Here is a 121,896-nt window from a genome sequence, read left to right as displayed (position 1 = left end):
AACTGATTGCGGGAGAAAAGATGGTTAAACAGCTCTGCTGAGCTTTCATTTGCTGGAATGACCTAAATGAAAGGACCTGGAGTGGAACATTAATCACAAGTAAGTGTTCCCATTGAGCTCAGACACCTCCCCCCCCAACCAACATATCTACCCCACATACTGCAGTTGCCTTGGGGGGGTGGGGAATCCCACACTGTTAAAATTAAATAATTGCTTTCCAAATTGCCTGTGTCTGTTTCCAACTCCAGTCATTACATTGAGCTGACAGGTTTATAAGGACTTTTAAAAGTTAAGAATTTATTTTCCAGGGGACTGTAATAAGTGATCCCTGCAAATAGCTGAGGTGATGAGATCACATATTGCAGAGTTGAACAATTTTCTGCTGGTGATTGCTTAGTATGTGTGTATGTGTGTTGTGTGTAGATAAAACGCAGAGGAGGCAGCTCTGTAAGGACTTATGGGTTTCAAGGTGTTCTCTCCATGCTGCAAACTAAATTATGCCTGTTGCTGCAATATTTAAACTCAAGACACCTTTACTTGAAATGTATATATATATATATATATTTGTGTGTGTACTGCATCTAAATTTCATTTTAATAAAACTGGAGAATATCCCTGCTTAAACAGTATGGGGAAACCTCAACTGATGTATCTTTGAGTGCATGAACATACAAAGTCATCCCTAACATTTCAACCATTGTCAATATCATAAACCATAAAATTACGGGGGGGGGGGGTTCTGCTTTACAATCAGGCTCATTAGCTTAGAACTTGGGCCACAGGGCATCTCCCCATTGGCTTTGGCCACACATACAGATGGCTGGTGATGATCATCATTTACTTGCTCTGCAAAGACTGAGAGCCTTGTTTCAAGCTGAAAGTGTGTTAATGTGTATTAAACCTGTCTTTTGCTTCATGGGTATCTTGTACCATTGAAGTCTGATGGTGCAGTTGTGCGCTTTGCGGTGAATTCAAACTCAGTCCAGAGCCAGCAGTGGCTGGGTGTTCTCGTTCTCATGCTGATCCTCGTGTTTCAACGTTCCAGATTCCACCACGGACTGAGACCTGAAAACAAAGAACAGCTGTTGGCATTGCTTAGGCATCAAGGCTTCAGCTGCCATTTGTCTTAATATTTTATTGACTTTCTCAATATAATCTCAAGGCAATTAACATTTCCAAAAAACATCTGGCTTGGTATAAAAAAGTAGTGGGCTTTGTACAAGTGTTGGTGATTGTGAAATTATTTTGCAAATTCCAACATTTGCAACATGTGCTGATTTCTATCAGCACATCGGTGGGGGTCAGATTGGAGGAGGTCATAGGCAAAATTGGTAGGTTCCTGGTAGTTTACCTGATGTCAGGTAGTCATGTTCCAAGTAACACTAAGCCTCTGAGTTTATATGCTATTTTAAGGTGAAATGGACTCTACTTCAGGGTTATGACAGGTGGGTGTTCCTGCCCACCTGTTAAAATTGACCTGTAGGGACTGGAAACAAGGATCCAACCCACTTGTCAGATCCAGTTTCCAATCCCGGCTTTAAACATACAGGCTGGTGCCCACATGTGCACCACTGGATTTATTTGTTTATTTTAGACAGTTGTTGGCTGCCTATTAGCAACATATTCTGGTCAGTTCAAACAAAATTTAAAACAATAATATCGATTTTGATATATCAAAAAATGTGCAAACACTAAAATCAGTACAATTCCACCACCACCACCACCACCAGCAGCAGCAGCATGAAATAATTCTATAACAGGATTTAAAGCTCAGCTAAAAATAAATTTCTCCCAGGTACTAAAATACACTATAACATGGTTCTAAATGGCAAATGGCACTAAAAAGGACTTTGAGTGAAAGTCCTTAACTCAAGCACCAGGCAAGCCCCTCTGGGGAGGACATTTCGTAATTGGAGCAACAACTTTGAAAAGGCCCCTCCCTAGTCCCTCACCCATCAAACCTCACAAGATGAAAAAACCTGAGAATATCTTCCAGCAAAGATCTTTAGGTCTGGGCAGGTACATACAGGAAGATGCTATCCTTTAAGTAACCTAGCCCCAAGTTATTTAGGGCTTTAAAGATTTAATGCAGTACTGATTTCCCCCCCCCTCATCCTCCAGAATCTCCAAACTGTGTTTAAATTTCTCTCAAATCCAGGAGGAGTTCAGAGACATGGTTTGTGAATTTTGAGAAAGGAAACATTGGGGCACAAATGCACCACCTGCTACCCTCATCCCATGCAAAGTCTAACTAAAGCATGTGAAGCAGCCTGAGTCACCAAAGAACAAAAGAATTGATGGATGAATGTTACTGAAGACTAATATTTTAAATGTAGCCCTTTAGATTTCAGGTATCGTCTGTCGCAGGAGCTGAGCACCATGTTCCCAGCTCCACTGTGGGATTTGGAACATGCCTTTGAGTTAATATTAGTTAATGATTCATTCACACTGGATGCCATCTAAGCATTAGCTGGATTTAGAAAGTACAAATTATGTTCCTCATAAAAATCACCAGCAGTTCCTCCAACAACACTGCAGTATAAAAATAGAACAGCTAACCAGAACACTAATGGGAACAGTGTTCTCTCTTCCTGAAACCCCTAATCTAAAAGAGATTAGTATTCGGAATTGAGTTCTAGCTGGCGGTTTCTTTCCAAGGGCAAGTATATGCTTCAGTGAGAAAAAACAAAAAGCTCCCCCCCCCTTCTTTTTTTCATCCTGGAAGGTTCTGTCTCTCAATGTAAGCTTGTACTGAGGGTCCCTTTAAATGGTTTATAAAAGTGTCAGGCTTAAACGTGAGTCAGCGGCATTCCAGTAAATACATGATAGTTGGACAGAACTGGGCTTGCATCCAACGCAGAGCTAACTAGCTTTCTCGACATACAAGGATTTACACTTGCGTAACAGGATTTTATCCCATTCTGCATCCCCATATCAATTCTAGGTCCCTGCATCCTTCTGGAGCAGATTTGGGGCAGGCTTGGGACATGCAGGGGAGGAGAGTAAGGGAAGTCCCATTGCACCAGCATAAATCCTTACAGGACAGTTACTTGGAACTGCATTGGATAGAAGCCCTGAGCAATGGAGCTCCACCCCTATTTGAATCACTTTTCAACTTGCGGAAGGGGGCTGTTTAAAAAAAGGGAGTCTCTTGCATCCCACAAGTGATATGTTTGGATCCCTGAAGTTCCAAAGAAATACCTGAAGAGGGCTTGGACCGCGTGTGATTTGTTGGTCCACTATAAATCAAAGGAAACAGTTTCTCTGTAATGGTGAAACTAATTTCGTCAGCAGCAAGACACCTCCCTCTCTTGTACAGCCAGTTCACAGATGCCCAGGGCAAATCCAAAACATTTTCCTGCCTGTGGCAATGAGGCAAATAATGCATCTCCCCACCTATTTCAAAGTGCATTTCACCCAGGGTCAGTTGAGTGCTTTTGGCACCTGAGAATGAAAATCCCATGAGTGTCATGTCGTCTCCTTGGCAGCAGGCAAGCAGTAATAATTAAATGACTGACAGTTTGCTGCCCTTTCAACATCAGCTGCCTCAGGTGGCTTCCTCACACTATCTAATGGTAGGGCCCGACCTGGGGTTGCCATTTTGTAATCCTGGCCAATCATTTGTATGTCTTAACAAAACATCTAAAACTGCTTCTGATTCTTTAGAATCTCTTCCTCTATATTTAGATCAAATATATCCTTTAAGCTCTCTCTTTCTTCACTATTTTTAGCAATGTAAACCACAATTATGGGGTGTATGTGATACAGAAGCAGCAGGCAAAGTGTTAGCTCTCTGTTCCATTTGATCCTCAGAATGGAACACAGGAATGGTATTTTGTAGGCTGAGGAAATGCAGCTGCAGGCAAAAGTACATATAGGTCAGCATGCCAGGGGTGGGTGAGGCCAGAGGTAAAAGGGGCAGAACAGTATATGCAAATTTTACCTTTGTACTGTAGGTTAGTTTCTAAAAACACTCACATACCCCCAGTGGCGTAGCGTGGGTTGCTGGTGCCTGGAGCAGGGCAAGTATTACACTCCCTGGAGGACAGGGCAGCTGGGGTGGAGGCGCACACCGGGGGGGTGGGGGTGGGCACACAGAGCCTGTGAGACACATGGCTACCAATGTTGCCACTGATGGCAGTGGTGGCCATGAGCCTTCTCGGCTTGGTGGCTGTGCCTCCTGGCTTGGCCAGCCCTGAGGCTGGACGTGTGGGTGTTCTTTGCCGGCCATGAGGAGAAGGAGCTCCAAAGGCCCAGCCAGGGCACAGCTTGCCTCCCCACAGATCCAGAAGGCAGCAGGAGCTCAGCCAGAATTTTGTGCCTGGGGCTGCTGCTCCTCTGCCCTCTGCACGCTATGCTACTACATACCCCTCTCAACCTTTCACACAAATAAGCAAGCAGAATTATTGGAGTTCAAGGACACAATCCAGACAGTCAAAAACACTTCACAGACAGAGGTGTGAAGCAAGGGCCAGTGAGGGGCGTTTCCTGGGGAGATTTCTGAGAGGCAAATGGAGAGGCCTGGATGAGGCATTTGGCTCCCAGGCCTGTCCTCCATATCTGGTAAGACCATAATGATGGCATCTGCTCTGCAGATGTGTTTCGGGGGGCAGGGAGCATTTCACACCAAATATTCTGCAACACACACACCATCTATCTTTATCTCCATCTTTCTATATATACATCTGTACAGACTCAGCCATCACACACACATTTTCCCTCCAGTGCACTCCTAAAGGAAGCATGAAGGTGCCTTAAGGCTCTGATTTAACCTGTCAGCTGTAGTCTTGAACTGTGAGCTACATTTTCTTACCTGTGAAAGCTTAAAAAAAGATCTATTCAAATATGAAACAATCCCAACTCCACTTTAAGATTAGGCTGATGGGGGGGGCACAACAAAATGAAAGCAACCCACATGCTCTCATTCCCAGTCTTTTACTTCTCGTCTTTTATTCTTCCTTTGCGTTATTAACAACCTTATTTGCTGAAATCCATGTGTGGGTGGGGGAAACCCAGGACTATCCTGCTGGGCTTTCCCCCTTGAGCTGAGCTTTGTGCCTTTCAAATTGGTGCACTGTAACCAATCAATCTGGCCACACTGCAAAAGATCTATTCACTGGGGCCTCACCTCCCATCTGCGCATTTCCCTCTAATTCTTTGCCCATTACACTGGCTCCTCTCTAGGCTATTATCTTCCAATGATTCATTCCTGCTGCAGAAAATAATAAGGGAAAATGTTTCCTTCCAACAAGCCGCTATTGATTTACTTATTGATAACACCCGAAGGCTTTTCTGTTTCCAGTAGCGTTCTGGGTTTGAGAGGATGGGCTGTAGCTCAGAGGCAAAGCATCTGCTTTGGATGCACAAGGTCCCGTCTTCAACCCCCAGCTGCTGCCAGTCAGTGTAAGACAAAATGGAACAATGGTCTGAGTTGATAAAAGGCAGAAACCTGTGTGCCTGTCCATGTGGGAGCAAAGAGCTGGATCATCACTTCAGTCCCCAACATCTCTAGGTAGGGCTGGGAAAGACTGCCTGCCGGAAACCCTGGAGAGCCACTGCCAATTCAGAGTTGACAGCACAAAGCTTTCGTTGATTGAGAGAGAGCTGTATTAGACTTGGTTCTGCTCTTTTATACATAGAATCATATAATTGTAGAGTTGGATGGGACGCTGAGGATCATCTAGTCCAGGCATAGGCAAACTCGGCCCTCCAGATGTTTTGAGACTACATTTCCCATCATCCCTGACCACTGGTCCTGTTAGCTAGGGATGATGGGAGTTGTAGTCCCAAAACATCTGGAGGGTCGAGTTTGCCTATGCCTGATCTAGTCCCGTGGTTCCCACAGGAGGGCAATTTGATTTTCAAGGGGGGCAATTCGAACTAATTTAGACCAAGTTAACGGCCTTTTAGGCTTCCTCCACGTGAACAGTAGTTCACTTTTTGAATAATAAGAATCATATGTCACTGGGGGTGGGGGTCAGGATTTTAAAGATGCTAAGGTGGGGCATGGTCAAAAAAAGGTTGGGTACCACTGACCTAGTCCCACCCACCTGCAATGAAGGAAAATGCAGCTGTCCCCTAGGGAGACTGAATCTGCAACCATGGCATTATCGGCACCATGCTCTAGCCAACTGAGCTACCCAGGCTCATACAGGAGCCTTTTAAGTTGTTTTTACTCATGCCTCTATACTTGTTTTTGATGTTTGTTTTTGTAGGTTGCTTTGAGCTCACCTTTCTGTGGGGAAAGTGACTAATAATAATAATAATGTTCATCTTGCTGTTTTCAGCTTTATAGTGTGACTAGCTTCCCTTGCGTTTTCCATATGTGTGGCATATACAGAGGAAAATGGTGTCGCCATAGTAACTTGCATCCAGCTGCAAAGCATATCTCCTTGAGATGGAGTAGAAATGCAGAGTGCATTTTCCCATTGCTGTAGGATGTATTTTGTCCTCTCGTAACAAACTTATCTTATCGGGCCAAACTCCCAGTGTCCTAGATCTCTAATTCTGTGATTGGAATCCCACTCCATTTACATTTTCCATCAGAGACAAACCACAGTACATGATTTGGTATGTGCTTAAAACTGCATACCAAACTGCAGTCGTGTCTTTTCTGTATCACCAACTATATAGCTATAATACCAGGCCTGTGTTTATTATGAAGGGGTGCGGGGAGGAGAGCAACCACACTATACAGGCAACATAAAATATGTGTAAACAATGTGTATTGGGTTATTACTCAACTACAGATTTTTCAATAATATTCATATGTATTTATGGTTACAGGTTAAAAAAAAACCCCATAGAGTGCAATATTTACTCAAAAGTAATTCTCACTGAGTTCAGGCTAGCTTCCTTCCATGTAAATGTGCATAGGATTGCAACCTAAATCTACTCAAGATTGTATTTGTGAGTCTGCATGGACCAGTATATAGATTTAGTCAACTATTACCTTTCATAAGCTCATTAGTTTGTGTGAACTGTATTCCAGACCTGTGAAAACAGATGACAAAGTGGGGATGGCAGCCATTGGATCAGCTGGCCTCAGTTCTTGCAAAATAGCCAAATTTGACATGACATTTCCCCCACAATGGGTCCTTGGCATAGAGTATGGCCTCATTTGTTTGTAAGGGTAAACCAAACTATGATTTACCATGATGTATGAACCAGGCTCTGGCTTGTCTTCCCAAACAAACCATTACTGATAAACCAAGAAAAAACCTTGGTTGCAGTTCATGTGTTGGATGAGACAAACTGCATACCTGGGCCCACCTGTAATGGTTAGTATAAGGTAGCAAGGCAGCAGTAGGGTGGGGGGGGGAGTAAAGGAGCCACAATTTTCTCTCCAGGCATCAGCACACTTGCTTGTTCATGGCAAACCATAACTTGGTAATGTTACATGCAAACTTGCCCCATATATTACTCTTTCCTTTGCACAGGTTATTCTTTTTCCATTTTGCTGAACAAGTGTGACAGGATGTGCCAAAATCAACGATCATTAATGAGGCCCAGAACAGCCATAATCCTGTTACTGCCTCATGAAAGAGAATTTTACTATGAAACATTTTCATTTAATACACTGGTGAGACATCTTTCATTTCAACTTGCTTTGCTCATCTTCACCAGGCCAGTAACTGCTATTATTATTTACAGGGATCCTGTGGCCTCCAGATATTGTTGGCCACCAGTTTGCATCACCCCTGGTCATTGGGCATGCTGGCTGGGGCTGATGGGAGTTGGAGTCTAACCACAAGTTGGACAGCCACAAATTCCTCACCCCTGGTATATAGATGCTATCCTTCCATTGTCATTATCCTAAGGTTACCAGATTTTTTTCAATGAATCCGGGGACACTTTTCAACTTCAATGGATTTTGTAAATCCGGGGGCTGTCCCCGGGAAACGGGGACGTCTGTTAACCTTACATTATCCTCTCTTGAATGCAAAGCAATCCTTGCATTTCCAGTTTAGCATTATTTCCTTTTCCCGTTTTAAAGCAGATAATTTTTCATTTCTTCTAAACATGTGCTCCGAGGCTGGTCCTTACCTTTTCATGAGTTTGGGTGAGCATTCTCTCTCCAAGTTGGATGACGAGTGCTTCACGTGCATGGTGTTGTATGAAGTGTGCGTGTATTCGTTTTCGTCATTGTAGTCTGGACCAAGTAAAGTCCGAGCCCAAGTGCCCATGTCATACGGAGGAAGTGTCCCTCCAAACTCTGAAGGCAAGCAGTCAGGGTGTATAAGCTGGTGAAGGCTATTCAGATTGTTACCATGAAGAAAGATCTTTGAAAAAAGAAAAAACAGACAAGAACACAGTTCACTGGCTCTCAGTTTTTCATGGCTGTTAAAATATTAAGAATACTTAATTGAATAGACCAGGTATTGTCAACTTTTTCAACGTTTGCAGAAGTACAAAAAATATTAGGGGGAGGGAATCTTTGAGGTGGGAGTGGAAATTCCAAAACAGCATGTGAGCTTGGAGCATGCTACAATGTTCATGGAATGCTGAGTGATTGACAGAGTAGTGGAAATGGAAAACCAGGCTGTGTTGAAGAAGGAATGGCAGGGCTCCAGTCAGTCAGCTACAAACAGGAGTGATCCATACTCCAACATTTTACTGCAGGTCTGTTGTAGACACTAACACAGCAAAAACAAGGTGACGAGCAGCAACTGTGTTGGCTTTTGTGGTAAGTTGCTAGGTTATTCCAAGCTACTGGTTTTGATATCTGAAGGTTTTCACTGCCTATGAACTTCATTTATCAGAGAGTAGGGCTTCCCATAGGATAAATCCCTTCATGTCTTAAGATGGGAAAGAGAATCTCTGATGAAAATTCTGTTTCGAAGGCTATGAAAACTGCTGCCTGTTGATGTGTGGTCTTCACACAGCCATTGCCCCCAACACTGTGGCATGGGCTTTCTGGCTGCTGAGATCATAAAGCACGCCTTGCTAGTTCTTTTGATTAAAAAAGGTAAGCCTTTTCTGTTTCAACATGCTGATGGGGCATTCGTTTATTTTATTATTTATCATGGATACTTATTAAGGGTGTGCATCTGCTGTGCATGAACATAGCAAGGGGAATTGGGGGGATTTGAGGGTCTCTCCCCTGAGTTGAAGCATAATGTCAATTATTCCAGCTCCCCGCTGAGTCAGATTGGGATTCTCACAAAAGCTTCATGTCTGTCACTCTGTTTCTATCCTTTTCAATGATCAATGTTTTCCCCATATATCTCTGTGTTTCTCTAGCTCCAAGGCTTTGCAAGAAGTGGGGCTGCCCAAAATTGAAAGAGCTCTTGGTTGTTGTTGTTGTTTTGTTAAAGCCCACACTGGAGGGACTCCTGTGCCTATAAATTTCATTTACTTTGGCCAAAAGGCTAAAAGTCATTTTTAGGTTCCCCGTTGTACTGAGTGGAGAAGCACAGGATTTTGTTTTATACAGATCTGTTGAGAACTCGAAAATAGATCCAATTGGAAAGTGCACAGAGCAACTCAGAAACACGTTGCATTTGAAAACACACAGACACACAAATGCAGATCTGAGGTGACACTTGGGGCTTGTGCATACCACTAATATTTGTATCCTTCAACAGAATTCCAGGGGGAGGGGGGCACTAATAACATTGGGAAAGCACCATTTAAAATGCGTAGGAGGATGGATGGAATAGAAATTTTAATTGAGGATGATAGCAATAATGCCTGGAGGAGAGGCATTTAAACACATCCAAGGGAGACTAGTACAGTCAAAAGCTGTAACTTGCTTGGGGCCCCTTATCAATATTATTTAGCAGTCTATTATTGTTCATCTTTATAATCCATGTAAATGATTCCCCTACTACTGTCTGGGCTTTTTGTGTCAGTGTCCTTTCCTGTTCTTTCACTTTTATTCTTTTCCCTACATCTATAGTTTTTTGCAACATCAACCCTGCTATGTGGGAATCCCATGCTGATGACTACAGTGTAGATGACGAAAGTCAGCTCATGTATCCACAGCATTGACCGGAAGAGGAATGACCGCTAGGAAGAGTGCAGAGAAGAGAAATGCCTGCTTCAGCACCATTACGTATAAGCCAAACAAGCTAAAGCTTAGGCCCCCACTTTCTTGGGCCTCCCAAAAAAAATTTAAGGAAAAAAAAACCACTGGATGTACATTTCCAAAATATAAGATAAAAAACAAATAAAATTAAACCTACATACAACAACAGTGTTTTGTGTTGTGTTGGCTCCTGTGATATAAGTAATGGGCCCCGCCTGCTAGCCTACTCCCTAAAATATCACTGGTTTGCTCATTTCTATATATAGGGTGCCTACATTCTGCATGGACTGGTTGCATGGCAACATGTGCAAATGGCTTTTGATACCTATTAGGTCCATAAATTACCATATACCATATATTCAACAAAAAAAACAGAGACAATTTGTTGTTGACAAAGGACAGCTGGACATATAAAAGGCCCCATTACCTTCAGTAGCTTAGGGCTTCATCAAACCTAAATCTGGCCCTGATCAGCACAACAGGATGCCTTCATTTTCCCCAGCTGCAATAAAACATATCTCTCCCTTATTGGTCTCTACAGGCATAGCAGGTGCTGTAACTCCAACAGCTTGACTTTACCCCTGATGGTGCACTCTTCCATTTTCCCTTGAGACAGACAGGTGGCAAGGGTGATGGTTGTTTGGGTGTATTCTATCAATTACATTTCCCCACTTATCTCACTGTAACAAAACAGGTTTTTTTTGGGGGGGGGGGCTTGGAGTGTCAATTTGGAAGCTTCTCTTTGCATTCCTGTTTGGTACCAAAAGTGTTGCTCTTTGCAGGTTTTTCTCCTGGATTGGGAGAATGAAGCTCTGTCTGTAGAGACTTTCTTTGACTCCATCCACACTCCTTTCCTACGTCAGTCAAGCATGCCTCTTCAGCTAGTTTTCTGGCCATTAGAGGAATTGCATAGAAAAGTACCTTCTTCAATCATAGTTTTATGAATACTGCAGTAAAAATGGTATATAGTAGGAATCAATATTCCCAAGTCCTTTGCCATTATAAAGTCCTGCTTCTTCTCCAGCAGTGCTTGGAATTTGAATTATTTGGGTGACATCAATTATTCCCCCACCCACCCACCCTTTTACAAGAAAAGCAATCTGCTGAGGAAGCAAAATGGGAGACTTATCTCAAGATGTCTGTAATGCAGGGATGGGATGCCTTGTGGGGAAACATCTGGGAGCAGAGGCAGCACATGTCAGGGAGGGGCAGAAGGAGAGACAAAAATGGTTGCAACTTGCAGCAATGTGTGTGACTCTTACAATTGTATGGGAGGCTCTGTGCCAGCCATGTAAAAACCAGAGGTTTTATACACACCTTCCCATCCTCTGTCCAGGAAAGCAAGAGGCATTATCACAGTTCAAAGACACATTCCAGCCAGACAAATTCACTTGAGGAAGAGACAGAGCACAGCTAGTTAAGGATGTGGTCTGAGGAGCTGGGGAGGAGAAATGTCCACATTCACACCATACAGTACAGCACTTTAAACAGCCATGTCTCCCCCCCAAGGAATTATGGGAGCTGTAGTTTGTTATGGGTGCTGAGAGTTGTGAGGAGACCCCTGTTCCCCCTCACAGAGCGACAATTCCCAGGGTAGTTTAAGGGAACTCTGGGAACTGTAGCTTGGGGGGGAATAGGGGGTCTCCTAACAACTCCTAGCACCCTTAGTAAACTACAGCTCACATAATCCTTCGTAAGAAGCCATGACTATGGCACATTAAATGTATTGTGTCTATGTGGCCAGAGAGGCCCCATGGCATGAGGTTGCCCTGCCCATCTGTAATGGGTAAGGCTCTTCAAACAGTTTCTGTGGGTTCCCCTCCCCCCAAGTACTCTAGTGTAGCTATGTGTGTTTATACTATAAAATGGTGTCTTTCATTTGTACAGGATGAAAGGTGTGTTTTTTTCCTGGTGCCTGGCTTAGATTCTGAAAATAACTGTCTCCTGCTGAAATATTGATTGCATACGGGCTGTTGGCAAACTCCAACCGAGGCGTCTGCTCGCGCTGCCGTCCTGAGGCCATGCAAAGCAAAACCACACAAAGACAAAAGGAGGAGGCGCAGAAAGCAGGACCCCCTTGTGCCACAGGGGGGGTGGGCTTGTGGCTTGCTTCATTTTCTAATTACCCTTTTCCTTGTCTTGTCTTTGAGGAAGGGCTTGATGAGCGTGTACAGGGCATGGATGTACCAAGGCTGGTTCACAAAATGGACTCCTCCAAAGCGAGCAGGAAAGCTGTCCTGTGGAGAAGAAAGAAACGGAAGCCAATTAACAGAGGCAGCCAGTTAGATAGGCAAGGAGCGGGTCTACAGGCTGGGCTGTTAATTGATGCATTAGGATTGACTACTTTGCAGCACAAACACACACACAGAGCTTCTGCTTTAACATTCTCTTAGCACTTGCACAGTGGGGTAGCTGCAGGGATGTGGGTGTGCGGTTTAAAATCTCAGTCTCATCCCTAGTTCTCGTTCTCTCTCTCTCTCTCTCTCTCTCTGTGTGTGTGTGTGTGTGTGTGTGCATGTGCATGTATCTTTCTTTGCAAGCAGTGCAGCATTAACGGAGGAGGGAGTGTGTTTTCTAATTCCCCATTGTGTCACAGAGCCAAGTTCCCACACACCTCTGTGAACACGGCTCACCTCTTCACCCCAGATGCCTTCCCTTCCCCCCTCTGCCCTCCCCCCAAGCCATCATTACAATAGCTGAACTTTCTGGGTGAATGGACTGCACATTATGAAGAAGAAGACGGGTGGAAAATGTTGATAAGTGAAGCTGTTGAGAGGGAGCGGCGTGACAGCACCATGGAAACTGACGCAGACAAGTGCTTGCTTTTGGAGGTTTTGTACAGATACCCAGCAAATTAGCATGCAGGTAGAGTCCTTTCTCCCAGAGTTGTCTGCAGTGGTGGATCCTATTTCAGGTATGCAGAATAACATGGATGAAAGACAGGGCAGACTTTTTCCGGGGTCATTTTCTATCATGAATTCTATTTAATCTCAGAATTAGATTCATACAGAATAGACAGGGAATGGTTTGGCTTCCTCTGTCATTTTGAAACACTGATGCCTGAGTATATGTTGTAATTACACCCACAAAGAAAAACAAGTTGCCTGCTGCTGGAGAGCATTAGAGGAGCCTTTTTAGTGTTGTTGTTGTTGTCGTCATTGCTTTTATAAAAAAAAAGCCTTTTGAAATGATGAGTGGACTGGCAAGGAGCTGCCCCTAAAGCATGTTGTCAACTAAAATGCAACAGTGTTGTGACAATGGAGGAGCTGTGCATCAGGGCAAAGTGTGATGAGGGTGAGTTTAAAAGGTTTTTAAATTGCAGCATTCTTTGTGAATATTCTCATCATTACCCCTGAGGGAAGAGGAGAGTATTTCTACGTCAATTACTGTGGCATCTCTCATTGGCAGGAACAGGGCTTTGCTAGAGTCCCCAGTGGGCGTAAATCAGCACAGTTTGCAAAGCGTCAGTGGTAAGGTACATTTTGCTTGGAAGACTGCAGCTCTCTATCACCTAATTGCTGAGAGCCGGGGACAGAGAGACTGCCATGCACATTCATTCATGTATCCCAGGCATAGGCAAACTCCGGTCCTCCAGATGTTTGGGTCTACAATTCCCATCATCCCTAGCTAACAGGACCAGTGGTCAGGGATGATGGGAATTGTAGTCCCAAACATCTGGAGGACCGGAGTTTGCCTATGCCTGGTGTATCCCTTTGGACACATGGAAAGCTGCCTTGCCCAAGTGTTGGCTGTGCTGACTGGCAGCAGTTCTCCAGGATTTCAGACAGGAGTCTTTCTTAGTCATACCTGGAGGTGCCAGAGATTCAGAGGTGCCAACTTGCAAGGGAGATTTTTTTGGGGGGGAGGGGACGTCACATGTGTGACGTGTGCATGATGCGCGAAGTTCCATCACAACCTCAGGAGGAGCCGGGGTGGAACTAAATGTGTCAGCAGCATGGCTTCAATTGCTGGGGTGCCTCCTCTCTGGTTCTCAGCTGCCTCCTGCTCCTCCTACCAGTGCTGGCAGCCAGGGGCTGCTTCCCTGCTCCTTCCCCTTCACAGCAGCAGGAGGAGGAGCTGGTCACTGATGCTGCACTGTGCTTGGCTCTAGGCTTGGTCTCCACTGCCTCCTTATTTTTTTGAACATTGGGGAGGGGCAGCCCCCCCAAAAAATATATTGGGGGGAGCTGGGCTCCTAGGAGTTGGCACCCATACAGGGATCGAATCTGGGACCCTATGCATGCAAACCATGTGACCTACCTGGAGGGGCATCTCCACCCCCATCATTCAGCCCAGACACTGAGGTCCAGCTCTAAGGGCCTTCTGGCAGTTTCCTCCCTGCGAGAGGTGAGGTCACAGGGAAACAGGCTTCTCAGTAGCCATGCCCACCCTTTGAAACGCCCTCTTGCCAGATGTCAAGGAAATAAATAACTACCTGACTTTTCTAAAAAGTCATCTGAAGGCATCCCTGTATAGGGAAGTGTTTAATGTTTGATATCTTACTGTGCTTTTATATTTGATGGAAGCTGCCTGCAATGTCTAGGGCACCCCAGTCAGATGGGTAGGGTAGAAATAATAAAATTATTATTATTACCATGTGAGTAACAAGCCCCTTCTGCAGTTGGATGCCCAACGGGCAGCTTACAGGCAATTTCACATGGATTCCAAGAGTTTCATAACAATAAAGCTAACAGGGTGCTCTGGACAGCTTACAACAATTTTAAAACACTCCCAAACTCCAGACATACTTCCGCTGTCTCTCTCCTTACATAGGCTATCAGACAAAGAAACCAAGGCAGTCTCAGTGCCTAAAATGTGCCTGAACCACAATTGGATCCAGAGAAGCAGGCTTATTAAAGAGTGCCTGGAGTTGGTCAGTCACCAGTCTCTCTAGAGCCTTGCACAGGAAAGGGACATGTGCAACCAGCCTACAGTTGTTAAGATCTTCTGGGTCCAAAGAAGGTTTCTTAAGGAATGGTCCCACTACTGCCTCAGAGGGACATTTATTATCTCATTGGCACAGCTGGTGGTGCCATCCCTACAAAACGTTATCAGCCACAAGGGGAAAAGATCAGGAACACAAACAGTTCCCTGCACCTTTCAAAGTACCTTATCCACATTCTTGAGTCTTATCAATTGAAATTCATCTACCAACACTTGACCAGGCAGCATTCTGCACACTGCTGGAAACTGGCCTTCTAGGTTCTTATAGATATAAGCAATTTCATTCTGAAAATGCCTTGCAAATAAGCCGCAGTGAGCTGCTGAGGTTTCTACCAATCCACCTCCAATATGTGAAAAGTCCTGTAGCAGAATGGAGACATTCTTTGCTGCTATCATCACCAAAGAATAGATTTTCCTTTTAATAAAAGCTGCAGACATGTTACACCACTGTTAGACTAAAACACAAGTGCTGCCCGGTTATTAATTGCATTGAACTGGAAAGGGGGGAAAGTACCAACAGTAAGGGAATGGCAGAATAAGTTATTAGACTATGCAGAATTGGCTCAATTGACAGATATATTAAGGGGAAATACAAAACAACCATTCACGCAAAAATGGGATATGTTCAAGAAATACCTGCAACAATATAACAACGACATAACATCTATGGCAGTGTTTGAATGACCCTTATGTAAATTAAATACTACTAAGCAAGGAAAAACGGTATGATATGTTATAAGAAAGTACTAGAAACTATATTAAGAGTAAGAAGTATAAGTACATCCAGTGTCATAAATGTAACTTACATCGGGAAATGACGGGAAGTCTGTTTTCATATAATTTAGTTTATTGGATTTTTTTACTTTGGCTTATTTTTCTTTAGTTAGACATTACAAGAAAAGAGCATGTACAAATACAAGTTTAAATCAATATTTAATGGTATAATTATTTAAGGCTGTACATGTACCTAAGGTTGTGTATAGATGTAAATTAATAATAATAGTAATAATATAACAAATAAAACACAGCAAACCATTTCCCAAATAACACAGTACAAATCTTTACAGAAATGCCACCCCAGTAAAGTCTGTAGAAACATTTCTAACGATAAGCCTTAGCTTAGAACCTACATCTCCCCTTCCTAGTTTCTCACTATAATGGCATAATGTGATTCAGCCAACAAACCATTAACAGGTGTAATTAATTTTCTTGCCTTATTGTTTTGAAAAAACTTTGAACTCGTGTCTTGTTCTATCATGGAGGTTCAGGGCAAGAAACAACAGGTTCAATTAATTAAGTAAGTAAAATGTATTCATTGAAAAGAGTTACTCCACCTTTATTGAAAAAGTAGGTAGCAACATCAGCATTAAAAACATCAAAGCATTAGCTAAACAACAACAAAAAACTCCTAAAGAGTTAAAAAATGGCAGGATCAAACTTAACCTAGAAAAGTATAATTATAAAGGCAACAGCTGAAAACCAAACATTAACTTCTGGTGGATATTTAAGTAGATATTTAACCAGGTGGATCTTTAGAGGAGGAGGAGAAATATAACGTGGTCACCAACTAGGTTTTACCCAAAGTAAACCTATTGAAATAACCGGTAATGGACCAAAACTTGGTAAGTCACCAATCACAGAGTGGCTAAATTGTACTCAAGAGTTAAACCGATTGACTTCAATGCTTCTGTGCTGAGAATGACTTGGTCAGATACTAGCTAATTAAAATAAGCATTTGTTTGAAGTAGACCTAGATATAATTTTTGGATGGCATTATGGGGTTCTGATTCTGCAGTGGTATATATGATACGTTGAAAAATTAGCTGAAGGCAAAAAACGCTTTTGTTTCATATGTGTGAACTACGTAGACCTTTCTTTGTGATTTGCGCCTGTCCCACTCTCTCCCTCTTCTCAGAGAGAATGTGAGATGGGCACACTACTGTATCCCAGTAGGGGGGGGGGGGAAGAATTAAGGCACAGCGAGGTGGATGGTGGGGAGGAAGGACCCTGCAAAAGCAGTAATTTGTTATTTCACTGTCTAGGAGCCGTGGAGGTTTGCTGCTCACATTACCCATTTGTTTTCTGATTTCCCCAAGGTTCTTTTTGTTAACTCTGGAAGTAAAGCCATTACATGTCAGTATTTCTCTATTCTCCCCACTGCCTCCAGCAGCACATTCTCCTTTCTTGTAGAAGCATGCCACAGAAGCCTAATGCATCTTTGTTGCCAAATGCTGAAGATAATAACATGCGAAGCAAGAAAGTTATTTCTTAAAAGCTGCATTAGAGCCAATATACTTATTGCATCTTAAGATGGTCCCTGAACAAAATCTACAATAGTATAGCTGAACCAAAACTATTTAGGGCCAAGCAACAGATTGGGTTAAATGTGCTGCTTGGTGCTCGCTGTTTGGTGATGTTGTTCAATTTTTAATTAGCAGCTGAAGGTGGGCCTGACCCCAAGCAGATGGCAGTGCACATGGAGGGGGCATTTAACCTTTTCTTCCTGTGCTGTAGTCTTTGCAAAGCAAAATTGCTAACTGAAGCGTTAATGATTGAAGCATATTCCCGTAGTGCAAAACCACTGGTATTGGTATAACAGTGATAAAATTACTGCCCTCAAAGATCCAATGCAATCGAAACAATAACTTTTAAAGATTAAAGTTATTCTATATTTAGGAAGGCATTAAAATCTCAAATTAAAATATTTAAATCCCGAAAGATCATCTTGCTCAACACACAAAACATGAAAGGCAAAGCTTCTTGCCTTTAAACACAACAGGCAATCCTTTCATTTTAAGGATTTATTGTTTGCTAGTAAGTATTATATCAGGCATAGGCAAACTCGGCCCTCCAGAGGTTTTGGGACTACAACTCCCATCATCCCTAGCTAATAGGACCAGTGGTCAGGGATGATGGGAGTTGTAGTCCCAAAACATCTGGAGAACCGAGTTTGCCTGTGCCTGTATTATATCCATACAGTTTCTCAAAAAGTTGCTCTTGGTTAGTGGATTCACTTGCAGCCATCGGATTCCAGTGCATGCTGACTGCCTTGGTCCCAGCTGATTTATTTCCAGGACATGTGGTGATAAACATTTCTAGATTGTTCCTCCTTGGCCCAGTAAATCCCTGTGCCATTCTTTATGTGCATGAAGTCCATTTGTGTAAAGAACAACACAATAATCACTGGCAGTAATTTGAGCAATTGCCCCAGACCCAAACTTTTTCTCTCAGCAGATTTATTTTCAGGCTCCAGTTTGCTGCCAAACAATGCAGGCTAGAGCTTTGCTCCACAGGGGCAGAACCTGGTAATGCAGTTGAGCTGGTACCTTGCCATTTAAAAGGGCAAAGCCAGGATACAAATGAATTTGTTTATAGGCGTCACCAGATTGCCATCCTGAACAGGATACTTGGGTGAACGTTCATGTTTTTGTTTTAAATATATCTGCACTTTGGGGTGTTTTTTCTAAGTTGTTTTTATTGCACCCCACCTTGAGATGTGTGTGTAGGAGGTGATTAATAATAAAAACAGTAATAAACGATAATATGACTAGTTTTAGCCTAAAATTGCTACAGAAAGCTGGATTGCCTCCCCTGTAAAAACTTAAGAACATTGCACAGCATGTCACTCCTCTTGTCCTTTAAGAAACATAGCGTGACTCCAGTGTAAACCTACATACCTTGGCTTCCACCCAAAGTGAGGCAGCAAGTAGGAAACGTTCAGACCAAGAGTGAAATCTAGCTGTCAAATACATCCCTCTGTATCCCTCTATGAACCAGTGCTGCAGATGTGGTAGTAACAGTTTTTAATTACACTGAGAAAAGAATCATAGCTGTTAACTTTTCCCCTTTTAAAAGGGAAATTCCCTTATTCCGAATAGGATTCCTCGCAACAAAAGGGAAAAGTTGACAGCTATGAAAAGAATCCTACACCATTTTGAGCCCAGGTTCATTTTTGACACCCTAGGTTAGTTGGTTAGGTGATTGTAGCTGGCATAGTTCAGTGCTGACAATCCGGAAGAATCTGTCCATTAAAAAAAAGTAGTAGTGAAAGATACTCGGAGTCCAGTGTGATTTTCATGCTCTTTATTCAGCTCATAGTAGTGAGGAATGTAGTTCCCCCAAAACGTTTGCTTTATATACACTATTTACACAATGGGCCCCATGTGATTGGCTAATTCCGGGATACTCCTGTATGCCAATCAGAGTGCGGATTCACTTCCACCTGGAGCTGGATTGGGTGGCTCCTGCAGACCAATCAGACTCCTGCAATCTCAATCCTATTGTTCTGGGACCAGTCAGACTGCTGCAATCTCAATCCTATTGTTCTGAGACCAGTCAGACTCCTGCAATCTCAATCCTATTGTTCTAGGACCAATCAGCCTGCTGCAGTTTGGATCCTATTCAGCTCAGTACATAACAAGTAGTCAGAACTAAAATCAGTACTCAGAACTGAATTTTCACTTTGCTAGTCTTCAAGCATAACCACTACCTTCAATCTCCCTCCTCGCTTAGAAAACAGATTAAATAATAGAGAGCTATAGCAGAATCTGTGTTATATAAGTTATTTTTATACTTCATAAGCTCAGCTGGAATAAGTTGGCCTGCACCAGGGAATTATCATATTTAATCCTTTAGCAGAAACACCCTATAGATTTTTCCACTATGTTTGTTTTCTTGTTGTGTTCAGTACATAATAAACTGAGCAATTAACAATTGTTTCCCATAATCATTCTTGCAATATAATGAGACGTCCATGCCTTCTGTTTATTTTGCTGTTGACAGATGAGTTAAATAAAGTGAGTTGCAGAGCCAAAGTACATGCTCAGGAAGTTTTGATCTGCCTTTGCGAAATAACAGTATCCTATATTATGATCCATCAAAATAAATCACAGCCTTGAGATTTCTATAGCTCTCTCTAGAAATAATATATACTGTATACATATATAATGCAAAGTGTGCCACTCTACATCATGGGTGGGGAAAATGTAGGCCTTGACCTAATTTCACAGTGGGGGGGGGAGCCTAGAGGGAGAGAAGAAGAAGAAGAAGAGTTTGGATTTGATATCCCGCTTTTCACTACCCGAAGGAGTCTCAAAGCGGCTAACATTCTCCTTTCCCTTCCTCCCCCACAACAAACACTCTGTGAGGTGAGAGGGGCTGAGAGACTTCAGAGAAGTGTGACTAGCCCATGGTCACCCAGCAGCTGCATGTGGAGGAGTGTACACACGAACCCGGTTCCCCAGATTACGAGTCTACCGCTCTTAACCACTACACCACACTGGGGAATGTCAGGGAGATAATGGGAGGAGGAATGGGAGGAGGAAAAGGGAGAAGTGTTTGCCAATAAAGCCCTAAATGACTTAAGTTAGGATATCTGGAAGACTGGCTCCTCTATACAAACCTGCCCAGAGGTGGGGGGGGGGGTCATTTACAGAGATCCTGTTAAATCCCCTACCAGCAAAATAAATTTTGTTGGTGGGAATGTGAGATGTGGCTTTTTCCGGGTCAGCCCCCTGCTGGTGGATCTTCCAGATGAAGGAGATGAGCCTAGCCCTGCCCCAATGCCTGATGCCATTTTGGCGGGCAGTGAAAACATTCTTATTCTGCGTGACTATTTAATGGCTTTTAATATATATGAGAAGGTTTAACTATGCCACTTTTGGTTTTTCAAGGTTTTGGTTTTAATTTTTGTAACTAGGTGGTGTTTGGTTCGGTTCTTTCATTCTTGTGGGCCTTTTTAGGCCTAAAAGTGGTATTAAAATCTTAAAAAATAAAATACTGTATATCATCAGAAAGGCGTCTGCAAGCGATCAGTTCAGATCTCTAGCGAAAGGGATATTTCCTGGCAGCCCACTGAGTGGAGAAGAAAGGGGCGGGAGAGAGAGAGAACACAAGAAGAGCTTGCTAGATGGGGTAGTAGCTCATCTAGTCCAGCAACCAGTTTTCACAGTGGCCAACCAGATGCCTGTGGGAAACTGGCAAGCGGGACCTGAGCACAAGAGCACTCCCCCCTCCTGAGCTTTCCAGAAACTGGTAGGCTTTGTTTCAGCATTGCATTTTTTTTAACCTCCACAGTCAGAGGCAGTATTCTTCTGAGCACCAGATCTAGCGGTTACAATCACACAGATCCTCCAGTGAAGCAGTACATATCCTTGTATTCAAGGACACATAGACCAAGGCCAATATACAAAACAATGTCAAAGGCTAGAAAGTAAGGCTCAGGCTTGTGAGAGACGCACAACCTGAAATGGTGTTACAGGGGGGAAAAAATCCATCCTGAATATTCTCCACTGTCATTTACCCTCGCTATATTCAATGTGCTGCCATCTGCCTTATTGCAGGGCAGATTCGAGGGTAAACCATACGTGGAACGAGTCTGGTGGAGGTAGAAACTGTCTCTCATGCCTTGTTACACTGCCGTTTCTATGGGGATATACGCTCGGTATTTATTACCCCTGCTATGCAAAAATATCCAAATGAATCCCAACTTCAGTGTCTAAAATCCCTGGTAGAGGACCAGGATCCTGAGATCACGTTAAGGGTATCCAAATTCTGTGCGATTGCCATAAAACTTAGGGAACACACTGTGCTATCATAATGATTAAGGCCTTAAAAGATAATTTTAGGTTATATGTTAGTGACTAAGTTTTAATTTATATATATTTTTAACTGTTGCTATATCTGTATTATCCCTGTTATACCTAATTGCAAATTCAAACGCATCCCTATCGTGTTTTATGACTTCCTTGATATTGTATGTGGGCTGGAACTGGTCTGTGACCAAAATTATAAATTCATTCATCAATATTCTCCACTGTTGTCTTCACTAATGGCCACCAACCTGAATGGTTTTTAAAGGGTTACTCTGTCTGCTGCCAACAGCAATGGAGGAGATATTCCTCTCAATATCAGCTGCTGGGGAACACAAGTCCTGATGCACTTAGGTCCTGCTTCTGGTGGGCCACTATAAGAACAGGAAGCTGAACCAGATAGGTTGATGCAGCAGGTCTGTTCTTCTTAGGTTTTCTAACAGAATTATAGAACTGGAAAACACATCATCTTGGAATGATGGCTATCCACATTGTCCTCATCCAGACAAGGCTGTGAAATGAATGCTACTGTTGATTCAGGATCTCGAGTCTTCTTTTAATTTTAACCTCACAATGTCTGCAAGCTAGTAAGCTTCAGGGTCATTGTAACCTATTAGCTTTCCATTGCTCATTTAAAGTCATCAGACCAGCAGCAGATAATTATCTCAGAGAAGTGACGTTTCTAAGTCAAATCAGACTATCCAGGGAATACCAACAACCCTGGAGCGGATTTTGCTTTTCTAATTTACTCCTTGTTTGCTCTGTCATTTTGTATTGTGCAGCATCAAGGACAAGTAGAAAAGTATTAGTGTGGAAAGGGAAGAGACAGTTCCACAGCTACCATGTATCTTGTTCTCTGTTAAATTAATAGGAAGAGTGCAATCAATAGACCGAATCTCCTGGGGCTGATATGATGCCCAAATTAAGTTTTGGTTGTTGCTGTTGGTCTAAAAAAACAAAAATAAATTCCTTTTAGTTGCAATCCACTGTTCATGCATTCACATTTCAATCCTACTTTTATACTCATTTATGTTGCCACATAACCAGCAATGGCTGGCACCAAATACCCCCTCCAATCACAAATAAAAGCAGTGTTACTGCTGTTCCCTGGAATGATCCAAGGGTAGGCACAGGTGGCTCTGAGGTCAGGGCTGCACAAGCACACCGACAGAGCCAATCCAATTATTACCTGATGGTAATAACATTTTGGTACATTGGTGATTAAAAACCCCAAGATACAAAGTAGCTGACATGGAGTACTCCAGATGTTCTTGGTCTCCAACTGCCTCCACCCCAGACCACCGTCCACTTTGCCTGGGGCTGATGGGAGCCGTGGTCTAATAACATCTGGGGTGCACCAGCCTTGAGACCCTGGTGCAAAGGGTAGCAACCAGGTTAAGACACAGAGAGAATAAATGTGTGCAACCAACTAGGGGTCACATTTTGCATGCAACTGGAAGGATAAAAGCAAAAGCTGTGTTTAAAATGCCTTTCTTGGTCATTTGCGAGTTTCTTTCAAAATGCACTGTGCCCTTGAGGCATGTTACGAAGGGGATCCATGCCATTTCTATGCCACTTCTATTGTGCATTTTCATGACCCTGAGCCTGGCAGTATCTGTACATCTAAGCATGGGAAAGTGAGCAGTCAGGGACTTCTCCCAAAATGTCACAGAGAGGATAAATGCCCCCAGCTTTGGTTAACATGGATAAGTACAACAAAACAGAACATAATTATGGAAGGCCTAGTGGCACTTGCCTTTCATTTCACAAAAGCCGACTGACTTAAAAGCAACAGTCTCTCTCCTCCTCTTCTTGGTTCGTGCACACGCATTATACAGTATTGACTGATGGAATGGGGCTTGTGTAGTAATCCATTACATTCAGAATTAATTGAACTACATACTCATGGGCAAATTGATTCAAGTTAAATAGAAATTCATCTGAACCATTCTGTGCCAACTAAACCTAGGGGGGGGGGGAGAGAGAGACAGCAAAAAAAATCAGCAGATCTAAATGATTGCTGCAAGAAACTGGGTGGTAAATAGGAAATATGCAGCTACCCTACATACATGCACACACACAATTTTTGAACACCCAGTTACATGTGTATGGGGAAGCTAGCTAGATCGGGTGTCCAGATGTGCAAATGCTAGTATTTACATGTATTTACATTTCTATGCACACAGGGAAGTGTTTGCCCTACTAAGCAGTGGTGGCTTCAATCTTTAAACCACTGCCTGAACATTTTTAATATGCAAGACCCTTCCAAACCTCTTCCTCCCCAGAGAGCTGAAAGTATTCATCTTGAAGATACGAGAGTAAGGACAGGAAGCATTGTTTCTTAGGGAATGGCTCTAATTCCATGGCAGAGCACACGCTTCTATTCTGTTTGAAGCTCTGATGAGCTGCCAGTCTTGAAGATACTGGGCTGAATGGTCCAATGATCAGACTTACTGTATACCAAGCTTCCCATGTACTAAATTCTGTCCTCACTCCAACTTGGCTTCAATATGGATGGCATCAGAGCTTGGTGTCAGCAAATCCTAGGAGTGCTTAGTTTACTATACTCCTTTGATGTGCATACTATTGAACTTTCTATGCCAATTCATCACCAGTGGTCACTAGCTGGAAGTGGGTCACAGCCTGGCAGATTATAGATTGTCTATTGATTGGACTGGATTCTGTCTTTGTGTGCTGCAGAATTCTATGACACCTACAGCGATCTATTTCTAATGCATGACCATTTGGCTCATTATTTAAAAATTATTGTTCTTTCTTTCTACTCAGGGTTGCTCTGCTCACCCATATAGGAAACAACTTCGTTCATATGATGAATTGGAGTCTGATACATAATAGCTTAACCCTGTCAGGGCCAGCTCTACCATTAGGCAGAGAAGGACAACTAATTTTGAATGTCATGAAAGAGCAGCCAATTGTGATCTATTTGTAGTAGTATTAGTGGTGGTGGTGATAGTTGCATTTACAAGAAGGAAGAGAGGCTAGCCTGGGGTACTATGCACATTGACATGGACATAGTCAAATGCTTTTCTGATGGTGATGATAATAATAATAATAATAATAATAATAATAATAATAATAATAATAATAATTTATTTGTATCCCGCACTTCCCGGCCGAATCCGGGCTCAGGGCAGCTAACATCAAATATATAACATTGGTATAAAATCAAACAATAATTAAATTACCTCCTAAAAACAAGTCAGGATCAAATTAAAATCTAATTAGATGGCTTTCCACAGGATTAGGGATGGGAACAGTAAATGCTGAAGCAGCAAAATGTCTTAGGCTGAGCCTGTTATCTCACAATAACTTTGTTAGGTGTTAAGATGCCCCAGGATTCCTTGCTGTCTTGCTGAAACTGACAGAGGGAGCCTCCTGATTTTGTGGGGAAATTCAAGTGCATACATGGAAATTGAGGCTCACACCACAAAAGTAGGTTAAAGTGTTTTGTTGCCCTGGTGCTTCAGAAAAGAAAGAGCCTTTTGGAAGATAGAAAAGTCATGGAGAAATGCCCTGAAAATGAACGAATGATTAACAGGAAGACACTTAAACACCCCAAAGCAAATCAGGATGAATGCTGGTTGTCATATAACCTCCCCACAAACGAATCAGAATAAAAACCAAACATAATCCAATCTTTGTATAAGCTTGGTACGAGTGAATCAAGATGAATGCTCAATAAATAGGTCATCTAGAGGAACTCTAACACCATCAACCCTCTGTAATTTACAACAGAAAGAGGTACACTGAACAGGTGAGGCCTGAAATTCTGTCTTTCTGAAATATAGCAAGCTATGCTTTTAGCAAAAGAAATCCCTGTGGTAATAAGCAATATCCTGGGTTCTTTCATATTGCAGAGAGAGGAACATTCTTCTGAGCCCTTTGACTCCTCTGAGAGGCAGCGGACAGCAAGCTGTGTTCCATCATTATAACAAACTTCACCTTCATAAGCCAAGGGCATGACTTGTGTTTGGATACTAGAAGAACAACCTGTCCCTTTGCACTGAAGATTTCAGGCAGAGATTTAGAACCTGCTTGAAATGTCTGCAAGGAGAAGCTCACTGTGACTAGTGTGCTATGATATGATTCCATTTCTACCTTTTGCTATGATGTTTAATAGGGATGTATAGACTTGACAGCTCCTTACTGAGTAGAAAAGTGCTTGTAGTTGCAGTTACAATACTGGCCAGTGAATTCATTCAACTGATAAAACTTCCATTGGTGATGGCATAGCAATAGACAGAGGGAAGGTGCCTTCCTATACCTTCCTTTCAGTACTGGGAGGTTGTAGTTGAAGTGGAGGGCATCACAACATATTCTTCAGGGAAGACTTCCCCTGCTGGTGACCTTCAGATGTTTTGGACTGCAAGTCCCTTCATCCTTGGCCATTGGCTGTACTGGCTGAGACTGGTGGGAGATGTAATCCAAAATCTGAAAGTAACCAGGTTGGGGAAGGGACTCAGTGAATTCCACCTCACACATCTTGGTTCACACTGTTCTAAGATGTGAAGGTTCTACATGGGGGTACGTTAGTCGGCTGGTGTTAGTCTATCTTCAAGAAATTCCCCCCAATGAATGTTCATCATAGAAAGTTTAGAAGAGAAAACTGCAGCAAGTCTGCCAATATACACACCGTTCTTACTGCTTTTGTGACATCAGTATCCCTTCCCTTCCATCTTCTCACACCTCTTTGCATGATTGCAGATGGGTCACTGGCAAGCTGCTGATATGCACTCCATGCTGGTAAATCATACACTGTTTGACCATTCCCTCTGATTGCCATATACATGTACCACAACCTTTGAACATTTGTTTAGAACTCAGAGTACGACATGCTCCTTTTCACTGACATTTGCAGAGCAATATGAAATCAGCATCTACTATATATTTTGACTGTTCACTATGCATTTGGACACTTTTAAAGATATGGTAACCAAATCAAGGAGCAGGTTTTTGTCTGTGTTTGGATACAACTGGACACCATTTTGAATCAAGATGGTGAACTGAGCTTTTCAAAACTGCAATGGTTTTTTCATTTCTTAGAATTCCTGAGCATCAGCAGGTACAATTTTGTGGCTGCTGGTCAAAAAATAAATGGTTATGCGTGATTATTAATCAATATTCCAAAAGGTCATGGAAGCGGAAACAGGAGAGCAAGCACTGATGCTTTGATTGGGCCTCAGCAAAAGACAGCGACTGCCAGGCAACACAAACAGATGGATAAAAAAATAATAATACAGTATGTGGGCACACTTACTATTGATTAACCACTAGGAAGTGGACAGGAAATAAACTGGGGGGAATGGAGAGCATTAAATATATTTATAACTTTTTGCCTTTTTAGTTTAATCTGAACATTACCTCTGTTGTCATTGTTCACTTTTGATTCCCTGGTTCTTGTCTACCCCAATGTTACTGGACGTGTGTCATTTTTGTGGTCAACTTTGTTTTGAACAAATAAACATGACATATTAACAAATGAAGGGAATCTGGTATCTGGACTTTTGACACACACCCTTTTGCCCATTCAAAATGCCAGTGAGTAACTATGCCGCTTTTGCAATCACATCTCCAATGTCTCATTAAACAAAAAAGTGTGCCTAATTTTCATATTATTGGGACGCGGGTAGCACTGTGGTCTAAACCACAGAGCCTAGGGCTTGCTGATCAGGTCAGCGGTTCGAATCCCTGCAATGGGGAGAGCTCCCGTTGCTCGGTCCCTGCTCCTGCCAACCTAGCAGTTCGAAAGCACGTCAAAGTGCAAGTAGAAAAATAGGTACTACTCTGGCGGGAAGGTAAATGGCATTTCCGTGTGCTGCTCTGGTTTGCCAGAAACGGCTTAGTTATGGTGGCCACATGACCTGGAAGCTGTACGCTGGCTCACTCAGCCTATAGAGCGAGTTGTGCGCACAACCCCAGAGTCGTCTGCGACTGGACCTAATGGTCAGGGGTCCCTTTACCTTTACCTTTAATAATCATATTAGCATTAAGGTTGATGAACAAAACTACTGGTCAAAGAACCCAGCTCTTTCTCTTAGGCAAAAATACAAAGGATCAAATGCATCAGATAAGTATGCAGTGGATACTTTCTGGTTTTTTGGTCTTAGAATCACTTTGGAGCTGTTGGCAACCATATGCAGTGACCTTAATCTTTCACCAAAGTAACTGTGCATACTCAAAGAACCATGTACTGTAGCTGATGCAATTGAACAGTATGACTCATTCCCTTTTCTGACTCAGAAATGACTTTGCAATGAATTAGATAAACTTTTTTAAAGGACACTTAATAAAACAAGAACATACTGTAACAGGGGTTATTAATGTGGTGTCTGCAGGCACACACATGTGCCCCACAGAGGTTTTCTCTAGTATCCTGAGTGTCCAGGTCTATCGCCCAAAATTCAGCTTGACAGATGCATCAAAATGTAGCCAATATAATAGGTTGCAGGGTATGCTTGGTTGCCAAGTGTGTGTGGTAGCCACAAAAGTTAGGATCATAGAATTGTAGAGTTACAAGGGACTTCAAGGCTCATTGAGTTCAATCCCCTGCAATGCAGGAATCACAGTTGAAGAATCCTTGACAGATGGCCATCCAATCTCTGTTTTAAAACCTTCAATGTAGAAGAGTCACCACCTGAGGGAGTCCGTTCCACCATCCAATGATTTCTTTCTCCATCTTGCAGTTGTGTTGTGGATTTGCATCTCTTTCTGTTCTCAATTTCTCCCTTGTAATTCCTGCTGGGTTCTGGCATTCTAATAGCCTCTGATCCTTTAACCCTCATCTGCTTGATTCGTTGCCTCACCTCCAGTCCATCCATGACTATCTCTATTGCCCTTCTGATCCTTGGATCCCAACAGCAGTCTGAAAGCTAGGCCAAGGTTGCACAACTACTCCGACAAGGTCTCATTTCAGACATGAAGTCTCCATAACCTTTCCTAGGAAGGTCCAATAGCCAGCCAAAGGAACTAGTCCATAGTCTGAAATGGTCCACTGACAAGAAGATGTTCCAAGCTGAAATTCAGATAGTCCACTACACAGAGGAACCTCACACAGACCTGATATTTCCTGCTCCCTGCAATCCTCATGTTTGCTTGGTGAAAGAAAATTTGTGAATTCTGATCTGATCTGATCTGATCTGCACCTCCCAGACTAATGTGCAGATCAGAACTTAGTTTCCACCAGCTTTTCCAGAAGTTCTGATGCAGTTTTGGTTCAAAAACAGAAACCCGGTACATTAAGAAATTTGTATTTTGGGAGAAAATAGGTTGAGATATAGGTATTGAAATATGTATTTATGAACTCATGTGATAGTGGCATGGACCTGATCTGTCTATCCCTGACAATCATCTCCACCACCAGTAGAAGCCTGTGCAAGAGGAATCTGGTAAGTCAGCAATTACATGCTTGCTTGGTACTGAGACAAACCCTGCACCCATCACTGCCTCCTAATAGGAAGAGATCATGGTGGTAATTCTCCTTTCCTTTCAGCTGGCCACCACTTCCCACTAGCAAATTACGGCATTTCACTGGCTGTGGCTTAAATACACATTTATTTTGTAGCTATGGAATTTTCTTCCCAAAGAGCAAGTGGGGGGGAGCTGAGGCCTTTTGGGTGTTGGGCTAGAAGTCCCATCACCATGCTGGCTGGGGCTGATTGGAGTCAAACAACATCTTGAAGGCCGCAGATTAACTATCCTTGCCACAGAAATAAAACTGGTTGCTACAAACACTGCAATCTTTTCAGTGACAGATTAAAAACAGACATTTAATTTTTTTTTATTTGTTGGGCAATACGACTGGCATCAGCTTGGCTGCAGGAGTTGCCAGAAGGAGGCTTACAAGATGCCATCCAACTGCTTTAGGGACTCCACTCCGAATTTGTGTGGGCTTTACTCCTTAGCCTTTTCTTCTCCTGAAGATATCCTGCAATGCAATGAAGTTCACTGGGAGAATTTTCCTTCTCCTAGATGGGCTATCTTTCCAGGTTCCCACCTGCCCCTCACTTTTCTCTTCAGGACATTCAGAAACCACCTTCTTGACCTTTGGACCCACTGCTGGTCTCGTCCGCTCAATCCACTTCGCATGCAGGGAAAGCCCCTTATCTTCCAGGTTATTAATGTTAAATATAACGAACCAAACCATCCTGTTGTTTGTGTGACACAATTTTCTTTCTATTTTCTGCTTCTGCAGTAGAGTTTGTATTGTTGTGGAGCTATTGCTTTATCTTTAAATTGAACCAATTTTATCTGAAAGTTATTTGAGAAGGAAGAAACAAGGATGGTTACGCTACCATTTTGGCAGTTCCTTTTCAAGGTGCCATTGCAGCAGAACAATTGCAGGCTGCTCTTTGCCGCCCACACACTGCAACCCCTTCTCAAGTACATCTTTGTAAAGAGAAGGCCTTGTTATTTTGTATGGGGAAATGCTGTATTATTAGAGCATTCTAATGTACTGCCTGTGCAGTATCTTGATGAAAAGAGAGTAGCAAATGCTCTTGAAGAACTTTACCCCTTTTTTGGTTTCCGTTGTTTTTTTTTAATTGTCTTTATCTATTTATTTATTTTTATTATAAACATCCATCAATATACAGTCATTTAAATAATTTACATATTTTCCATATTGTACCTTCTCTTTCCGTATACTAATAAAGTATTTAAGAACAGAGGTTTTTTGTCGTTTTTCATCATTCATGCATCACATTTTCTTTTTATCACTTCACAAATAAACTGTACAACACTGTTCCAATTTGCTTCAGATATATATTCACAAAATAATAATAATAATAATAATAATAATAATAATAATAGTAATAATGAAGAAGAAGAAATTTACTCATGCTTTTTTGATCTCTGTCTCTAGAGAAACAAATGTAGCATCCAGAAAGTATATTATAAATGCCACCTACACTCTGTTTCAGCCTTGGGAAGAATGAAATAATCATCCATTGAAATGGAAATGACACTGAAGACTGATCTTGTATTGCCTGAAGTCCACAAGAGAGGATTGTGCAGGCAGGGAGACCACCAGAGTCAGATCCAACAGTGATACTACAGTGAACCGTACAACAGCTGAAGCCAGCAAGCTCTTTCTAGTCTGGGTGAACTCAATTAAACTAGGAACCTAAGAACTAAGAATATGCCCTGTTTTTACATTGCTTTATGTTGTAGTTGTTGTTGTTGTTGCAAATATACTGCTTTTCCCTGTGGTACCTTGGTTTATGAACTTGATCTGTTCTGGAAGTCCGTTCTTATACCAAAGCGTTCTTAAACTAAGGCGTGCTTTCCCATAGCAGCGGGGGGGGGGGATCAATTTACAAATGGAACACACTCAACAGGAAGTGGAACATATTCTGCTTCTAAGGCAAAGTTCACAAACCAAAACACCCACTTCCGGGTTTGCAATGTTCTTAATCCAAGTTGTTCATAAACTAAGCTGTTCTTAAACCAAGGTACCACTGTATACAGAAATGCGCAAATTTACCCAATGACATAGTCTAGGGTCCTAGAAACAAATATCCACTGAAGACATTAGCGATTTCCCACAGAACTAATATTCCATGCATGACTTGGGCTATCTAATATACAATTTTCTGTTCTATCTACTTTATTACTGCAGTGAGCACTGTAGCTTCATTTTCCCCAATGGTGATCAGAGTGCCTCAGAAGATCCAGTGGTACTTAGAAGAAGAAAGGTTTTCCTCACTACCTCTTTTTAAGCATTAAAAGCACACAATTTCCCTTAGGAACTAAATTACTTAAGGCTATTTACTTTGTATGTCCATTCTACAGCACACCCACTCAGCCATGAAGTTCACTGGGATATCTTGGACCAGTCACTGCTGGCACTGTTGTGAGGATAAAAATGAGGAGGAGAACCATGTATGTCACACTGAGCTACTTAGAGGAAAGGTGGGTTATAAATGCAATAATTAGTTTATTATAAATATTTTGGAGATCCACTTTTACATCATTCTGATTTAGGAACATTTCCCCTTATTGGCCTTTCTTTCTTTATGCCCATCAGATACAGAAGTTTCATATTCCTATCATGTATGAAGCATACTAACCTTCAAAGCAAAGGGAAAGGACACTGTAAACAACAAATGTCCTGTGGCAAACAGATCTATCCTCACTGGATCAATGGTAAAAAGAAGCTATTATCCATTTAGAATAAATGCCAGAGCTAAGCAATTCTGTGGTCACCCATTCATAAATTGTAAGGAAAATTCAATCCCAGAGGGCATGGTCATGAATATGCCTGGTTACCCCAGGCAAAAGAGGGTGAACATTTTCCCGCCGCACTCGTCTTTATCCCATCTTCCAATTTTATTAGGAATTCTACTTCAGGACTTTGATCCATGTGGCCTCAATTTAATCATAGCATCTGTGGATCATGAGCATGTAAGTAGCAGCAGTTGCGCACACACGGGAAGACTAGAAGTGCACATAAAGAGACAATTTGTGAGGGAGAAGGCACTGGACTTCTCTCTTGTTGCACCCTTTCTTCACCACACATCAAAGCCTCAACAAGGTGGGAAACAAGTCAAGGCCTCAGCAAGGTTAGGGCTAGGCATCTGACGAAACTGAATAGGATGCACTCTGGTCGCAGTGATGTCCTGCTGGTTCAGATCAAAAGCTTATGCAGTCACATCAACCTATACCCTGTAGCAGCCAACCCAGATGCCTCCAAGACAGAAGGGAAATTATGCTCTCCTGCTATTGTTCCCCAGGCCAGCCATTGGCATTCAGTGGCTACTATACCTCCATGATCAGTAGTAGTCACTGACAGCCTTAACCTGAAGGCTATTTTTGCCTCTCACCACACCCACATCTGGAAGGCTGCCCACAGGGGAATGTGGTCCTCAGGCTGATAAAAGGCTCCCCTCCCCTTGCTCTCCAGTAATATAAGCCAGTTGTTGGGCAACGAATGGGGAAATGTTTAAAATATGCCAGGCATGAAATGAAATCCAGGCTGCAAGGGAGTGGAGGAGTGAATGAAACAAATGCCGTATGGCCTGAAGAAGTTTCAGTGTAATCCTTAGCATTAGCAAAACATAAAACACAAAGCTGTTCTTATTCAACGACAATAACGTTGACTAATCTGGAAACTGATTGCAGTGACATTTGGAAAATGTTATGTGAATGTCTGCTACCAAAATCCCATTAGCATTTCATCTCATCTCAGGAGCAAAATTCTGGAATTCTTACTCAAGCGAAGATTTCATTAGACGTATAGGAGGCATTCATAGAATCACAGAACTGGAGAGTTGGAAGAGACCACAAGGGCCATCTATACCAACCCCCTGCAATGCAGGAATCTTTTGCCCATTGTGCGGCTCGAACCCACGACCTGGAGATTAAAAGTCTCATGCTCTACTGACTGAGCTATCAGTAGTTAGGATCAATAAAACATGGCCCATGAGGATATACTTTCCTCTGACCTGGGCTGAGGTTGACAGGGATGATCTCTCTAGCAGGCTGCTTGCTGTATGGCTTCCACAAGCATTGTAGAATATTTGATTATTAACAGCCATTGATGAGGGAGTGTAAGGTGAGCTATAATTATTTTAAAATCATCTTAATTTGTGTGCACCTTTATTTTCCCTTTGTCATTTAAAAATTATAACTTTTCAACATTCAAATGTCCTCTCTTTCTCAACAGTTTATATGTAAAGAGAAGCCCTTGGAAGGTGTCAACCTTTTAGAAAGGAACACTTAAGAGTAGTCCTTAAGCACTGAAATATTATGTTGAGAAAGTGACAGGTACAGCAATAAAACACACAAAACAGTATGTTTTCCTGGGCCTTTGGCAAAGCAAACTGCCATAAATTTCCTTCAAGTGCTGTCTCCTGACAGGAAGCTTATTAATATTTAATACCTCAATAGGAGGAAATCTGCATAATTTGATGGTTTAAAGAAACAGTGGTGGCACGAACCATTCTGCTTCATGACGCTTTCGCCTTTAAAGGGTGTGTTTGCAAGACTGCTCATTTTGTGTCATGTGAGAAATGCAAGACTTTTATGCCTGCTTCAAAACAGTGATTCCAAAACTTCTTATACCTCAAGCACAGGGTTCCCCACCACCCCACTTCCAAAATTTAAATTGGAGGCATGGTTCACTCTTACACCTGAAAACGTTTATCTGGCAGCACAACGCTGAGCCCACATATGTATCAGAACAAGGTGAAGCAGAACAAGGTGAAGTGGTAAAATGGATATGCCACTTTTGAATGCTTCCTTGGGTAACAAGAGTTCCCGGCAAGTAGAAAGCCAGCATAGCGGTCACATGACTCCCAATGTATTCATTTCATATTTGCACATTCAAAAACACAGGACTGTATGCAACAAAGTTTTACTCAAAAGACACCCACTGAAATCATTGGGCCTATGATAATCATGTTCATTCAATTCAACAGGTCTAGTCTGAATATGACAAACATTGGATGTGCTCAGCAGAGCAAAAGATTCTGATGCTGCTACTATGGAATAAGCTGGTGTGTTTTGGGTTGCTGAGGCTCACATTGTATATACGTGTAAATAAAACCATATATCTTAAAGACACTACAGTCTCTGTTGTGCCTGGTTTTCTGAAGAAAACACAAACCCTGAGTCAGCACCAGGAACCCCTGAAGGCTCATGTACTGCTCTGTGGAGATTGTGGTGGTGTGTAACAATATATCTGCTTGATGGTTGTTGCATGCGGGGATTCTTTGGCTGGAGCCTCCCGCGCACAGGACAAAGTCAACTGCACGCGGGATACCAGTTGCTGGGGGATCTGGTGGCCAGCGCCTCACGTGCGCCCTTGCACGGAGCACCGGCCAAGCCTGCGGACGGGACGGCCGGTAATTCCGGAGCCCAGCTCACACCGTGCCATGAAGTAGATTGTCCGCCGGCCTGAATCTGAAGGATGAGTGAGTTGAATGAATGAATGCCTCGTAGATGGATTTGCAGGCGTCTGTGACCTCTTAAGTTGTTCCGGAAAGTAAAGCACCAAAATAAAGATGGCCAAAACGGCGGCCAAATAAAAGATGGTAGAAGGCAAAATTTAAACTAAAATGAAATAAAGACTATGACCATGGTCTCTTTTAAGACGGCTTTGGCTGACCCGCGTGGGCTGTTTCACTCTCTCTGTACCTTGCCACGCAACATTCTCTCTGGGCTTGTCCGTTCCACCGTCTTCCACGCTAGCTAGTTCTCCTCTAATTCTCTCTTCTCTTTACTTTTTCTCTTTCTCTCCCTCCCTCTTTCTCTCTCTCCCAGCACGGGGAGCCACAGCCTTTTATTGACAAGAACAAACAATGTCATGATCAATACTTTTACCGATCAGAACACTGTTGCTGCCCCCGAAAAGGGCGGGAAGCAGAATAACTGACCATCAACCAATTTGAACTTGGAGCCAATAAGTCCTGGCGGAGGGATCTCAGCAGCAAGTCGCCTGCTGAATCCTCCTTTCACTTTTACTTACTTGCGGAGGGATACATTAAATAGTGCATAATTAATAACAAACAAACAAACATAAACGACCGTAGGTGCAGGTGCACCCACGAAGTGTATTCCCACAGTTGCGGAAGGAGGAAGGAAGATTCCTCTCCTTTTGGGTGCCTGGAACACCAAGGGTGCCACATACTTTTGGGAGTTGTAGCTTTCCCCCAGGGCTTCTGTGGAACCCAGTACAGATGCCAAATCTGCATCCTGGTTAAAATAAATATCTGTGCTACAAATACACAAGTTGCTCAAAGGGGATCATGAGCTCAGGTCTGGATATTTTCAGGGCTTTTTTTTCAGCCGGAACTCGCTGGAACTCAGTTCCGGCACCTCTCAGGGGGGCGCCGTTACCATTATAAGAGAACAAGCGAGGTGTTCACAGTGAGTTCCAGCACCTCCTTACCTAGAAAAATAAGCAACACACTTTCATGTGTAAGCATTTTTATTTTTATTTTTGACATGAAAGCTGCCCCCAAAGATGCACTCCAGCCATTTTCCAGAGTCAACTCCCAGTAAACATGCCTGTTACAAATTAATGCTGAGATTCACCTCTACATGGTAGAGTTGCAAGCTTGAAAATGACCTCTGATTTTTGCAGGTTTATTGATATTGTTAACAAATGCCCTTGCAAAAGTAACCAAATCATACTTTTCTGATTCTTGAAAACTGCAAAAAAATATGTTGTTCTTTCTGTTCAAAGACCTCAGGACTCTCATTAATATTCATAAAGCATTTCTAATAGGCTGGAAGCTTTAGATTTATGTAATAATCTAATCAGGTTAGACCACAGGTATTAATCTGAATTGGGCTTCATTAAACCATTTATTCTTTTATATTAACAGTTATCTTGTATAACTCTATACAATTGTGCCAATGGGCATTTTCAAATGCAGCTTTGGAAGAAAGTGATAAAGTAGGAAAGAGGGAAATGAAAGTTTGACCATATAGACATCAGGAAAAAAACATTTTCACAGGAAAAACTGTTTGAATGCACTTCCGCAGAAGCATAGGAGCTTCTGAGGCCCCTCTGCTGCCCCCAATAAAATATTTTGGGGGGGTTGCCTCCCCAATGGGCATTGCCATACAAATGGTGTGCATATGCTTTCTCAAGTAAAAGAGCCAGCATCAGAGTTAGGTGTCCACTAACTCGCCAAGCAATAGTAAGCACCTAAACTGGGGAAAGAGGATGGGGTAGAATTTTGTTAAAATTCAGCAATTAAATTTGTGATCCTGAATTATGTTCCACACATCTTCAGCCTAGGATCAGGGCTGTGTGTTTGAGAGTGTGTGCAAATTTTCTAAGTAGTTTGCCCCAATCTCCAAGTAACAAAAGCAAATCTATTGTCTGAAATCTTTTCTCTTTTTTTCTTCGTTTCATCTCGGTTCCATGTAATGGCAGATGGATAACCAACATGGACCTTCCCTTGGCAAAAACAAAGTCTGTTCCTACTCCTTTATTCTCTACATAAAGAGTAGATCCTTAGTTTCCTTTCAAAGGTCACTTTGACTGACAGCTCAGAGAGAGCTCCACTCTACCTTACAAGACAACAGCTGCTGGAAACAGACGGCTCAAGTGTCTGGGGAATATGTCAAGCTGACCTTGTTTCAGCTGGTACCACAACACTCTCCACAATAACTTTTAACTAGTTTCTAGCCTACGTTTAGCTCTTCAATACAACTGGCTTCAGAAATGCTTTGAAACAATGCTGACATAGCAAACAAATATTTCAGAATACTTAGGATATCTTCTTGAAACTTATGTGTGCAAAAGATATATATCTGTATAGAATGGACTCTGTAGGCAGAGAAATGGATTGCAATGAGCATCACTGTGACTGATTAGATATATTTGTCTGATTGTAGTTTCAAATAGTTTGCTTTCAAACCAGCTAACCAAGTTGCTCTGATAATGAACCTAGTAATGTGAGGTTCATATGGAACATCTGAAATGTATAGAATTCTCTGAACACAGCCAGCTTTTTTTTAAGAAAAAGGCATAGGCATGTTATATTCCAGAAACAAGAGCAGGGAGGACCAAATGGCCACATTCCAATACCTAAAAGGTTCTCTCACTCCTTATATACAGCATAGCTGTGGGCTTCCTTCAGATACTATCAGGAGGTCCATTTTACATAATGTAGGAATCAAGCCTTTAGTGTGGTGGCACCAACCCTTTGGAATTGCCTCCCCTTGAACATTACATTGAATTGCATTTCCCATTTTACCAACCATTAACTCAGGGGTCCTTTTGGAGCTCTTCACACAATCTCTATTGCTTTCAACGACCCTAAACAATTTAGTATCATCAGCCAACTTGGCCACCTCACTGCTCACTCCAAACTGTAGATCATTTGTGAAAAAGTTTCTCAATACCAATCCTTGACGGATTCCACTTTCTACATCTCTCCATTCAGAGAATGACCTGATCCTATCTAGTGTCTATGTCATTCCTAGTAGCTATGTTGAACACTGAATGGAACGATCCAGTGATTTGGTGTGTGGTATTAGTAGTATGTGGATGCCACCAAACTCAATTTCTCTTTTTCATCAAAGCCATTTGAGGAAGTGGAAATGCTAGTCTTTTACTAGCTGCAGTAATAGACTCAATGAGGGCCCAAAACCTGAAGCTGAGTCCAAACAATAATGAGGTAGTGTTAATGGGATGTTTATCTGCCTAGATGAATGGTGTTCAACCAGGCCTTTGGCTATTTAATATTCTATGGCCTTTTAAATGTGTTTGTGGGAGGGGGAGTTACTGTTTCATTTTGTGTTTGTTCTATTTATTTATTTATCCTGTATTTTTATCTTGCAAACTGCCCTGAGATGTTCAGATGAAGGGCAGTATATAAAGTTAATAAATAAAACAAATAAATCCTGTTCTGGAGGAGTTGCACTCCACCTAAAGGATTAGGTTCGTAATTTTGAGGGTACTCAATGATCCATCTCTGCCACTAGAGACACAAGTGACCTCTGTGGCTTGAACTGCATTCTACCAGCCTAGTTTTGAGGCCAGCTACTACCTAACTTGTCAGTTAGTGAACTATGGCTCTCACAACCCATTGCATATGCAGTTGCATTTGAAAATAGTCCAGAAATTTCAGTTGGGGCAGAAAATGGTTGCAAACTGCCATAAACATATTATGCCAGTACTTTGCCATCTTCACTGACTACCAGTTCATTTACAAGCCCAATTAAAAGTGCTGTTCAGTCTTTTCCCCTTGAAAGCCCTTCCTTGTTGGGGCTTCAGTACCTGAAGAATCACCACTTCCCATCTGTAGCTTGACATCATCACCTGTGGCCCATGGTGGCTAGGGGTAAAAGGGCCTTTTCAGTAGTGGTTCCCATTTGTGGAATGCCCTCTCCAGAGAGCCTTGTCTGGCATCTACTCCAATGCCTTTCTGGCACCAGGAAAACCCTTTTTGTTCTCCATTTTAATTTAAACTGTGGCTCTTATTATTGTTTATGGCCTGTGGATTTTAGTCACTGACTCTCTGCTTTGAATTTATCTGCTTTGATCCTAATCGGTGTGTTATTATTCCCTACATTTTCTTGTTTTATTTTGTAAAAAATCAGAGGATTTCCTGTTATGGGACTGCCTATAAATAGTTGAAAATGTAATAAATAAATAAGCATTTTGTTGACTTCTATAACCAGCTAGGAAAAGTTGTTCTGGAGACATGGAAGTATAAAATCTGACTTACAACATCAAAAGAAAGTGAATTTCTTAGTGTAAAGGTCTTGAATAGTAGCACTTCCAGCCTATTATGATGTGAGAGCACTTAACCAATAAAGCAGAGTCTTAGTTACCGGTAATCCATGGTCTGAAGCCAAGAGAGGTTGTAATAATAAATTTAAACCCATCGCTTGATATTACATCTTGAGTTATCTTCAAAGCTCAATTCAAGCATTGCAAACAGTTAGGGGTGGACAAATATGTTAGCTTTGTTTTCTAATTAGCTAATTTTTCTAATGTCAACTTCAGTTTGCAACACTTCTGGATCAGTTTTCATTTTTAGAAATACAACATATTTCTGCAACGTTTTAATGCTTATTTCTCTCAGTATACCGATTTTTCCCCAAGCAATATTCCATAATATAATGCATTTGTATATGTCATTTTCTACTAGTATATCCATTTTTAAGCACATTTCCCCCTAATATATGCATTTACGTGCATATTTTTGGCTTGAAGAACACTGTGGAATGCCCTGCCATCAGATGTCAAGGAAATAAACAACTACCTGACTTTTAGAAGACATCTGAAGGCAACACCGTTTAGGGAAGTTTTTAATGTTGTTTTATCATGTTTTAATATTCTGTTGGGAGCTGCCTAGAGTAGCTGGGGAAACCCAGCCAGATTGGGCAAGGTATAAATAATTAAACAACAACAACAACAACAATAATAATAATCCCCATCCCCATGGGTAAGTAGAGCTCATTGGGTCGTACTTGGCTCTGAAAAACTTTCAGAACATTTCTATTCATGCCTACTCAGAAGCAAAGGTACACATTCAAACTTAAATTCCACATTGAGAGAAATTGCCTACAAAAAACAAATAAATACGGTAGTGGAACCCATTTTAGAGATCAAACTGAGGTGAGGTATAAACCACAAGATCTATTCCCAGTATTTTCAGTTTACCCATAAATCTCCTGCTGCAGACATAAGCAACATACCCTATTCTGCTCTGATTTTAATAGTCTGTATTAACTAACTAACACACACACACACACACACACACACACACACACAGGATTGGGCTTTTGGCTATGCAGGCATAAGTGTCTGGTGCTCAGCTGTGTCTCTGGGGGCTTATTAATCCACATTCAGCACATATGCATAGGCCCCACATGTGTTTGGCATGTGTTTCATCAGGCAGATGTTGCAAGTTTTTAATCTCCAGGAAGTATCATGTGGATTAAATCACAAATCTCTAAACATTATTCTTAATTGCTGCAGTAAGTAGGACAGGCCTGTGGTAAGAATAGCTCACCATTTAAATGAAAGCAATAAACAAACATTTGAAATTCTGACTGGCTTAAAGCTCCGTTACTCAAATGATTATTCTTTTCTTACTGATTTTTCCTTCTTCTCTCCATTATATTATATATATATATAAACACAGTACACCTCCCGCAATCAGCGTACCCACATGTCACTGACTGGCAAGGGAACCCCCAGGGGAAGAAGGCTCAGAGCCTGGGAAGTGGTGGTTGGATGATGCTGAGTGTTCAGAGAGAGAGGAGGGAGCAGACTGGGAGGAGGAAGTTTTGGAAGCTGAAGACATAACAGGGTTTAGTGAACAGGAAGTGGCTGTGGCAGACAGCAGTCCAGAATCAGAGGCAGAAGTGGAGGGTGGAGAGGAGGGGTGGGGCCAAGAGGCAGAGATCAGGCAGGCTGTTGAAGAAGCCAAGGGGGTCTCCTCTTCTGCTGCAAACAGATCCCCCACCCCTTGGTCTCCCAGGACCAGAAGAGGTATGAAGAGGATGGAGACAGACACACTGACAGAATCTCAAAATGCTTGGAAAGGACCCAGGGGAGGAGGAGGCGTAGGCAACTGTGGGAAGGTGGGGACCTTCAGTCCTCCCAACTGCCTCATTGGGGCAAAATCTACTGGGAACAGTTGCCTTGCTCACTTGGCCTGTCCTCCTGAGCTATTTGTTTCTTTGAATAAGGAGTCAACTTCACTGAGACTATGTGTGTTATTACTGACCAGCTCCAGGGAACCCACCCTGATGCTACATTATTCACAGGGCACCATGTACACAATATCCCCATTCCACATACCTGTAACCCTTCAATGGCCAGTTTGAGGATAGAAGGTGTTAATTTGGAAGCTTGCTTGAAGGAGAAATTACTCCAGTCTATAATTAGAACGAAGCCATTTATCTGAAGCTCTTGGTCTTCAATGAGAACTTCTAAGGACAGCAGAATAGCCCGTAAAATGTCTATGAAAGAATTCCTAGGGATGGAATAAAAGAGAGGAGAAAATAATTGTAGTTATCAACAAATCCCAAGAAATGCAATGAATGAATGAATAAATAAAATTATTAATATTCTTCTGGTGAAAGAAGCAACATTTCATGATTTGGATTAATGTTTTCTGAAATGGCAGGTATTTCAAAATACTCCAATAAACATTTCTCAAAGAAAATGGTGCTGGTTCCCGGGGCGGCGTGTCCTGCTTCACCACCTGAGATGAGAAAGGAGAGTGCTCCCACCAACTTGCTGCCCCCACCACCTCACTCTTACTGAAGCACCCACAAAGCAATGGTGTTAGTGACGGGTTCCAGTGTGAACTTGTGAGATCTTGCAGAGCTAGGTGAGAGCTTGGTGGAAGCCAGTGCTGCTTCTCTACCAGCAGAGGAGGTAGAGAGGTGAGCAGGGCACCCACAGTGTCACTGCCTCCTGGGTTTCTGCCATCTGAAGCACTACCTTAGCCCACCTTATGGGCAGGCCAGCCCTGTTGGTTCCTCCTCTGGTTATGAAACATAATCCATCTTGTGTTTCCAGATTCTGGCTTCTTTCCACAAAACAAGAGTCCTCTATGGGACAGCTGGAGCTGGTCAACTTAGAAATTCAGTAAAGGATTGACAAATTTAAGATATTTTAAAATCAAAACATTATTCCCAAGTCATTCCTGGAGAACAAAAGTCTGCACCTATCCTTGAAAATATTCAGTGGCAGTTTATCTCACTGAAGAAATTCTTCTGCTATGCAGAATTGCTTTCCTAATGATGAAGATAAATCTATGTTCTGCAATGTAATCCTATTGTTGCATTTATTATCCACAAAGGGGATAGTGACCAATTGTTCTCTGCTTTCTTTTCACAAGCTCTTTTCATTTCAGCTGAACACCCACCCTGTTCTCACCCCCATATTATATTGCTTCTGTATGATTTCCAATTTGTTCATCTTTTCACTTCCCTCTATCTGGAACAAATTAGTTTATTTGAGCTTCTTTGGATCTTTCTGTTTCTTTTTGGCTTTTGGCTTTTCCAGATCAGATGTTGAAAAAATGAAGTATTAAAAGTGGTAATAATATATCAGTGTGCATAATTGCTCTCGTGTTATCTTTTTTACACTTTGAATTGTTCTTTCTTAATTCAACCTTGTATCTTATTAACTTCTCTGACCACCACTGTACATTGAGTACAATTCTTAATTGTCTGGCTGACAATGCCTAGACCTTTTCTTTCCGTGTGAGGTTACAAGTAATACAAAACTGACTGATGCTTATAAGTATGTGGAAACTGTAGTTCTGTATCGCTAATATGATTAGATAAAAAAACCTAGTGTTTTTCATTGCTGATAATTATAATACTCTGTTTTAGGACTCCCTGCATTTCATCCTGAAGACCTTGGCCTTTCTTCTTAATAGTCTACTGTATCAATCTTTAGTTAAGGCATATTTTACCAATTTTCAAAACACAGAAATTAGTCGTTCTAGGGTAGTCCAATATGAACCTCTACTGAAGTTTTTAATGGTTGATGTTTTATCACTTTTTATCATTATTATTAATATTCTGCTGGGAGCTGCCCAGATGGGTGGGGTAATATATATATATATATATATATATATATATATATATATATATATATATTGTCCAGTAGCACCTTAGAGACCAACTAAGTTTGTTCTTGGTATGAGCTTTTGTGTGCATGCACACTTCTTCAGATTCTTCAGATTTTTGCATGTACACGAAAGCTCATACCAAGAACAAACTTAGTTGGTCTCTAAGGTGCTACTGGACAATTATATATATATATACTGCGTCAGACCAACACGGCTACCTACCTGAAATAATAATTATTATTATACCTGATTATGTGCAGCTAGATTTACAGCTATGACTTTGCTATCTCTGTTTATAGAATTGTGGAGCTCGAAAGTTACTGCATATGGATGCAACACTAAACCACAGTTGGAGTCTTAACAAGACTTAGGATCACACATCCCCACCCCGATCCCTGCTTAAACTGTATCACAGCTGCAAGAAGATCAAGAACTTTCACATCTGTTTTCAACTAACACCAGTTACTCATTATGTCCAAACCTTGGTTGGTGTTCAAACAATGGTTAGTGATCCTGGTTTGTTACTCTAATCCAGGGATGGATAACTTTTTTCAATGCAAGGGCCACATTCCCTCATACACCTCATACACACCCTTCCTGGGGCCACATGTCAGTGGTCAGTGAATGTGGCAAATATGGATGATGGGGCAAAGGATAAGACTCTTACCATAGGTGATAGTCCAGCCACACAAATGTCAGTGGTTCCTAACTACCACCATCCCACAAAATCTTTCACCCTCCATCAAGGTAAAGTATTATCAGAGTTCAAGGCACATTCAAGACTGGCAGATGCATTCAAGGAGAGCACAGAGCAAAGCTAATGAAGAATGTGAGCTGGAACAGTTCTGAGATCCAAAGATGCTCTCCCTGCCTGCCATGAAACATAGTTGACACTAACCACAGTTTACAGTTCAAGCAAACAAATACTGTGGTTAGTTGAAAACTTTTGCTTCTAACTTTGTCCTAAAGGCCACAATAAAGAATGGTAAGGGAAAGAGAAGCACATGAACCTGAAGCTTGTGTATGCAATACTAAACTACCAGACCAGACCACTGTTTAGCCCAGCACCTGTCCTGATACCCTCCATACATAACAAGATTGAAAGTTTATGTTAATGCCACAAGCAGATGGCACGAGTAGCCAAGGCATACTGTGATAGGATTATCTTTAGCATAAGGAATAATGTCCAAGCTGATGATTTATGCAAGGAAGGGGAAAGAGGGAAAACACTGGGATTCATGTGCTAGTATGGGAGAATTTAAGCCTCATCCCAATTAACCAATTATATCCGCAAAAGAGTCCCCCCCCCCCATTTTGTGCTTTAACAGAATTCCAATATTTCAGTCTTTTATTGCACTAAAGACTGTTATCATAGATCTTTCTGTCTTTGTTACAGTAAATACTGCAATCTAAAATATTCTTATTCATAGCTAAGGGTCTGGTGACTTCTGTTTCAGTGTATCTGAAGAAGTGTGCATGCACACGAAAGCTCATACCAAGAACAAACTTAGTTGGTCTCTAAGGTGCTACTGGAAGGAATTATTATTATTATTATTATTATTATTTTGTTTTGACTATGGCAGACCAACACGGCTACCTACCTGTACCTTGATCTTTGTGGAACTTAATTTATTATTATTATTAATTGAATTTATAGACCGCCCCATACCTGCAGGTCTCAGGGCAGTTCATAGAATAAAATCAGAATATAAAAACACAAAATACATAATCAAAATAAAAACAACAACCCATTAACCCCCCAACCCCCACATTTTAAAAGGGCATAGGATGTCAATCAAATCAACGAAAGGCCTGGTAAAAAAGGAATGTTTTTGCCTGGCACCTAAAGGTGTATAATGAAGGTGCCAGGTGAACTTCCCTTGGGAGAGCATTCCACAGATGGGGAGCCACTGCAGAAAAGGCCCGTTCTTGTGTTGCCACCCTCCGGACCTCTCAAGGAGGAGGCACACAAAGAAGTGCCTCAGAAGGTGATCTCAGGGTCTGGGTAGGTTCGTATGGAAAGAGGCAGTCCTTGAGGTATTGCTGTCCTGAGCTGTTTAAGGCTTTATAGGTCAAAACCAACACTTTGAATTGGGCCTGGAAACTAATTGGTAGCCAGTGCAGTCTGACCAGGATCAGTGTAATATGCTCAAACCGTCTTGCTCAGGTGAGCAACCTGGCTACTGAATTCTGCACTAGCTGATTTCAGATAGGGGCGTAGCTGGACCACCAGCTGAAGCTGATGGAAGGCACTTCATGCCACTGAGGCCACCTGAGCCTCAAGCAACAGCAGGGGATCCAGGAGTACCCCCAAGCTACAAACCTGCTCCTTCAGAGGATGTGTAACCCCATCAAGAGCAGGTGACCTCCCACCCATCTGGTCTAGAGAACCACCCACTAACAGTGCCTCAGTTTTATCTGGATTGAGTTTGTTTGTTGGCTCTCATCCAGTCCATTACCGAGGCAAGACACTGGTCCAGCACTTCCACTGCCTCACCTGCAGATGTAAAGGAGAAATAGAGCTGAGTGTCATCAGTATATTGCAGACAACGTACTCCAAACCTCTGGATAACCCCACCCAGTGGTTTCATGTAGATGTTAAACACATTGAAGGTTCCACGGGGCTGAAACGCTTTCCCCAAGCAGCACCCTCTGGGAACGACCATCCGAGTAGGACTGGAACCACTGCAAAGCAATGCCATCCACCCCTAGTTCAGACAGTTGCTCCAGAAGGATACCATGGTCGATGGTATTGAAAGCCGCAGAGAGGTCGAGGAGAATTGACAGGGACATGTTTCCCTTGCATCTCTCTCTCAACAGAAGTCATCATACAGAGTGACCAAAGCAGTTTCTGTGCCAAAATTGGGCATAAACCCCAACTGAATTTGCACATTTACGACCCAGCAGCAGCAGCAATATAAGCAACCACACCTAATGTTGATATAATCTAACATACATGTTATACATTAAGGATGCATAACTGGAAATGCCTTAGAGAAAGGGAGAAAACATTTCCCTTTTATGGATCAGAGTGTCTTGATGACAGAAAACAAAATAGGAAATTCTTTCCAGTAGCACCTTAGAGACCAACTGAGTTTGTTCTTGGTATGAGCTTTCGTGTGCATGCACACTTCTTCAGATGGTCTCTAAGGTGCTACTGGAAAGAATTTCCTATTTTGTTTCGACTATGGCAGACCAACACGGCTACCCACCTGTAATTGATGACAGAAAATGATTGTTGTTTGTTGCTTTGATCAGAGGGACTTGGTGCCACTTTTTATGTAATCTGTCTTGTCAAGGCTGTATTGCTTTGGAAGCTATATTTTGTACAATCGGGGCAAAGTACTGGCAAAAAGCACAGAACAAGCACAGGACCCTTCAGTTACAACGAAATGAACCAGATCTTCACAAGACTTAATTTACAAAGACTGTAATTTGACTTCAAGATGCTCTTGATCAAATTGGAGGATGGTAATGGCACTATTTTTTCCTGTTCCCGACCTGTCAATACCATTCTGTTGAAATTCTAAAATGACACTTAGGGATTTGATTGCTATTGAGTTTAGTACCTGCTAACTTCACATCAAAGCTGAGGTTAAAAATTTCAGAGCAACCATGATATCAACTAGTTTTTACCACTTCAAGAAATTGCAACTTCTCTGAGGTACTGTTAAGGTGGAGGGGCAAATTTCAAGCCTAGGGTATCATTAGGAAATGAATTGAAGACAAAATTGACAATATGATAATACAAACCTATGGGCTACATTGGGAATACTACATACAGCTCTGGTTGCCACATCTCAAAAGGGATACTGTAGAACTTGGAAAAGGTGCAGGAATTATCATAATTATCAACTGGCTGTGGCAATTCCTGATGAGGAAAAGTTGCAGTATTGTGTCACCTGGCTTCCCAATGTGAAGGGAGGCAGATAAGGGTGATTATGTCAGAGCAGTGGTTGCAGTGGTATAGCCAATCCACTACCCACCCTGAAATCCCCACTGCTTCACCTCTCTCCATCTTGGTTCCTGGAAGTGAGCACTGCATTAAGAAACCAGGTAAGCAATGCCACCCTGCCCCACCCCTCCCCACTGGCTGCTACTGGGCTGCGTACTATCTCCAGTATTGGAGATGCCCTGCCTTTAAACACCAGTTGCTGGGGAACAACGTTGGGAGATCACTACTGCATTGTGGGTTTCCCATAGACTGACCACTGTAGGAAACAGGACACTGGACTAGATAGGACTTTGGTCTACTGCAGCAGGGCTCTATTTATGTTTTCATGCCATGGTTCTCAACTTTGTTTAACCATGGATGATTTGAACATTGCTGGTGGTTATTGTAGACCCTGCTGTAGGAATTGCAATATGTGTACTATATGCTGTAGGCTTTCCAACTGTATCCCCCCCTTCCTTTCTTTTTCATTATTACAGTTAACCTTGCTTATAATTCAAACAGTACTACAATATAAGAAACAAAGGAAGCAATAAAAACGTGATCATTTCCCAAACCAGCAGCAGAAATGCAATGCTTACACATTTCTGTTTACTGTGCGTCCATTGCATTTCTGCTGCTGGTTTAGGAAGCAGCATATACAAGATGTTAGTAAAATCCACATCTATCCTGCCATTTCTTATGAATTACTGAGTTTTGATGCATTTCCCCCAAAGCAATTTTGATCCGAATTGAGGGAAAAAACAATCTAGCTTTGTTTAAAGGTGGCAATCTATACACAGCCATGGGGAGCTGAACTCCTAGGGGCTGAGAACTTTTGGGCCCCCCAATATTTTGGGAGGAAGGGGCCACCCCCTGCAATGTTCAAAGCAGGCAGAGGAGGCCAAGTGCAGAGCCAAGTACAGTGTGGCTTCTTGCCATGGAGAGGAAGGAGCAGGGAAAGCAGCCCCCAGCTGGTGGCGGAGACAGGAGAAGTAGCAGTCACTGCCCATTGAAGCAGTGCTGCCACCACATCTGGCTCCACTCCCTGGCTCCTCCTGACGTCCTGACATCATACGCATGACTTCGGGATGTCACACGGATGTTGGCCACCCCTTTCTACCTTAGAAGTTGGCACCTCTGACACAGCTGCTATCTTTCATCCTAACCAACCCCACAGAGGCGTTGTGAGGATCCTTGGAAGGGCTTCTCGTAGCTGCCCAGAGCAACTTGGATGAAGAGTGGGATATAAATGGAATTGTTGGGAGCTGCTGGGGCTCCAACCAGGGCAGTTTCCTCATGTGGTGAGCCACTGAACTGCAAGATGGAAGTCGCAACATCTGCCTAAGCAGTGAAGTACTCTTGGGTCCTTGGATTGACTTCACCCACCCATGCCAGTCACTGGATCCTTCTGGACAGGAAGGAATACTGTACATAAGAGGATGCCCTGCTCCATTTGAGACTTGTTTTAGCGGACTTCCGGTTAGGTGCCGGGTAATGGCGGACGGGAGTTGAGAAGCTCCGGTTCCCCGGTGGGCTATAGGGGTTCCCGTGCCTGCGCCACGGACCCCTTAAAACCACGGGAAGAGCGTCCCGTGGACTCCGGACTCGTGGGTCCCAGACGTGTCATCTCCGCTCCCGATCGACCCTCGTAAGGGGGGAGAACGGGTGAACGGAGCGCTGACACGGGACTGAAGAGTCGGCTGCCCCTGAGGAACGAAGCAGCGATTTCGCCTTTCCTGAGCATCTGGCACTTCCTAACTTGGACTACAGTAGAGACTCTGTAAGTAAACTTGCTTTTCTTGTTGGAATTAAGACTTTTGAAAACTTTTGAAAACTTACAGAGAAACTTCAAAAGGAAGCCCGCTCCCTTTGAACTGCTGATAGAGCGAGGTAGCGGCAAGAGCGCTAAGCCGCGGCTAACGGGAAAAAGTTTTGCTAACTCTGCTGAACTTCGTAAAAGTGATTTTAAAGTTGTTTAAATTGTTCACAAAGACTTAAAACTGAGAATGGTAACTGAAGAAGACACTGCTTCACCCTCTGGATAGGATTCCGGGTCAGTAAGCAGGCAGCGTAATTTGTTGCCATTTCCTACCCTTGGATTGTTATTTTTTGCAACTGTTTCCAGAGAGAGACTGAATAAACTTTTTTGTGGCTGTCTGCAGCCCAGGAAACATTGTGGACTTGGTGGATACACTATATAAAATTTTATTGTTGCCTTGGACTGTTGGATATTAATTTCTTCTTGACTTTTGAGAGACTTTAGAACTTTAAACTTTAAGGACCCTTGCCTATTTTTTTGGAGTGCTAGAACTGGTTGAAACTGCCTGGGTTGCCTGGGACTTTTGGCTCAGCTCTGTTGCCTCTTTGTTATCTGAATAGAAGTGCTGGCCACCTGGTGTTGACTTTTGGGACTGTTGGCTTTCTACTGTGAATGTCTGGGACAATTACTAAAACTGGTGTGACCTTGAGATTGCAGCTGCAAAGTGAACAAGATATGCAAGAAAGCACAAGAGCTAAAACACAACAAAGAAAGAGTTCCTGTTCTTTAACTACACAAGAACAAATGGCCCAGGCTATTGAGAAACTAACTTCAAGTATTGCAGAAATTACAGAAGGACTGAAAAAAGTTTCTGAGGATGTGAAACAGACACAATCCTAAGTAAACTCTGTTAATTCAACAGTAAACTCTGCAACGGAGAAACTACAAGCAGAAATAAAAGAATCCTCTCAAAGACTTGAAGCATCTATTGGTCAAATTGAACAAAACGTGAGGAAAAATAGAGAAGAAATTAATAAAGTTGCTCAGGAAGTAACTGTCTTAAAAAAGGAGACAGAGGAAATTAAAGTAGTAAAAGAGAAAATTCGGACAGTGGAGCAGAAGTTAGACAATATTGACCTGGAGAATATAGAAAAAATTGGATCCAGGCAGAGAAGTGTGGAAGAGTCTCTCGCGTTTCTGCAACTACAACAGAGGGAAGGAAACATCCGTCTCAGGGCCTTACCAGAATTGGAGGAAGGAAGCCTAAAGGACTATATTGTAACTCAATTCTCAACATTTTGGCATCTGAAAGAAGAAGACGTCTCAGCACTCATAGTGAAGGCCTTCAGATTTGGCACAAAAGGAAAGAAAAGCTCCAAGACGGTGAGCGACTGTCTTATTGTGTTGAACAACAGATACCAAAGAGATTACATCTTGGACCTGCACTACAAGAACAATCTAGTGGTACAGCAGAACAGAGTTGTGCTTTTTAAAGACATCCCCAAATTTTTCCTGGATAAAAGAGCATCCTATAACGACCTAACAACCGAGCTAAGAAGAAGGAATATCTCCTTTAGCTGGGAATTTCCAGAAGGACTGACTTTTATGTTCAAAGAAAAAAGAATCAGGATAAGATCTCCGGCTGATAAGCAAAAGTTTCTAGACAAACATTTGGAAGACTTTAAGGGTTCTGCTTTGGACCCAGCGTATATGTACCGACTACCTGGGGTGTTTCCACCTCCAGGGTTACCAGGAGAGCTTCCACCACCAGGAACAGGAGACCCAAGAGATTCAGAAAAAGACAAGAAAGACCTAGCTACAGGAGGATCAGATTAAAGACTCAAAATGGCTCTAAAATTGATGACATGGAATGTTCGGGGACTAAACCAGAGACCAAAGAGACACAGAGTGTTTTATAGTTTGGAAAAAAAGAATCTAGACATAATATGTCTACAGGAGACCCATGTGGTTCGACGACATAGAAGAATTCTACAAAACAAAAAACTAGGTCAAGAATTTATATCATCGGATAAAGTCAAGAAGAGAGGAGTGGTAATATATGCAAAAGAGAAATACAGCCCAAGACAGCTATTTAAAGATGAAGAAGGGAGGTACATTGCAATTGAAATTAAAGTACAAGGCGAAAAATTCCTGATTCTGGGACTTTATGCACCCAATGATAGTAAGTCAATTTTTTATAAAAAGATCCATGATCTGCTGTTGGAATATTTGGATTACAAATTAATATGCCTTGGAGATTTTAATGGGGCAGTTTCCACATTAATGGATAGATCCCAGAGGACTAAATTAACAAATGAGGGGAAACTGCCAAAGACTTTTTTCGAAATGGTTGATAATTTAAATTTGGTGGATGCTTGGAGGCTAAGAAACCCTATGGAAACAGAGGCAACTTTTTTTAGTGAACCTCAGAAGTCATGGTCGAGAATAGATTACATTTGGATATCGAATGAATTGACACCGAAACTATGTAAAGCAGAAATTGGCCCTAAAACATATTCAGACCATAATCCTGTACAAGCAAATCTAAAACTAATTTCCAAGGACTCTTTTAGATGGAGAATGGATGACACCTTGATGAGAGATACCAAGCTAGTAGAAAGGGCAGAAAAAAAGATGAAGGAGTATTTCCAATTTAATTTAAATTCAGAGGTGGAAAAGAGGACTGTTTGGGATGCAAGCAAGGCAGTAATGAGAGGGTTCCTGATAAGTGAAAAGGCAAAAAAGAAGAGACAACAAAACGCAGAAATGGAAAGACTTTTGAAATTAATCCAAGGGAAAGAGAAAGAACTAAGAGGATACCCTAAGAACCAAAAAATACAAAAAGAAATAAAATACTTGCAATCCCAATACGCTAAAATCATAAATCAAGATATCGAATGGAAGATCAAAATGATGAAACAGAGATCCTTCGAGTCAGCAAATAAATGTGGAAAACTACTAGCTTGGCAATTAAAGAAAAGACAAAAAGCAAATATCATCAACAATTTGGTAGTAAATGGAAAGATGGTGGAGAATCCAGAGGAAATTAGATGGCATTTTCAAAGGTTTTATAAACAACTGTACAAGGAGGAGAAGATAGATGAAATAGAGATTGACCAATTTCTGGAGAAAAATGGATTGCAAAAAGTCCCAGAAGATAAATCAAGAATACTCAACCACCCTATTTCGACACAAGAGATTGAAGAAGCAATTAATAATATGCAGATAGGAAAGGCCCCAGGACCAGATGGTCTGACTGCAAAATATTACAAATGTTTGAAAGACTGGCTATCACAGCCTTTAAAAGAAGTTTGCAATAAAATACTAGAAGGAGATAGGGCACCAGAGACATGGAAAGAGGCCTATATCACACTGATCCCGAAACTAGATACAGATAAGACTAATATGAAAAATTATCGTCCAATTTCTTTGTTAAATGTGGACTATAAGATTTTTGCGAATGTCATGGCTACAAGATTAAAAAGAGTGCTCAAGGAATATATACATAAAGATCAAGCAGGTTTTTTACCAGGTAGACAACTAAATAACAATACTAGAATCGTCGTGGACATCTTAGAGAAACTGGAAAAAAACATAAATATAGACGCAGCACTGATGTTTATAGATGCAGAAAAAGCCTTTGACAATATTTCTTGGACATTTATGAAGAAAAATCTGGAAAGAATGGCAGTTGGACAACGATTTTTGAATGGCATCAATGCCATTTACACAGAACAAAAAGCAAAAATTATAATCAACAGTGTGATATCGGAGGAGATTAGAGTGGAAAAAGGAACAAGACAAGGGTGCCCTATCTCCCCTTTATTATTCATTACGGTCCTGGAGGTTCTTCTAAATATGTTACGAAAAGAGAACCAGATTAAAGGAATAAGGGTGGGAGAGAAGGAATACAAGGTACGTGCCTTTGCAGATGATTTAATGTTATCCCTACAAGACCCTGAAAGCAGTGTCCCCAAAGCATTGGAATTAATTGAGAAGTATGGGCAGGTAGCCGGCTTCAAACTCAACAAACAGAAGACCAAAGTGTTGACTAAAAATATGAAAACAGAACAAATACAAGAGCTACAAGAATCTACTGGCCTCAATTTTGCTAAGAAAGTAAAATATCTAGGGATCAATCTCACTGCAAAAAACCTGAACCTGTATAAGGACAATTATGAGAAGCTGTGGACCGAGATAAAAAAGGACTTAGAGATATGGACAAGATTGAAACTCTCACTGATGGGCAGAATAGCTGCGGTGAAGATGAATGTCTTACCAAGGATGCTGTTTTTATTTCAAGCCATTCCAATTTTAGATAAGCTGGACTGTTTTAAAACATGGCAAAAGGACCTATCAAAATTTATATGGCAGGGAAAAAAGCCTAGAATCAAATTTAAGATTTTAACGGACTCTAAAGAGAGAGGAGGCTTTGCTCTGCCGGACTTAAGGATCTATTTCGAAGCGGCGGCCTTTTGCTGGTTGAAAGATTGGTTTAAACTGGAAAATACTGACGTTCTAGATTTGGAAGGCTTTGATAACATGTTTGGCTGGCACGCATATCTTTGGTATGACAAGGCTAAGGTCCACAAGACTTTTAAAAATCACATTGTCAGAAAAGCCTTGTACCAGGTTTGGGTGAGATATAAAGACTTGTTAGAGAGAAAGACTCCTAGATGGATTTCACCGGTGGAGGCCAAGGCTTACAAGAGACCTAATATGTCTGCAAGATGGTTAAGATATGCAGATATATTGCAGCAAGAAGGTGAATCGTTTAAATTGAAAGGTTATGACCAGGTAAAAAGCGAGGTCACCGACTGGCTGCAATATCATCAAATTCATGAGATTTTTAAAGCAGACAAGAAGATTGGTTTTCAAGTCGAAAAATCAAAACTGGAAACAGAGCTAATAGAATCGAACTCAAAAAATCTTTCCAAAATGTATAATTTGTTGCTAGAGTGGCATACGAAGGATGAAATGGTTAAATCAACAATGATAGATTGGGCAAAGGATGTGGGTCATAATATCATGTTAGAGGACTGGGAAAGACTGTGGAAGGAAGGTATCAAATTTACAGCTTGTAATAACTTAAGAGAAAACATTATGAAAATGTTATATAGATGGTACTTAACACCAGTCAAGATTGCTAAGATGAACCCGTCAATGACCAACTTGTGTTGGAAGTGTAAATCAGTGGAAGGTACCTTTTATCATATGTGGTGGACATGCCCAAGGGTCAAAGCCTTCTGGGATAAGATTTACAATGAACTCAAAAAGGTAATGAAAATTACCTTTAGTAAGAAACCAGAGGCTTTCCTTTTGAGCATGTCCAACGAACAGATACCCAGTCAAGACAGAGTATTTTTTATGTATGCCACAACAGCAGCTAGAATTTTACTGGCAAGAAATTGGAAGGGTGAAGAGATTCCAACGGTGGAAGAATGGCAGATGAAGTTAATGGACTTTATGGAGCTTGCTGAACTGACCGCGAGAATCCGAGACCAGAGGGAGGAGAAGGTGTCGAAGGATTGGAAGAAATTTAAGGACTACTTAGTTAATGGTGTAAAATTGAATATTTGAGCAGAATTAGCTGTTGAACAGGCTTTAGCTAGATAAATTTAAGTTAAAGTTTTGGTAAGAATTTTATAGTATAAGATATAAATAAGAATGTCTGAAGATTTTAAGAATAGATTAAGAATCATGTTTTTAGTAAAGGAATCTAAGGACAAATAAGATGGTTAATAGTTATGAAAGTAGATATATAGCTACCTAAAGTATATTGGATTAACAATGCAGTGGAGGGTGTGGGGGAAGTCCCCCTATGCTTAGAAGATAAAATAAGAATGAGATAAAGATTAGTGTTTAGACAGGTTTGTATGTGTTTTTCTTATGTTTATTGTGTTATTGTTTGATTTGTTTATTGTTTATTGTATTTTGTATTTTTAGTGTATTGGTGTATGTTTTGTTTTCTTTATATATGCATATGGAAAAATAATAAAATCTTTAAAAAAAAAAAAAGAGAGACTTGTTTTAGCAACATGATCTGCTTGAATTTTTGTGTGCTCTAAAATTGGGCTGAAATATTCAGAGAACAAGGAGCGAGTAAGGAAGCACTGTGAGCTGATGATTCCAAGAAATGGATGGAGCATACAATTGTTCTCTATATCTGATTGACCTGCTGCTTAGTAAAAGTGCACATGCAATTTGCCTCTACTAATACTTGCATACTGGTAAATGAACCAAATATTACGAATGTGCTATATGTCCCCTGTGTTCCCTCTCCTTAAGAAAGCCAAAACTCAGGTAGTGCTTCCCCTAAAACTTCTCACAGCTCTGGAAGGTGGGAGCATTTGAAAAGGCAATAGCTTTAAATATGAATCAGACATATTAAGCTAGTGTTTTCTCATTAAAGTTATCCTATCATGTGTGATGTCTTCTATTATTGCTCTCCTAGGATGTAAACAGAAGCCATCAAAACCAACTTCTCATAGCCACAATGTCTTTAATAATTTATTATTTGCGGTTAAACCCTCCATGAGTTAACACTTTGCGTTATTTATAGCTTAAACCAAGCAGTGGTTTTGTACCGCAAAAGAAACAAAGGAGACTGCTGATTGATCTGAATGGTAATGAACCAAGTTCGTTTAGTTACACTGCCAGAGTTCTCCAGATTGCAGCTTTGGCTTGAAGTTTGAAGGAGGCAGAGAAGTGCAGAGGGCAGAATGCAAGACAGGCTGTGAAACTGAACAAACCGGAAAAAACTGTTGTGGAAAGTGGTTTTTTCCTCATCTCGGGAATTGTTCTCTTAATCAGGCATTCTTTATGCAAATATCACTGTTCATGTTCATGCAAAAGGGCAATCATTTATTTATTTTTAACCTTTGGGGCAATATTGAATTTTTCAGGGCTTTCAGGCAGAGTAGAACCTTGATTCTCCAAAACTGTCCCAGTTTTTAATTTATTTTTTAACATTTGATCTTTCACACTAGTCTTGGTTTGTCCATTTCTAGGAACAGTTTGGATTCAAATAATGCTGCAAACTGACTTCAGAGAGGATCTCTGTTTAAAAAAAAACAAAAAACCCTTTGAACCAAGTTGACTCACTTGGTTGAGGAGGTAGATCAGTTTCTAGTCCAAACTCAGTTCCCCATATATACTGATACACATCTATCATGACTGGTAGTAACTGATAGCCTTGTCCTCCAAGAATTTGCCTAATCTTCTTTTAAAGTCACCACAGTTGGTTGCTATCACTGCCTCTTGTGGGAGCAAGTTCCATATTTCCATAGGTCACAGTCTTCTTCACTATACTGAGATGATGCAACCTTTATGTCTCCTTCTCTTTCACCAATGTGTAAGTGGCTTCCATAGAAGTGTGAAAGCAGGGTTGGTACGATACACTTTGTGTTTGAAAATGAATAATAGAAATATGCTGGCCTACATAGAAAACACCATTTGCCATCTCATTTCAACAATCTAGGGCAATCTCAAACCACTTCTTCTTTCCCTTATACAATTTGTAAAGAATTAGTTATGTCATCATGATAAAATTGATTTGAGATTGCAGCAGAGAGCTAGAAATGCTTAGCATCAAAATGCGGACTCAAAATCCAGAGGTTTATTCAAAGCTTTTCTATTAAATTATAAGTTGTTGCCTCTGTTACATTGAGTTGCATTTTATTGACCACATCCTAAATATTTCTGATTTGCTTTTGTAACTTAAAAAAAATAATCAACAGTGAAGCCATCCGTCAATAGGAGCAGCAAAATATCAGTTGTCTAAAAGCCTGACAAAATAGATTTGGCTTGCAGAGGTTCCTAAATATAAGCCAAGATAGGCTAAACCAGATTTCTTTAGGTGAATGGGGCCACAACCAAACAGTCCCTGCCTCGAATCTTAGCAATAGCAGGAAGTCAAGGAACAATCAAAGACAGCTGTTCAGAACGGGAAGAAAGACTGTCCCAAGCCAAGAGCTGTGGCCTTGGTAACAGTAAGACTACCATTTGTTTCAACACAGATGGCATATGGGAAGGATATATTTGGTCAAAGTATTATCCATAAATCCAGCTTTTTCTGTCATTCATTAGGCCATTTCTCAGGACCACTAATATGAGCCCATTTTATGTTTCCACTGAAGTCACTACACTACATCAGCTGAAAGGTGTAGAATTGCCATGTTCACAGGCAGCACACCACTGACCAAATGCTTGCTTGGGTGTTTGTGTAATCATTCAGTTAATTAATTAAATGCATTTATAACCTGCCTTTCTCCCAAGTTGGCACTCAACTGTTGCAATACTATATTCAATCCAAAAGGATTCTTTCTGCTTTTCTCATGCATTTCTCCTGATGCATAGTATTTAGGGGGATGAATTTGAACCTAATACAGTGGTACCTTGGTTCTTAAACGTAATCCATTCCGGAAGTCTGTCCGGCTGCCAAAAAGTTAGAAAACCAAGGCGCAGCTTCCAATTGGCGCAGGCACCCTGAAAACAATAGCTGACAGCTGCATCGGGTGTTCGGCTTCCGAAAAATGTTCAAAACACTTACTCAGGGGCATAGGAGTGGGGGCAGTCTGCCCTGGGTGTCATCCCAGAGTGGGATGACAAAATCCCCCCGGGCAGATTGCCCCGCCCCCATGGGCAGATCGCCCCACCACCGGGTGCATGGCATGTGTGCTGCTCCGGGTGCCCGAGCAGCTAGCTCCGCTGCTGCACTTACTTCCGGGTTTTTGGTGTTCAGGAGCCGAAATGTTCGAGTGCCAAGGCATTCAAGAATCAAGGTTCCACTGTATAGTAAGAGTTTGGGGGACATCTGCTCTAGGGGAGGAATTCAATGCCATGCTCTTCTGCTCATTTTGTCAGAGCAAGCATTTCAGCTTGTCAGATAAAACAATCCCCCTTCTCCCCCCCACATGCTATTTGAGGTGTTCTCCCGACCCTCCAAAGTGGATTTGGGAGAGGCGGGGGAAGAGGGGTACGCATTATGCTTGTGGGAGTCCTTGCACTGGCTTCCACTAGTGTGCCAGATTTGTTGAATTGGGGTTCCATTTTTATTTTATTTTTAAATGGAATTCTTATTGGATCCATTTTAAACTGTAAGTGGTCAGATGACAGCTCATTTAGATTTGTAGCTCACACACAGGGAGAAAGTCTATAAAATGATTTTTGGATCTTTGCAGGCCATATGATTCATAAGCTTGTGAACTTGGTGCAAATGACACTAAGAATGAACTCCTTCCATTCCTTTAAAAGTGGAAGTTTTGTCATCATTGAGATAGGAATGGAAGAACAGTCTATTCCAAGACATGATTGGCCCCTCTTGACCTGCATGAAGGAAGAAACTTGAATGAATGTTCATGATCTGAAAGTCACCATAGGGTAAGAACAAAAAAATAGTTATACAGTGGTACCTCAGGTTACATACGCTTCAGGTTACAAACTCTGCTAACCCAGAAATAACGCTTCAGGTTAAGAACTTTGCTTCAGGATAAGAACAGAAATCGTGCTCTGGCGGCGCAGCGGCAGCGGGAGGCCCCATTAGCTAAAGTGGTGCTTCAGGTTAAGAACAGTTTCAGGTTAAGAACAGACCTCCGGAATGAATTAAGTTCATAACCAGAGGTACCACTGTATAGCATTTATTTTTATCAAAAAATAAAATAAAATAGAAACTTGTCCTATGAGCATTCCCTTAGAGGTATTTTCAGTAGTGCTCAGTTTCCTTATCCTGGTACTTGTCAGTTAAGAAGTGATACACTGATTTTCTAATACTTATAAAATGCAGGGCTCAGGTAAATGTCAGGTTTTTGTTATTGTTGTTTAAGTGTTTTCTGGTTGAACTCCATATAACAGTTACCTGGGAATAAGTCTCATTGAACTCAGCGAGACTTACTTCTGAACAGACATGTGTAGAGTTGGGAATTCGCTTTCTTTCCTCCCCATTCTGAACACAGAACTTCCCTCTTCAGAATACTTCAAGAGCATCTACAACACCTGAGCCAAGCAATGCACTCTGTTGGAATTTGCCAGGATGGTGTTTAGCAGTTTGCTCTTGAATTCCCTTGTTCTGGATTATGTGGGGAAACATTACGGAGGATTGTTTACATCAGTGTTCAATTGTAACCACACTTACATGAAAGTAAGCCCCACTGAACTCAGTGGGACTTACTTTTCAGTATACATTATTAGGGTTGTGCTATTGGCTTCTGAGATCTCTTAGTCTTTCCCTCTCTCCTAGTTTAGTGAGATACCTCCTTGTCACAGCTGTCGGGTAGGGGGAAGCATAAGGAGCCATCTGTCTGTCTATGCCACTGAGGACTGTACAAAAGCAGGACAGCAGCATCTGTCTTAAGGGACCAACAATAACTGTCACAACTTGGGCCAAAGGCCCCTACAGACAGGGAAAGACAAGAGATTATAAGCACATTGCATGCTCCCTTAAACTGCTTTCTCCATATGCTTCTGCCACTGGCCTGTTAGAACTACCTGTGATTCATGCAGCAGGACAGGGACAGGTTTAATTTGGATTGAATCAAGTGCATTATCTCATATCTCCTAGATTATCCACCTGCACCCCTTCACATGTCATTGCACCAGTCTATTGTTCAGCTTAAAGCTCTCTTTTCTAACCCACAAGAAATTAATATGATGAACTGAAAAATGCAATTGTTTGAAGTGTAATTGGTCTGAACTAATGACTTCAATCTGTCATATGTAACTTCTGTGCTGATGCTGCTGACAACAGTCTTGGCAGCCCTGCATTTAATAGCATATTGCAGAAATAAAAGATGGTCAATGAGGGTTTGCAAAGCTCTTTTACCACTAACATGCGGGAAGCTGGAAAGGAATGGCAATTATTTCTTGGCAATGCCTTGTAACTTCATTTTACCAGCCACTTACTGGCCTGTATTAAACGCCAAAGATTATCGCTGAAATGTATGGGAACATTTAAAAATATCCTTCTATTTTGACAGAAGGATGTGCTGGCAATCACACTTCCCAAATTAGAACATCTTTGCAAGCATGTGAGTTTGTCTTGATCAATATCTTTTAAAAGAATTTACACTGATTTTTGTAATCTCACATAGCAGTAATGCTCTGCCCTTTAAATCTGAGTCTCTGTACACTTGCAGTTAAGTGTCTGACATTTACAACTCTTGGGTTAATAAAGCAGAATTTATGGGCACCAGCTGGTATGGAAAGATTGGTTGTGAGCAAAGACGCATTCATCTCCCTTGATTCCTTAGATTATTCAGTTTAGAAGTCTCCACTTTTGTGATCACATTGCATTTACCAGCATTATGGCATAAAGAACAACAACACACACACACGGTCTTGTAACTGTGGCCACAGTTATCATATCACATATCAAGACATGGCCAACTGTGTAATATAATAGGCACTGAAGCACTTCCTGCAAATATTTTTGTTTGAAGCCTGCTATATTACAGGAAATATATCTGAAGCAAAAAGGAAGGAAATTCTTCATGCACAACTTTGACTATCAGATTCATCAGATCAACTCAGGATTTGAAAACAATTCAAAATAATTATTTCCCCCCCCATGTGTGTTGCTATTAACAATCAGTTAATGGTTTGTGTATTATTATTATTTTTTTAAAAGATAAGTACGCTATCTACATTTACCTACTCTGATCCCAGTTGGCTGCAAAAAGCAAAAGTATCTTCCTGCCGTAGTGATCACGGTTTTCCAGCACTCCTGGGAATCCATCAGTCAGAGCTCGTTTGATCCCAGGATCATCAGCCTTAAAATTTTTGAACATATCCAGGTTCAGCTGACGGTACTGGAAGTACTGAGCCAGTAATCTGAAGGCATCTGCTTGGTGAAACTTTCTGGCTCGGAGAAACCTCAGGATGAAGGCATCATCTGTACGTAAAAACCCAATGTCAGGCCTTGTGATGATCATGTCCCTGACCTGCTGGATGTCCTGGTGCAAAACATCTGGGTTTTCATTGAGTTCAAGGCGGGCTTTCTCTATCGTCTCTGGGCTGAGACCAGCATGTAAATGGGTCATCTTTGCAAAAGTCTTTTTTCGAAATCCTTAACTTCAGCAATTTGCTTTAGAAGATATTCTGGTCCCATTCAACTAACAGTCTGTGGTGATCCATCCAAGTGCAACTTGTATTATATTTTGTAATATATTGAAGAATACAATGATGAAGGGTTTTCCATACCCATCCAAGGACTCTCACATTCAGTTCATATCCTTAGAGATCCATCCGTAGAAATGAATCACTCGTATCATCATCATTCTCTGAAAAATACATATATAACAACCACAGATTATATTTGTTTGTAAACAGACTGAACACATTTCTAAGCATGTGTATTTCCCCCTTTTTCTTTAAATTGCTACTGCAGATCTGATTAAAATTTAAAGACCCAAACAGTTTTAGAATGAGCTACTTAGTACAATGCTATCATTATATATCTTGCATACATAATATAGAAGCCTCGTGAACACAGCTTGATGAATTTATAATTGAACTGAGCCTTTAGCAATGCTGAAATTGCGCTGATTTAACATTATATTACAATTCTTTATTTAATCAGAATACAAATAACAATGGCACTGAGAGCACAGTCAATGTCTTCCCAGATAAAGTTGAGCCAGTTTCCCTTAAGGAAGGCCCCTTTTGGGCCAACCTCAAGAAATGATGCCCCAAATAGTGACAGTTCCTTACTTATTAGTTGGCGCTCCACTCCAGATGAGCCCACCTTTCCAAGTAGCCTCAGGGCAGCTTCACATATTAAAAAGGAGTCACCACCAGTCAATGACAATTTTTCTGAGGCACATGCCAGTAGTGGGTGGGGCCAGAGGCAGCAAGAGTCCAGAGTGGGCAGAGTAATCGATGTGAATCTTGCTATTATATATTAAGCTGCTTTTCAGCCATGAGAAAGCCAGAGGTTTTGGCACACATCTACACATCTCCCCATTCCCCTGTCCTTCATTCAGGCAAGCAAAAAAGCATGATTGTAGTTCAAGGATACAGTCCAGTGAGGCAAAAGCACTTCGGCAGGGCACAGAGAGAAGGGTGGCCTGGGAAGAGTCTTGAGGGCCCTACACATGATCTACAAATTTCACATGTCGGCTGTACAAATTTCACCAGCCGAATATGCAAGAGCCATTGCACACCTGGTTTAACTTCTTTGCCCAATTACTGCTCCTAATTTTTTTAACCCACCTCCCACTGTTACACTGGTGCCTGCTGTGGCAAACATGCAAAACACAAAAAGCAGACCATCAGCCTTACAGGTTATTCCTGTTCCCTGTGCTGGCCTAGATACTAAAATGGATGGAGAGGTTTGGTTTGGTTTGGTTTGGTTTGGTTTGGTAAAGCTGAGAAGAACTAGTTTTGTGCTACATCCTTTACTGCATAGATGGAGGAGCATTTTTCTGCCTGATGGCAACCTTCTCTCAGGGACTGGGAGTACCAGAGGAAAAAGTGGGCAGAAGAATGGATCCGATTCTTCCTTTGTACAGAAGGCTACATTCCAGCCGCAGAAAAAAGTGCTGCTACATATATGCTCCAGCACACATTTCACCCTCTGTCCAGCCAATCAAGCAGTTCAAGGGCACATGCCAGCCTGGAAAAGCACTTGGCTGGCCAGAGAGGTGTGGAGGACCCTACTTGGCCAAGTGTGAGGTCTCACTCCCTGGTGTAATGCAGTGTTTTTGCCACTTTTATAAAGTAATAGGAGATGTGTGCTCCAGCACTGGAGACCGGTGCTCCAAAATAAAGGCCGCAAAATTGCCAAGACTTTCTGCAATGGGCACAGGATGTGGTAGCTGTGCATTTCGGCTTGCAAGAGGAAACGATCCCCTCTCTGCTCCCCCTGCATGCTTCCACCCACAAGTCCGTTTAGGGGGTGGGACACATGTGGGGGAGGAGAGGGGAGAAACTCCATTTCTTGTGCAGGACTTCTGCTGATGGGACTCACTAGTTGAACTATGAGACTCCGGCCCAGTGAACTATGCACATGGTATATACCAGTGGTGGCCAACTTCCAATAGACTGCAATCTACTCACAGAGAGATTTTTTAAAGAAGGAAAGTCCTGTTTTTGGTGGTTCAGGTCATTTTAGGGGTGCGGGGCAAAGATGTTGAGGTTTTTTAGGAGAGCCAAAGTTATTTAGCTTCTTTGGGGGGAGCCACTGATCTACCACAGACGTCCAGTGATCTACTGGTAGATCTCGATCTACCTGTTGGACATGCCTGGATATACTATTTCTGACAGTGCCAACCTTCTTATGGGTGAATATATACTGGTGCATTGCTGAATGAGAGCCTTGCTGGGTTTTTCTTTAAGTAAGTCTCAGGGGAAGACTTCAGTAGAATTTATCTGCAGATCATGGCTGTTGAGGTTTACAATTTCTGTGAAATATCCCACATTGCATGTGCATACTGTGGTAACTATACCACAATGAGTATAAGAAAGAGGTTCTATGGTACACACTGGTGCATAATTCAATTTTATAAGTCTTCTTTCATTCTAACATCTGGCTTTAAAGCAATATGCAGGCAGCCAGAATAATCAATATTGCTTTGAACAGCAGGGCTGTTTCCTGGAAGCATTACCAGGTGTTAACTACTATTGCTCCATTGAGATATGCTTACCTAGTGGCTGAAGACTTGCTTGCCATGGTGTTTTCATTTATAAAAATGATTCCATGCCCAGCAGACCATTTCTCACACAACTTTCCCCAGTTAATCCTTTAATTCTATTTTCAAAAAGCTCATTTGGTCCACTAAGGGGCACATTGCCAAGGCATGGAAAGATTTCCAGGGATAGCCCTCCAGATGTTGTTGGTTGCTTGCTACCATCAGTTCCAAGCAGGATTGCCAGTGGTCAGGGATTATGGGAGTTGTAGTCTGGCACCATCTGGAGGGCACCACTTTAGGCAGAGCCTTCTAGGTAAAGGACAGTGTAGTTTCAGGGGGCATCTCCAGCTGCCCTGTAAACTGATGTACATTCATAGACTTGAAACAAACTCCAGAAGTCTGCACAAAAAGATAAGTCTCTCCACTTCCCAGTCATCATAGAGCAGCCTACACAATGCAAATCAAAGTGCCCTAGAAATAATATTCCCAGGACAAATAACTCTAAGGTTGCAATCATGTTTATAGGTTGCTTCTAGGATGTTGTGGAATGCCATTGGTTGCCCCCAGCACCCACACAATATCACTGTCATCAAAATGCATTCCCCTCCCCCCAGATTTAATCTGGATTTACCTTTTCCAGGGGAAAGCCAGTTATTATTATTATTATTATTATTATTATTATTATTATTATTATGCCAATGATTGCAGTATTAAACTGCTGTCTGGAAGCATCCACAGTTATCTGGGATAAATGTCACTGAACTCAATGGAACTTGCTTTTGAGTTTACACCCATAGGTTTGCACTATCAATGACTTAATAAAAAATAAAATTATATTTTAAAAGTCTTTGATCCAGCATCATGCTTCCAATTTCAGTTTATTTTGGAACTATTTATGAAGTGCAGACTGTCTTAGGATACTTGAAATATTGAAACAGTCTGGGCCTCTTTACCAGAGGCCGTGCCAGAGGCATAAGGTGATATTGGAGGATCATTTAAAACAACAACAAAACACCTATGTTTGGTTGGCCAAGAAACGTCTTGGTGGCACCATCTTAAAATGTCTTATGGACCATTGGTACCACTTTCCTCTCTTTGGATTATGATCCTACATGAGCTGCTGCTTCCCTGCTGCCCTCCCCACCTAATCATTTTCATTTCTTCTCTGGTTGCAGACAGAGCTAACAGCACAACACAATGCTCAGCCTTTTCTCTGTGGTGTGAGCAATGCATTGGATAATTTTAAACTTCTAGTTGTATGAGCAAGACATTGGGCACTTAAAAAATCTCTAGTCTGCAATTCTACCTGGAATAATAAGTAAAGTGGATTTAATTAATTAATTAATTAATTTAAAAAATAGCATAGACCATAGGTGGCCAATGTAGTTCCTTCCCTTTGTTGTAGACTACAACTCCAACCACCTCTGAGCATTGGTCATGTCAGGCATGGCCATGTACCACATCACTGGGCTTACTGGGAAGGAGAGGGCTAGGTGGCAGGTAGGCTGGTGCAGTGTAGGTGCAGCAGCAAGAGCAGAAGATTGTCTCCACCACTGCATACATGCACACATACAACATTCTCTTTGTATGCAGCATGTCCATAGTTAAAACCATGCTCAAGGCAGCTTACAACATGAACAAAACCACACAATTAAAAATATAACAAAAGTCATAAATGACAAATAAAACACATCAAAAAGTACACAGCCAAACTGAGCAATGTCCACCCCATGCCACCCACCCCACCACCCCATCATCCCTCCCCATCTCCCACCCAGTAAGCAGAGAAATATGGCTGATGGGAGGCCAGGTGCATAGCACTGGCTGCCCCTAGGGCATGCTGGCTGGGGCTGATGGGAGCTGGAGTCCAACAATACCTGGAGGGATGGATTTCCCTGATATATATGGTGGTGGTGGTGCTTAATGGAAGGAGCATAGCCAAAGATGCAAGGGAAAAGCATTAAATGACTCTGGTTGAGGCTACAATGCCAAGACAAGCAATAACCACAGGCAAGGCTTTTCCAATAAATATACAGTAATTTTAGAGCAATAATATACTGTAATTTTCAATGGTGGACAACCATTCACACTACATAAAACAGCAAGCAACAGAGAGAGAGAATGATCTTTTTACCCAAGTCAAAAACAGAATCTCAAGGCAGCTTCTTAGGAGATAATTTTGTAATGAGCTTCAATATTTGAATCCTAAAGGTAAGATTGCTGCATAAGAGGTGAAAGGCACACATATGTTTTATTTGGTGCTTGCTTAAAGCTTAAAATTTAAAGTGCATGTGAGAAGGCAAGCTATGTCCTCACCTTTGCTTTAAATGTTGCCAACCAAAACAAAACATACATACATGCCCTTTACATGGGGTACAGCATGCATAGCCATTTGTTAGGGTATTGTGTCCCCATTTAGAATTTCTCATACGATGCTGTCTTCAGTGATGATGACCCACAACTATAGTAAGTTCAGGTGACTCCAATTAATATAATGAAATTTCATCACTGAGTAGCACCAGCCAAGCACTTGCAAGTGTAGTTGTTCAACAGGACGTTGCCAGAAAGGAAGTGTGTGGGCATGAATGGAAACCAGACGGTACTGTAGGATGACTCAATATTACAGTATATAGTTCCAGCAGTGGGGGCATTATGTTAATAAATTACATTTAAGCTCTTTTAATTTGAATTGTATGAAGTATGCAGGACAATAAAACATCCATAATTACTTTGCAAAGGAATATGAACTACAATTATGTATGTTATTCTCTATGGCAAATTTTAAGAAACTACAAATACTAGAGAGAAAAGCCAGAAAATTCTAACACATGCAAACCAAAACACACATTTTGCACATGTTTCCATACTTAACTAGTGGATTGTTTAGTGGTAAATGTCTGAAACAAGCCATGATGCAAACATTTCTAACATTTACTGGTAAACCTCTAGGCCAACAATCAAAGATAATCGTCATGTCCATCATTAAACTGCACATGTGGTATTTACCAAGGTACAACTCAAAATCTCTCAAATGAATTTCGCAATACAGCCATGTCTAACATTTACCAGTGAATTTCAAGAACTACCAAGCTAATGCTATGATTTCACCCTCAGTTCCTCAGTTGTCTCTTCTTTTCCATAGTATGCATGTGTCTTGTGAAAAATTAACAATTGCATACACAAAATAAAGACTTAGCAGTGGCTGACATGGCTAATATTGCAGTCTTTATTTAGATGGAAGTAATGGCTACTGATTTCAGGATAACTTACTTTCATTAAGTGATTTAAAGAAAAAATTGTACTATGTTTCTTTGTGATGGGAATAGGGGATAAGCTACTTATCAACAAAGCAAACAAACCTTTCTGTATTAAAGACATAACTTCAAATTACATTTGGAGTTTTCCTGAATATGTATCGTTATGTGAACCACTGATCTGCAGGCCTAATTCTGCACTTTCTAATTACTGAACACAATACTTCATTAGAGTACATAGATGAGCACTGTAAATAAGTGAAGGCTGGAGAGCAAAGACTCTTTGAAAAGTGAAAACAATGTTTTGTGAGAGTATCAGAGAACTTTATCAATCCTTTGAAAGCTCTGGTTCCTATAAATTATCTGTGATTTTTAGAGCAGGGATGAGTCAACAAAACTGGGAGGATTATAAACAAAACTGTCTAAAATGACTAATTTCTTTCTTTTCTTTAAAAAAAAACCTTACTAAACTGTGACTTAGGCCTTTGCAAGCAAGTCAGCAAAAGATTTTCAAAATGATAAACAACCTACTACCAGCTGAAAGAGAAAAGTCATACCTTTGCTGTTTGGTGCATGACATCATGCTGTTATATAACGTCATTTTACTTGTTGGCACTGCACTAACTTTTAATGTACCAGAAAAATCTGTGTTATCATCTGATTAGACCACGAAAGCCCAGGAAATCTCTCTCTGATCTGCCCTTTGCTTCCAAATATAAACCAATCACTGTCTACTTATGAACAAAGAACAGCCATCTGTTCTTTAACTTTAATAATATTTTCTCTCCACCCACCCCCCAACCGCCCCCATTCCCAGTGAAATATCGAGCTACTGGCAGAGGCCATTAGAAAATATTTTCAGCAGCAGAAATTGCTTGTGAAACAACGCCAATATAACACTTAGATGTGTTGGGAATGGGTGTGTATGTTAAAATCCTTCCATTTGCTTCGAAGATAGATAGATAGATAGATAGATAGATAGATAGATAGATGATAGAAGCCCTTCCTTACTTTCTGCAGTAAATGCTACAGAGAGGAATGGGTGGAAGTGATTCACTCTCCCTCCTCCCTGTCCCATATTAATAGGGATGCTTTCTCGTCGAGAAGGAAATTCTATTGACCCTGTTTGCTTTCCCCAGTACATCCTTCAGCTTCGGTTTTAATATGCCTGAAGGAAGCAGAGGACGATTTGCTTAGGAGCAGGCGGCATCTCTGCAACTACCCCAGGGAGGCACCGCGCTATCCTACCCCTCGCAACTCTCTCAGGCTTTGCTTTCCCTTCTCTAAATGGGTAACCTTCACCTGAACTTTCCCTCCTCAACTTGTGCCTTCTCTGAGGTTTGGGGGTGGGAGGGCGGCTGATAAGGATTCTTCATCCCCCTCCAGCCGTGTTTTTCAGTTGTTCCCATGAGAACTGCGGGATGTTCAGTTTAAGCAGATTTTTTTTTTTGGGGGGGGGGTGTTTAAAAAGCAGAAAAGGGTAGCCGAAAGGCAGGGAAGAAAGATGGGTGGGGGGAAGGGACGTTAAGCGCAGATGGGTTGCAGGCGAGCGCTGTCCACGCAGGATAGTGCTGAAACGCCGCAGCCATGGTATTGCAACAAAAAAGAAGGGAGAAAACAGAAGCTACCGCAGACACAGGAAAGATCGTCCCAAATACCTTTAGAGCGCCGTAAGGAAAAATGAAGCCCCGCCTTGGGTGAGGTTGTCCGCAGGAACCCTTGCCTCCAAGATGGGTGGGTGAGAAGGTTGCTGACTGTCCGCCTCAGCCTAGGATCTCTCTCCAAAGAACTGTGAATGAGTGAGCTCCGGCTCCACGGGGCGATGCATTTTTGGGTAGCATGCGCGTGTGTGCGCCTTCTCTACGCAGTGGCCTGCCGTCCCCCTGGGTCCTAAAGACCTTCTCCGTTCAACCCAATACAGGTATTGTAAGGAGAGAGCACAATGTGGGAACACTCACATGGACGCTGAGACTCCCTTTTGTGACAGATGCTTCCACGAATGTTATTCACGAAGCGTTGACTGCAGATTTGAATATGTGACCAAATCAAAAACAGGCTCCCTAAGGGGGGGTAAGCCACCTGATGCATCGCCCGGGGCAGAGCTCCTGAAAAACCCACCATTTCCAGGGGTTTGTAGTTAAAGCGGTGGCTGTGGGGTGGGGGAGAGTGGAAACGGCAATCGAAAACCCACCTTTGTTTTCCACCTCCTAAACCTTGAATGTAAAGAGAAAGGAGGGAAATAAAGAATGGCAGCCTGCAGAGGAGCTGTAAGAGATGTCTGCTGCTCGGCACCAGCAGCTTAAGATGTCACTATTAAGCACTGTTGTTGGAACATAAAATCTTCATTGAACATCTTCCCTTTTTTCCAGTCAGCAGGGACTTAGAGGCCTTCTAGTTATAATTTCTGTGCACATATGGACTGGGGAGCTGCTGCCTGTTAACAGTTTTCTGATCTGTGCTGTGCACAGATGCAAATAGATGGAATCCTGAGGTTTTGTTACATACATGGAGCTTGTAAGCTACAAAGAGCCTTGGGTCTGCTTCTCATTGCTGGAGAGTAGTGTTGTGTCATAATTTTCTCTTCTTTGTGTGTGTGTGTTTTAATATTCTCCGCCAGTTACTGAAAAACTAAATTGCATTTGAAAATTATTAAAGGGGAGAACATTTCAGCTAAATTCTCATGCCCAGGGTGCAAGGGTTTTGTTGTGTTTGCCTTGCTTTTAAGGTAATTGAGGGGTCTTTGTGGGTGCCCTTTCCTTCATTCTACAAATAAACCCAACAGTTAGTTGCAGCGTTGCCATGTGCCTACACTTCAGCTAAACCCCAGGAGAGGAGATCATGAGATAACTTCTGCCATAGAGCTTCTTCAGAACAGGAAGGATGGGCAATCAGGGAAGCTACAGGCTACTGGATGAACATTTACTCAAATAAAACACACACAATGCTTCCAGCCATTTGACAATACTAAAGTAAGCACAAACCCCACACCAACATACTTTAAAAAAAAACACCAAAAACCTAAGGGTCCCAAGAATGAGATTTTTAAAAAGGAAGCTTATTTCATGGGGAAAGATAATGTCTGAAAAACTGAAGGATAGATTTCAGGACAGCATTGTTTGAAAATCTAGACTAGGGCTCACTTGCCCCCAGAATGTGCCCCCAGAAACTGTATTCAGTGCTAGATCTCAACTCTTTAATGTGGAATAATAACCACAGAAGAAAGCAGGTTTCATGAATGGCATGAGGTTCCATTACTATGAGTAACCACAGCATCCCTAAATTCTCCACCTGGGGGGGGGGAGAATCTATAAGTTAGTGTTGTTGGACTCCCAGCTTCTGTCATCCCTGACCATTGGCCATACTGACTGGGGATGTTGAGTCCAACATCTTGAGACCCACAGGTTCCCCATTGCTGCTCTATGACATAATGTGTGAAACTGAGTGAATTTGAGCCCTGGTGACACCAGTCCTTTTAGAAGCAGAGCAATACATGTACATATATACCAAGCATCAGAAAGCCTTTGATTTAACCACAGCACCTGAGCTAAATGCAGTGGTGGCTTCTTTTGCCAATGCATACTATTGAGAGCCAAAATATATTAGGCTTTGCCAAGTGGTAAACCAAGGCAGCATCTGCATTCCTTTCTTTCTTTTCAATACAAGAATCTGAATAAGAGCTGGAAAACATGTTTTCCCAAAATGATTACTTTCCATAGATTATAAAAAACAACTGATATTAACTCTGTTCAGCCATTGTATTGTAGATTGTGCAACAAAGGCAAAACATCTATGAGTCCTCAAAAACCTGGGCCCAATATTTTACTTTTTTAACAAAACGTATATACTACTTGATATCTCTAGGCAGTTTACAATAAATATTACAATTATCAAGAAAAAATATTTTAAACCATTTAAAACATCTAAGATGACTCTTTGTGTGACTGACCACACCAATGGAAGTTTATTTGTCCATTTCTGTCTCACTCATCTCACAGAGTGTTTGTTGAGGGGGAGGAAGGGAAAGGAGAATGTTAGCCACTTTGAGACTCCTTCAGGTAGTGATAAAGCAGGATATCAAATCCAAACTCGTCTACTCTTCTTCTTCCCTGAGTGCCCTGCGATAAGCCTGATGAAGCAGAGTAGTCAGCATTGTACTGTGAAACCAAAAGATACTCCCCATCTTTCTTTTCCTTTACTGAAGTGATGCTAGGGCAATTTTAAATGGAGATCTGCAGCAGATTTAAGTGTGTGCACGCAGAGGAGAAACTACAGCAATAAATACCAATCTACCATCTTCCTGCATCTTTCAATGTTTGTTCACAAATGATGAGCAGTGAGAATCTGAAACTAATGACTGCATGCTATTAATTAACTAGAGAATTCTTCTTCTCTAATCTACAGTTGTCACTTGGAATAATTTCCTTTCCAATTAACTCCTTTGAAGGGTTGGATTTAAAAGGACACTCACAAGTGTTTAGGAATCAATAACCGATTCTTCTTCAGCGAAGTAAGACTTTCAGCCACCTTTTACAGTTCCAAATGCCTACCTGTTTTTCATTATTGAAAAAAATGGTCTTTTGTATAATGGGAAAAAGGCATGTTAATGTCAGGGTGCACTGATTAAATTTAAAAGCAGAGGGCCTTATTCTTTCATTTTTACTCAAGATGAAGCAGGCTGGACAATGGCAAATGTGCAGTTGGTGAAAGACACACTGCAGAGCCAACCAAACACAAGTGAGAGCACATAATTGTGGCAGTGAGGGTGTCAAAGAAGGCCAACTTCTCTGCTTCCATTGCATCACCAAGTAACCATCTAGCCATCCAACTTTTTTGTTTTGTCTGGGGTCTGTTAATGCCAACTCCAGGAAATGCAGTTTGGGATACTTCAGAAGCCCTGCATGACATTTCCAATGCACTTTAAAGGAATAGTCACTCACCTCCACAGCTGACATTAGGCCACATCCACATTCACTGCAGCCTTCAGTGAGGTATCCAGCACAAGTCTGCTACAGAATAGGTAGCACCAGTTTCTGCTGATGTGGGCCAATGATGTGGACAAGGTATTTGTGATGATGTGGCCAACAATATGTTCCCTTGCTCTTCTTGGCTTATTAAAGTATGCTGATTATTGTTATCATTATTATTGATTAAATTTGTATAGCGTCCTTCATTGCAAGTTCACAAAGCAGTTCACAACATAAATATACAACATGACCACACAAAATGCATAATAAAAAGAAGAACAAAAGCAAAGGACATAGAATGTTAATCAGCCAAAGGCCTGGTTAAACAATATGTTTTCACCTGGTACCTAAAGATATGCAATGAAGGCACCAGGTGAGCCTCCCTCACAAATGGGGAGCCAGTGCAGAAAAGGCCAGTTCTCATGTTGCCGCCCTCCAGACCAATCATGAAGGCAGCACACAAAGAAGGGCTTCAGTAGATGATTGTGGGGTCCAGGTCAGTTCATATGGGAAGAGGCCGTACTTGAGGTATTGCGGCCATTTACAACTGATAATGTATGCCTGGCAGATCCAGGGTATGGTCAATGTATCCTTGCAGGTGAGACTGGTCCTGCCCATCTTGAAAGAGGCAGTGATCATGAAAAAGCCCACCCTTGACCCACTGGTTTGTGACAACTACCACCTGGTTGCATATACCCTCTTTGGGGGGAAAGGAGATTAAGTTGGCAGTACAAGGATACTTCATCATGAAATTCCTCACAGTAGAAATGAAAGTGTCTCAGAAGAACTGTACCTACTGTACCAAAGTGGTACATTTGTATGGTAGTGTGTCTAGCTCAACCCCAAGAGGAACATGATAGCTTTTCAGAGCCAATGCATTTCCCCAACATCCCACCCGCATTTTGAATTTCAATAGTTCCAAGAAAGCTGCACCACATTTTTCTGAATGCATATACCTGCTTTCCATCAAAAATAATATCCATAAATAACCAGCTGGTTGTGGATTTGTTGCAGGGCAGAGATTCTTAGGGGATGTTTCCTAGAATTTTGTCTGCCTTGTAAAATTCATGAAGCTTGGGCTGGAAACATCGTAACGGCATGATGCTCACTCCACAAAGATCTTTTGTGTACATGCAATGTAACTTCAATTTCTGTGAATGCCCTTGAGGATACTAAATAATTTTGCCTATTTGAGGAACTGCATTAGACAGGGAATTATGTCACTGAAATAAGCGGATGGAGGACATGATCCTATTTGAGAAAGCTGTAGTTTGTGTAATTGTGGTTGTACAGCCTGTTTGCTGTACTCCAGCACCATTTTTTAACATGTGAATCATAGAAAATCAATACAGCTCTGATTTACCCCTCCCAAGGACTGATTTATTTTGCTTGCCCTCCTCTGGGGAGAAATAAAATCACCACTACAACAGCTCATACGATAGGAGCTGAAGGGGACAGCAAACTATTCAAACTAATTATTTTCATTCTTTAAGTATACAAATTAGAATCAAAGCATATAAGACAAAAAGCAGCACTGTGTTCATGAAGCTGAATGGCTTTCAAGAACCCCCCTTGTGTTCCCTCCATACAGTATAGGAGATATAAAACCTGTTCGCCTGCACAAGTGCATCTCATTGATTTTGATTGTATTAACTTCCAGGCAAGTGCACTTAGGATCATGGCCTCAGGGGCCAACAAAACGGCAAGGGTCGCTTTATGCTCCCCCAATGTACAAGGGACATTCCCACATTTGACAAGCCCAGCCTGGCAAGTCCCTCTAGAGCTCAGGCTACAGCCATTCCTGATTCAGGCACATGCTGATTCAGCCATTAAAATGGGCATTCATCTTCCTTGCGGCAGACATAATGCTGCACAGTGGCTTTAACTAAATTGCCAAAAAGCAACTGACTTAAATCATCTGGAGCCCTGACTTGCAGCACTGCCAAGTCACACACTAGTAGATCCCAAGCCATATGGGCTGCGGGTGGAGGGGGGATTATTCAGCGGCACAATGGGCTTTATATCGTTTGTAAAACAACAGACAGCACCGCCCACCCCCATTACAGATAAGCAAACAGGGAACTAAGGGAGACTAGGGAGCTGTCAAAACAGATCTAAAAGCATTATGAGTCTGCAGGAAAATATCTGACTGCTTAGTTAAACTCCATATGTGAACTTTTCCTTTAAATCCTGCCTCTTTTGCTTCCTTGGCCCACAGTCCCTGAACCTCAAAACTCAGTGCCCTTCCACTCATATCCAGGGAGCAAAACAAAGCCCTTTTAACCACACCATCCAAACTGGCTTCTCCCACTGGTTCCTCTGACCATTGGCCATGGTGGCGGGGGCTGATGGCAGGTAGAGTCCAACAGCAGCTGGAGGGCACCATGTTGGCTACCCCTGATCATCTGTCCTGCAACACAAGCAAACAATACAAGCACAGCCTGACACTTTGATGTGGAATTGCACTTTATTGACTCAAACACCAGCACTTTGATCAGAATTTACTCATTAATTTGCTTTATGGATCAGGTTGCTTCCCTTTATGCATAAACTAGAACAAAATAAGAGAAAATCCAATAACAGCATATTTCTCCAAAACCTCTAATTATATGCTTAGATGCCTCTAACGTATTATTTACCAAGCTCTCTCATTGTTGGCTTGTTCCTGTGGGCTGTGATTTTCCCTCTGGATTACCTTGCCAGGCCACCTGTCTGACTAGCCGTTGGCATAAGAGACCGCAGTCATTGAAAGGTATTGGGTGTCAGTGAGTTTTAATTCATTCTTTAGAAAATTCATCAAGGGAGATTTGCTTTTATTCACAAAGGCCAATAAATTGGGGTTGGGGTGAACAAACAGATCCAGAGACGACAAATCTTGAAAGCTGGAATAGGCAACATGTTTTGCATAGAATGTGCATTTCTGCAGGGCATTGCCACAATCCTGAGTGTTCTTGCTATAGATGGGCAGAAGTTCTACAGCAGAACTTTCATTCCCAGCAGTTAGGAAGGAGGCTGGAGACACATGGTATTAGTACATAGAACAATGCTAGGAAGATCAACTAGAAGTATATATACATGTACATCTTAATATCACTTCTGATGTTACTGACTTACAATAAAATCCCATACATGTCTATGCAGAAGCACCATTAAGTCAATGGGGCTGACTCTCATGTAGGGATAGGTGGATCTTTCAATTTTGGTTCTCTTGGTTCCTCATTTTTTCCAGTCTTAAATTCAATTCTCCACATTTCTTCAGCAATCTTTGATTTTATACACACACAAATTAAAACCCTCATTAAAATTATCCAGCATCTTAGTGCATATTTCTCCTAATAAACACATTTTTGTATGCAATGTTGCTTCATATGCACAGACATGTAATACGTTTTATTAAATATGAGACATTTTTGTATATTATTTCAACAAATACATGTGGTTTTATGCATAGAATGTGCATTTTTTGAATGGCGGCTGTGTGTTTGGTCTCTGTATTGTTTTAGAAAATATGGATTTGGTAGGTTCGCCTTTAAATGTGAACTCAGTAAAAAATTCTCTTCCGTCCCTATCGAGAGATAGGTGGGTACAGGACTGCTGAATACTTAAAAACACACATACCCAGATTCCATAATGTTTTCTGAGGTTTTTAGCACCTTCCAGCAGTTGCATCAAGTGTTCCTACTAGTGAAAACAGGCTGCAATCACCTTCTGAAATTTCAAATGAGTTGGCTCTTTAAAGCAGTAAAGCAATTATTTCCTGTACTCATTAATCTACTTATCATGAAAAGGATCGGTTTTCCTTTCATAATTGTGACAAGACTGCTTAGTGGCCAACGACTGCCCAAGAACATTAATCAATTATTACTGTAGTGTGGAAGCTGCCGTAATTTACAATTTAAAGCAGCTGGAAAGAGAATACACTAAAGACCAGATTCATTGCTGTATTAGTACAGGAGATATTAATTCCAGTGGAGGAACATCATTCTAAAATGTTAATGGTATGGTGGGTAGGTAGACATACGTGGGAACGCACAAATCAGCCCTTTAGCTTTATTTTAACCTTGAATTATTTCCCTGACAGATTCACAATTGTGGAACTGGTCAAAGGGAAATATTTCTTAAACCAAAACTCTGCTGCCCAAAAGCAAAATTTATGTAGAGCTGGGGAAATGTTAAAGGGAAAGTCACTAGCTTGGATTCCCAACAGTAAAATTCACATGTGAATTTGAGCTTAATAGCTTGGTTTGCATTTCTACAATGCTGTATTCCCCCCCCCCCCCAGTTTTCTAAGAGGAGTTTCCAAAATTCTTGAAATACAGTGCCTCACTTAAAAGATCTGTAATGCCCAAATGCTTGCATGTACCAAACTAGTCTGAATAAATACTGATGATTTTGAAAGGGATAGCCAAGAATAACCTCTCTCTCCGTGTGTGTGTGTGTGTGTGTGTGTGTGTACACCACACTGTGCATGGGGGTAGGGTGGTGGGAATGCCAATATTTGTGTAACAGTAATTCAGAGGCAAGATATGGGCCAGCAGAGTTTTCAATAGAGGGCAGATGCGGCCTCTCAATTAATGTTATTTTTGTTTTCAGCCCAGGAGCTATTCTTGGATAAATGTCAGGGACCGGTCAATATTCAAGGGTGAACAATCACTTGAAACCCCTTTTATTGTAGTAAGTACTATTAGTTTATGCCTTTGTTCATGTGCATTATAATTTTTGTTCATCATCCATGCTCCTGAAGAACTAATATCCTCTCCTTTGTGACAGGCTGGCTGAGAAGGGCTCTAGACGGTGTGAAGGGCAGTTTTTGACAAATACCTCCCAATCAGTGTCAGGGACAGGCAGGCATTGATTTCAGTGTGAGGAAATTCATTTTGAAAATGAAAATCAAGACTTAGAGAGGGGAAAGCAGTGCAAACAAGCATTTCAAAAGCAGTGGAGTTTATTTTGTAGGAAACGTCACACCGCATTAAGCTCATTTTGAAACTTATATGAAGAGGATATGCTTTAGATCATGAACAGCCAAGCCTTTGGCTAATTAAGCCATCTATGGCCTTTTAAACTGGGGGGGGGGGTATTGTTTTGGTTTGTTACTATGCAATGTATTTTTGTGTTTTTATATTGTAAACAGCCATGTGATCCTCGGATGAAGGGTGGCATAGAAATTTAATAAAATAAATGAATGAATAAATTTTCTGGCATCTACAGTGATCTTGTAGAACAGAATATATGAAACATCTGTTTGTGTAAAAGCATATTTGAAAGGAAAATAGGGCGAAAGCTTTTTATTTTTTAAAATACTATATAGATCTTAATCTACTCAGTTATTTATTACTGTGATTTTATAAGGTCAAAAGGTGAACATGCATATTTCCCATTGATTTTTCTCTCCCCACTTTCAAGGATTTATTGATAGCACATTGCCTGGTCACTTCACCATGGAAGCTAAGTAGCAACCTAGCATGATGGTGTTGGCCTGCTTATTGTTCCATAGGTTACATGACTATGATAAGGCTATGTCCATAAATATTGAATCACACGTTCTTCATTGTTATCAGTGTACATGATACATCAGTAGAAGAAACTGCCTTTGTCAATGGGTGTAATAATTTAGAAGGACATGGTGATATAGTGCATCCCCTGTTAAACTAATTAAGGAATCTTTTTAAATTTTTAATTAATCCACATTTTGTTGTGTTCACAGTTCAGGGTTCAGGGTTCAGAGCACAGGTGTTATATGCTTACGAGGCCTCACTGCTGCCAGCAATTGTGCTGCAGCATATTATACTAACTGCAGCTTCCTAATCAGGCCCGTCTTAGAGGGATCCGCCGCCCTGGCGCAGCGATCCCTCGGCACCCCCAGCCTGCCGCCTCTCCGCCCGCCTCGCTCCCGCGCTGGTCGCCCCTCAGGAGGGGGGTGGGCGAGCGGGGGGTGAGGGGCGTGGTGTTGGAGCAGGCGCTCGTGCGCCGGCGGGTGGAGGATGAGGGGCGGGCGGGCGGGCGCTCGCGTACCGGCTGGCGGGCGGGCTGCAAGCCGGCCGCCCTCGCCTCCCAGAGCCCCAGCTGGAGTGCTGGAAGGTCGCGCAAAGCCCCGCGCCGCTCCAGCGCTCCAGCTGGGGCTCCGGGAGGCGAGGGCGGGCGGCTTACAGCCTGCCCGCCCGCCGGCGCGCGAGTGCCCGCCTACCCGTGGGGGCGGGGGCGGGTTGGGGAGGGGGAGCCCGGTATGCCGGCGGGCTCGCGGGGGCGCCCCTGGGGTGCCCGGCGCCCTGGTGCGCCGCGCCACCGGCCTCTATGGATGAGACGGCTCTGTTCCTAATCAAGCACAAGGATAACCCCACACAGAGTGCATTGCAGTAATCTAGGATTGAAGTAACCAATGCATGGACTTACTGTGGCATCTAAGATGGTAGGCATCACACAAGCAGCATGAGAAACTCTCTTTAAAAAAGGCAAAAGGGAATTTTGTCTCTCCCATCATTTCATCTTCTTTTCCGTGGGGGAAAAGGGGGAATTAATATAATGTACATATCTGGAGGGACGTGGGTGGCGCTGTGGGTCAAACCACAGAGTCTAGGGCTTGCTGATCAGAAGGTCGGCGGTTGGGGCGAGCTCCCATTGCTCGGTCCCAGCTCCTGCCCACCTAGCAGTTTGAAAGCATGTCAAAAGTGCAAGTAGATAAATAGGTATCGCCCTGGCAGGAAGGTAAATGGCGTTTCCGGGCACTGCTCTGGTTCGCCAGAAGCGGCTTAGTCATGCTGGCCACATGACCCGGAAGCTGTACACCAGCTCCCTTGGCCAATAAAGCGAGATGAGTGCCACAACCCCAGAGTTGGACATGACTGGACCTGATGGTCAGGGGTCCCTTTATCTTACCTTTAAATATCTGAAAAGGGTGAAAGAAGTAACGCAAAACGAGTGACATATTTAAGAAGAAGAACAATGTAATATATTTTATTGCATCTTTTAAAAATGCTTTAAATTCTTCTTCTAAGTGAAAATGCTCGATCCTTTACCAGATGCAGTTGTGCTTAATATTGTACTATGACCTTGTCCAGCCTTTTCTTTCTGTTAGCTGTCCTTTCAAAGACTGTAAAGAAGGTGATGCACCATATTGCAGTTGGCTTTCTTCATGTCTATTTGAGCTGGCCACCTTCATATATCCATAGACATATCTAAAATCATCTTAGCAATCTCCTGTGGAGAAATATATTCCTTTGAGAGCTTTATGATGTACAAATGCCATTTTGGAACTACTCAAAGTAGGCTTGCCGCGTTGCTCTCATTCACAGCCATCTGCCTCTTGAATCATACATGCTGCTGCAATTTAGCATTAACAGGCATGGGTTGCGTCTTCTAAGAAGTGAATAAATTTGCTTCATAGGCCTTTGTTCCATACGGGAGATGGAGCCTTTACTGCCATTTTCCATTTGTATGGCCTTCTGCTGCTCTCTCTGCATCTTCCCACGTCATTTTGATGAAGTTCATTTTGTTTCATGTCACTGCTTGATCTCTTTGACTTTCCTCGTCCCTTCTCATCTTTGGGTTTTCTTTGAAAGCTTGCTCTGTTATAGAAGTCATGGTTTGCCACTGCTTTCGTGTCTTTGACATTTCTCTTGGTGTTAAATTTTTGCACAATTAATGTATATTCACCGTAGATGCTCCAGACATCATTCTGTAAGGGATGGCTTCTATTGTGCACATTAGCATTCAAATATTCTCTCTCTTCCTTTCCTCTTTCCTTTTTTTATGAGAAAATGTGAATTTTTCGGCAGCTCACACATCCATTATGGCTGCTAATGCATGAGTGTCACAGGCAGGCACAGACTGGTTAGTGCCTGTGACGCTGCTGATTAATGAATAACTGTACCTTCATGGATTTGTGATTTATTTGTTTGTTTTCTTGCTGGTTTAGATGCTGAGCAAGACCTTGCGGTACCACTCCAGGATGGGAGCACTCATTGTATGAGAAAATGGAAGATTTTGGTTTAACTTGCCCATTCAGTATTCCATTTGTTTATAGCATGGTATCTTCCTTGAACATTGGAATGCAGCTAGTGAAATGAAAGTAAGTGTGCATATTCTGGACATAATTCCAGGATTCATGTTTGAACACTTGACAGTGTTCATGTTTGCACACTTTTCCAGAGGGGACTTGAGTGATGTGATGCACACTGTAATAAGATATAGATGGATTGTGTCTAAATATCAGTTATAGTTACAAGTTGTAAAGCTATTATGGATACTGCAGATAATTACTCAGTTACTTTTCATATTCTGGAAATTTAAATTAGAAATTCCATATTCTGTTTCAAGGAGCTGTCTTGAAAGTCACTAGCTAGTTTCAGTTTTACACAGCTGCTGCATTGCTGACTTGTCTCTGTGTTGAACTTATTTTGCCCTGTCATCCATGGTTGATATAGTTCATTCCCTCTAACACCTCCTCTCAAACTATTGACTAAACAAGTACATTGATGTATTCAGTAATCTTCTGCAGAAACAATTAATTAATTAAATCACCTAACATAGATCCCTTGTAAATTATTTATTGATTTCATCTTTTTTTTCTTCACTGTATCCACCCCCAAAACTGCTGAAGTTCCCCCCCTTTTAATAGGTATGTATATTATTGTATCATGATTTAACTCCAATAGATTTCAACTGCTGTGGTTTCTTACTGGCTCCCATTCTATAACTATGTAGCAAGTTTCTCTATATTAAAGGGAAAGGAAAGGAAGACACTAATAACCGTCATAAAAAGAAGTCACATACTGATTAAAAATGATCACAGCATACAAAGGTAAACTATTAAGACCAGTGTTGGGGAGGTAGTTCTAACCCTTTCTGTTGAAATGTCCCAGCAGACTGACATTGACAGCCAGCCAATATAGCCACACACACACCCAAAACTTTCTTGGACCAATTCAAACCACCCCAGGCTGGTCAGCTGACAAATGTATCTGTCCTCCTTCAAGGTCGAGATAGTTGTGAGGTAGGTTCTCCATTAGATCTATTGACAAACCTTGTTGGTGGCCACCTGCATTATGACCACATCCAGCTGTTTCAGTCCTAAAACTTTCCAGACTTATGAACATCCAGCTGTACTTCTTCTAAGGTGATATGAGCACAATTTGGTTTTGATGAGATGGTTGTAAATATTGCTCCTGTTTGGTGTGCTCCTTTAGGTTCTCGTTTAATGTTTGGTGTTTTGCTTTAATGACAGAATAATCCAAACTGGATCCAGGCAGCTGTGAGGCAGAACGAAGCCCTGCAAGCTCACCCAGGTCAGAGCAGAAGGTGGGGAAACATAGGTTTTACTTTTTAGTTTTTTGCCATGCCAGCTCCAGGCTGACACAACTGAAGGCACCAAAAATTGGGCTGCTTGGAGAATCTGGGGGCATTTGATCCAGTGGATCAAAAACTACTGGTACCCCACCTCTATTTTCCTCAAATACCCAATTTCAGGGATTTTGACTGGCTACCACTGGCAGAAGAATCATCACCAGTATATTTCTGTCCAACTGGACAATGCTGACATTTCCACATAATGGAGCCTCCCCAAGTGTCACTTTTTCTGCTGGGGGAAAAACTACACACCATCCAACCTGCCCAAGTCATCAGTGTGTGTACAGGGAGCGAGGGTTAGGTTGTGCTGTGGGTTTTGCTGGTGTTGCTTTTTTAATTGACTTTAAAATTCTATTCATGTATGCTGCTTAGGAGGGACAGAAAAGATGCCAGGAAATTTCAATATAAATGAATAAACATTGAGTTTTCAATTTTGTGGAACGAGAACACGCTGTGAACATTTGAGCTGCAAGGCAAAAAATCAGCATCAGTTTCGCTTTCATTGCACACCAGTGATAGAAGCAAAGGGGAAATGAATGGGGGGTTAGAAGACTGTTCCTAATCTTTACCTCTCCCTTTGCAGCAGAGGCCACAAACCAGCACAGTATTAGGTGTGCTTGTGCGTTTTGACATCAGTGTACTTATGGCACTATCTGTGGCCACAGCAGTGTTATGGGACTACATGTGTTCACAATAGTTTGTGAATTCTTAGCCAAGGGGGGGGGGAAAGCTTTCCATTGCCTTTGTTACCTGTATTACAAGTAAGGATGTCAGAGAATTCAGACAGAAACTGAAACAGCAGCAGGAAATGCTGGCATTCGTTTATTTGTCCCATGTCCGGAACAGAAATTAATCTGCTGTTGTAGACAGATGTATATGTGAATCTGTCCTCAAAGATGTTAGAACTGTTACAGATAGCAGTGGGGAGGCAGTGGCGGAGGAAACCTCTCCGGCTCCGGGTAGCTCATATGGAGTGCGCATGTGTGGCATTCCATACAGAGTGCGCAGGCGCGGCAGCCCGTATGATCGCCATGCGAGAGGCAGCCCGTACAGATGCCCATATGGACGGCAGCCCTTATGGATGCCATGCAAGCGGCGCCCATACAGACTTGCGCACCCCCAGCTGCTCTATAGCTGTGGGGAGGCAGGGGCCATCTTGTCACACACACCCAGAGTGGCACATGGGGCAGCCCACCCCCTCTGCCCCCCACGTTGTACGCCCATGTGGGGAGGTAGGTTATAAAAACATACCCACTTTCTGTTGTGTACCTTAAGCTGAAGTGTTTTTGTCTGTTTTATGCTAATTGTGCTCAGCTTTCTATAGTTTTGTGCCGGGAGGTTGCATTGGGACCATTTTTTTTTCTTGTGTTGTATGAATATTTTGAGCCTCTTTGATAGAGAATGCCATCTAATTAGATCAATTAAATCAATAGTAGCATTTCCCTCCCTATAACACAAAACCTTTGCTGTTTCAGTGGAGTGTCATGTAAGGGTAAAGAGACCCCTGACCGTTAGGTCCAGTTGCGGATGACTCTGGGGTTGCGGCGCTCATCTCACTTTACTGGCCAAGGGAGCCAGTGTACAGCTTCCAGGTGATGTGGCCAGCCTGACTAAGCCACTTCTGGCGAACCAGAGCAACACATGGAACCACCGACCTTCCGATCGGCAAACCCTAGCCTCTGTGGTTTAGACCACAGTGCCATCCGTGTAGCACTGGATTAATTCTAATGGAAGAAGATACTGGTGGAGGAAGGAAAAAATGGAACCAGCGCAATGTAATCTACAGTTGTGGAAAGGAATAGAAAATCAAGTCTGACATTTCACACCCCTAGAGGTCTTTGTCAGAGATATGAGTATGGTTTTCTTTCTGCTGTATCCTTGAAAAGAGTTAAATAGAGGTCACTCTCTGTTCTCCCATAAATTAAGCATGTGAAAATTTGTCTTGTTTTTAACTGATGTCTGCATTGCTAGTACTTGGAGTCCTTAGGGTTTTTATATTTTTTTGATAAAATTCTTGGGTAGATTTAAATATTAAGCATCCTTTCCTTCTCTGAGGCCTTCTTCCCTCTTATTTCTTTTTTAAAATCCACTGATTCTAAAAGCGGAAAGGCCATGGATTAAATCCAGTTGAAGTGCCATCCTATTAAACTGGAGACAGCCGAGGATGTAATCTCTCTATTGTTATGATGATAACATACCCTCCAACATTTCTCTGATTAAAATAGGGGTGTCCAGTTCCATAATAATAATAATAATAATAATTATACCTCACACATCTGACTGGCCACTCTGGGCAGGTTACAACATATATAAAACATAATAAAACAATAAACATTAAGAAACTTCCCTATACAGGGCTGCTTTCAGATGGCTTGGGGGGGGGGTCAGATAACCCCATCCCCTCCAACATTTCTCTGATGGAAATGGGGATGCAGAAATGTGTGGTTTTCCCAAGACTGCATTTGTATTCAGAATCATCCCTGCTTTCCCCTCATAGAAGGAAAAGTAGCTGAGCAGAAAAAAATGGCTGATCAAGGAAAAGGTTAAGGTTGTTTTCTGCCACTACTCCTTCCACATCCACCAACCTACTAAGACAACTTTGTATTTTAAAATGTTGCAAGTGGCCCTAGGACTCTCCACCATTCCTTCTCCATTTCTAGTAGTCATTTAGCCCTCTGCTCCACGAATTCTTCTCTTGAATTCTTCTCCGTGAATTTTGTTCTTGATAGATGATGCCATTCCTGTTTGTCATTTTTTTGGATATCTGCAATCCAAAATTGTTGATATCTAAGATATTTCCATTGTTTTGTAATTTAAAAAATGCAGGGGGTATGTTCTGAGGGGAGACATAGGCATGGCGAAACCACAAGAATGAGCCCAAGGCAAGTAAACTCTGCCCTGATGCTGATTGGTGGGTGAGCATCCTTCCTCAGTAATTTCCATTTCTCAGCGCCAAACATTGTGCATCCTGGATGCATTTTGTAATATTTGAAGCTGACATTTATGGTGATCGACATTCTCCAAACAGTTATTTTAAATGAAAAAATGTGAGGACAGCAGGAGAAAGCAATCAATTTCACATGCAGTGACATCAAGAATCAGAAAGAACTCCTTAAGAAAGAAATTTCATGATCACTCGCCTACAGTAGCAGCCAGCCAGCATATTCAGTGCTACTAGGATTATATACCTGTATCATGTTACTCTAGTCTGGATATCTTAAAGCCTGGAACATGAAGCATGCTGGTCTTGAAAGGGAAGGTAGGAAAATGTCATTGCAAAATATTGCAAGCCTAAAAAATGTGAAATAAGAAGATAATAAGAGCCTGCTGGATCAGGATGATGGCCCATGTAGTCCATCATCCTGTTCGCACAGTGGCTAATGAGATGATTCAAGCATCAGAGCACCTCCCCTCCTGTAGTTCCCAGCAACTAGTATTTGGAAGCATTACTACCCCTGAATATAGGTGGGTAGCCGTGTTGGTCTGCCATAGTTGAAACAAAATAGAAAATTCTTTCCAGTAGCACCTTAGAGACCAACTGAGTTTGTTCTTGGTATGAGCTTTCATGTGCATGCACACTATTTAATTGCTCATCTTCCAACATTGTGTATGCAATCAAATGCCAACAGTGCCCTTCAGCTCTCTATATTGGACAAACAGGCCAAACCCTATGCCAAAGGATAAATGGACATAAATCTGATATCAGGAATCACAAGACAGAGAAACCAGTAGGAGAACACTTCAATCTCCCAGGACATTCTATAAAAGATCTCAAAGTAGCTGTCTTAATACAAAGAAATTTCAGAAATAGACTGGAAAGAGAAGTGGCTGAATTGCAACTAATCACCAAACTTAAAACCATGGAGAAACCTGGTTTGAACAAAGACATTGGATTCTTATCTCATTATAAATAACAAAGCTATCTCTAGCCATCTCACCCCTTGCCTTTCCCTGCAAGACTAATTGCAGCCATTTAGAGCCGTCAACAGGTTTTCCACACCTATCAGCTGATCACCCATTCCCACCACCCTTCTGAGTAATACCCCTCCCCACTCCCTCACTATATTTAAGGATCTGGTGACTTCTGTTTCAGTGTATCTGAAGAAGTGTGCATGCACACGAAAGCTCATACCAAGAACAAACTCAGTTGGTCTCTAAGGTGCTACTGGAAAGAATTTTCTATTTTGTTACCCCTGAATATGGAAGTAGAGCACAGGTATCAAGGCTAGTAGCCTTTGGTAGTTCTTTCCTCCATCACTGCCTCCTGTGGGAGTGAGTTCCATAGTTTAACTATGCACTGGGTGGAGAAAGACTTTCTTTTGTCTGTCCCGAATCCTCCAAAATTTAGCTTTCTTGGATGTCCACAAGTTTTAGTGCTATGATATGGTAGGCTCTTTTCTAAATCCACTTTCTCCATGCCATGCATAATTTTATAGACCTCTATCATGTCACCTCTTCCTCATTTTTCTTATAAATTAAAAAGTCCCAAATTCTGCAACATGTCTTCATAAGGGAGCCTTGCCATCCCCTGGATTGTTTTTTGTTACTCTTTTCTGAACTTTTTCCAACCCTACAATATCCTTTTTGAGACGAGGCAGTCAGAACTGTACATAGCTTTCCAAATGTGGGAAGTTGTGATTATACTATAGATTTATATAATGGCATTATAAATCTATTACTGCTACCTTGTTAAAGCAGGGGGGTTGACCTCTTTCAGCCCAAGAGATCCATTTTCTTATGGACAACATATAACATTTGGGGACCAGGTGGGTGGGATGAGAGACAGCAGTGGGGGGGAGGGGTCAAAGGCAAAGCTGGGCAGGCCTGAGACTTACCTTATCTCCAGTGGCTGCAACCCCCCCCCCCACTGGCCACACCCACCCTTGGCATGATGTTCACAAGGAAATGTGGACATGGGGCTGAAAAACATACCCCTGTTTTACACAAATCTTATTGGCATTCCCTACAGATTTGTATCCTTTTGCTTTGTTTTAATTAGATTAACACTTTAAGTTGTGTTGCATTAGAAGAGGTTTTTTTTAAAAAACAAAAACAAGCAAACCTCCATTAAAGTATATTTTTAATTAAAGCATCTGCTTTGCTGCCGTGGAAAATATAAATCTAGCTTACTTTTCCTTAATGTACAAGTGATGGGTGGGATAATCTCATTGGTGGATGAAACTTCAAAGGCATTTGTGCTGTTTCTGATTACCGGTAATCATGTGCTGGGTCAGCACTTCTGCTTCCATTTCCCTTCTGGAAGAGAGAGAGAGAGAGAGAGAGAGAGAGAGAGAGAGAGAGAGCACAAAGCATGACAATAACATTCCACATGATATTTAAAAATAACACCTTTTGGGGTCCATAAGATGAGGCGATTTGGATTTCATTGCGACATTTAGATTAAAAACTGGCTGTTCTCTTTATGCAGCTTTTAATCTAACCGCAGCATCAACCCCCCCCCCAATCTGTGTGAAATGATGTGGACTGTTTCTCTTTCCAAGATACCAGCTGAAGCATGAGGCAGCTTTCCTTTGGTGTAAAGCATGCCTGCGTTCCCTGAGGTTAAATGATTTATTATACCAGGCATACTTTCTGCAAAATGATGCATGAGGCCAGGTTTCCATAATGAAAAGTGATGCCTGAAGCAAAGGGTCCCTGGTGAAAAGCCTATAGGATGCTATTTGGGGTTTTCACTATCTGCATTGATGCATGAAGCACAGTTCCTCCAATATCTAGTGATGCATGGAGCTGCGTTTCCCCAAAGTAAAGGTTTTCGTTTTCTTCCGTTTTCTTCCCTATTGATAATATCAGGATATTTGTCTTTTTATTAAAAAAAAAAAGGTTTTAAAATGCAGAGAAACTATCTTGATAAAACAGCAATACGTGATGTCGGTGGAATTAGCTGGTAGCTTTGAAAAGCTGGGCGGGTCCCAGGAGTGATTAATGCTTCATTGGAGAAGGAGGAAAAACCATCTAACTTTTTTCATAGTATTTTATTAAAGCTTTTTCATAATACAAGCTAAAATAAACTAATCTGAACAAAAACAAAAACAGAGAAAGAGAAAAGAAAACACAAAGCCCTCTCTTAAATGTAGCTCTGAACCCTTGTCACGCACAAAGTGGTGTACACTCCCAGCTATCACCTGAAAGCTATCCTTTCATCTCCTGGTCTCTCACCCTGGGAGATCTTCCCTTCCCTGCCTCAAGGTACCATATAACTTGAATAAGGTAGAGGTGTGGGCCCCATCCTTAAGAAGACCTCCCTGGATCTAGAATTTTTAAACAGCTATCATACAGCTATCATATAGGAGGATAGTTGGGAGGGTGCTCAGGAGAAGGGGTCTGGGGCCACGCAGCACATGGCAACTTAGATGGATGCCTCACCAGGTCGAGCTCTAAAATCGTACCTCTTGCATTACCAGACTTTTACCCCTTTATATCAGACAAACCTAGCTATTTTTATTATGGTTAATGTTTCTTGCATCCTACTTTATAAACCCTTTAGCATCTGTTCTGTTTAGTCATTTGTGCCAATGAAATTCAACAACAAGCATCACTTTTGTTTGATCATCAACCACAATCAAATCCTATACATCATTTTACATCCTATAAATGCCACTTTATGTTTTCTAAAATGTATATACCCTACTCTAAACAGATTAAAAAGGGAAAGTGCTGCTGATTAAACCCGATTAATGATGTTGTGTGTAATGTAATTGTAAATGTAAGGCAAGACAAATTATTATAACTCGGGAAAGCAGATGGGACTGCGTTTCTTGCACACAAACGTATGATGGATGTGGTGCTGGTTGTATTGTTTTATTCACATCTTCATTTTTCTTGGATATAAGGCACAGCCGTATATTAGATGGATGTGCATCCTATGTTGTGGTTTATTGGTGCATGCTTCTTAAGGAAATGGATGCAGGACGTGGAACAACAATTGGCAAGGGTTTCTATCTGGGTTGAATCGGTTTTGTATTTTGAACTGAATTTTGTATTTAACACATTTACCTGAAAAATACTGACCTCTGGTGGTTTTGTAGCATGTTCAATTTCTAAATTATTACAGTACTAGCTCATAGATTACATGAGCACGGATTACAAGCCAGTATATTACTTTTTACAGCCATTCCCTCCCACCTGTTAAATTATTTGCAGGAAAATAAGCACTGTGTTAAAATAAAGAAAAATGGGAATGACAGCTTTTTTCAGTGTCTAAAAGCCTCCCCATGTCAATCAAATCTCCCTGCTGGTTTATCAGAGATAAAGCAAGGCTAGACTCCCTTTCTTGGAATTTTAGAATCATCACTATCATCACTGTTTCTTTGTATGCCACCTTTCCGCAGTTAAACCATGTACATGGCAGCTTACAACATGAAAAGGTTGTCCCAAAATCCAACTCTTCTGGACAGTTTTTTGATGGTTTGAGAAAGTATTTAATGTGCTGAGAATGTTGGGAGGAGGTGAAGCCCCATGCACAGCTGCCTTAATCAGTTGTGGAGGATAGTGCCTTCTTTGATGTTGGACATTGAGAAAGTGAGGCACTGGGAGGAGGTGGCTAATGGATGATCTGCATGTAGCCAGTCTTGGAAGCATCATAGGCTATCTATAAAATCGGATGGTTTGGGCAGAGTTTCTTTGAAGCTCGTGCACAGACTGATCGGCTACAGGCCTGTGAAAACTGAGGCTACCTGGGAGAGTCACTTCACCACTTCTTGAGGGCTTCCAAGTGGCAGATTGAAGTGCTTGCTTGGTATGAATACATTGCTTGCTGTTTTAGAATAAAATCTTTAATCTTCTTACTCACTTGTGCATTTTGTATTGATTCTGAATCTGCTTTTAGAAGAACCACCTTGCCTTTGGCAAGACACAAGGGAATAATAATAATAATAATAATAATAATAATAATAATAATAATAATAATAATTTATTTATACCTCACCCTTCCCGGCCAGGGCCGGGCTCAGGGCAGCTAACACCAAATATAAATTACAATAAAACATAATAGGGAAAAAACAGTTAATTAAAATACAGCTTAAAATGCAGTTTTAAATGCAGCCTCATTTTAGTAGTAGCCCATAAATCAAGGCCATAAAGGGAGGAAACATCAGATATTCACCCGAGCCAGCTATCCATGCTTGTCCTATATGGGCCAGCAAAAAAGCCAAGGGAAAATTTATATACCAAATCCCATATAAGGGGTGAGAGTTAGTCTAAGCCGAAGGCCAGGCAGAACAGCTCCATCTTGCAGGCCCTGTGGAAAGATGTCAAATCCCACAGGGTCCTGGTCTCTTGTGACAGAGCGTTCCACCAAGTCGGGGCCAGTGCTGAAAAGGCCCTGGCCCTAGTTTAGACCAATCTAACCTCCTTGAGGCTCAGGACCTCCAAAGTGTTGTTATTTATGTTAGGATTTTTATTTATCCTATGCTGTTTCAGCAGGACTGTTATGTTTTGTGTAAATCACATGAGTCTTGAGAGAGTGTGTGGGAACGGAAGTCTGCTTTATCTCTTCCGTCTAAGTGTTGTTATTGTATGTTTAGTTTACTTCTGTCGTGTCGCAGTTCTGTACTCTTGCTCGGAAAACACAGACATAGAAATGGAGTTTCTGTATATAGACTGTAAATAAAGGTAGTTTAGAACTACAGATGAGTCTACGTGATGCTGGAAGACCTGTGTGCTCTTTTCATAAGGAAAGGGTTGCAGATTACTGGCACTCTGGACTGAGGGATGTTTCAGCCAGAGAGGGCCACCAGGAGGACGCTCCGGAGTCTTGGGGAGTTTGTCGTCCACCACAGAGTGTTTCCCCCAACAATTTATGGACCTTAAGGTCCTCCGCAGGGCATTTTTCCTAATGAGGGAAACAGCCTTATTAGAAAAACTAATCAATAAACTGAAACTGACACAGGGACAATTAGAAGAAGATGCCTTCACCCTGGTATGATTCCCCTTTATCACATACATAGTCCAACAAGACAACAACAAGAATCCACCGACAGCATACAAATCAGTCTGGCTAACCTGATCCAAAAACACACACACACCCCAACTCACACATATAAGGAAATCTCACTACAGTCAACCAAATACAACCAACCACATCTTGGGCCACCCCCTACCTCTCTCACCACCAAGAAAATACAACAAGCGAATAGTAAGAAAACCCATACAAGTGACGCTGACACAAAACCCCACACTAAGTAGAAGAGTAGAAGCATTGCCACCCCACCCCACCCCACTCACCATTCCCCCCTCTCTTCATTCCTTTCCCCCTCTTTTCTTCCTAACCTAACACTGTATGCAACACTAATGTCTCACAACCAATGAAACTGATCTGTAGAAAACACAAGTTGAAAAAGAGACAATGCACGTATTTTTGTAAACTAAAAAATCTTTAATAAAAAATGTATTTTAAAAAAATACAATAGCATGAAAAGGTTTCTGTACTTACAGAAATATAACAAAAGTAATCATAACCAATAGATAAAAACATATCAATAAGTATACAATAAAATTAAATAATTCCCACATGAGTAAGGTTTGCCCTGCATTTTCTAGACCAGGCATAGGGAACCTTCGGCTCTCCAGATGTTTCGGACTACAATTCCCATCATCCCTGACCACTGGTCCTGTTAGCTAGGGATCATGGGAGTTGTAGGCCAAAACATCTGGAGAGCCGAAGGTTCCCTATGCCTGTTCTAGACACAGGTCCATGCTTTCATGGAATAACAGAATCATAGACTCATAGAATTGTAGAGTTGGAAGGTACCCCACTGTAGTGCAGGAATCTCTGCTAACAAATCCATGGGGTTTTTGCAACAATGGAGACTTATTAATATAAGGCAATGGGAGGAGCCAGATAAAGGCCAGTGGAGCGAATTGCTACTTGCCTGCCTCTTACGATTTATACACCTTTTCTTCTTGGATTCTCCTGTATTTGACTTGTAACTAAAGAACAGGGAGGCTTTTCCTGAAGTCCTGGGTATGAACTTACTCCTTCTCTAGAATTGCCTGCCCACCCTAGGGAGGCATCCCTCACACAGTTTGACTCCTGATCCTAAAATCTGGCTTTTAATGAAATACTCATGACTCCTAATTATCCATAATCTAATTAACACAGGCTGCTTTCGCAAGCAGTGTTAAAACACCAATTTGCCTCTAATGTGTCTTTTTAATTAACTTTTTTCTATGGTTCATGCAGCATGTAACAAGAGAACCCACAAAGTTTAATTTGGGCGATATCCGCTGGAAATGTAGCTCCTGAAAGGAAGCCCCAGTGGGGCTGCACCACAACAAGAGATAGGAAGGAGAGGAAGCAAGCTGGTGGCAAGATCGAGACTGCATGGGCCCAACAGTGGAATCCATGTGTTACTCCTGGCTCTGCATTAGTGCAGCTCCCATTCTAGCCCCACTGCATCCCTCCCTGAAAACTTCAGAAATCCTGCTTCTGGGAGGCTATTGCTCCACCCACTGATCAAGCTGCCCCTGGCATGGGTTTATATACCTATTCCTATTCCTTTGAACAGAAGTGGTTTTAGAAATGTGTGCACCAATGTGTCCCCACTCAGCAAGAGTTGGTGCAAGCTGTACCACATCCCCAGATGGCAGTTTGCCACCAAAGAGGCAACAGTATTTGTGAGATGTTCCTGAAGATGATATTTGAACACCATCTTGTCATGGAATTCTACTCAATATTGATCCGGAGTAGATTCCAATGTATAGTTAGCGGAGTAACAACTTAAACACATTTCAAGATTCGCCAGAGGCAATTGTATTTCATCCAGCAGAGCTTTACTGCTACTGAAGGCAAATGAGCACAATGGTCACAAATCCAATACATTCAGGATTGGCACTGTCCATAAGAAATTCAGTTGCGGCAGACTTAACTTAAACTTACAATAACTTATAATAAGCCTAAAACTTAACACTAACCATAGTGCCTCCTTTGTCATGAGGGGTCAATGGGGGCTACATAAAGATGAAGAGGGAAGTATGAAGTGCTCTCTCCATCTTCCAGCTCTGTGTGCCCCTGAGCTGCTGATCTGAATCTTGAAAAGTACATAAACGCAAAAGAGGAAGTGGGAAGAGTGTCATTCTCACCCACTTCCTCTTTTACCTCTGTGCTTTTTAAGACTGGTCTGCCTGAGCAGCAGAGCAGAAAGTGAGCTGTAAGACTGGGGGGAGGAAGACGGGGTAGCTGGGGGAGGGGAGGAGGGTGTCATAGGAGCCGGAAGAAAGAAAGTGGACAGCCAGAGAGAGAGAAGGTGCCTGTGTGTGTGTGACACACACACACACACACACACACACCCCAACACAGGTTGGATCCAGTAAAACAGATCCTCTTGCATCTGCAGCTGTGATTTGTTGATGGCTTTTTTGTCATTTAAAAAACAACAACACAAAGATCCATAAGGATCCATGGTTTGGATCCATGCTTATGTGGTGTCAATAAACACCAGATCTGTGTTTTCATTATGTGGTTTCTCTTTCGCCTTTTCATTGTGTAGTCTACCACTGTAAGTTTTAATTTGATGGTGATTGGGGGGGGGGGAGCCCATGCAAAATCATGCAAATTAAAGAGTATCTGTTTTAATTCTGTTGGATCAAACATTTACCCAGATCCTTTTGAAAAGCAAAGGAAGTGTGTTTGGGTCACTGTGATCCGATGTGCGTTGCCTTTTTGCGCCTGTCAGGCAGCGGGGCTGATCTGGGAGAAGAGAGAAAGGATTGTGTCCATGACAGCGTCTCAAAATTCCAAATGTGCCCACAAACCTAAACAAAAAGTTGGATGCATAAAAGCATAATAGTGAACAACAGTTTTGTTACTTTGTTTTTATATGCTATACTGGGAGAACAGTCACAGAGAATCATTGTAAGCAACAGGAAGAAAAGATCGAAGAATAGAATGAGGAAAATATAAAACACATAACTGTTCATTGCTCTTAAGTCTCAGGGAACCAAGATGGCTTCTTAATGTTTGCATTATTTCCAGCTGATTCCTACCTAAAATACATACCGTTCCTGAAATTTTCTGAAATGTGCCAGATAATGAAATGGCAAGCCAATTCTTTATGATTAATTATCATAAGAAGCAACTTATTATTTGAGTCTCCAGAGAGAACACATTATTTGATTAGTTGTTTGCCATTAAACACCAACAAGAAATAGTCTTACCAACATCATTCTAAAGTGATCCTGTTTCATTGTGTAAACATATGCAATCTTTTTATTTAACATTGCCTGCTGATTATATGATTGACATCCTGTTGTCAATTTTCTAAAACAAAATAAAAATGCACAAATAATCGATTATAGTGCCTTCAATACTCCAAATATTTTAATATATAAACATTTGTTTAAGTTTGAAGGCATCATATTAATGAGAAAATGAACAGTTTATCAAATATGAGACAACATTGGCACCCAGTGGCTGAACAGATTAATCACAGATGATATTCCCTTGAGTTGTATGACGATTTTTGTAGAGGCCACATTTTGTATTTTTCTCTATTTGTGTTCTGTTTGCTTACAATTGAACCGATGAATCTAAAATTGAATAAATAGCTGAGACTTCTGGGAGGGAGGGAGAGAGAGAACTTATACACATAGAAGTAAAATCACAGTATAGTGGCATGCAAGGGGGACAGACAGAATCATTTACATATCACCTGTTTTCATTTGGTAGAATTAGTTTAGCTATAGTCTGTGTAAATTGCCATAATTCTCTGAGATTTTATGGATAATTGCACAGAGGTAAATAGAACTGAACTTAAGTGAACTTACTCCCTTACTTAGTACGTTTAGGACGGCATACGTTTACGTTATGTTTAAGAAGAACTGAAGTATGTGAGCTAATTTTTAAATTAATCCTTCATTCAGGCACTTAAAAAGCTCTGCAGAATGATATACCGTATATACTCGAGTATAAGTCGACCCAAATATAAGCCGAGGCACCTAATTTCCCTACAAAAATGTGGGAAAGCTTATTGACTCAAGTATAAGCCGGTTCACCTTTGCCACTGTGGTAGAGGAGGAACGAGCAGCCCAAAGCAGCCCTTTGGGCTGCTCCTTCCTCTTCCTCCTTTGCTGCTTTGGAGCTCACCCCGTCGCAGGGTTTCGAACCGCCATTCTTCTGATCAGCAAGCCCTAGGGCTCTGTGGTTTAACCCACAGCGCAATGTTCCCTTGTGTTATACAGAGAAGGCTGGGATCCTGTCCTGTTTAAGCAGGAGCCAGGGAAAGTGAGCACCTGTGGGGTTTCAGTACTTCCTTAACTGATAGGCTTTCTGCCTTCTGGGGTCTAAAGTTTGCATTTATGTGAGCAGTTCAGGAATGGAACAAGCTGCCTGGGGAGAGTAAAGAACCACCGTTCTTGTACACTTCTTAAGGAATGGTTGACTTGAGTATAAGCCGAGGGCAGCTTTTAAAGCACAAAAAGTGTGCTGAAAAACTAGGCTTATACTCAAGTATATATGGTAGTCTTAGCCTATGTGAGGTTGTGCCTCTCCCACCAGGCTTTTGGAAGTGAGAAGGTAGAAGTTGTTGAAGTCAGTTTGTATTTCACCTGTGGCCATCTCATGTTACTTCTTGTTATTTCAGTTAATGCTGTGTTTAATCTGCATCAATGTTTTATCAATAAATATTGGTGTGTTTTAATATGTTGCACACTGGCCTGTGGACTGTACGGTAAATAAAATAAGATTTTTGTTTTTAGATATAGACCTGGGAAGAAAAGTACAGATCCTGGCAAAGTTTAGCACTTTTATATCCCATCAATTTTAATGGGAGTCATTTAATACCTGTTGTAGACCAGGTGCTTTCTCCCTGCCCCCCTACATGTGGAGAGGAGACTTCCTTTCCAGGCCCTTTGTTATTTTGGCCATCCTCCTCTGCAGGAAGTAAAGGTGGGGACAGTGTGTGTGTGTGCACTTGCTACCCTAAGTGCATTGGACTGGTTTGCAAGGTTTGTGTTTATGTATTTTTTTGTGTGCATCTGGTTTATATGGCTTATCTATTAGGTTCTGTGCAGGTGTGCCTGTTTTAGTGCAATGAACATAAACAGCAATGTCACCAGAGCAAAAGGTTGGCGCAGAAATCCAGAGCCCTGCTCAGAATAATGAGCAAGAGGCCCACCAAACCAAAGAGGGCCGGCTTGCCACATTTAGAAGAAAGTGAAGTAATACACTGCCTTGGCAACAAGGAAAACTCTTGGGAAAACTGTGCAGAACAAGCATAGCTGCAGCATCACAAATATGAAAGGACCGGAGCATTTTGGGGCTGGCAATTTGCCTTATTTCCTTTAGGTGGCAGTATATGTTTGTGGCTTTTATGTCACAGAAAGAGAGAGAAAAAGTGAGAAGGGGGAGAAATATTAAAAACTGTGTGGGATGATTGCATGCTAATACTTAGTTGCAGCAGCTTCAGTTTCCCAGAAAACAACCGCGTAAGCAATTAAAAGATAATATTTTATAAGGGAAATGCCTTTGTTGCCAAAGCAAGTGTGCACTTGTTGGAAGAGGATGCAGTCTAATGATTCTGAACAATGCGGCTGATTGGACTGTTGCCTAATCTGGCCTAGATGCTCCCCGCTCCAGTTTTCCCTTTGCACTGTCTTAAAGAGAAAGGGCCGAGGTGGGAGGAGGGGCTACAACACTGGCCTTCAGTGCTAGGCAACAGTTAACTGTGCAAACGTAGAAGAAGGCCCACAGCCTCCCCACCCCTTTACTGTCTTAGAGAGGTGGCTAGCTACTAGTATCATAGGGTGATTTCAGATGCCCAATAAAAGCATTCTGAATGAGCTGCTGCTAACCATAAACTCAATGTTGCTTCCCCACCCCCCACCCCCCACAAACTGCCTCTAGTGACTGAGGCTATTCAAACGAAGGAGCTGAGTTAGCTCGACTGACTTGTTTCCAGGCTTCACAAGCTTCTAAACCACAGATCTGCAGGGAGAGTATTCACATTTACATTGCCTTCCCACCTCCCACAGAGTCTTCTTGTCCCCTCCAGCTGTTTCTTCTTGTTGCTCCAGCTGTAGAGGGGAAACCATCTCTGGCTGCCTATTTCTCCTATAAATGTTCTGTCTGGATTATTATGGATAGCCTTTATGAGCCGAGCAGTGGTGTAGCGTGGGTTGCCAGGGCCCGGGGCAAGGCAAGTATTTCACCCCCTCCGTGGCGGGGAAAAACCTCCAAAACCCAAACACATACCCCTTGCATCCCTCCATACGGGGTGGTGGGTATTAAGAGAGCATGGTGCACAAAATTCCAGATTTGTGGTGCTTCCCTGGCAAAAGTGCTGAGGGGCTTTTTCTAGGTGATGGCTGGAGGATAGGGGAAGAGGAGGGGCTGGGCCGAGCGGCAACCCACCTCCACAAGAGGGTGTGAGAAGAGAATAGGAAGTTAAGAAGGGGGGTTCTTTCTGTGTCAGCTTAAATGCCACACAGACACTGGCACTGCCACTCTAAGGCTTCAGTTCTGATGCAGATGCCGGTCCCCATGGCCAGGGTGGAACATTGGGGAAGGGAGCAGCAGGGTGTCCCTCGCCCAGGAAGAAGGATGTTGAGTGGTTTTTCTTTCCCCTCAACCTCTGCCCAGTCCATTATCTCCCCCCTGCAAAGGGGCTGCGGGGACGACTCCCATGCCCTGCACCCCTTCAGTTAACTGACTTGGTGCCTCGGCCTCTTCTGTCTCTTAGGGATGGCTGTTTCAAGCGGGAGAAGCGTCACCTCAGCTCTCACCAGTCATTGCAACCTCCAATGGCTATTATCTCCTCCCCACTTTTATGCAAGTGCAAGGTGAGGAGAACAGAATGAGAGGAAATGTGTTGGCTGTGGTGGCTGAGGGCACAGCTCCACATCACAAGCCCCTTCTTGCTCTGCTTCACCCTTGTTACAGTCCTTCCCACCTACCGCTCCCTGGTTTTGTTTTGTTCTGTCCATGCCCTTCCTGAGCCTAACTGACAGTTGCTTCCATTCTGGGAGAACCCATGGGCCTTTGCTGAGAACTACAAGCCCAGCTCTAGTCATTGACCCATTGGCTGACAGAGCCGGTGCTCTATAGTCCTGGCCAAAGGTGCTGCTGAGGAGATTTCTGAGGTGCTGCTGTGGCTCAGCGACTTCGATGGCTCAACTGAATGAGTGGAAATTTTGCGCCCCTAAGTATTTTGTACCTGGCACAACCACCCCTGTGCCCCCCCATGCTACATCACTGGAGCTGAGACCTTTCACTACACTGCCAGTCTGTAATCACTTTTATGAGTAAACTCGGCCTCTTTCTTTGCCCAAGGAGTACGTTCACCCCAAAAAAGCATTCCTGTGTCTGTTTATCTCTGACCACCTGTGTACCTCTGTCCTTTTTATCTGTGCCCTCCTCATCCGCAAAGAAATAACAGCATGAAGTCTCTAAAGGCAGTATTCTATCATCTTTATTTACAATGAGTGAGTAGGACCCAGCTATTGTTACATGGAAATCTGCAAGACTATTTGTGCGCAAGGTGTTATTCACAAAGAATAACCGAGCCCAAAGTGTAACCAGAAGTCATATAGACTTGGCATTACTGTCACATCTTGCTGTAACCCCTTTCACTCCTGCCTTTATCATTGCTTCATGACAACCATTTTGCGTCTTATTGTTATTGAGCGTGTTCTTTAAAAAAATCAATGGCAAATAGAAACATAAAAAGCAGTGAGGAACAGGAGACAGTTGGGGTCCCTTCTAAGCTCCAAGATGTGTTTTCAAAGGAGAATATTGTTGAAAGTGCTGGGGGTGTGAGGGAGGAAAGAACTCTTTGATGCCATGGATTCATAAACACATCAGAACATTAATTCTTTTTGTGGTTTCATTTGATTTCTCGTTGTTGTTGTCCATAAGCCCGTCAAATTCACACCCTTAGTATGTTTGGTTTTTGTTTCGTTACCCTCTAAAACTCTTCAGAGATCTGTTTGGTTTGTGATCATTTACCGTGGTGGACAAACCGCGAGATTGTGGAGAGCTGCGACCCATATTTTGTTTTGTTTGTTTGTTTGTTTGTTTTAAAAAGCAACCACAGGAGGTTCTGGTTTGGATTTTATTAGGTCTGATGTTTCTACCCACCCCAACAACTGCAGGACTAATAGCAGGACTGGAGAGCATAATTTAGGTCTAGAAAATGGCATGGATGATTCAAAGGACACATGGATTTGTGGGCAAAGAGGAATTTAAGCATGAACTTGTGGGCAAATCTTGTGCAAGTATTTTTCCAATGTGAGCAAATTAAATCTGCAGTGTTGCTCGCTTTGCAATGTAAAGTTCAGATTCTGCCAAAAAAATAATAATGAAGAGGCCACCACCTAATCCTAAATCTGCATGGGATTGCAGTCCATAGTTATAAAGCATGGAATATTCAGCAATGCATTGCATATTGAGGGTGAAATTTGTAGCTGTCTTGCAAAGTTCATTTTGGAGCTCTTAAAGCAGGTTAAATGCAAAGTGTAATATGAAAACAGGAATAATAAAGCTGGAATAGTGTGATTAGACTGGATCTAGCCAATGCAAACTTCCTTTTCAGAGGGAAGACAATGCCCAGCTTGTCTCTTCTTGAGTGCCCACCAAAGGCATAGTTGTGTTCAAGTTAAATAGTTCACTGTTAGCAATGACGGATGCTCACGCATCTTTAGACCACAGCATATAAGACTGTTTTGCTGTGGAAACATAAATATGAAACAAAGATCCAACCTTCATGGGGTAATGGTTATGACTTTCCCTCTCACTAGAAAGAGAAGATAATTTTGCATTAGAAATGTGTTATTTTTTAAAGGGACAAAACTGTGTGGAATCTAGACCCATCAAGTGATAAGTGTTGCGATCTACTTAATCCTTTAATTTTACCTTCTTTCGCAAAGTGGCTTTCTATCTAGCACTTAGAATTTATAACATGTAGTTACTAAAGGGACTTAACACTGACATTTACCTCCCGTAGTAATCCTTTGAATCCCATTTATTGTACATTTCTGCTGAATGACATAAAAATAATGATTAGATTTCATTAGCAGTCACCTTATAATGAGGTACATTTTCTCTGCCATTCAGAAAATGCCTGAATTAGCTGAGGTGCCTTTGCAAAGGAATACGCAGAGGGGACGGACCCAATAAGGGTTTGCTTTAATGGAGGGGGAACACATCACTGAGCAGTACGGTGAATAGTATGCATGATTAAGGTATCCTGCTGGAATACAGTTCTCATCATTCCTGATGGAGGCCTAATGGGAGTTGGAGTTCAACTATGTCTGAAGTGTTACGGGTTAGCTACTCTATGCTGTGTTCAGCACTCCTCCAGATTTCCTCTGGTACCCTCCTGAAATGCAGAAGATCCTAACTTTCTAAGCGCTGAACTTTCTTCTGCTACATTTCCTATAGAATCTGATTCCTGGCCTATTGAGTGCAAATCGGTGTAGCTATGAAGGGGCCAAAACTGCCATATATTAATACCTTTCAGCCTGCATGCTTGGAGTTATCATCAGAGGATGATCTGTGGACTCAAGTGTCTTGCTGTTGTTTCATTTTATTGGACATAAGTAGTGCCTGGGTTACCTTATTCTATTTCCCTGTGTACTAACCCTCAAGCAATCCTAACACGTTGTAAAGATGCAAGTTATAGGGCTCTAGGTAGCACTTTTCTGTTATAAATATAACCTTGCCCATTAGCTACTGACAGTTGCATCGCGTAATCTAAACACTTCTTTTGATCAAATGCCTCCAGAATAAAGAGGACAGACACTGCACTCAATAATAATAAGAAGAAAAACAGGCACCACACACTCATAAATATGATTCCAATGCCCTTTAGCCAGGGTTCTATATCTGACCTAGCATTATTATAATTCAGAAGAAAATACAAGGCAGTCACCATGGCTTTGGTGGCGTAAAATGCATTGTTATGTTACAACAGGGAAGATGGACCTGCAAGAGAGAGAGAGAGTTCTAGGGATAATTTCATTATTCATAAAGGCAGGACTGCAAAAACAAGTTGTAAAGAAGAGGTCATGATAGAAAATTATATCTGATTTTTCATTCCCCCCCCCCCGGAGTTAATTTGCCTACATCGTTATACAGATAACTCTCCATTCGAGGCACTCACAACCGCTGGTGCGCATGCCATTTTTTACACCGGAAGGGGGTGGGATGGGGGCAGAATGTGCAGCGCAGTCTTACATGCATCCCACTGAAATGTGGGGCGCCTCAGAATGCAACACCTGCATAAATGGGGAGTTTCCCATATATAATGCTTCTTTTATAATTGTTTGGCCTTTCGTTTCCTTTCTCCTTTTTGTATTTCTATTTAAATCATTTTATTTTATTATTTTTATAAAGTGATCTGGGAATATGAATGAAGGGTGATATAAAAATAATTGAAGTCATCATCGATCAGTCGTCAGTCAGCCAGTCAGTCAATAAGGTCGTTTTCCTGGGTGCTTGACTTTTGCAAGATTAGGCCCCGCCGTCTCCACTTTTGACTGATTCTGTGATTCACTTTGGCGGCTGATTTCTGAATTAAGGTGCAAGGCTTCCACACAGCACACTCCGTCTCCTCTGTTCCCATAGAGCAGGAGCCATGTTCTCCTCCTCCACATGACCAAACCATTCTAAGATGGCTGCTGCTGCAGACCCAAACATGGTGGGTTGGTGGAAGGGCTAATGGCAGGGCTGTATCGGAGAGCGAGGAAAGAGTCTAGATTTAACTAAAGACTTGCAGCTGGTATACCCCTGAGCATTTAAGAGGCTGTGCATATGTTACAGAGACCCTTCACCAGAAGCTTCACCCACTTTTCATGTCCATTTCTCCTGCCTTGTGACCTGCACAGTGCTAAAAAAAAAAAAAACTTGTGCTGACTGCAGCTGCAAAGATGAAGCATGACCAGAAGGAGCAGAGTGTGGCCTCTGCAAAGGGAGCTGACTCTCCAATACTTCTTGACTATGCTGGCAGAGATGAGAGTACTCCGTCTAAAGATAGATCCGACCTAGTCCAATAACCTTTAATTTGTCCCTGGCTGTGAAATTTATGTTCCCTTGCTCATTACGGATGCCCATATGAAATACTGAGCTTCAGCTTACCCCTTCCACAAACATCCCTTTAATAACAGCTGCATTTCAATAGCTTTTCCATTTGAGACCTATTTGGATATAACATTTGGAATGATTCCTTCTTATTTCTTCCAGTGAGTTGGACTGAAGTGTTGTCATATGGAATGCAATAAATGTCCGTTTGTCTTAGAGGACACTGAACAGCCGTTTAGATTCATTCCCCGCAAACAGCATTATCTTCAAAACTCTAATAAACCTGGAGGAGGAAGGAGATACCCACGACCTTTGGCATTTTAAAAGAAGCCAAGGTCCACAATTAAAATATCCATAACTTACCAGAAGTGGAAGGACTTTAAGCACTATTACCAGCTGTCAGCACCTGGGGGGGGGGGAAACCTAAACTGAAAAGCTAGAGAAATGAGATATGAAAACTAATGGAGGGGGGATTATATGTGTCCCTGTGGTTTATTGCCACAGTGTCATAGGTTATATGTTCTACCAAATTAAGCAACCCAGAGGAAACAATAGCTCTCAGATAAAATGTAACACAACTGGGGCGCTGAAGAAAGGACTGACTCCTAAGAAGATGGTGTATAAAGTCAGAATCAATGTAGCCTGTGCAACTTGTTGCTTTTTGAGTCAGACTGCTCTGCTTCTCGCGCTTTGTAAACCATTAAATCTGCTACACATAACCGCCCAAGTGCAAATAACAAAGGGTCTTGAAGCACCTTAAAAACTAACAAACGTACAACAGCATATGGTTTTGTGGACTTGGATATCCAGTCCCACCCCTTACACCAGACAGGGATGGAATGAGCAGAGATGTTCTCCCACCCAGGTCCCCCAGCAAAGCTGGCCTTCTACTGGACTCCATAAAAGTCAATGCTGACCTCCCACTCCTGCCTGCTGGCTGGACAGACAATAATAATAATAATAATAATAATAATAATAATAATAATAATAATAATTTATTTATACCCTGCTCATCTGGCTGGGTTTCCCTAGCCACTCTAGGCGGCTTTCAACAGAATGTTAAAATACAATAATCTATTAAACATTAAAAGCCTCCCTAAACAGGGCTGCCTTCAGATGTCTTCTAAAAGTCTGGTAGTTGTTTTTCTCTTTGACATCTGGTGGGAGGGCAGTCCAAAGGGTGGGTGCCACTACCGAGAAGGCCCTCTGCCTGGTTCCCTGTAACTTGGCTTCTCGCAGCGAGGGAATTGCCAGAAGGCCCTCGGCACTGGACCTCAGTGTCTGGGCAGAACAATTGGGGTGGAGACGCTCATTCAGGTATACTGGACCGAGGTCGTTTAGGGCTTTAAAGCTCAGCACCAACACTTTGAATTGTGCTCGGAAACGTACTGGGAGCCAATGTAGGTATTTCAAGACTGGTGTTATGTGGTCTTGGCAGCCGCTCCCAGTCACCAGTCTAGCTGCCACATTCTGGATTAGTTGTAGTTTCCGGGTCACCTTCAAAGGTAGCCCCACATAGAGCACATTGCAGCAATCCAAGCGAGAGATAACTAGAGCATGTACCACTCTTGTGAGACAGTCTGCAGGCAGGTAGGGTCTCAGCCTGCGTACCAGATGGAGCTGGTAGACAGCTGCCCTGGACACAGAATTAACCTGCGCCTCCATGGACAGCTGTGAGTCCAAAATGACTCCCAGGCTGCGCACCTGGTCCTTCAGGGTCACAGTTACCCCATTCAGGGCCAGGGAGTCCTCCACACCTGCCCGCCTCCTGTTCCCCAAGAACAGTGCTTTTGTCTTGTCAGGATTCAACCTCAATCTAGTATGTTCTCTGTTGGCAGAAGTGCAAAGCCCTCAAATGTGTCCTTCAATTCTCATGATACCTCTTGCTTCCTGGATGAAGGGTATGGGTGTGTGGGTGTGTAGCGACTGGCCAGCTGTACAAAGGTGCAATTTCTCTTCATTGCTCCACCCACTTTTACCTTTAGCCCCTCCCACCACCACCACTGGCATGTGGCCCCTCGAAAATTGCCCAGCAGGAAATGTGGCCCTTGGGCTGAAAAAGATACTCCAGCCCTGTTCTAAAAGCCTGAGCCTGAGTCGTTGTGCTGTCTACCCACAGAACCATGCCACTTTCCTATGGCTCATGCTTCCTTGTGCCTAACCAATTCAGACATGTAGAACCACACCTTGACGTATGTTTGCGCCCCATTGTTTTTCCATTCATAGATTATGCAGATGAAGCATTATTTATCGTCTGCGGGAAAGTTCCTTTTGAAGTCAAACTTGTCCGACGTGCTTCTCTCTTGCACAAACCCCCAGGGTCCTTTCCTGTCACGCTGACTCAGCAGAACATCAACACTGCAAAGCTGTCCTCTTGCTAGTGCAGACTGCCTATATTCCCCCCCCCAATGGCTGCCCATAACATTAAATGAAGAACTGAACATACTTGCCGCACTTGTGCCGCTTTTCCACAGCTGGGACAAATTAATATTGAGTGCATTTTTCACTAGACTTCTGCCAGGGAAGAAATGGTCTCTGAGAAGAAGGAAGGAAGGAAGGAAAATTCAGAACATCTTGTTTCTGCATGGTTCCTGATGTAAAAAAAGGCATTAATCTTCCCATCACACCTAAATTGCCACCTCCCTATTACTCACTCGAGGAGTGTGAAACCACAAAAGGGTGTAGATGGCTTAGCAGGGTAGGGGATTTTTTATGTCTCGCAGAATTTTCATCATTCAGCTCATTCATTCAGGAACTGGGTTGTTGACTTTACTACTATAGGCACAGTCAGACCTCCCCAAACACTCTACAATTCATATGTAGCATTTGCTTTTTCTGCATGAATCCTCAAGAATTTGCCTCTATTGAAAATCCTGCTATTTTGAGGCACAGGGAACACTGCTTTCTTTTTCATTTTTTCTGGTTTTGACACATCTTCATTCTTCATTAGCCTTTTTCATACATTAAACACATAGGGAAGAGCGAAATCGTGCACATTGTCCTCACTTTGCACACCCACGTGTTCAACTTACTGTGTGCGTAGATCCCATGAACAAGCCTAGAGGTCCTGCTGTGCGTGTGCATGATTATTTCCATATACAATCAAGAATTCTTCAAGAGTCCTATGTGTGCACAGCTGTATCGTTGTATGTGTGTTAAGCTGAACACAGGCCTGGCTTCTGAGAGCAGCAACCACAGCTCTAGTAGGCTCCACCAGCAGTCATCTTTTTGTGGGTTGGGTAGGTCTTGGTCCTGATTAATTTATTGTTTGATGGGCATTTTCTGTATCTTGAATTGCTGGTGTTTCTATTTTCTCTGGTTTTAATTTGTTGTCAAATTGCTTTGAGACCTTTTTACCGTAAAATGTGACTGATAAATGAAATAAATAATAAAAGATCCTTTCCAAGTCATGTAGATTTGGGATTTCTACATTCCTTAGTGCGCGCCTGAATATTTATTCTGAAACATTTTGTGTTTGGTGTAAATAAAGGGGATACATCTTTCTTGAATGACTTCTCTTTGAAGAGCAACTCACACTAATGTACTGTAAAACCAATTTCTTTCTGACAAATGCTGGGGAGAGACTGCTAATATGCAAAGCCTATATAACAATAAAATACGGAAAAGCCTTCCAAGCCTTTCTGCTTAATGCTACTTTATAATAATAAATCATTACACATGAAATAGCAAACTTTTCTTCTTGTCATTTTGCAGCTTATGTCTCAAAATGCTCAAGAATACACTGAAAGTTGAAATATAATGAGAGAACACAGAGGAAACTGCAGGTCCCTTACCTATAAATAGCTAGCCACTGCCCACCTATAAACTCCACCTGCTGCCGCATTTTCATGGGTAGACAAGATGACATAGCAATATCACCCCAGGGACAAAGGAGGAAATCAACTGTGGGACAGGAAGATGCAAAGGCTAGGCAAGATAGGAGTGTGCAAGAAGAAATACAAGTGCATATGAGATGAAGGAAGTCTAGCATTTTAGGATTCTTTTTAGACTAAGGACTCCCAGAGTGCTGGTTTTGGGGGACTCCAACAGCCATGCCGAGGCAACTGGCTCTGGGGTGGCTCAGGATTTCATGGCAGCCATGACAACCATGGGGCTGTCCCAGCATGTCACTGGCCCATCACATGTGGCAGGCCACTCTCTAGACCTTATTTTAGGATTCTTTTTAGACTAAGGACTCCCAGAGTGCTGGTTTTGGGGGACTCCAACAGCCATGCCGAGGCAACTGGCTCTGGGGTGGCTCAGGATTTCATGGCAGCCATGACAACCATGGGGCTGTCCCAGCATGTCACTGGCCCATCACATGTGGCAGGCCACTCTCTAGACCTTGTTTTCTCAACTGGGCAGGAAGAGGGTAATTTCAAGGCAGAGGGTGTTGACATCAGTCCCACATCATGGTCAGGTCACTTCCTGTTGAGATTTAGGCTTTCAGTACCTTTTTCCGCTGCAGAGGAACCTATGAGATTGGTCTGCCCTCAGAGGCTGATGGATCCACTGAGTTTCCAGATGGCTCTGGGGGACTATCCGGCCCTGATCAATATCTGGAACATCCAAATGACTCAGGACCTTGACACAATCATTCCTGAGTTCCCTCTCCCAATTCATGGAGCCCGTTTGGCTCCCTGGTATACTCCAGAGCTTAAGACAAGGAAACAAGCTGAGAGACAGTTCAAACATGAGTGGAGGAAAACTCTAGTCCAATGCAATTGAACCCTGGTGAGGGCTCATAATCAAGCCTACCTAGTGGCAGTGAAGGCAACAAAGAAGGCATGTTTTGCTGCCTCCATTACATCCTCACCAGCAGAGCTTTTCTGGGTAGTGTGGAGCCTTTAAAAGTCTGGCTCGAAGGAGGTGGCAGAACCAAGAACAGCTTGCTGTGACTTGTTTGCAAAACATTTTGAGGCTAAAACCATATACATCTGACGGGAACTTGACTCCACTATTACAGCAGATGAATCTCGAGAGGTGTCCAGAGCACTGTCTAGTCCTGTTATGTTGAATGCCTTTCAGTTAGTAAGGCTCGAGGATATGGACAAGGTGCTTGGATTGGTCAGGGCAACCATTTGCACTCTGGACCTTTGCCCCCTTGGCTGTTGAAAACTAGCAGGGAGGGGACAGCTGGCCGAACCATAGAAGTGATTAATGCCTCCTTGCGAGAGAGGGTGGCTCCTGCCTGCTAGAAGGAGGAAGTGGTAAAACCACTCCTCAGTAAAGCTTTCCTGGATTTGGAAATTAATAACCAGCCAATCTCCTCTTCTTGGGCAAGGTTCTTCAGTAAATAACCGCAGACCACATACAGGTGCTTCTGGAGGAAACTGATTTTCTAGATCCATTTCAATAGCGGGTTGGGCCTGGTTTTGGCACAGAAACTGCTTTTGTCACCCTGTATCTGTTGGGATAGAGACAGGGAAAATGTGCCCCTATTAATTCTCCTCAACCTTTCAGCGGCTTTCAATACCATCAACCATGGTTTCCTTCTGGAATGGCTGTCTGAGTTAAGTGGCACCACTTTGGTTTTGACTTATAAAGCCTCTCCCCATATGAAGCGACCTGAACCCTGCCATCATCAGCTGAAGCCCTTCTTCATGTGCCTCCTCCATGAAAAGGCCAGTGGGTGGCAACACGAGGGCAGGCCTTTTCTGCAGTGGCTCCCAGGTTGTGGAATGCCTAGTGCCTCCGTTGCATATCTTTAGGCGCCAAGCAATAATATTCTTCTTCTCCTAGGCCTTTGGCTAATTAAATAATTTATGGCCTTTTAAACTGTGGGTGGGTGGGGTTATTGTTTTTGTATGTTATTATGGCATGTATTTTTGTGTTTTTATATTGTAGGTTGCCCTGCGATCTTCAGGTGAAGGGTAGTATACAAACAACAACAACAACAACAACAACAACAACAACTTTTAACACAAGCTATTTGCAGGATGTGTATGTGTGAGAACATTGCTGCTTGCTTCTGTAAGATTTAGGGTGCTTCCAGAGTGGTGGTGGTTTTTGCGGTACAGATGCTCCTCATGCACACAAGTTTGCTGCGGTGCCCACACAACTGTTGTTGGCAGCAGGATGCTTGTTCTCTTTTAATCTCTATTTACTTTTCCCTTGGAAAACCTGTTTTCGATTACCTGACCCCTTTGTGGTATCTGGAAGATCTGCTTGCCATATTGCCTGGAACCATCCTTATTCAGACATATGCCAGTTTTCACTTCACGCTCATTTCCAGTTGGTATAAACTCTCTCTCTCTCACACACACACACACTTATAGTTATCTCTGACAAATAGGAGCTATGATATAAGGGAAAGGTCCCGTAATCTCTTTTCAGTTGTGGTTTCATAAAATTGAATTAGGCCTAATTTGTTCTTTCAGCTCTTGCCCATAGCAAGTTTTGGCAGACAGATGGTGTTTGTGTTCTGCAGGGCTGGGCTGATTCTTTGGGTGAGGCCTTACAGATGCCTGGGCTTGTAGGAGTTACCTGTCCAAACCCCAATCCAAGATATATGTTTTTCATTTAAATAGAGCAGGCAAAAATGGGAAGAAGGCATAAAGGGTTTGTTTTTTAAGCATGCATTTGGAGGCCAGCCTAGCAGATGGATCAGAAAACAAGGCCAGACACATCTTTGATGGCAGGGATCGATGTATTGAAAACCAGGTCCCAAAAGACAACCTGAAGCAAATGCATAGAATTCTCATGTGCCTTAAATCCATGATCTGTGAAGAATGTGACTGTATTTACTGGCCAGCAGCCAAAATTTCCATGGCAGGTGAAACATCTTGCTGGTGGCAGGCCTTTGTAAAACATACGGGGAAAGTATGCAGAACCACAGTGTCCCTTTCAAAATTCTCTGTCTATAATAGATAAATGTATGCTACCCTATCCATGAAAGAGTTTATACCAGGATTTGGATCCAGACTTGGTCATATTTTAGAGCAGATGCATTGAAATGAAATGAATTGATACAAATCTACAGGGAAACCACACCCTGAATATTGTGTACAGTTCTGGTCACCTGACTTCAAACACAATACTGTAAAGCTGGGGGGAGGGGGACTCGGCAAAGGGCAAAAAAAATGATCGAGGTGTTGACATAATTCCCCTATAAGTAGGGGTGGGGGAAGATTTCAGTTCAGTTCACGTTTTTAAGGTGAGCCACACCTTTCGAAACAATACAAGAAACTATGATTTGAAAATTGCACTTCTCCAGCCAAGTAATGTGGCGAGCCAGCCCTGCTCATTCTGCTGGACATAGAATCATAGAAGCATAGAATCATAGAATTGTAGAGTTTGTAGATGACCCCCAAGGGTCATCTAGTCAAACCCCCTGCAATGCACATCTGCCTCAGATTCCTACAATGAGTGCACTAATGCTCAAAAGGGCCTCTCTCTAGATGCCATGGCCAGTACTGGCAGCTGGAAATAAGGGTAACTGCCTTATTATTCCTTCTGGAGGCTAATCCATGCAACTGGGACTTGTTCACCTATGTTCCTTCATGAAGAGAGCAATGTGTAGATTAGGGTTGCCATATTTCAAAAAATAAAATCGGGGGGGGGGGGGTCGATTTTTCGATTGACTTGCCTAAGATCCAGGACAAAGTGCCACATTTCTGAAATCCCCCCCGGACGTCAATTCCACCTTTGAAATCCCAATAATGTCTAGGGAAATCCAGACATATGGCAGCCCTAGTGTAGATCACTACACTTTCTTTAAATCCCTGCCATTTTTCATTTTTCATCAGCCCAAGGAAAATATTACATATTTGATAGACTTGGTGGATCGTGTGAATGCACTGCATTTTCATTCAATGGCTCAACTAGAGAGAAGATACAGTTGATGGAAGCATTGCCTGTATTCTGATTCTTTCTTAATGTTGCAGAATTACCAGGAGAGAAAGTGGAAATTATCACCAATAAGAGAATACAACAACAACAACAGCAGCAGCAGCAGCAGCAGCAGCAGTCAGGGTATGAATCCAAGCACATGTGTTCCTTGTGCGAGGAGGGGGGAATTAAAGGCTGCAATCCTATATGCACACAGAGATTGGTTAAATCTCACTGAAGTCTAAGTAGCCCTAACAGTGCATAGGATAGCAGCCAAAGTCTTTGTTGAGGCAAGATTATACAGGCCAGACAACGAAACTGTGGCAATTTGAACAAATGAGATATCAAGGCCTGATGGAAAAGCACAGCAAACGTTTCATTGCAAAGGGTGCACTTTTAAAACTGCTTTAATGAATATAAAATGAGGAAGCAATCCACCAAGTGAGACATGCTTTTGCAGGACTGGAGAAAGGGAGAGGAGGGAAAAGGTGGGGGTGGAGGAGGCTGCAGCCAGGAGTATGTGGTGGGGGATGGGGAAGAGAGAGGGAGGGAGGGGGAGGGAGAGGGGGAATGTGTGTGCTTTGGGAAGGAACCAATAGGGATGCTGGAGCGAGATTAACGGCCACAGCAATAGACTAGGAGACAAAAGGTTTGATTTCAATTGATGCAACTTGGTTTCATGACAGAAAGAGGGGACAGATGGCTAAATTCTGCTCTCTGTCACACCCTTGTAAATTTGGGGTGCCTTCACTGATTTTTCTCCACACTTGCTCTTGTCAAAGAGAGAAAAGAACTGAGTTTGAATACCAAAACCACCACACAGTCCCACTGCCGTACTCCACCACGGTGCAAACTGTAATAGAAGAAATTATACGTGCTCGGGATATGGCTACTAATCGTTATTTATTCCCTCTTGAAATTTAAACATTGATCTTATTGTTGATTTGGGTAGAAAATTGGTCTTTCAGAAATGTTGGGTTGAAGTTCATTTCCATATGCATGAGTTTTCTATAAATAATCATTAGCAACGCCGTTTATTTGCTAACAGCTGGAAATAGAGGGATCAGTGTTTATCTTTCCATGAGCCCCGCTCGGTTTTCAATGGCCTCTGTTCATTTCAGCTGGTAAAAAGGAAGACGCCTCCGATGCACGGCTGAGCGGCCTCTGTAGGCCTCTCTTCCCCTGAATGCATTGCAGGAGCTTCCCAACCACACCGGCTGCATAGCTTGATTTCAGATTGGGGAGGGGGATAAGGAAGTGTTAGGCTAAACACTAATAATACAGATACATAAGAAAACACAAAGAAAACTCTGTGAGGAGGGAGAAAAAGGATGAATGGAGCGGTATTGCATACCCTCAAATATTTGACAAAGAAAAATAGGCACATTTGTTTCAGTGCCGAGTGAACAAGGAGTTCATAGTATGGAAGTGAACAAGCTGCTTCCATAGGGTCTGGTGACATGCCCCACCAATGAATTCATGAAATATAAGCGCACACGCGCACACATCCATACAATGCTCATTTTCATGGTTGGATAGCATAGACCTGAGCACTTTTATTGCCACTCACAATCATACTCCCTATATACTAAAATTTAAAATTTAAAAATCCAGGAATTTCAAAGGCACTACACCCAACTAAGTTGAAGAATCCAGATGTTATGTATAGCACAGAGGCACAAGCTACTCCAGATGATTGGGTTCTCCCAATGCGACGTTTCACGATGTCCTCTGAACATGGAAGGGGCCCAGCCCCCTAAAAACAAATCTGGGGGGGGGGGACGACTGACTCAACCCCTAGGAGTCTGCACCCATGGTACAGCAGATGGTCACCTATAAGCCAAAATAAGTACTAGTGGCAGCAATCTCCACCATCAGAAGCAAATTCAGCAGATGCCTAAAAGGGGTAAAACCAACCATTTCACTCATTAATTTTAAATCTTTTTTGGCTGCCTTTATGGACAAAGTTCCCTGTACCATAAGACAGGTAAAGCTGAGTGGGAAGGTAGTAAAGGCGCAAACACAGTATGTGACTCCAGCAGTCTCTCATATCCTGGTGCCCTCCCAATGTCATGTACTATAATTGCCATTATCCTTGGCCAAGCTGGTTGGGGATGATAGGTGTTGCAGTCCAAAATTTCCGGAGATGGCTGATCTACACTACACATTTAAGCCAGCTTTAAACATATTTAACATCAGTATTTTCTAACTGAGAACTCTGGATATCAGTGTGCTGTGAAGGTTCTGTGATGTTCTCATCGTAACCTCATACAATATATTTCCAAAATTGCCTAAAAGGAAGTTGTGGCAGTTGTGGCAGTTTATGTTTTTCTGCTGCTGCTGCTGCTGCTCTGTTGATTTTCAATCTGGATATGGCCCTTCACACAATAGAAAAAGGACTTCAGAAACATGAGACTTGCCCAAGCAAATTCCATTCATACACTAGTTATATTGGCTCAGTTGATGAGCCAATCATGATAAAGCTATCCAACTATACTATACTATACTATACTATACTATACTATACTATACTATACTATATAGGTTCAGAGGCCGGGTCCCCAGGCCCACCTATAACTTACAGAATGGTTTCTCAACCAGCAGCTGTATATACAACTTATCAAGTCTCACCTGGTAAGGTTCCCATATATCTGGTAATTCCTGGACATGTCCTCTTTTGGGTGTCTTACATGCCCATCTGGGGGGAATTTTACATTTTAAACCAAATGTCCTGGATTTTGGTTTTTTTAAAAAATAAAATAAAAAGTGTCCGGGTAGCTCGAGCTCGGTGGTGGTGGAGGGGCTATTGGGGGATTGCCCTGAAAAAACTCAACAACTTTTTGTGTGCTGATTTTTACCTCTTGAAATATCACCTGGGCTTCATTTCTGACATCTACCATATTTACGTTGCGAGAATTAAGGTATGCATTAGATTCGATGGCACATTTACATTCACCAGCAAATACTTTTTTGGGTTTCAAGGTTCTGAAAATTGAGGTGTGCATTAGATTTGATGTCACATAGACTTGAGGAAATATGGTAATTCTTGCCTAAAGTAACTAATTTTAGAAGACCAACAGATTTGCCCATATCTTATTCCTTTGTGGTGTGATAGGGTACTATTGTAAACAGCCAGCAAATTGGTTATTCTACAATATTTGTATGCATGAAATGCTAAATGCTCTGTCATTATTAATTCATTAGGCATTAGTTGTAATTATCCCTCTTGTAATGAATTCATTTAGAATTATTTGGATGTCATATGTACTGTACGGCTATAAGAACTGCCATACCATTCAGCATTAATTAATCTAGCTCTAAAGTGAAATGTTAATAATCAATTCACATTATTGGGATGCTTAAACCTCTGGCAGCATTTTTATTATGATGGTGATGATTATTTATGAACTGCAGGAAGCAGAATATTATACAATTGCCACTCTCTTTTTTCCCCTCTCCCTGCTTGAGATAGTATTCTTGGCCTGTATCTCCATTTATCCACATGGCCTTGCCAACCTGATTTGTCTAATCAATACCCAATGTCCTTATTTCTAAAGAAGTTATCTTGTATTTACAGTTATTGGCAAATCATTAGACATGAAGAGATATCTGAGCCAATTCTTTATTTTTATGATTGCAATATATATATATATATATATATATATTAGCAGCAAATTTACTATGAAGATTTGCCATTTGCTAGAGTTGTTCCAGAATCTGTGGAAATAGTAAGTGCTTGGATAGTGCTTTAACTTATTTAAGTACTTATATTCATTGACTGAATTCATTTGGCTAATAAAACGTCAATTCATATAGGGCTTGGGTTTCATTGAGAAAAAAATGTTTGACTTTTTTTTTTTTTTTTTGCTTCTGCAACAGATATCTCTACATTTGAAGATGCTAATGCAAAAAATAGACTCAGCCATTCTGCTATGACATATGAAGAAGCAGATACCTAAACCTATGAAAACTCATGATGTATTTAAAACTAGGGAAACTCAGTGGAAAGGTGCCACTGAAATCATATTTTGTGTACTGCAATCTAAGACTCACACAAGGATCTGAGTAATCCATGGACATGGGCAATGTTTCCTGTTCTTATAAAGGTAAAGGTACCTCTGACCATTAGGTCCAGTCGCGGACGACTCTGGGGTTGCGCACTCATCTCACTCTATAAGCCAAGGGAGCCGACGTTTGTCCGAAGACAGCTTCTGGGCCATGTGGCCAGCATGACTAAGCCGCTTCTAGCGAACCAGAGCAGCACACGGAAACGCCATTTACCTTCCCGCCAGAGCGGTACCTATTTATCTCCTTGCACTTGGACGTGCTTTCGAACTGCTAGGTGGGCAAGAGCTGGGACTGAACAACGGGAGCTCACCCTGTCATGGGGATTTGAACCGCCAACCTTCTGATCAGCAAGCACAAGAGGCTTAGTGGTTTAGACCACAGCGCCACCTGTGTCCCTCTCCTGTTTTTTATAAACGGCATCATAACCTCACTTTGCAAGAACCAAAATGTAGTTATCCAAATGATATCCTTTTTTAGAATACATGGGAATCATTTTAAGTTACACATGTATTAAGCAGTGCTTTTTTCTATTTTTAAAAAATGTGTAGGGGTACTCTCATTTTCCTACTCATTGAAATACTGCCCCCCCAATGAGGCCAAACTTACCGGTAGATTCACAAAATGTTTAGGGGTATACGTACCCCTGCGTCCCCCCAGAAAAGAAGCACTGGTTAAAAGTAATATTGTTAGAAAAAGAAAGACTTTACTGTGGATAAAACTAATATGGGCCTTGATCCAGTGAAAGGTAGTGAGACTTAAGTAAGTCCCATTAAACTATATGAGAATGTTCATTCCATAACTAATCAAAATCCTACTGATTGCAGTGGGACGTTAAGTGACATTAACATTCTGTGGATCAGTACTGTAGAAAGTGTCACACGCAGACCAGAATGGAACATTTCCCACTATTTTTTGCAGCCATCACATTGCTTGATTTTTGAATCCTAGTACTGGACTTTCTGACACTGAGATCTTTTGTGTTCACAGAGAGGGAAGTCTTTGTTGAAAACTATCAGTTTGCATATGATGAGTCCCAGCAAAACACCCAGTGTTGTGCATATTGAAAAATACAGGATTAATATTAATGCACATTTTTAGCAGCTTTTATCAGGACTACAGTGTGAGCCTCCTTGAAAGATTCTCTTTTTGTGTGTGTCCTATTCTCGGGATATGACAGTATGATGTATATGACCTATCGTGCTCATTTCCTTCACGCATTCTTAGCCCTACAGGAGCAGCCTTAGACTGATGGTAATCTTATGAAAACACAAAATGATTTGTTTATTACTGGAGGTTTATTTAAGACTGTCACCATGACCTATATCCATTAGTAACCTCTGGAATTCTTAAAGGGACATTGGTCCCATTACCTGCTCCTTTTAGCTCTGCACTATCATTGCAGAGAACTAAGGCGATTGCTTCTAAGAGCCTCTTATAAATTTTATCTATGAAGTACATTCTCCCCATCAGCATTTGTTGCTAGATGAGAAATCTTTGCCGGGAACAGTTCAAAAGCTTTGGCGTGCTATTCAATTCCCATCTATGTGAGTGCATCAAAATTAAGGAAACTGCCTATAGCTAAGTACATTTCATTTACACTTTCCTTCTTCCTCCTCTTCCCAGTTTCACATTGCCCACATGAGGGGCAATCTAAGTCTAATGTTGCAATCTTTTGGTACAGCCAATTCAAAGAGGTTTCACTTAATGGTGTGTGCCTGTGTAGCAATTATGCAGCTTGGCAACCCAAACCCAAGATCTGTCAGGATAACAGGATTCCTTATATATTACGCTTTCCTTATATTGAATTATATATTACAATTACCCATTCCTGAGATTTTCACGGCTACTGTTTACTCTGTTTCTGCAATTTTTGTCCCCGTGACTGTCTGGTGTTTTTTTTTCAGGATAACAGGATTCGGCAGATCTTGGGCTTTCCTGGCTAAGACCAATGTAGGTCCCTCAGCCCAACTCAGCTGGGACTCTGTGCTTCAGCCAGTGTAACTTAAGCCCCCAAAAGGGGTATTCTGGGATGTAGCATGGCAGGAGCAGGTCAGAGCAAGAAGAGATTTACACCTATTGCAAACCCCTTCCTGTTAAGTCACATGACCTCACAACCAAGTGGACTTAAGCCACAAAAGGGTGGTGTGAATCAAACTCCTTCAAATTCCTTCTGAACAGAGTTTGGAATATGGATTACTTATACCAGCTTCCTATAGTTACTGTTGCTTTTCAGGAGACCCACTGGCATAGCTGTCAACCCTCCCTGCTGTTCCCCACTGCTATAATAAGGGAATTTCCCGCAAAAAAAGGAAAAGGTTGACAGCTATGCCCACTGGTGAGCATGTCCCTTCTTTCTAAAGGAGTCCCTCACAAACCACCTATGCTCCCAAAATGATGTGAGTCACATGATGCAGAATGGCAGCTCATTTGTATTGTCATCAAAGTTGGCTTAAGGTACTTTGTCAGTCTAGATGAGGGCACAGAAATTTCCTTCCCTTGGATGTGTTTTCATGTGCTAGTCAACAAAGCATGCTTTTGTATAGCTAAGGGGTGGTAACCATTGTAAGTTTTACTCAGAGTAGACCCACTGAAATTAGTAGACATGACTAACTTACATCCATTAATTTCAATGAGTCTTCTCAGAGTAGCACTAATATTGGATACAACTCCAGGGTTTGCCAACATGGTGCCCTCCAGATGTGTTTGGACACCTGCTTCATCTGCCCCAGGCGGCATAGCCAGTGGTCAGGGATGATGGAATTATAATCTAACAACATCTCTAGGACATAAATCTAAGCCAATAGGTTTATGCATACAGCTGGGGATGGTCCTACCATAAAGAAGAGTGAGAAGACCCCCTTAAGCAGTTCGTTTTTGATGTCATGAAAGGGCAGCAATGGGTTAGATAACATATGATCATTGTACTTTACTACTAAGGAGGAAGGTGCTTGTGGGATCTTCTGCCCCAAGTATCAGAATAACTTGCCTTCCCTTAGGTCCTATGCACCCTGACTTGGCAGAGAGTGGCCAGGGAGTGCCATTTGCTGCTCTGCCTTAGGTAAAGGTCTTGGGCCAGTTCTTCTTGCAGCCACACACAATAACACAGAAGGGGTGCACAACACATTGCACACAAAACACACACTCTTTTCTTTCTTCTAGTCCTCCTCAACAAAGAGGACTGGAGAGCATCCATCTCTCTTCCACTTCCAGCTTTTAGAATTTTCCAGCTTTCCCCACCTATCCTGGTTTTTGCATCCTCCCATGGCTGCCATCTTTGCTCAACTTGGAGGATAGGGAGAGTGGAGGGGCTACCCTCTTCAAAGAAAATCATCCTGCACGTTGTGCCTGACCATTATTGAAGGTATATACCTCAGGTACTACAGCCAAGGTCCTGCACCTTTTCCTCCCTTCTCAGGAGACATCAAGGTACATTGGGTTTTCACCCTGCCTGCAGTGTCCCTTAGATGCTGGCAAATTGGTTAGCTCCTTGTGCTGCCTGCATTGGAGAGCAGGGACGGGCAAATGGTGGGTTGCAATCTACTTGTAGATGATTTGCAGTAGATCAGTTTCTGACTCCCTGTTGTTCAATAGGGAGAAAAATGCCTTCCTTCAAGATGTGACTTTTAGAATCTCTATCTGTAGTAACTCAAATGCTAATTTGCACTATGTGGGTCACCCCAGTGTATTTCTCAAAAGATGAGACAGGTAACTAGATGCATACCCTAAGCCACCATTTGTCATCTGCCCCATCTAGTGGCTCTCAATGTTCTAGCAAAAGAAAAAAGCAGCAAAGTAGATACTGCAAAGCTGAAGTCTACCCCATAGCTGTCAACTTTCCCTATTTTTGTGGGAAATTCCCTTATTCCAGCACCGTTTCCCATTGCAAAAAAGGGAAAGTTGACAGCTATGGCTGTTTCCCAATGCAAAAAAAGGAAGGTTGACAGCTCTGGTTCACCCAAAACTTGTAGAACCATCTTAGCTAGATACCTTCAACCAGAAGAATAAAAGCAGGAAATATGCCAGTGGATACAATTCACAAAGTACTGCTGCTGTCCAGCCTCCAAACACTTCCAGTGCAGCTCCTACGCAAGTCCCACTGAAATAAAGAGATACTGAGTGACAGATTTCTAGCTGCATGGGTCCCACTGAGCATGGATGGTCTTTCTTAAATTCCAAACTCAAGAGGAGAAGGCTGTCCTCAAAACAGAACAGGTGTAACTCGCTCGCTCTTTTTTCTTTTTCGTTTGGCTCTGTTTTCATTCATTCAAGCTGAACAATATATGCTTGTACATGGAGCAGCCAAAAATGGCACTAAAAGCAAGAAAGTTGAGTTTTAAACCCAGCAGTTTCCTTTCCTTTCCTTTCCTTTCCTTTCCTTTCCTTTCCTTTCCTTTCCTTTCCTTTCCTTTCCTTTCCTTCCCTTCCCTTCCCTTCCCTTCCCTTCCCTTCCCTTCCCTTCCTTCCTTTTTCTCTCTTCTTCTTTCGAGGCAGTGTGATACTTGCAAAGGGAAGCAACACTCATTTTTAGTCATCCTTAGCTCTCCTCAGTGGTGCCACCATTTGAGTCACAGCAAATGGCCTGCAAGAGCCATCTGTTGCTCTGTTGAAATCTTTGAATGAGAAGGAGAAAGAGGAGGAGGAGGTGGCTGATAAATCAGAGCTCTCCTAAAACATTTATATGCATAAATATTACATCTGAAATGGCTCCATGCGACCGAAGAGAACAAGGGGTTCTTTTTATAGAGTGGGTGGCAGGAAACAGCCAATAGAATGCCCCCTATCTCCAGAACAATGGGGGATCCTAGGCCTGTAATGTATTGATACCTTTCTGAAAGAAACATTCACAAGAGTCCTGTCTGCAAAAAGGATAAGTTTGGTGCTGTTACAGAGGAAGCTGCCTTATGCAGAGACAGACTGTTGGTTCATGTAGCTCAACATGTCTCCATTGATAGGTTTCAGGCAAGGATCTTTCCCAAGCCTACCTGGGAAGCCAGGGATTGAATCTGGCGACTTCTGCCTGTAAATTGTGTACTGTGCACCTGAGCTTCAGCCCAACAGAATGTGGAATCTGGGTGTAGGTGGTGCTTTTTTCCTAGAAATATAGGTGCCAGTACTCACCGTGAAGTTGTTACAGTAAGTGTCACACTTTTTAACAAAAAGAAAGAAAGGTGCTGGTACAGAGTACCCTTGAGTACCCCCTTTTTAAAAAAGGCACTGGGTGTAGGGAAGAGATGAGTCAAAATCGCCCCCTCCCCTAGCATGAATGTCATTGGACAGCACTGGCCAGATCACCGTCTCTAATCTAAATGTACCTCACATGACTAGCGTGAGGATTAAAGTGAGGAAAATGTTAAAGCACAATTTATAAGTCACATTTGGAAGTATATTGCCTCTAAACACATTTAGATGAGAGAATGGACAGGCACCAAGATTCACCTTGCATCTACATCTGTGTATTTTTTATTTTATTTTTTATCCTGATTTGCTTCTGAGTCACTCTGTGCTCCCTCTGGCTTGATCTATAATTCAGTTTCTGAACCACATAAAACAAAGCTGCCATTCAGTGTAATGGGGAGTCTAGAGACGGCTATAACTTTCCCTACCTTTTGGTCAAAGTGAATGAAATTTGCAGGTGATACATCCGCTCAGAATGGATCAAGTCTGCCAAATTGCAAACAATTAAGTCGTCCCCTTCTCCTTGTGCCCTCCATCTTTCCCAACATCAGGGTCTTTTCCAGGGAGTCTTCTCTTCTCATGAGGTGGCCAAAGTATTGGAGCCTCAGCTTCAGGATCTGTCCTTCCAGTGAGCACTCACCACTGACCACTACTGTTTTTGAAAACCTCCATTTTTAAAAGTTGTTAAAGCAGCTGAAAGTAGGGGTTTTTTATCCTTCACTGTTCTACTTTAAGGTGTAGTGGTTAAGAGTGGTGGACTCGTAATCTGGGGAACCGGGTTCGTGTCTCCGCTCCTCCACATGCAGCTGCTGGGTGACCTTGGGCTAGTCACACTTCTTTGAAGTCTCTCAGCCCCACTCACCTCACAGAGTGTTTGTTGTGGGGGAGGAAGGGAAAGGAGAATGTTAGCCGCTTTGAGACTCCTTCGGGTAGTAAAAAGCGGGATATCAAATCCAAACTCTTCTTCTTCTTCTTCTAGAGCTCTTCTTGAAAAGCCAGAGAGAGGGGGGGAGGGAGGGGGGAGGGAGGGAGAGAGAGAGAGAGAGAGAGAGAGAGAGAGATAGAGAGAGAAATACTGCATAGACAAGTACACAAACAGAGCAAAAGAGCGACGTGAGGTTTTGCAGGGGCCCCGATCTTACTTGGTTTGTGTGTCATTGACATCACACTTTAACTCAGGAGGAGAGAGACCCTCAAATCACCCCAGTTCACCTCATTATTTGGCCCTCACACAGAGCCAGTGCACACCACTTTGTTTAGCTGCTACGGCTCATAGCTGTTGAAAGACAGGCCTATCCTGCACGAATTTGCCTTTCTAACAGTCCTTTTAAAATGCCATCTAAAGTAGTAGTCACATCTTCTGGTAATGAATTCCTTAAGTTAATAATGAATTCCATAAGTTTGCTCACTCCACTTGCCTCTCTGCATACACTCCCCTCCCTTGCGGTGATCTGCCAGTACAAAGCAAGCTGCATCAGCAGAAGGCAGGAAGAAACAGGTTGCTACGAGGAGCTTGAGGATGTGGCACAATCTACTGGCTGCATTCTTGCCTCCCCTTTCTGCAGAAGCACCCTGAGCTGTGCTACTCCGGTGCATTGGTGCTTCTTCCCCAAAGGGCTGCTGTAGCAGAGTGGATGGCAGCTGCTGCTGTCTCAGCAATGGAGCTGGGTCTGAGAGCTGGACCAAGAGAATGAGCTGTCCATTTGCCATTGCGCAGCAGAGCACAGAGCAGGGCAGAGAAGCATTTATTTACTCAGCATAAATAAATGGATATGGATTACACGGGCAATTCGACAACAATCCCATTGTTCTGAGCCACAAAAGGTCGATTGTTTTAAATGCTGCATTTGTTTTAGCTATCAAAAGACAGACAATTACTTCTGAGATTTAATTCCCGCCCCCCACCTTCACCCTAGAAACACATGAATGGTAACATAAATGGCATTGTCACGGAGAGACCTTTTCAAACTTGCAGCCTCTGCCTCTGAAATAAATGGCCTTTCACCAACTCACGGGAAAGATTGGCACCTGGTAATGAAAGTATTGCTTCCTGGATATGTTGGGTAAACATCATTTTGATTAAATCATTTGGGGTTTAATAAAGAAGAATTGAGGCTGCCGCTACACAACAAAATTGGCTGGCTCCATGTCAGCAGCAGGGTAGATCTTCCGTTTGTGAATTTTCACCAACACCATCTCAGTGTTTTCCGAGTTCTAGGATAATTTTTAAAATCTACCTCAAGAAAGCTCTTACTATGTTGTTGTTCAGTCATTCAGTCGTGTCCGACTCTTCGTGACCCCATGGACCAGAGCACGCCAGGCACGCCTATCCTTCACTGCCTCTCGCAGTTTGGCCAAACTCATGTTAGTAGCTTCGAGAACACTGTCCAACCATCTCATCCTCTGTCGTCCCCTTCTCCTTGTGCCCTCCATCTTTCCCAACATCAGGGTCTTTTCTAGGGAGTCTTCTCTTCTCATGAGGTGGCCAAAGTACTGGAGCCTCAACTTCAGGATCTGTCTAGCTGTCTAGCTCTTACTATAAACTTGATCAAAAATAGCTTTAACCTACCAATCACTTCCTTATAAAAATTGTTGTCCAGGATTGTACAAGCCACTTTCTGTGCCATGTGACTCATCCATGGGATGGAAGAAGGTGAGTTCACATGCATTGCTATATAGTTGCTGTGAGTCCTAGAGGACCTACTCCAGGGGTGTCAACTTGAATAAAATATTAGGGGGAGGTAAGCCCCACCCTGCATAATTGATCACAATATGCAGTGCACACTCACCATTTGAATGGCAACACCCATCAACTTTGGAGGGACCTAGCCCCCTCAAATATTTTATGGGGGGCTGAATATACCTCAGCCCCTAGGAGTTGGCTCCTATGACCTGCTCCCTGCCTTGCCTTTTCCACTTTGCCTGGGATGGCAGGGCCCTGACTTGACTCCACCTACAAAAGCTGAAGTGGCTAAAATGATTATTGGGTTGGCGTATTGTTTAGGGAGTTTTGCTGGGGAGCTCTGTTGCTGTTTTAATTGCCGTAACTGTTTTAACTGTTGTTTTGAATTGTTTTTAACTGCTTTTAACTTGGGTGTTTTAAAATTCACACAGGGTGACTGGGAAGAGAGGAGCTTCGAGACCCCAGTCACAGTGGGCAAGGCAAGGGGAGGTATGATGTAGGGGTTTCGGCGGGCCGGGTAAAGGCACAGGGCACAAGCAGTTAGTGACTGTGCCATGTGCCAGCCCCTCCTCCAACCTGGGAAATTACAGGTTGTCCCTCATGTCTGTGGTTGCAGTTCCGGAATGCCAGGTCAGCACTGAGTAATATGTCCCTCATCCATGAGATTCCATCACTCTCTCCAGGTTCTCTCTCCAGCTGTGGTGCGATCTAGAGTATGTGTTCCTAACTTTTTTATTTATTTATGAAAAAAAATTGCAAAGCATATTTTCCCTAATGTAATGCATTTTGTACTTATTTCTTGGCTGGTGAATTATGCTGAAAAAGTAAAAGTAGAGTGAACTTTGAAGGATTATTGTGCTTCAGTTTGCATAATGTTTCAGGAAGTGTGAATGAAGTGGAAATGGGCCTGAAGCAGAGCTGTGATCCACCCTAGATGGAATTAAATCAAGCCCTTATCATTGTCCACGTGAACTTTTTCCCCTTCTGACTGTTTTTTTAAGATTAAAAGTGGCCACACAAACTGAAATGGGGACTAAATGATCAGTTCCTTCCCCCTGTGGGTATGAAATCAGCTAAGGAGGGAGGTGATTTTGAGTAGACAAGTGGCAGGAAGGGAAAGGGTTAAGAGGCCTCTCCCCTGTTGCTGCCCTTCTGCTCTTGGTCGTACATCTGTGTTTCATTTAAAAAAAAAAAAAAACACCAGGAAGATGAATCACTGCACCACCATGCATTGTTTTAGCTCTTTTAATTTCACAAAAAAGGTGGGGTTGATCAGGGCAAGCTCGACACATTTTGTGGCAAAGTAGATGGCAAAAAAACCCATTCCATGTATGGAAGCCAACCAAACTTGCAATCAACTCTTGCTTCAAATGTGGAAATTGGGCCGCCTCCTCCACAACACCTGAGGGAAGCTGGGTAGGATATCACCACAGTGCCACTCCCTGCCCTCCAGCATCCGCTGTCTGAGGCAGCCGCCTCACTCCACCTATTGTTAAGGCCAACCCTGGATTTGATTTTTGAGATGCTTTCAAAAGCTATCACACAAACAGGAGCAGGTAAGATCTCAAAAGCTTTGTAATT

General features: G+C 42.2%; 1 protein-coding gene across 1 annotated transcript; it reads right to left on the bottom strand.

Annotated features, from left to right (window-relative positions):
- Positions 1–277: 277 nt before the first annotated feature.
- Positions 278–60,611, bottom strand: CLVS1 (clavesin 1). Its single transcript, XM_033155292.1, has 5 exons — positions 59,987–60,611; positions 40,859–41,033; positions 12,157–12,267; positions 8,047–8,282; positions 278–1,065 (listed from the first exon to the last, which is right to left on the bottom strand). Exons 1-5 carry the CDS (start codon positions 60,373–60,375, stop codon positions 978–980), a joined length of 999 nt encoding a protein of 332 aa, XP_033011183.1. The 5' UTR covers positions 60,376–60,611; the 3' UTR covers positions 278–977.
- Positions 60,612–121,896: the final 61,285 nt, after the last annotated feature.

This window comes from Lacerta agilis, chromosome 7 (assembly GCF_009819535.1).
Source record: "Lacerta agilis isolate rLacAgi1 chromosome 7, rLacAgi1.pri, whole genome shotgun sequence".
Lineage (NCBI taxonomy): Eukaryota > Metazoa > Chordata > Lepidosauria > Squamata > Lacertidae > Lacerta > Lacerta agilis.
The sequence above is the reverse complement of the archived record's forward strand: the minus strand, read 5'-3'. Positions and strand labels throughout refer to the sequence as shown.

What these genes read in the sequence shown, in the direction of transcription:
- CLVS1 (XM_033155292.1), bottom strand. Translation starts at nt 60,375, where the DNA reads ATGACCCATTTACATGCTGGTCTCAGCCCAGAGACGATAGAGAAAGCC. An exon ending in GCCAACTGGGATCAGAGTAG is followed by an intron (nt 41,034 to 59,986) that starts GTAAATGTAGAT and finishes TTCCATCCCTAG; the next exon opens with GAATTCTTTCATAGACATTT. An exon ending in TCACCCAAACTCATGAAAAG is followed by an intron (nt 1,066 to 8,046) that starts GTAAGGACCAGC and finishes CTTTGTTTTCAG; the next exon opens with GTCTCAGTCCGTGGTGGAAT.